The sequence below is a fragment of the Dama dama genome, chromosome 9 (genome assembly GCF_033118175.1).
Source record: "Dama dama isolate Ldn47 chromosome 9, ASM3311817v1, whole genome shotgun sequence".
In the NCBI taxonomy this organism is placed as follows: domain Eukaryota; kingdom Metazoa; phylum Chordata; class Mammalia; order Artiodactyla; family Cervidae; genus Dama; species Dama dama.
The window spans coordinates 22411314-22533209 of record NC_083689.1 but is presented as its reverse complement, the minus strand read 5'-3'; the positions used below and the strand labels follow the sequence as shown (position 1 = coordinate 22533209).

Here is a 121896-nt window from a genome sequence, read left to right as displayed (position 1 = left end):
AAAGTTAGATATCATCACTGATTTATAATTTTATTACAGGTGGCTAGGGAGTAAAGTCTGAATGTTGAGCTTCTCTCTCTGGTCTAATTCGTGGTCCTTTTTTGGTGATGTATTTAGACAGAATGTACATTTTTCATTTGTGGGTACAGAGCCCTGCACGGATCTATTTGCTAAAGTTTGCTACTGCATTATGCAGCTCAAGATCCTTCTTGTCAGCTTGGTCTTTCCATTCCTGAGTTGGGTTTAGCATCTAGCATCACTGTAGTTCTGTTCATTGCTCCTCATGGGTGTTTTAGCTTTAAATGTTTCAAAGTGATGTTATTAGGGACAGAGTGTGTGTTCAGGGTATTTACACTTTCTAGAGCACTAGAATGGGTTTCCCTGGTGGCTCAGTTGGTAAAAAAAAAAAAAAAAATCCGCCTGCAATGCAGGAGACCCAGGTTCAATCCCTGGGTTGGGAAGACTCCCTGGAGAAGAAAATGGCACCCACTCCAGTATTCTTGCTGGGAGAATCCCATGGACAGAGGAGCCTGGCGGGCCAAAGAGTTGGACATGACTGAGCGACTACACCACCACCACCACAGAGCACTCAAATGCTTTGGTCCCTGAGAGGCCCTTGGTGGAAAGTGGGACTCTGCTGTAGGGCTCTGTCCCTCCCAGCTTGGGGCTGACGCTGTGGTCAGGAGGAGCTCATAGAAGCCTTGAACTTTCGCACTATCACAATGGGAACTGGCTAGGTCTGGGCCCATGTCCAGGTTACACTACTCACGACCTGTGAAATCTTGGGTGAGAAACCTGACCTATTTGAGCCTCTGTTTTCTCTGTCCACTGGTGCATTGTCAGAAGGATTAAATGGACTGCGTGAGCCAAGTATACAGTCAGTGCTCAATAAATGGGGGTGGATGTTATGGAATCCTGTAGCAGGGCCAAGACAACTGGAGATGCTTAGAGTCTTGGTGCTTCTGTCTGTGAGTTGAGGCAATTCTTTATGGCCCTCTTCCCGCAAGTCTTTCAGATAAATCTGTGTGCCACCACCTACCCTCCAACTCAGCCATGAGCATCTCAAGGGTGGAATCACAGAGCTGAGGGTCACACGCTCACTGACTTTCCCTGAAGATGTTCTGTCTGGTTTCCAAGGAGGGAAAGGTAGATCCTATTCAGACACTTTAGTCTCAATGGGCTTGGGTAAACAGAAAGGAAACAGATTTCTTAGAGGAGCTTTTAGAACTGGGCTTTGAGGATTGAGTAGAAGTTCTGTGGGCAGAGTAGCCTGTGATAAAGTCTTAGATAATTTAGGTAGGACCAGACTTGGGTTAGAGTCTGACTTCTATCCCTTGGGTTCCATGTCTATTACTAGGAAGACACCTTCCCAATACTTCTTGAATTCAGAACTCAGGAGCTACTAAATGTAGTCCTTTGCCATTTCTTCATCTTTCTATCTTCCCACCATCTCAGCCCATAGAGTGAAGGATTTCCCCCATGCCAGTTGTGCTATAGCTCCCACTATTCCTGTCTGCAGTCTCTTTCCTGTTTTTTCTCCCCTGATACTCAACTCACAATCTTAAAAAAAAGCCTCAATCTGTAGTTAATGTGCATTCCCCCATATCCCTGGATTTGGATGTTTTCTTGATTGTACTTGCCAAAGATTTGGCTATATTGGTGTTTTTAAAGAAAAGTTTTGTCAATGCAAGAACCACCTCCATAACACCCAATTAGTTACATGAATTGAAAACTTGGTTCACATATTTAAAAGGTTGACTTGTTTCCAGAATTTGTTTTCTTATCAACACGTTCAAGGCTATAAAATTTCCCTCATGCATCCCTTTGGCTGCATCCCACGGGTTTTGTTATATTTTGTACTATTTGAGGTGTTCAGTTTCAAAAATGTGTCACTTCTATGTTGATTCCTTCTTTAACTCATGCCTCATTTAAAAACGTGTTTTAAAATTTCTCATTGAAGGCCTTTTCAGGGGAGGCTAAGTATTGCAAAATCTACTGCCGTGGTCAAGATCAGGTTATCTAACATTTGTTTCTTGAAATTTATGAAGCTCTCCACTGCTGGTTTTTTTTTAAAATAAGTGCTGATTTTCATAAATGTTCCATGTGTGTTTGAGAATTTTAAGGATGGGGGATTTAGGGTTTGGTAAATCTATTTGACTAAGTGTATTCATGGTGATCACGTCATCGACTTACCTACTTATTGATACTGGATCTGGTGGCTTCTAAAAGCGGTGACCCCACTTTTTCCTAGGCTGGGCCCCTGCCCTCAGACCCTCTTCTCATCCCTGGAGCATATCTGTGAGAACAGGGGGATCTTTCACCCACTTCTGGGTCTCAAGCCAGATGGTGGAGAAGGGACCCAGGCAAGGATACAGACACAGAACCGCTCACCCTGCACAGGGTCTGACTGTGGCTTAGAGTAGGGCCCGCTCATAAGATGGCCTACAGCGTGGGCAGGAATAGTGCTCCCAACCCAATTCTTCCCTCCATGGACTCGGCACTATTGCCGACCCTTGTGACCCTTCTGGGGGCTATGGATGAGACCGACTGGGGTACGAATCCCAGCTCCACTTCAAACCACTGTGTGACTTTTTGTTGGTGCCTGCCCCTCTCTGAACCTCAGTTTCCTCATTTATAAATTGGGTTGATTCCCACCTCAGCAGGCTGGCCCATGGTAGATACTCAGAGAGATGGTCACGATTATCAACATGAGTAACTACTATTATTAATGAGGCAGCCCCGGCAGGAAGCTTGGATTCTGTGTTCAAGTTCTCCAGGCTCCTGGCTTCCCCAAGGAGACTGGACGGACAGGGGGTGGGGTGACAAAGACTCCACCAGTGGCCGGGTCAGACGATCTTCCTTTAATACAAAGTCGATATATCTACATACACAGAGGTGGGAAAACCACCCAGCTGCTTCCGTTTGAATAAACAGTGTTGAAAGCAACAGCAGCTCTGCTCTTGTACAAAGAGAAAAACTCACTTGCTCAGGGGTGGGGGTGGGGCAGAACCCCATCCTTCTGCCCCAGAACAGCCCCATGGTCCCGGGGGTGCGGGGAGGGGCCCCTGATTGGGGCAGCTCATGGCCTCTCTCTCCCCGGAGAAGTGGGAACCTCCCATTGTGTTCAGTCCTTCTCCTCGAGGTGGGAGATTGGCGAGGGGGTGCTCGGGCTGCTGGGGGCGGGGGTCGCTGCGACCTCCTCCGTGGTAGTGCCCACCCTGTGGGCTTGACAACCGGACGCTGGTGGGCCCGAGTCCCCTGGCTGCCCCACCCCCACCCTCCTTGATATGTCTTGAGAATTTAATTAAAAAAGAAAAAGCAAAAAATGTTAAAAAAAAAAAAGAAAAAAAAAATCAGGAGGCAAAGGCCCTATTCTTGAGCGAGGCACACCTTTGGAGTAGGTAAAGGGGGAAAGAAAAAGCAAGCCAAGGGGCAGCCTGAGCCCGCGCAGGCCCACGAACATGACCGGCACGCAAGAACGTCTGTTACGCTGCAAAAAAACAGACCATCTGTGAACAGAATAGGAATAAGCCAAGTTTTTCTTTTTAAATCCGTCGACTGTCAAGTCTCTTTTGTTTCCCCCCTATTTGTTTCTTCTTTAAAAAAAAATGAAAAAAAAAATACACTATTAAAAAAAAAAACAAAACGAAATGTCACCGGATACAGTTACACTGAGTTTTGAAAGAAAGCTGACTCCTGTTCCCCACCCCACTCCTGTCCCCCCAGCCCGGTGACCCCCAGGCTGCGGGGCAGGAAGGCTGCCTGGTGGGGAGGGCAAGGGGCCCAGTTCCCAGCCCCCGCCCCCCTCTGGTTCTGGGGAGCAGCCCCTGGTTTGTTCACCGCCCCCCCTCCCCCCACCCTGGAACCTCTCCTCGTGGAATCTGGTTTTAGAAGGGAATGAGGAATGTGCCAAGTATTGAAGGCGGCGGCCCGGCCCAGGGAGGGGGCTGGGGCCGCGCGGGGGGGCTTGAGGGGCTGCGTCGTCATCCCCGGAGACCCCTTGGCTGTGGAAATGCGGCTGCCGCCTCCTGCCCTGGCCACCGGAGGGGGGTCCAGGCCTCGGGGGGCCCGCCCCGGCACAGGAGGCGAGGGGGCCGGTGGAGTCGGGCCAGGCCAACCTGGCTCTAGGTTGCATAGTGGTCAAAGCTCCCGAGGTACTCCAGCGCCGCCTGGTAGCAGAACTGGTATTCATCCTGTGGGGTGGGGGGAGTGGGGGAGGGCCCCCGTCAGCGCCTCTGCAGCCGCCCAGGGCTCCCCATCACACTGCAGAGCTGTGCCCCTCGACCCTGTACCTATGCTGGGCTCTCCCCATCCTCAGCTGGCCCGCAGGGTCCTACCTGTCTCTTTGGACGCAGCCATGTGGCCATCCCTGCCTCTTGTGACACTCCCCTGTGGGCTGGGAGATTGCCACTCCAGCTCTGACTGCCTGGAGACGGGAGAGCTTATGGATGCATTTAACCTAGCTTTTGGATCTGGTGGCTTCTAAAAGCGGTGACCCAACTCTTTCCTAGGCTGGCCCCTGCCCTCAGACCCTCTTCTCATCCCTGGAGCATCTCTGTGAGAACAGGGGGGATCTTTTACCCACTTCTGGGTCTCAAGCCAGATGCGGAACAGACCCAGGAATGGGTGCAGACACAGACCAGCTCCCCCTCCACCCACCGGGGGTCTGACTCTGGGGCTTAGAGTAGGGTCTGCTTATGAGGTGGCCTAGAGCATGGGCAAGTACAGTGCTCCCAACCTAATTGCTCCCTCCATGGACTCAGTTCTACTGCTGACCCTTCTGAGGGCGGTGGATGAGACTGACTGGGGTACGAATCCCAGCTCCACTTCAAACTGCTATGTGACTTGGAGACACTGTGTGGTCAGAGCAAAGGTGCCCACTGTCGGCATGACAGTGGGACTCTGGGCCTGGCTTCAGGATCCATGACCCCTGCCAGGGTCCTGGCTGAGCTGGACCCCGCCGAGGCCCTGGAGCCGGGAGAGGGGACCCATCTCCGTTCACTCCGAGGGATGCTTCTCAGCTCTGGCCTTTGGCTTACTCTTGGGTCAGCCCAAAGCAGGAGGGGCTGAGGACCTTTTACCCTCGACAACCCCGAGAGTGGGGGTGGCTGTGCCCACCAGAACAGAGCCTGGTGGCGGTGCCAGCGTGAGGCCGGGCTGCCCTCCCCTCCCCCCAGTCCCCCGCCTCACCTCCATCTGCACCATGGCTGGCCTCTGGGTCCGCAGCATCTTCACTGTCTGGAAGATGTCCACCACACCCTCGTACCGCATCCGCTCTAGCACGATGCTGAGCGTGATGAAGACGCCCGTCCTGCCCACGCCAGCACTGTCAGGGCGAGTGCACAGGTGAGTTTAGGGGGTGGGCGTGTGGGGGAGCCTGGCTCAGCTGCCCAATTCCTGTCCTGCCTGCTCTGAAGCCCCCTGCCCCAGGGATGGAAGGAGCCCCAGCGGGAGTGCCCGAGGCTGTGCTCGCAGAGACTCCGCTTCGCGCCACGGGCAGCTCACCTGCAGTGGACAGAGATGGGGCCGTCCTGGCCGAACTGCTCCTTGGTCTTGTGCACTTGGCCGATGAAGTCGATGAAGCCTTCCCCCGACTTTGGCACGCCCTGCTCCGGCCAGTCCGTGAACTGGAACTGCCGGACCGTCCGGGACTGGCCGTCCTGGAGTGGAGAGAGAGTGAGCCGGGTCCTGTTAGCAAGGTCAGTGGCAGTCACCCTCGCCAACCACAAGCTGCACCAACAGCACTCTCCATCCTCCTCACCCTCCGCCACCCAACCTCCTTATCCCACACCATCTTTCGTTGAGATGCTCCAATTTCGTCTTTACCACCCAAGGCTGCCAAGTCCATCCTCCTCACCATTTCACTTCATCATCCAGCAACACCATCTTACATGGCAATCGTTCACCCCCATCCCTCAACTGCTGCTCTCTGCACAGCTCCAAACCCATCCACCACAACCAAAGTGACACCATCATTGTTGTCTGTTATCCTCCATTCTGCACTGTCCATGGTACACCCAACATCTGCCCTTCTTGACCCATTCTCCATCTCCCTGGCAACCTCCTCTCTCATCGTCTTAGAGAGCAAAAGAGCACTGTCCCCATACTGTCACGTTCCAACAGCACCACCTTCCATCTTCCACCATGGACATCATCTTCAGCCACTCACAAGCCCTATAATTTCCTATCCTTCACCACTCAAGGGTGCCATCTTCCACCAGCCACCATTGTAAATTCATCATCTTCTACCTGTGTACCCAATACCTTTGCCTCCTAACTTTCATCATCCACTTATGGTAGCTCATAATCCTTGAACACCTGGTGATGCCGCCTCCCATTAACTTTCTCCATCTCCACCGCTCAACCATCCATCTCTATAATCCTCATTCCCACCACTCAACCATCCATCTCTCCAATCCTCATGCCCACCAATATATCACTCATCTCTCCAGTTCTCAACCAACCACTCAACCATTCATCTCTCTAATCCTTATCGCACCACTCAACCTCTTGGATCCTCATCCCCACCACTCAACTATCCATTTCTCAAATCTTCAGCCCCAACAATCACCTTCCATCTCTCCTATCCTCATTCCCACCACTAAACCAGTCATCTCTCCAATTCTCAACTCATCACTCAACCCTCCATGTTCTAATCCTCATCCCTACCATTAAACCACCCATCTCTCTAATCCTTACCACCACTACTCAACCTCTTCGATCTTAATTCCCAATACTCAACCATCCCTTTCCCTAATCCTCATCCCCAAAACTTAACTGACCATCTATCCAGTACTCATCTCCACTACTCAACCATCTATCTGTCCATTCATCACCACCACTCTACCATCCATCATTCAAATCTTCATCCCCACCACTCTCATCTATCCATCTCTCCACTCCTCATCCCCAGCAGTAAACCACTCATCTCTCCAATCCTCAACCCACCACTCAACCATCCATCTGTCTAATCCTTACTCCCACCACTCAACTATCATCTCTGTAATCCTCATCCCCTCCACTCAACCACCTATCTCGCCAATACTCACTTTCCACTACCAAGCAGTGCCATCCATCAGCATGGCTCTCTTCCACCTTTCATTTATCATGACCCAATGGTACCATTTTCCACAATTCATCCTTAGCAATCCATCATTCTTCCCCATCTAAGGACCACTAGACATTCCACTATGTCAGGACCACTGACATTCTCCACCCTCCCTCACTCATCACTTACCTTTTCCCAGTCACAGTCTCTACATCAAAATGCTGCAGTCCAGTGATGCCATGTGATTTGGATGGTCTCCATCCTCCACCACCTGACACTTTCTTTCTCCAATCCCACCTTCCTCTCTCTTGGACCATCAACAGTACTGCCTATCACTGAGTGTTCATCATTCTTTTTACTCTTCAAATCCTTTCCTCTTCATTTTATTCCATCTGCCACTGGCCAAACATTTGCCCTTCCTAATCTCACCTCTCTCCATCCATTGCTGGTAACACATCACACTTCACCAAGCCATGGTTCCATGTTCTACTATCATTCTCCATCCACTTCTATCCGGACATTCTAGTCTCCAATCCCACCTTCCTCTCATCTAAGACCATCCTGTTTACCACCCTCCTCTGTCACCCAACAGTGACATCGTTCATTCATTCTCCAATCCCCATTCAACCAATTCAATGGTGCCATCCTGAACTACCCATGCACAATGACCGACAATGCTTTGTCCATCAGGGTTCACTATCCACTGGTAACATCTGGACTGACATTCCCATGCCCCATCATTCTACCCATGGATTCTCCAATTCTGGCGCTAACTTCCATCCTCTGTCACCTAAGAGTCTTCGTCAGACCCCATCCATAATACCTGCCCTCTCCCATCACCCAGCACCACCCGCCTCCACTGGGTCCTCTCTAGTCAACACCGTCTACTCTCTCCATTCTCCTCTCTCTCCACACAATAGTTCCAATTCCTAGCACCTGGCAACCCGCCGTCTACCACTTTTCCCATCTACAGTGGCCACTACTTGACACCATCAACCCATCACCTTTCCCCCAGCCTGCCTTCAGCCCTCTAATGCTGCCCTCCATGGTTGCCGCTTCCCAGCTAATGCCCCACTCACTCCCTTTTACGTGATCGCCGTGGACTATGTCCACCAGTGAGTAGCGTGACATGTGCTCTGATGGGGACACCATGGGGTCATGGTCCTCTCTTCCACCTGCTTGGTGGTGGGGGTGACTGTCCAGCTGGCCCACTCACTCCTCTTCCACCCAACCCCTGGGCCTTTGCTTCCACCCCCCAACTAGGAAAGCCCTCTCCAGACCAGCAGGGGAATGGCGAGCTGCCTGGAGGGTCTGTCCCCGTACTTACCCGGGCGTCTGTGACCTTGAACTCCCGCAGGATGTACTGAGGCATGTTGTATTCCGCCATAGGGTCCACCACGAAGTACTGGTAGCGGGCGGAGCGCTCGGCCGGCCAGTACTGGTGACACTTCTCCTGTTGGGGGGGTGGGTGCTGTGGTCAGCCCTGCCCCCACCCCCCCGGCCCCCGGTCACTCCCTAGCCCGCCCTGCCCCGTATGGTCCCTGGCTCACCCGACCCATCTCCCTCAGCTTGGTCAGCATCACCACGATGGTCGAGTTGTTCTCCCAGAGCATGCGCCAGAAGTCCTCCGTGGTTTCCGCCAGCGGGCCCTGCGTGGCGATGTAGGCCTTCTGCTGCCTGGGAGGGGGGAGGGGGTGGTGGCAGCGGTGAGTCTAGGGCCCCAGGGAGACCCAGGCCCAAGCATCATCTCCCTCCCTATCTGGTTCAACCCCCACAAAGAATCCTGTTCTGCACCTGGAGAAACCACCAGTCTCAGAATCACTCTAGCTGTGTGAGGAAGCTGTGGGACTGTCTGCAGGCATCTCTGCTTTCATTCTCCACCCCCTCCAGGGGCATTAAGTTAATATCCATTGTCTGCTCAGGCCAGGCTCCCCTCCAGGCCTACATATAGCTGCCCATTCCTAGAACACCCTCCTTTGCTCAGGGCTTCTCAACCTTGGCACTACTGACGTTCGGGACTGGACGATTGCAATCGGCCCCTGATCTGAACCTAGTGGGGTGTCCAGCAGTATCCCTGGCCCCTGCCCACTAGAAAGTGTTAGTTGCTCAGTCGTGTCTCTTTGTGACCCCATGCACTGTAGCCCACCAGGCTCCTCTGTTCATGGGGATTCCCCAGACAGGAATACTAGAGCGGATTGCCATTTCCTCCTCCAGGGGATCTTCCCGATCCAGGAACTGAACCTGAGTCTGTTGCATTGCAGGCAGATTCGTTACCATCTGAGCCACCAGGAAGCCCTAGATGCCAGTAGTAACCCTCCTCTCTCAACTCCCATTTTAACCATCAAAAACATCCCAGATGCTATTAAGTTCCCCCTGGGGGCAGAACTGCCCAGATCGCTGCTTTTCTCTGAGAGAGATGGACAGATGGAATCAAGTTCCAGCCAGCAGCCATCAGTTAAATGCATATCTCAAGAGTCCCTCCACCTCAGCGGTGACTGCATGGGGCTGGCAGGGTCTACTGAACTCTCTCCCATGCAGGACTGGAGCCCCGGTAGCAGCTAGGGCCAGGTTTACCTGTAACCATCGATGAAGCTGGCATTAATGTAGTCAGAGCCCTCCACGCCCCGGATGGGTTGTAGGCAGACCCGGGTGCTTTCGTAGGGCATGATATTAACCAGGCGGTTCTTGAACTTGTTACAAGGCAGATTGGCACTGATGAAGCGGGATGTGTGGGCTTTGGAGTTGGCCAGCCGCTGTGGAGATGAGGGGACACCATCAGGACAGCCTCCATCTGGGGACCCAATTTCCCTGGGGCAGGAGCAGGCTGTGTGTTCTCAGCCAGAGGGCTAGCAGGGCCATGGTGGGCAGGGGAACACCAGCCCTTCTACCCTCTGGTCCCCTGAAAGGGGGGGGAGGTTGAAGGGAGAGAACTCTGGTCTCCTGCTTAGCCCCCTCTCCCCCACCCAATCACAGCATCCTCTACCCCTTCCTCCCCACCCACCTTGAACTCGAGTTCCATGCCAGTGACGTGCTCGCCTGGCTCCACCTGCGTCAGCTTCTGGATGTAGGCGTAGAGGCTGCGGGCAGGCACCTCCGTGTTGCCGCAGCCCACGGCCTCCAGCAGGGCCTCGTGGATGAAGCTGTACTGGTCCTCCGTCTGTACCATGTAGTTGCGCTGGGACCTCATGAGCGTCACGTGGCCGTACACGTCCACCGTCTTCTCCGGCTTGATCCGCTCCAGCATGGCATCAATGACGATAAAGCAGCCTGTGCGGCCCACACCCGCGCTGTGGAGATGGAGTGGGCCATCAGGGGGCACCCGAGGGCTAGGGGAGAATGGGGGACAGGGCACAGAAGGCAGCCGGGAGTGAAGGGGCGGGGCCCTGGTACCTGCAGTGGACCACGATGGGGCCCGCGTCCGGTGGGTTGCAGGTCTTGACTCTCCGCAGGAAAGCCAGGAACGGCGTCGGGTACTCGGGCACCCCGTGGTCTGGCCACGCCGTGAACTGGAACTGCCGGACCTCCCGTTTCTCGCTGGAGCCGTTCTGGGGGTGCCGGGGACACTGTTGGTCAATGCGGCCCACCACACACGTGCTGGGGGCCCAAGCTCATGCCTCCAGACCACCATGTCCCTGAGCGCCTGATTTGGGCGCCCAGCTGCTCCGGGGAGTGGAGGTGTCTCCACCTCAGTGTCCCCATCATCTTCGTGCACTACTCCCCATTTCTCCCTAAACCTGCTCCCCCATCTCAGCTGATGGTGGCGCCGTCCTTCCACGCACTCTGGCCAAAATGTAGCAGGAGTAGCTCTTGACTCCCTTCCCCTGCGTGTCCACATGCAGCATCAGTCAGCACTGCCCGCTCGGCTTTCAAAGTCTATCCCAAGCCCACCCACTTCTCACTCCTCACTCACCCCCTCCACAGTGATCACCTTAGTCCAGCTCACTGTCATCCATCCAGACCAGAGCAGTCACCTGTTCCCCCTGGGTGTTCCCACAATCTATTCCCTCCACAGCAGCCAGAGAGTGCTGGTGAGCACCTGAGTCAGGTCCCGCTGCTCCTCTGCCCACAGCCTTCCCTGGGCTAAAAGCCAGAGTCGCCCCTGCCCCTGCCCCTCCTCCAGCCACACAGGACTCCTCACGGTTCCCAAAACACCCAGGGCCTGTGCATGTGCTGTGCCCTCTGCCTGGAATGCTGCCCCCAGACCTCTGCAAAACCTTCCTCACCAACTCCAGGTCCTCCACTACATGCTCCATTCTTCCCTGTTTTACTTTTATGTGTAAGATTTCCAGTTGTGTTATGTATTTGTTGTCCACGTGTTGTCCAATAGACTGTAAGCCCCACAAGGGCGGTACCTGACACACAGTGTCTGCTTAATGTGTCAATCAACTGAAAACCCTCACTCTTGTCTTTCTGCTCAGGTTTCGGGCACCTGTGCCAGGTCCCTGCTCTTATGTTAGGGCACGTGGCTGGCTGCCAGGGAAACACAGGCGCTGGAGCACCTCTCTCTCCCTACATGACAATAAAAAGTGTCCCCAGTCTTCCAAGGCACTAGAAATAAAAATAAATGGCACCCTAATGAAACTTACAAGCCTCTGCATAGCAAAGGAAACCATAAACACAACGAAAAGACAGCCTACAGAATGGGAGAAAATATTTGCCAACCATGCAACTGAGGGGCTTAATCTCCAAAATAGATGAAGAACTCATACAGCTCAACAAAAAACAAACAACCTAATTGAATAATGGTCAGAAGATGTAGACATTTCTCCAAATTCCAAGGGATGGAGAGGATGCAGAGAAAAGGGAACCCTCCGACACTGTCAGTAGGAATATTAATTGGTGCAGCCACGGTGGAGAACAGTATGGAGGTTCTTCAAAAAACTAAAAATAGAACTACATATGACCCAACAATCCCACTCCTCGCCATATATCTGGAAACAAAACTCCAGTAAGATACAGGCACCCCCATTCCCTAGCAGCATTATTTACAACAGCCAGGACATGGAAACAATCTAAATGTCTGCTGACAGATGAAGGGATAAAGACGTGATACATATATACAATGTACTACTCAGCCACAAAAAAGAATGATACAATACCATTTGAAGCAATATGCATAGGCCTAGAGATTATCATACTAAATGAAAAAAGTCAAAGTATCATATGATAAAAAATACCATGATATCACATGATAAAAAGTATATGATAAGTTATGATATATGATATCACATATGCTATCACATATATGAGAACACTTATCATATGATAACACATGCAGAACCTAAACTATGACACAAATGAACTTATCTACAGAACAGAAACAGACTCATGGATATAGAAACCAGACTTGTTGCCAAGGGGGTTGAGGCAGGGCTGGAGTGGGAGGTAGGGGTTAGCAGATGTAAGCTATTATATATACAGACTGGATAAACAACAAGGTCCTACTGAGCACAGAGAACTACATTCAATATCCTGTGATAAACTATAATGGAAAAGAGTATTAAAACAAATCATGTATACATATACCTAAGTCACTTTACTGTACAGCAGAAGTTAACATTCAACTATACTTCAATAAAAACATTCAAAGTGCCCCCAGACATTGCCAAATGTGCCCTGAACGGCAAAATGCTGCAACCGAGAATGAGTGAGTAGAACACAGGGAATCATGTGATAGACAGCAGCCATCAGTTAAATATAAAGATTCCCTCTGCCTCAGCCCCGACTGCCTGCTCTGTCCTCCATCCAAGACTGGAGGCCCCTTGACTGCATGGCCAAGACCCTGCCATAAACCCAGGCTGGGTGAGGGAAGGGGTCAAGACTGACCTTGGTGTGGGGGGTGGGCAGGGTGATTGCTGGTGAGGGGAGCAGAGGTTCATTGCTAAGTTGGATTCTGCCGGTTTGTCCTGCTGTGGCTGGAGACAAGAGCTGTTCCCCATCCATAAAGTGTCCCCATCCATAAAGAGTCCACTTGAGAATGTGCCCAGCCTGGGTCAATGTGGTTTTTCTTCCGTCCAAGGGGGAGTTCCCAGGGCAGAAGCTCATTTTCCTTCTCCGCCCACCATCGCCCCCTCCCACAGCCCCCCAGTCTCAGTCCGGGCCCTACCTTGTGTAGGGAGAACGTCCTCACGCAGAACGTGGCCAGCTCGATGGTGTCCAGGAGCGTGACCTGGATGAAGCCATAGGTCTCCGTGCCCCTGTTGGGCCAGTACTGGTCGCATTTGATCTGCACCAGGAGAGGGGACACAGGTCAGTGTGGGCGGGGGCCAGCTCAGGGCTCGGGGGCCACAGGGTTCAGGCCTCACCCGTGATTTCTCCTCTAGCCGCGTCATCATGACAATGGTGGCCGAGCGCTGCTCCCACACCATACGCCAGAAGTCGCCGAAGGTCTCTGGCAGCGGCCCCTGCGTGGCGATGTATGCGTTCTGCCGCCGGTAGCCGTCCACGTAGTTGGCGTTGATATAATCACTGCCCACGATGCCTAGGCCGGGGGTAGGGGAGAAGCCAGAGTTAAGTGGGGGTGCTCTATCCTTCTAGGCTGGCTCCACCTGGTCCATTGCTTAAAGAAAGCCCTCCGAGACTGCCCCAGTCTATCCCCAAGGAAATCATGGTGCATATACTCCATGGTTTCTCTGCTCAACATTACTGCCGTTTGGAGATAGACTGTTCTGTGTTGGGAGCTGTCCTTTGCACTGCAAGGTACTGAGCAGCATCCCTGGCCTCTACCCTCAAGACGCCACCACCACCCCCGCCCCCCACCAAGCTGTGACAACAAAAATGTCCCCAGACACTGCCAAATGTCCTTTGTGGTGAAGCTGCCCTGATAAAAGCTACAGATGTAAAGGGTGGATAGAAATCTGTAGTGGACAGTATCCATCAGTTAAATGGAGATCCAAAACTTCTCAATGGCTTCTGGGTAGGGTTGTGCCAGGCCTCAGTTTCCCTGCCTATCTCCTAGCTAGTCCACTCTGGCCTGGCCCCCCTGGCCAAGAGGAGACATGGGGTCTACGTGTTCTCCATGGAATGAGGACAGGCCAAGGTTGCTGGGGAGAAGCCTGGGACCCTGCATGCTACCTTCGATGGGTTGTAGGATTACGCGAGAGTGGTCGTAGGCGATGACATTGGCATAGCGGTTCTTGGGCTTATTCACTTCCAGGTTGGAGTGCTCCCACGTAAACTGCTGGCCCGGGTCGATGGACTGTGGGAAACGGGAGGCAGGAGATGTCAGGGTGGGCGTCTGTGGGCCCCAGGAGGGTGGGAGGTGAGGGGGGGGCTGGCTCACCTCATACTCCTGGGAGAGCTTGAGGCTGTCATTGGCCTTGAGTCGTTCCGTGTGCTCCGCCATGTCCCCAATGGGGATGGGCGGGTGGCTGAGCATGCCTGCAGGGAGAGCAGACCCGCCCATGTGGCCAGTCACTCGGGGGGCCAGGCCGGGGAGGGGAGGGGGCAGGGGGTGCTCTACGGAGTGAGTCTGCGATGGACGAGCTGCGGGTTAGAGGGGGTGGCGGGGAAGAGGAAGGTTTGGGGTGGGCCCCATGGGGGCAAGGAACCCAGGCCTGGAGGAGGAGCACTAGGTGGAGTCTCCCCCACCCTCCCCAGACCCCCCCTCCCCGACAACCAGCTGGGGAGGCAGGTGCTGGGGGAGGGTTGCCCCGCAGGACTTCAAGCTCCTAGTGCCTTGTGGCAAGAAGCAGGCAAGTGACACAGAGATGAAGAAGCAGATGTGGCTGGCTGAACCTTCTGGAATATCGTCCCCCTGGTGAAGGCGGGGGGGGGGGGCCCATACCCCTGTCTGCCCCCTTGGGGATGGGAGGGACCAAAAAGTCCTCTGCCAGGTGGAGCTGAAGGGCTGGGGAGGGGACACACGGGGTATGTGTGTGTAGGATGATGGGGTGGGCGTGGGTGTTTGTTCCCCATCTTTAGGCCTGCCAGATGCTTCTCTCCTGGGGGCCCAGCGGCCATGCATGCGCACACACACTCACTCAGCAGCTACCGGGAGGGCGACTGACAGCTGCGTGCCAGCACCCAAGCACCGGTGTTAAACCTACAGGGCTTTGCCAAGTCGACTGCTGAAGAGCTGTTGTCCACAGCCCCTGTGTGCTGCCCGCCATCCCCAGGTGCTGCCCCAGGGCCCGCGTCTAAGAGGTCTGAGGCTGGTGTCTATTTGACTGGTGGGTCCCCCTGCCTCTCGCGTGTATTCTGACACAGACCTGTGCCCTACATCCCTGCTCCCAGCCCCGTTCTCTCTCCTCCTGCCTCTCTCTCTCTCACACACACGCACGCAGTCACAACCTGCCACCTTAGGGCCCAGGGGACCAGACCCCTGCCCACTTCGAGAAGCCAGCGCAGGACAGGTGGGAGGAGAGAGAGGAAGCCGGATGGAGAAACCAAGGATGAAAACAAACAGGAGCGAAAGGAAGCCAAGAACAGAGAGACACCGGAACTAACTTTCAAAGTGAAACCCCGGCTCCCTGAGAGGGCTGCTGAGGCCTGAATCTGCAGAAACAGCAAACAATAAATAAATGAAAACACGCGGGGGAGGGGGCCCACCTCCTCCCACCCCTCGCTGGGTGCGCGCACAGTGGTCGACGGACAGATAGATGCAAAGGGCAGAGCAACTTCAACAAGTGAGGGACACATGGCCGTCAGGGCCCCAACCAGAGAGCCCGCGACAGCGGCTGGGCATCACTTCAGCTGGATACTGGTGAGTCCTGATTTTCAGCTATGACTTTGGAAAGATCTCAAAGCTTTTGGGTTCTTCTGTCAACCTGTCGTCCCCGCACCCCGCCACCCCCGACCAACCTGGCCTTGGGTCCCTTGTTGGGGGTCAGAAGAGGGGATTTTAGAGGAGAAGCAGGATGGTGAGGGAGAAACTTGGGGGCAGGAGAACATATGGGCCCATGCCATGAGCTGTAAGACGGACAGAGGCCATCAGTTAAACATACACATTTAAAATTCTCATCTGGATGGAAACAGAATTGACATAAGCTAGTCCAGAGACAGAAGAGAGAAGAAGAGAATACAAGGGATGCCATGAGACTTTTCATGATCGCCTGTGGAGGGCTGCAGCCATCAGGTAAATATAAATGATCAAAACCTGCATTTGGAGAAACATGGAACTAACATGACACAGTCCAGAAATAGAAAAGAGAAATAAATATATTGGCAGCAGCATGCAAGACTATACATGAGCCCATTAAAGACCCCATGGTCTCTTATTATGGAGGACTGCAGCCATCAGTTAAATGTTTAAAAATCTCCATTTGGTTGGAAACAGAAGTTAACAGGAAGCAGTTCAGAGACAGAAAGTGAAGATCAGGGTGTAGGTAGAGAACAGCAGATGTCACCATGCTATGAGCTCCCAAGGAGAGAACAGCAGCCCTCAGTTAAACTGAAAATCCCTTAATTTGGTTAGAAGCAGCTGGCATGAGCCCATTGAGGAGGAGGAGGAGGGGGGGACTGAGGGGGGCATTGCACATGAAAATGATCAAGGGCAGGGTCCTGATTCAGTTCTCCCACCACACGTGGCAGGGGACTCAGCAGAATCCTCTCAATCTACAGGGAACTATAATGAAACTGGGAGAGCATGAGCATATGTGGCCACAGAGGGGGGAGAGAGAGAGTGTGGTGGAAGTGGAATTTTTGCTCCTTGTTAGAGGCGCTTCCCCGGGAAGGGTGGAAAAAACCCGAACACCCACCACTGAGTGGCCTTAAGACTAGAGGTGTGAACAGAGGCACAGCTTTTTCTGCCAGAAGGAATGAGGACTTAGAAAATGTTTGCTTCTGTCTTTGAAGATGTCCTTTAAGCTCCTGGAGAAGACAGCAGCCACCAGTTGAATGCAGCTTCTCAAAAATCTCCCTAGATTGTAAGCACAGTCAACCCCAGGACACTTCCAAGCCCAGAGCCACATGGGAATCTGGGACTGAAGAACTGCACCAGGTACTTACAAGGATCCATCGAGGTGGCCGCTTCATCTCCCACTATGCTACCTCCCTCCCATGGGTGTTGCCCCTGGCGCCCGGGATAAGCACATACCTGGCGTCTGGAAGTTAATGCGTCTCATTTCCACGGGGTCCTTGGGGTGGTGGGGGGCGAGGTCGGCGTTGTTCAGTAGGCATTTGGTGCGGGGTTCAGAGTCCTTTCGTTTGCTTTGTGTGAGCAGACAGAGATGTGTGACCCAGTTGTATGTGACTCGGCTTCCCACAACCACGCACAGACACATGTGCAAAGGTTGGAACAACTAGGTTCCTGCTCATCCCGTGGATGAGGTGCCACCCCAGCCCCTGTCCTCAGCCTCCAAAGGGCAGGACCAGTTCTTACCTATCAGGCTTACTGCTCCCGGAAGCAGACAGGTGAGAAGGAGGGAAAGAAGGCAGGTGAGGGCAGGTTGGCCATCAAGAGCCTGTTCTATGACTGTGGATGGCTTTCTTCCCGCCCCCTCTGAACCTTGGTCTCCAGAAAATGGGGCTAATCCCTTCCAACTTGGGTCTCAGCCTTCTAAGCTGGGACATGTCCCACGTGACTTCATTTAATAGGACAGAGGGAGCGTTCCCCCCCACCTCCCCCAATCTTGCACGGGACTTAACAGGAGTCAGATCACTGGACAGGTTGGAATGCCAGCCCTGCCATTTCTCAGGCTGTGTGACTTTGATCAAGTGGCTTAACCTCTCTGAGCCCTGTTTTACCTGTCTGGACCACAGATGGCTTCTGTGATCATTCTCTGAGACATCCTTTCCCTGGATCTTTCCAGACCTCCCACCCTTAGGAAGGCCTCCCTCCTGTCAAGTGGGGACACGCAAGGGGCTCACTTCTTGTAGAGCAAGATGGCAATCACTATGCAGATAATGAAGACCACAGCCAGCACGGGCCCAATCACCCAGATGAGCCCCTCCTCGCCGTCCACGATGGGCTGGGGATCTGGGTTGTCCAGCTGGAAGGGGTCTGAGAAGGGGCTGGCCGCAAATGTCTGCAGAAATGGGGTGGGGGGGACTTCCATCAGTGCCCACTGCCCTCAGGGTGGCCAAATGGGTCTTCCTCAAACACAAATCTGTGTCCATCCCCTACTCTAAACCCTCCTACGGCTTCCAAGAACACTGCCCATAGTGGTCTGGCCCCGGCCAATCTTCACTCTTCCCCTCCTCTCCTCTTTCAGACACTCTTAGGTCATTTTTGTTCCTCTTGCACCCCAGACCTTTGCACATGCAAATTCCAGGATGCCTTTTCTTTACTGAACTCCTATACATCCATCAAAGCCCTAGTTCCGAAGTCCTTTCCTCTAAAAATCCTTCTGCTTGGGAGGATCTGCGTCTGGCTCCGAGGTCAGGGCCCTGGGGACTGAGGCCACTCTGGGCATTCTGGGTGTGTGCAGACACCCCTCGGGACTTACGGGCTCACTCTTCTGCAGCACAGCAAGCACAAAGAGGACGTATCGGTGGCCAGGCTCCAGGCCCTTGTTGTCAAAGCCTCCATACTGTTTCTGGTCCCCAGGATGGAAGGTGTGTGGCAGCACTGAGAAGCGAGCTGCAATGTAGGGTCGGGGGACCTCCAGCTGACGCGAGTGCCGCAGGCTGCGCCTCTGCAGCCGTGCGATGTCCTGGATCAGCTGTGGGAACAGAGGTGTGGGCTGCTCAGGACCCAGCTGGGAGCCACCGGGCTCCTGAAAGCCGGCACATGTCTAGGCCCCAGTCCCTTACCTCCTCCAGGTCCATATCCTCTGGGCTGCCCAGCGGGGTCAGGAACTGACCACCACGAGATTTGCGCAGTGGCACCATCACGATGAAGTAGCTCCTGGCAGGAGACAAGAGTCACAGGGGGCTGTCTACAATCATGAGCAAGGGATGCTACTGGGCTGAGTGAGGGCACCACCCCTCTCTGAATCTTCCCTTCCATTCATACCATGGGTATATGGCCCAGGTCACGTAGGACTATAATTTCTGATTCAAGCCTCCAGGGTTTTGATCATGTTGTACCTTTTGCCTAGAAAACCTACCCCGTGCAATTACAGGTGACCCGTCAACAACATGGAGATTAGGGGGTGCCAACACCGCCACTGCACAGTGGGAAATCCACATGTAAGTACAGTTGGCCTTCTGTATCCATGGTTTTCCATCTATGAATTCAACCAACTGCAAATTGTGTAGTACTATAGTGTGTACTTGTTGAATTAAAAAAATATGCATATGGGTGGGCCCCTGCAATTCAAACCTGTGCTGTTCGAGGGTTAACTGTATACTTCTCAAATTCCCATACATCCTTCAAAACCCCAGCTTCCACACCCACGCAGTCTTCTAACTCTCAATCTCCTCCTGCTTCTCAGAGTACTCCTGTCCTTACTTGGGACTCTCAGCCATTGTGCGTCTCACTCCCACACCATGGGACCAAGACTGTCTGTGTCCAGCTCTGTCTCTCCATCAGTCTGAGAGCCTAGAACTAGCAGCAGGTCAGGCCTGTAGGGGCGTGAGAGAATGCTGGAGGCCACACTTAGTGGTGACATCTACGAGAGGCACTGGACCTTCAGGGCAACCACATGAAAAGAGGCCTATGTAATCTCTGTTTTACAGACCGGCAAGGAACTGGAGGACTGAGAGATTAAGCGGCAGTCCTCAGTCACACAGCTGACTGGGGGAGGGATGTAAAATCCTGGAGCGGGTGGGTTGAGCTTACTGGACAGGCACGGGGCTCTGGCCATCTGGCAGATACACCACGATGAAGCCATCGGAGTCGGGCTTGGGGGTCACGCTGGGCTTTGAGCTGAGCAGGTTGAAGGCGGTCCAGGCTGTGACTGTCTGCTGGAGGCCACCCAGGCTGCTGCCGCGGTTGGTCAGCACGAAGTTGTAGAAGGTGTTGGGCTTGAGGTGAGTGATGAGCTTCTTGGTGGTGCGGCCATCCACGTCCAACGTGAGCCCATTGTATTGGATCTGTGGGGCGGGCCGGCTCAGCAGAGCTCTGGGCTGAGCTCTGGTCCTCATTGAGCCTGGATCCCAGACTTAGCCCAGATCCTATGATCTGTGACCCCAGACTGAACCTCAATCACAGCTGTAGCCCTAATTCCAAGCCTTGACCCCAAGACTCAATCTCGACCCCAGATTGAGCTCCAAACCCAGCTGCTTCTCAATTCCAGCCGAGTCTCAACTCAAAGTTCCAATCCTTAAAAAGTCCTGATTCCACACTTAGGCTTGACTAGAGACTGAGAGACTGAGCCTCAAATCCCAGCTGATCCCAGGCTAAGCCCCAGTTCTGATCGAACCCTAATTCCCCCACTGAACCATGACCCCTGCTGAATCCCAACTGTGCATCCCAATCCTGACTGAGCCCCGAACCCAGGCTGAGCCTCAATATCCCACCCAATTGCCAGTTCAACTGACCCTCTACCCTGACTCCAGACAGCACCCTCACCCTGGTCAAGCCCCACCCCAAATACACTCTAACCCCAGCTGAGCCCTGCCCCACACACACCCTAACCGCCCCGATCCTAGATGCAACAGGAGACTGCGCACCTTGTATGGGGTGGGTGAGTTGTAGTTGTCTGGGAATTCCCAGCTGAGCAGGACCGATGTCTTCATGATCATCTTCACCTTGAAGTTCTTGGGTGAGACTGTGCCACACAGCAGCAGGTGGGAGAGAGCAGAGGAGAGATTCCCATGAGTGCCAGGCGACTGGGCCGGGGTACGGGGTGGGGGGTGGGGCGGCCCAGGCGCTCCCTGTCGTCCGCTGTGCCCGTGGTCTTACTGCCTGGCCCTGGCCCGGCCCTGCCTGGCCCTGTCCCATGTCCCTGCTGCGGGAAACGGCGCAGCTGCAGAGAGAAGGCGGAGGAGGGAAGGGGGGACGGGGTGGGTGGGTAGGAGGGGGGGGCGGCGGTGGGGGCGGCGATGCCACCTCGGCATGTCCCACCTTTGCCAAACGCCGGAGCCTCGGGGTCCGGACTCGCCTTGAGCGTCCACGTGGAAGCAGAAAAGTGACTTACTTACCTGGGCAGGGGAGAGGGAGGGGGCTGGGGTGGGGGTGGGCACGAGGCCCGGTCCGGCTCTGGTGCGGGGATCACCGCGCGCCTACCTTGGTCCCGCAGGAACGTCCGGTAGCGGACGGGGGGGCTGTAGGGGCCGGGGCCCCGGCGCGTGTGGGCCCGCACTTGGAGGTCATAGGCTGTGTCGGGCTTGAGGCCCTGCAGCGTGAGCACGTTCTCGGCGCCCGGCTCGGCCGCCGCTGGCAGCTCAGTCTCTCGGGCAGGGCCCAGGGCACCGGCCTCCCGCACGGCTACTGTGTACTTGACAATGGCCCCGTTGCGCTCGGCGGGCACGGGCGGCAGCCAGCGGAGCAGGACGGTACCCGCCGTGGCGTTGCCGGCTGCCTCCAGGATCTGTGGGTGGCCACGGGGTGTGTCCTCGGGGATGCTCAAGACCTCAGCCGCCTCCTCGCCCAGGCCGCCTCGGCTCCGGGCCACCAGACGGAACACATACGTGGCCCCCTTGTGCACGCCCGATGCGGTGTAGTGGTCCTCGGTGGGCGGGAACTCCAGCGTGGCCAGGGGGGATGAGTCCTCGCGGCCGAACTGCAGGCGATAGCCCAGCACCTCGTCCTCGGCGGCGCCGGCCGGGGGCTCCCAGCGTGCCAGCAGGCTGCCCTCGGGGGTCTGCTGCACCGACAGGGTGGGGCGGCCCAGCACTGTGGGGGGATACAGGCAGGCATCAAGGCCATGTGATCAACCCCCAGCTCCGGAGCACAGTGCGGGGTTGCAATTTTTCGGCCACTTGTGGGATCTCAGTTCCCCAACCAGGTATTGAACTTGGGCCCTCGGTAGCGAAAGCACAGAGTCCTAACCACCAAAACACCAAAGAAGTCCCAAGGAACTGCAGTTTTTAAAAGCCATCTTGGGAAGGCCGTGCTCAAAAGAAAAGACTTGAAGGAGGTGAAAGAGGGAGCGACAAGGAGGTCTGGGGGGAACAGTGCTTCAGGCAGAGGGAACAGCCACTGAGGAACAGTAAGGAAGCAGGGGACTCAGAGGACCCGAGAAAGGAAAACATCCACCGAAGTCACGGCAGGCCCTCATCTATGTACCTCAAGTTAGTAAGTCACTCATCTCTTGCCTCCTGCCAGCACCTCATTAGCATCAATGGAATGGAAAAGGGGTGTCTAAAACCCTGTCTCTGCCCCGTGGTTCTCACAGTTTGGGTAGTAACCAATGCATCAAAGTCCTGAGAAGTCCTGCAGTGCCGAAGTACTACACGTGAAACCAGGCTTCTCTGCTGTTGGGACTTATCAGGGCCTTTAATGGAAGGTGGTATGAACAGTCACAGTATATGCAGCACGTTCTGCTTAGCAAGCAGGACTCTAATATAACATCCCTGAGAGAGGCAGGAAAGAGATGGGAAGCTTTCTGGAGGTGGTTAACACGGGAACTGGATGCTGGATGACAAAGATACTAGGCAGGTGAAGAGCACAGTAGGGGACATGGGCCAGCAACAGTGTGAAGGCATGCTGTGTTCATCTGGGAGGCCTTCAATATCAGGGTCTGTGGTGAGAAGAAAGATGGAGGCCATGGGGGCCCCTCTCTGTTCCTGGAACATAGCGAGCTTGTTCCCCTCTCTGAGCCTTTGCCCGGGTTATGCTCTCTGCCTGCAATGCCCTCCCCTTACGTTTTCACGGCTGCCTCTCTCCTCACTCAGCTAATCCTGGCTGGTGAAAAACCAGCCTCTCAGGACAGACAGGAGGAGCCAGAGGGGAAACTAAGGCAGGGCTGCCAGGAGAGGAGGCTTCGTGGTACCACAGGGGAGATGGAGACACCACCCTGAAATGGCAACCTGCTTGGGGGATCAGAGCTGGGATGGGGGAGGCACGGGGTGCAGATAGCAGAGCTAGCCACGATTGTCGGCTGGAAGGGGGGTAGGGTGGGCGGCTGGAGAAGGCTTCCCGAGGAGGGAGTCTAATCAAAGACCTAAAGGATGTGGAGGAGATAGCCAGCTGGGAGAAGGCTATCAGCACAGGGGGAACAGGAGGCAGAGGGTAAGAAGTTAGGAATTGCCTGTTGAGGGATGCCCCTGGTGATCCAGTGCCTAAGATTCTGCACACCCAATGCAGTGGGCCCAGGTTCGATCCATGGCAGGGGAACTACATCCCACATGCAGCATGTAAGAGTTCATGAGCTGCAACTAAGAGTTCACATGCCGCAAAGACGACCCAGCGCAGCCAAATAAATACATTTAAAAAAACAAAAAGACTAGGGTGTTGAAGGTTTCCATATGGCTGGAGCTGAATGGGGCTGGACCACGCTGAGTCTGAGTGTCCTCTTGAACAACCTCCATACTTCACTCTGTTCCTCCCTCCTGGTGCACCCTTCCGCCCTCCCCAGCACCATAGGCTCAAGAACTCTGCAAGGATGCTCTGAGGGCAAAGGGGTCTGTGAGTCTTGTACCTGCTCCTTTGGTCACTACCACCTTGGGTTTGCTGCGAGCGCCATCGCCTTTCATGGTGTAGGCGGCTACCGTGATGGAATAGGCAGTCTCAGGCTGCAGGTTTGTGATGACCATCTCCTGCGGGCAGGGGTGGCGATCAGTGATGCAACCTGGGCTGCCCACCCTCCTCCCCATGCTAGGGACAAGCCAGGCGGACGCAAGGCCCGGTGTGCGGGCAGAGACGTGCACCTGAGCTCATGCCACAGACCTCAACACGTAGCATGTCCATGCTGAGATGGGCACACGTGGCCTCATGACACCTGTCATGGCCCACCCGGACCAGTGCAATGCCAACCCCGCTGCTCTGGTGTCACCACTCTTTGCCACCCAGTCTGTCCTCCCTGCAGCGGCCTCCAGAGGGCATGTGTGAGCACCGGAGTCAGGTCCTACTCTCTTCTGACCAGGACTCCCAGTTCCCTAGGGGCAAAAGGCCAAGTCCCTCCCACCGCCTGCTGCCCACAAGGCCCTGACTGACCTGCCCTGTCCCCTCCCTCGCTCACTCTGCTCTAGCCACATGGGCCTCCTGGCTACTCCTCCTACACACCAGACATGGTCCTGCCCCGAGGCCTTTGCACTGGCTGTCCCACCTGCCTCCACTTTGTCCCTTGGAGTGCTAGAGATTCCTTACCACAGCTCTCAAAAGTCAACAGTCAGACTTGCAGAAAATCTGCAAGCCAGTTCTTAAAACACGGTGATGGTGGAAAATGAATTATAGAGGCTTCCCTGTTGGCTCAGTGGTAAAGAATCTGCCTGCCAATGCAGGACACACGGGTTCAATCCCCGGTCAGGGAAGATCCTACATGCTGTGGAGCAACGAAGCCCATGCACAATTACTAAGCCTGTACTCTAGAGCCCAGGAACTACAACCCTGGGTCCACGTGCCACAGCTGGCTAAGCCTGAGTGCCCTAGAGCCTGTGCTATGCAGAAGAGAAGCCACCATAAGGAGAAGCCCATGCTCACTGCAACAGGAGAAAAGGGCACAGCAACGAAGTCCCGGCACAGCCAAAGCCAATACATTTTTTAACAAAATGAAGCTATATAAACATACAAGCAAATAAATAGTAAAAGCAAAGGGAGTAAATACTCAAAACCCATTCCTTCCTAATTATTTTACTGTGTTAACTAATACTTATGTCTTCAAGGTTATTCTTTTTTAAAAATTCTATCTGAAATTGTAACAAGATTTTCAGCAGTATACACATTTTTATACATTTTTATATTCTTTTCTACTATGGTCCAGGAGCCACTCAGGTAAGAGGGCTAGTGGATACCTCCAGGGTCCTCAGCAGGTGCCCATTTATCTGACGCAAAACGGAGGCTGCAAGCTTTAAGAGGTAACAATATCACAGGATACTGAATGGATGCCTGTGCTACACAATTACGACACTGTTGTTCACCCACGCTCCATCTCTCATATTTGTGTAACAGAAATACTCTACAATGATGAGCTACCACAAACCTGGTCGGTAGCTTGCAATTGACGAAGTGGGAATGTTTACATCATGGAGAAGGGCAAATGCCACACTAGTCAGGACTATGCCCACCCGCCCGCCCGCCTGGACAGCTGACCGTTCAAGCCTTTACACCACTGTCTACACCCCATCCCCACCAGAGCTGTAACTAGACATGCATTTGTGTGTGTTCCAAGTAATATCCCTCTCCCCTGGACCGTGACCCCCCAGGAAGGTGGGCTCAAGGCTGTCCTGGTCACCGCTGTGTCCATGGCACCTAGCACAGGTCTACATTAGAGTAGGTGCTCACTTAATCACTGCTCCTTCAGTGGCTGACAGAGCACCCTGACCGCCCCCACAGTCACACGTGTGCCCATGTTTCCATGCATGCACACCCACCAACACGTCAGGCATGCCTGGGAGCTGTGGGGTGGCCCCAGCAGCACAAGGAGCGGGGTCAGATGCATGAACAGGGGGTCTCCTGCCCCTGAGCCTCAGACATTCAGTCCTTCCCAGGGTCTTCGTGGGTTGGAGGGGCAGGTTAACCTGGAGCCACGTGGGAACGTCCCCGCAAAACTGGGACGGGGGTGGGGAGTACAAGGCAGAGCCACAGGAATGGGTGAAGCTGTGACAATCTAACACCGGGCTCTGGTCTCTCAGAAGAGCCTGTGGCCCCCATCTTAAGGGCAGAAAGACAGCCCAGAAAGAGGTAGCGGTTTGCCTAGAGCCAAACAGTCATCCCAACTCTGGTTCAGGGCCTCCAGAGAAAGTTGGAGGGGTAGAAACAGTTGTTCTACAGGCCTCTTGTCCCACCTGGGGCCCAACGACCACTCCCCCAAAGCCAAAACGAAGGAGAGGGGAACTTCGGCCTGAGAGAAATTTCAAGGTCAGGGAAGGCTAAGCCAAATGACAATAGTCAGGCTGGGTGGGAAAGTGACTGCTCTAACTTCACAGGCCTGGGTCCATTAAGGGAGGCTGTAAGGTGGAGGAGGGTGGGTAAGGCTGTGGGAACAGTTGGAGGGAAGATGTGTGGGAGACCACAGCGGGGAGCCAGCCTGGGGGACAGGGGTGGGGAGGCAAAAGGCCAGAGGAGTCCAAGGGTTCCTCAGGTAAGAAGGCTAATGGATACCTCCGGGGTCCCCAGGAGGTGTCCATTTATCTGACGCAAAACCGAGGCTGTAGCTCCAAGAGGTAAACTGGGTGTGCATCGGGGGCCCAGGGGAGGAGACCCTTTTACAAGGGGCGTGCAGGGAGGTGTGGACTCACAGCACTGACATTGGCTGGGGGCGGGGGGGGGGCGGGCACTACTTACATATTCAGCCGTGTCGTCCATCTCCCACTGAGCGGGGAGGAGGCGGCAGGAGAGAGAGGAGGAGGTGAGCGAGGTAGCCAGAGAGAAAAAGAGAGAAGCGGCGAGAAGGCAGGAGCGCAGGGACCCCGCCCAGCCCCGCCCCCAGGCCCCGCCCGGAGCCCCGCCCACCTGGGCATCGGCCAGCATGATGTCCTTGATGCGCGGCGGCCCTCGGGCCTCTGCGCCCTCCATGCGCACGTAGTGGACCTGGTAGCCGCGGATCTGGCCGTGCTGGCGGCCGGGCGCGGGCGAGCGCCACAGCACGCGAATGGCCGTGGCGTTGAGCGCCTCCGCCTCCACCTTCCGTGGCGGCGCGCTGGGCACTGGCGGGAGGAGGGGAGGGGGGCGGGCGGGGCCGTTACTGAGGTGCCCAGCCCCGTCCCGGGCAGCGCCACTGCCCGATGCCAGGGTGACGAGTGACTGCCGGTTAACCGGGCGCTCTGAGCGCTCCCCACTGGCGAGGAGGGAATACCTCCCGCACACCTCCCACAGCCCGGGGGAGCGAGCCCTGATGGTGCACCCCCTTTACAGATTGGCAACTGCGGCTCCCAGAGCCTAGACCACGTGCCCAGGGCCACCAGACATGACCGGGCCCTGCATGTCCCATCCTAAGAGCTTTACACACACTGACTCCACCCTTAGATCACTCCTGCCAGATAGGGGCTCTTATGCTCACTTTACAGATAGGGAAACTGAGGCACAGAGAGCTGACTCCAGGATCACAGGGTTATTAGGAGAAACAATGACGGTATGGGAACCAGGCAGCTCAGCTGCAGGCTCCATTACACTCCAGGGTGCAGCCAGCCCCCAAGCTCAGAGCCCTTGCCATTCACCTCGCCCCTGACCCCAAGATCTGGCATGAAGAATGGCTTCATCTCTTCCCCATGTTTAGGACAAAATGTGGGGCTGCCAACTGAACCTTCCAGGCCAATGGCCCAGAAAGCAACTTGTCCCGGTTTCCTGCCGTTTTACTGGGGGAGCTGCCTTCTTCATTTCCCCCCAGGAATCTCAGCCTCTACTATGTGACTAGCGCCTTACAACTTTCTAGCGTGGCAGCAGTGGGGATATTTACACCACAGAAATTGGCCAGCACTGCAAATCAGTCTCCCACCCTGGGGAGGTGGTGGTTAACCGTCCTCAGCATGCCATCTCCTTACTTTCTAGGTAGGATGGCTCAGACCCAAGGAGCTCCAAATCCCGGGTTATCTCAAGACTTTAAAAACAGGGTTTCCGGGGTCCCGCAGACCTCGTAATTTTCCCGCCAGTATTGCTTGCCGTTTCCACTGCCACAATTTCCACCACCAGACCAAAATACAGGACACTGCCCGCTTAATGTTCCAGGCCCAAGGCTCAGAGAAAATGCAGCCCAGAAGGCCCAGTGAGGAGAATTCCAAGAGCAAGGAGCCTGGGATGACTTGTCACGCAGCCCTCTCCTGCCTGTCTCGTACCGTCTGACCACCAGCCAGCCCAGTTCTCCAGGGACCGAAGGCTCTGCAGCTGGGGGCCGGGCTGGGGCCTGGGGGTCGTGGGCCGGGGCCGGTGCTTACCGTCCTCGTCGGTGCGGACGACCACGGGCGAGCTCTCAGGCCCTGGTCCCACCTCTGTGTGAGCGACGGCCGTGATGCGGTACTCCGTCCACTTGTCCAACGCCTCCAGCAGGATCTGGGTGGTGGTCGGGGGGATGCCGTTCACCTCCTTGGGTTGCGGGTCCTCCGAGCCCAGCGGTCGGTAGCGGACGCTATAGCTCACCAGGGCCCCGTTGTGCGTGTCCGGCGGCGGCGGGCGCCAACTTACCAAAATGGCCGTGGAGCGCGTGCTGACGCACTTAACATCTTGAGGGGGGGCTGACGGTTCTATTGGGGGGGGGGAGAACGTGGGGGGCGGGGAAGGGAGGCGGGATGGGCGGGGAGGGGGGTGGGGAAACAAAAGATGGGAAAGAGAAAATAAAAAAGAAGATGATAACAAACAAAACAGAAGCAAACCAAAGAAAAAAGTCGAACCCAAAAGAAGTGGGTGTCAACCAAAGGTGAGATGGGCGGGTGGGCGGGGCCGGGGGCCGGGAGGGCTGGCCAAGAAGGCTGCGTTCAGCTTAAGGGGCTGTGCTTGGCACACAGTAGGTCTTAGGGAGAGGGGGCCCAGTCCCCACAGAGCACGCACTAGGCCAAGGGGAACAGCAGTGAAAGTCCTATTTACTGGGCACCTACTATGTGCCAGGCACGGTGACAACTGACATAGCAATAAAAGCCCCATTTACTGGGCACCAACTCTCTGCCGGTCACAAAATAACAGCGACTCTGTACTTATTTACTCAACACCTACTGTGTGCCAGGGAGAGCACCAGGGATGGAATGACAGTAAAGGTACTTATCTATTGAAGGCCTACTGTGTGCTGAGGACTGTGCCAGTGGAAAAACAAAAGCTTCATTTATTGGGCACTTCCTATGTGCCAGGCTCAGTGCCAAGGGCTCTGCAGAGTAACAGTAAGAACATCTATTTACTGAGCCCCTGCTACATGCTAGGCACAATGTCAAGGGCTTTGCAGAGTTAAAAGTAAGTGTACTTATTTACTGAACACCTACTGTATGCCAGGCATTGCACAGGGATAGAGTAACAGTAAATGTACTTATCTGCTGAACACCCACTGTGTGCTGAGCACTGTGACAAAGGAATAGCAATAAAAGCTTCATTTACCGGGCACTCCCTATGTGCCAGCTGCCTTGCCAGGTGCCAAAGCAATAAAAGCCCTGTTAATTCAGTCACTACTATGGCAGGGCTTCCCAGGTGGTGCTAGTGGTAGAGAACCTGCCTGTCAATACAGGAGACATAAGAGACGCAGGTTCTCTCCCTGGGTCGGGAAGATCCTCTGGGGGATGGCATGGCAAGCCACTCCAGTATTCTTGCCGGGAAAATCCCATGGACAGAGGAGCCTGGTGGACTACAGTCCAGGGGGTCGCAAAGAGTCGAACCCGACTGAGACCTAGCACGCTCACACTACATTCTAGGCACAGTGCCAAGGGTTTCACCAACAACAGTTAAAACATGTACTTACTGAAGTCCTACTGTGTGCCAAGCAGCATACCAAGGGCTTTATAGAATAAAAGTAAAATGTTTATTGCACACCTGCTGTGTGCCAGGTACCGTGCCCGAGGAATAGCAAAAGCTCCACTTACTTATATGCTGGGCACAGCACCAATGATGGAATTGCAGTTACCAATAGTTTACTGGACACCTACTACGTGCCCAGGGAACAGCAGGAAAAGCCCCACTTATTGGGCACCTACTATGTGCTAGGAGTGTCTCTAAAAGCTTCATAGGTTAATAATAGGAGGATCCATTTACTGAAAACCTGTACTGCCAGAGACCCTGGAGGGCACCCCAATGGTTACTCCTTGGCCTCACTTGCAAAGAAAACAATGCCTGAGTCTTGAGTACCTACTGTGTGCCAGTTAGCATGCCAGGGGATATGCAGAGTAATAACAAAAGCCCCTGTGTATTAGATGCCTACTGTGATGGCCCAGGGCCAGAGCTTTACAGGTAACACAGCTCGTATTTAGCGTTTACTGTGTGCCATATTTAGCACCTACTGTGTGCCAGATTTTTAATAATGCATGGTTCTTCTGTTCTGAGCCCCTATTGTGCACCTGATGCTACCCTAAGCCCATTGCTGATCAACAATATGTCTCATTTACTGAGCACCTACTACAGGTTGGTCTTTAACAGCCCTCTGATGATAAATGTAGCCGTTGCCATTCAGGCAGTGCTTACTGCATGCCAGGCCCTGTGCTAAGGCCTTTATGGAGAAAGAAAAACAGTTCCCACATATTAGTACCTACTATGTGCTAGGTACTGTATGAAGGGCCTTGTAAAACATTCATAGTTCTCATCTCTTAGGCACCTACTATGTGTCAGGCCCTGTTACTACTGGATAACAGTAATAATCTCCACAGTTTAAGCACCTACTATGTGTCAAGCGCTGTGTTGATGGCCCTATATAAAAATGGTATAGTTCTTATTTATTGAAGACCTACTGTTTACACACACAGAGCCAAGAACCTGCAGACAACAGCTCTTCATGTATGGGGCAAAAACTGCCTGACCCCATGCTAGGCCTTTCCAGACTGACAGTAGTTTCCATCTGAGCACCTACTACGTGCCCAGGACCAGGCCATTTATCGAGCACTTAATGCCAGCCATTGGGCCAAGGGTTTTGCAGGGTGATCATTGTAGCCCCCATGTCTCGAGGACCTACTGTGCACCTGGGACCAGGTTGGGCCTGTAACAAACTATTAATAGTCTCTGTTCATGGAGTGCCAACTCTGGGCCCAGCACCTTGTCAATCATATTTAGATTGAAAATAACTGCTGCATTTATGGAGCACCTACTGTGTGCCAGGCAGCTTGTTAAGGGCTTTGATAAATAACTACATATATATATAACTAAATAATAAATAAGTAATGTGTGATATTCTCACACATTAAGCACCAGCTGTGTGCATCAGGGCTTTATGGAATATCAGTAATAGTTTCCATGTGCTGAGCGCCCACTAGGGGCCAGGCCCTGTGTTAAGACCATTACTAATAATAAACCTCACATTCTAAGTATTTTCTGCTCACCTAGCAGCCTAGACCTTTTACAGACTCAAAATGTGGCCCACTGATTGTGCCTCATTTAATTCTCACAACCCCTTAGGTGACCAGAAGTAGCCCCCCTCCACTCCCACCCCACGTTCCCAGGAAATGGGTTTCAAAGCCCACCGGGTTGCCTGGCATTATCGTTGACTGTGTACCCACTGGGTGCCAGGCCCTATTTTACAGGTGAGGAAACTGAGGCCCAGAAAAGGCAAGTGGCCTGCCCTTAGGGCATGTGGTAAGAGCCAGGACTTGAAAACAGGCTCAACGGCTGTCCACAGGCTGTTTTGGTTGCAGCTGGGAATTCAGAACTCAGCCAGTGTGTTTATCAGCTCAGGCCAGTTAAGGATGCCTGCAGTCACACTCCCTCAAATGCCCATGACTCTAGAGTCTGCCTCCCCTCGTGGGCAGCTCAGAGAGGTCACTGGCCTTGCTTGAGGTCAAGGTACATAGAACCTTCACCAGCCCCAGCTATTCATCATGTGTGTTTATAGACCACTTACTCTGTGCACACCCCCTGCCAAGATCTGGGACACAGAGATGAATCAGAGGCCTCTGTCCTCAAAGCCATCAATCAGGCCACCTGAGACCCCAGAGGCCACTCAAATGACATATTGCAGCCAGAATGACTCTCTGGACTCACTTAAAGAGAAACACTGGAGTTCCTTCCTCCAGAGCTAGACCCTTGGGGTCCCTTCCCCCATTTCTTGACCAGCCACCCCAACCGAAAGTGCCCAGGGGAGGGGGGAGTCAGGCAGGAGTAGAAAAAACAACCGAGGAATGTGCTGGAAGGAATGGATTCGCTGAGAAAGGGGGAGGAAAAACAAAACCAAAACCGTAACAAAAGAAGAAACAACCATGATGGTGATGATGATGAGAAAAACCATAATAAAAGAAAGAAAGACGCCTTCCAGAAAACTCCCAGTCTGGTTACCTACCTTCCACTCTTCAACTGCTAACTTAAAAGACTTTCTTACGAGGGAGGGAATGGCGGAGTGCTGACCTACAAGGCCAGACCGAGCTCTGGGTGGGTCTCCGGCCGCAAGTGGGGCGTGCAGCCCTGCTCTGGCCCCAGTGTGGGCACGCTGCAGTTCCAGGCTGGTGCCGACGAGGCAGGAAGGTGGGACGGTGTCTGGGGAGACCCACGGCTGAGTGGTCTGGCCTCCACCTACCCTTGAGTTCAGCCTAAGAAGCCCGCACTCCCCGGGGAGGGGGGGGCATACGCCTGGCCCTGCGTCTTGGCTGCCGGTTCTCTTGCGCCCCAACCGTCTTGGGGTGCAAAGTGGGGAGCCCCTTCTCCCCCACTCCCTGCCCTGGGCCGCCCCGGAGGTTTGCGTGGATGGGCCAAACCGCTTTCTTGACGACCTTGGTGGCCGCCTCCTTCACAATCCGGCCCAACCTGCGTGACTTCTCGGGAGGGGGCGGGGTGGCGTGGATGCGCACGTGGATGCGCGTGGGGGAGGGGCATGGTTCCGGGTCCCCAGGTCCTTGATAGGCGTGCCTCTCAGCAGCGGCAGCAGGCTGAAGAGTTTAGGGGGCTGAATCTGGGCTCTGGACTGTCTGCACAGCCCAGCACACTGGGCACAGGCTAGTGGGTGCACGCAGGGTGGGCCGTTTTTGTGAACTCGCTGGAGACCAGCGTGTACTCACCTTCACGGCACCTGTGCCGGTCTCTCACGTGGCTGCCCAAGCCACAGGACACCCTCACTGATCGCCTCACGCACAAACACGCCTGTGAGTTGCGGAGCACTTGGCTGGGCCCCAGCGGGGCGGGGAGGAGGGTAGGGGGCCGGGGGTGACAGAGGAGGGGCAGGGTGCTGTCTCCGAGGCCCCTGATTCCAGCGGCTCAGACACTCTGGCCGGAGTTGCCGTCTCTTGACTGACCCGTGACCCGCTGTGCACACGCCTAGGGGGTGCCTGAAGGTTTGAACACCAAGGCGGCTGCCGGAACATAGGCTTGGGGTAGCTACCCCTGTGACTGACTGAACAGGGGGAGGAGAAGGAGGGGGCCACCTGGGCCAGACTTGGCAGAGAGGAGGGAGCAAAGGGAGGAGGGGGAGGCAGGGAGGCAGGGAGGCAGCGTAGGAGGGGCCGGCCTCGGCCCTGAGCTCAGGAGGTGGGGAGGGAGTGAGGAGTGTGGCAGGGGCCACGGTGTGGCCCAGAGCCAGCTGCAGTGTTCTGTCCAAAAGGTGACTTTCTGTAACAGGGAGGCCGGGCGGGCACAGCGAAGAACTCCAGGAATTCCAGAGCCCTATGTTTTGGATAGCCTTGCACTCCCCCCAGGACCAGGCATCAGTTCTGACTCCCCCCACCCTGGCCCCCGCCAATGAGGACCCCTGTTTGGGGGCCAAGAAGGGCCATTTGGGGAGGTGGGGTCTTCTCTGTATCCTCTGCTCTCTGGGAAGGATGGGGTGCACGCTGTGACTGTCTCATGGACCCCTCCAAATGCCTGTGAAATGGGCGCAATGTGGCCATTATTCCACAAGCCCCAAACCCAGGAGAGACAGCGGAGAGAGAAGGTGCCATCAGTCAAACCGGCCATGGCTGTCCCCAGGGGAGACAGAGAAACTGGGGCCTGCAGGGTCCACAGACGAGCCCCTCACTGCAGTGGCGGGGGAACTGGGGCTCAGCAAGGATTCTTGTGCGCCGGAGGCGGAGGAGCAGGTGGGATGGGCCAAGGCGCCCCCCACCCTTGCGCAGGCCCCGCCCGGGTCAGTGCACAGGCGCCGGCCAGGTCCCCCCCGCAGGTCAGGGCGGGGTCCGAGAGACACCTACTGGACTGCAGCGTGCGCTGCCGCACCACCGAGGTGAAGGCGCCCAGGCCCTGCGGGGAGCGCGCCGCCAGGCGAAAGGCGTACTCCGTGTTGGGTTTCAAGTCATCCACCACGAAGGCAGTGGCCGGGTCGAAGGTCCTCGCGACCTGGGGGAGGGGCGAGGAGAGAGACCCGGATGGAGAGAGAGCGAGAGATAGAGACAGACAGACAAACACAGACCCACAGAGTGATGGAGATGGAGAAAAGAAAGGGGGAAAAGTTAGCAAGGGACAGGGGCAAAGAGAAGGAGGAAGATAGATATTCAGGTACCGAGTCGGCAAGGCAGGAGAGCCGCGCAGAGCGGGTGCTTGGGGAGGGGAGAGGGGGCAAGTGCCATCCCCTCCCCCACGCCACTCTCGTACCTCTCTGCCGTGGTCACCTTCCCGGTAGAGGAGCTCGTATTTGATGATGCTCTCCTGCCGCGGGGGGCTCCAGGAGAGCCCGATGCTCGTCTCTGACTTAGCCTCGGCCCGGAAGTTCATGGGCTGGCCGGGCACTGCGGGTGAGAGGGGAGAGGGCTGGTATCATCAAGGAGAGGCTGGGGAGGGGGTCTACCAGCATAGGGTACCCAACCTTTGAGGTTCCCATTCTCCCCCAAAAGAGCTCCCTAAAGCTTAGCACTGCCCTAAAAAGAAGGGTTATGAGGTTCTGGATGCTCCCACAATGTTCTCCACTGTCCTCATTTCTCTTCTTTTTCCAGGGACACCCCCCTGTGGCCTATTGTTGTCAGCTGCCCGCCCCAATTCCCCCATCCTCTCTGCTGCCAATGGGAAAACATTTTTAAAACATCCCCTTTACAATGCACCCCAGCATCCACCCTCTCCCCTCAATGGTGGGGCCCATAACTGGAAATATAGATCCACCCTGTGTCTGCTCTACGGCAGCAGAATTCCAAACCTGCTTTCCCTTTGCTAGAGCAGTGGCTTGACTCTTCCTGGACTCGAGGTTCCCAAGCCCAGAAACCCATAGAGAGCTGGGGCCCATGCACCTACATGTTCCACACCCAGTCCTTCGCCTGCACTGTGAGAGACCTGCCTTCGGGACTTTGGGTTAACATACTTTCTGTTATTTCAGTGATCCAGTGGGCATGGATCCCTCTAGTGAGAGCAGTAAACCCATGTTCCCAAACTCAGAGATGGATGGGGGAGGGGCATAACGAAGGAGAGGGAGGCCAGCGGAGGCCACACCCCTTTTCTCAGATACATCGCTACCAACTGTAGCCCTGTGTGTGGGCTTGCCAGATCGACTTTCCCGAGGGTAGCCAGAAATCTGGGTTTTCTAGGACACCCTCCTGCATTGCGACGCTAGCATGAACATACTTGAAAAAGGCCAAATAAACCACGTGGTGGCTTTCAGGTAAGATGGCCCCCTCTGTGCGCTCCGAGGCACATCACCGCATGGCCGCCTCCTACTGCCTGGTGGGGTTTGGGTCCCAAATCTTTCTGTCCTCCCATTCCCCAGAAGCCATGCATCACGTGGGCAACGCACCTCCCTGCTGAGTCTTGACCTGGATAGGGTCCGAGAGGGGCCCGTCGCCCACGGAGGTGAAGGCCAGCACGCGCACTGTGTACGTTTCGTCCTCCAGAAGGCTGCCCACGGTGGTCAGCAGGCTGTCGTCCACGTTGTGCTTCTGCCAGTTGCCCACGGGGTGCTCGGGTTCCATGGTGTAATAGATCCGGTAGCCCCGGATCAGGCCATTGGGTTCCACCGGCTCCTCCCACTGGATGATCATGGTGGTGGCACTGAGCATGCGGGCCTGCACGTTCCTCGGCGCGCTGGCTGGGGCCTGCTCGCCGGTGCGGGTGACCACCGACTCGCTGGGCGGCCCCTGGCCGATGGAGTTGACGGCCGACACCCAGATCTCGTACTCAGAGTTGGGGCTCAAACCACCGATGCTGTAACGCGTGGTGGTGATGTCCTCTTTGATCTGGTACGGCCCGTCCTGGCTCTTGGATTTATATTCGATGACGTAGTAGGACACAGGGTCTGGGTTGCCTGAGTCCCACGTGATGGTGATGCTAGTGGCTGTGTTCTCTGTCACCACGGGAGTCCCGGGGGCTTTGGGGAGAGCTGTGGGTGGGAGGCAAGGTCACATGTCAGGCATACTGGCTGTGAACCCTCAAGGCTGTGTGGCTTTTAGTCACATGACTGCCCTCTCAGAGCCATCATTTCTTTGGTGGTAACCCCTGTCTTAATGACCCCTAGCCCACCATCTATAGCAAGTATTGGCAAGGTATACGGCTTATGTATTGCTGGTGGCTGCTTCTGTGCTAAGAATTACTCAGCTCTGTCACAGCAGCCCAAAGCTGCCACAAGCCAGTTGTGAGCAAATGGGCAGGTGTCAATAGAACTTTATTTATAAAAACAAGTGGAGGGCCAGATTCAGTCCATGGGCTGTAATCTGCTGGCCCCTGTTCCAAAGCTAGAAAAAATATCTGGGGGCATCCTCCTCTGAGTTTCACCACAAACTTGAGACATCAAGAGAGTAGGTAATCCCTCCCTAGTCCCCAGTGCGCCATCTCTCTGAGTTTTGCACAGGCTGTTTCCTTTTCTTAGATACGTTCTCCATCTGTTTTGGCTCATTCCTGTTCAACTTTTAGTCTTCCCCTTATTTAGCTTTCCTGGGAATCGGCACCTTTATTCTGGGGGTCTGAGTGGTGCTCCATGGCCCCATCACTGCCCTAATCAGCTTGCATTATAACTGCCAGGCTACATGGTATCACCCACTTTGGACTGGGAGCTCCGTAGAACAAGACTGGGTCTCATTCCATGGGGCCAGGCCTACAATAATTTGTCATCAGTAAATATCTGTTGACTGTCCTGTTCCCAGCCAGGAGTGACTGAAGCCAGAAGAGTAACTCAGAAGTTCTTCCACCATCATGCCCCACCTACACCTGAGGTACAGGGATGACCTGCCTCCCCCACGGCCCCTGCTTACATTTCACTGTGATCTGGGCCACGGCCTCGATGACGCCCAGGCTGGACATGGCCACGCATGTGTAGTTGGCAGAGTCCTTCACGTCTGTGAGTTCCAGCACGTTCCGGCCCACAGGCATGTCATCCTCGGGCGTCAGGTCCTCGGCCCCCTGCATCCACTTGACGTATGGCATGGGTGAGCCCACGGCCACACAGGTGATGTTCACGTTGCCACCTGGCATGATCTCGTGGCTCATGGGCAAGATGGAGAACCGTGGTGCCACGCGGCGGACTGGGGGAGTGGGGTGGGTGGGAGATGCAGGGTGGGGTGGTGGTGGGAGGGAGATGCACGGGGTTGGGGGGGGGATGGGGAGACGGAATGCAGAGGAGAAAAGAAAGAAAAGCAGGAGGAAAGAAAGAAAGGAAGAAGGAAAGAAAGAAAAAAGGAAAAAAAAAGTGGAAAACAATTTAAATATAAACAGGGCTGTTTCCTTCCCCCCAGTCAAAATTTTTTTTCTTCCAAATGAAAGAAAATAACAACAACAAAAAAAGAAACAAATTAAAAAACCAAATTCCAACACAAAGAAACCAAAACTTCAAAGGAAGGTAATTTCACAAACAATATATATATAGAGAGATTGATATATAATAAAAGAGACATGAAGCATTATTCCATAGCAACAGGGTTTCAGAGACCAAAGTGGCTGGTCCACAGCACAGTTAGAACACAAAAATTTATCAGTGGTTTCTCATCTTTGCTGACAGACGTGGCTTCAGGGAGCAGCCCCTCTGCCGGCTCAGAGGAACTTCAGAAGATTGGGGCTGTGGGGGCCAGGGGAGGGGGGATGCTCTGGGAAGGTCAGATGGGAGGGGCGAGGGCACAGGAGGTCATGGGAAGAGTTGGGAGCAGCAGGCAGAGGGGACCAGGATGTTGGGCCCTCCCATCCCCACTCGCTCTGGTGACCTGGGGTCCCCGCCCACTTCCCCAGGGGGGCCCTCCAGGAAAAGATGAGAAACTCTAATGAAATTTTTGTGGTTTTGGGGTATAGAAACCCTTCTAAAAGCTTCTGTCGGATCTGACAAGTTTCCATTGATAGATGCAGCTCTCAGAATCACAAACAGCATGCAAAATAGGTTGGTTGGTTGAGAGAGGTTGAAAGAGAAAGAGACAGAGAGAGAGAGAGAGAGAGGAAGGAAAAGGCAGAAAGTGGAAGAGAGAGAAGGTTAATGCGAAGAGGCCTGGATCTCAGGGGCCTTTAGTGCACAGTCATGGGGGGAATCAGAGAGAAGAGAGAAAGAGAGAAAACAGAACAGACAGGGAGGGAGAGAGAGAGAGAAAGGAGGGGGAAGGGACCCACTTCAATGCTGCATATTAATTCTAGCGGATGTGACCCAATGTGACACGTCACATTGTCACATCACAGCCCTGGCAGAATAATAAGTAGGATATTAATAATAATCATAATCATAAACGAGGGAATGAACTTGAACGCTGAGTAACAGGGACATGTCCTGTGCATTTCTTAGCGGGAAAGCGAATGCAGCCTTCTGTCCCAATCTTGCAGACCATGAAGGCGGCAGGATGCATTTCGGGGGGCTCCATTTTCGGAAGCTGGATGGGTTTCTGGGTTGGGTGTGTGGGAAAAGAAGGGATAGGCACTAATGGGCATCTAAAGTGCCAAGGGGCACAGCTACCCCATGGGAAATGTTGCTCTGTGGAGGAAAGGACTTGGGCCAACTGGTAAACCCTTCTAGCCAGATCAAGGTTGTCCCTGGCTTCAGGAAACCACATGGACATGCCCCCAGCTTCGGGCAGGTCAAGGAATCTTGTCTCAAACTGTAGGGATGACCGCCTGGAGGTTCACTCAGCAAGGCTAAACAGGACCACAAAGTAACTTTCACATGAAACTGGGGGTGCTCATGGTGGAGGGGTCTGGCCTGTCCTACAGAGGAGGGGGCTCCAGGGGCAAAGGGAGGCAGCCCCGTTTCCTCTCTCTTGGCATGGGTTCCAAGCTGAAAAATCGCAAGCCTTGTTCCCTGAATTCCAGGAGGAAGTGAAGAAGAAGGGGAGCTCCGTGGGGGTGGGAGGGAGGACCAAGAAAGCTGGCAGCCCTTCAGAAAAAGAAGCCCCACGAAAAGTCCAGAGTCACACTGGAGACAGGATGGAGGAGCTAGAAGGTGTCAGCAGAGGAGAGGAATGGGGGGAGGGGCAGGGACGGGAGACAGAGGGGCCATGCAGACAGACTGGGGAATGAGGGGTGGCGGGGTAGGCCGCTGAGATGGGGGGGCAGCTTTCTGGCAGGGCTGGAAGGAGGGCGGGGGGAGTTGGGAGGAGAATGGGGGGTCCGGCCAGCCAGCGGACGCGGTCCAGGCCAGCCGCCGGCATCCACAGCGAGGCACGAGTGGGATGCCCCAACGCTGCGTTGTCATGGAAACAGAACACGATGGGGGATGAGCGTGGGGGAGCTAATTAATCAAGGACAGAAAACGGCACTGACGTCCAAAACAAAACCAGGAGAAACAAATGCAAAACCAAAGTGGGGTGGGGGGGATAATTCACAACACCAAACAAAAACCCTCTAAAACAAAATACCCAAAAAGCAAGAAGGAAAAACAAAAAAAAACCATGGAATGGGTGTGGGGCTGAAAATCGGGGTCTGAAAGGAGGAGGGCTGTGGCTTCCCCAGGGAGGTACCCCCCCAACCCTGGCAGAACACAGCATCTGGCCTCCCCACTCAGCACCCAAGGGCCCTGGCGGAGGCTCAAGGCGGCCTCAGAGGTGAGAGTCTCACAGGCAAAAGAACCTTCGGAACCAAACCACCCAGCCACAGGGAGCCCCACTTCTCAGTGATACTCTCTCTGATGCTTGTTTAGAGCGGAACAAATGGAGACCACATCAGTCTCATCACACAGTTTAAGGTGCTCCCCTCAAGACCTCAGGAAAACCTGCCCGGGCTGGGGTGGGGGGCTGATGAGATTGCATAGCCCTGTGGCCTTGGGAAGGGCCCCTCATCCTCTGGGAGCCTCAGTTTCCTCCTCTGTGCAATGGAGGCCATCAGTGATATGCTGAGGTCATTAAGCTGACTGGGGCAGTGCCCAGCACATAGTAGGTGCTCAGCCTGGGCATGAGGCTGGTGAAGTTCCCTCTGGTCTTCCAGGGTGCTGGAAAGATCAATGAGATGCTTAATATTAAGGAGGTTTCAGCATGAATCAGAGTTGTTTTTTTGTTTTTTAAAGAAAGCAATAGGAAGAATATCTATTGAATCCCTCCCAACTGAGAGGCCAATGACCTTGTACCCATTTTGTGGATGAGGCAGTGGAGTCCCAGAGAGGAACCAGGGCTAGCTGGAAGACACAAAGAAAGGAAGTGATAGGGCCAGAGCTCAAAGCCCGGTATGCCTGATCCCTACCTCCTAGATAAAGTGAGCCTTCTCTTACCATGGTAATTAGCAAGAATTACATAGCCACATGTCCCTTCTTGGTTCTTTCACACTTATATCCTTAACCCTCTAGGGATACCAAAAAGGGCAAAAGTACCTCACCTATATACATCTGTCAACTAAATAATCACCAGTTGAATAATATCCAGCAGCCATCAAAATAAATGTCCAGGAGCCATTAGTAAAAGGTTTATACCAAAAGGGATTACTGAAACATTAAAGGGAGTAAGAGCTAGCTTTAGGATTTAAAGATTAAATAGGAGCCAGATTTATCCCTGTGTAAAACTCAACATCACACCCCAAAGACCCTGCTCATGTCTGATCTTATCTTAAAATACCTTCCTTTAGGAGTGTCATAATTTGGAAGGTACCTCTAACACTTTTCTGAAGTAGACACAAGGCAAACATCTTGAACATGTAAAAGACTTGCCACACAGGGTTGTTAATTATAAGTCAGTTAAGTGTGGGAGGGCATTTATCAACAAATGTAATTTTGGTGCTCACAAATCCCCAGCATGGCCGGCAGCCATCAATTAAATGGATCTGCCAATATGCTGTAAAGGCTGACACCTAAGACACTTTGCCCACTTGCTTTCTCGCCTACCCATTGGTTTCTAAGGGTGTGCTGCAAGAAGAGGGCTGGTTTGCCATGATTTAGGGGAGGACTGTGCCCATGAGCATTAGGTGGCTTAACCCCCGCCCCCCCGCGGGGGGGTCCTTATAAGGCCTCTGGGTATCCTCCCAGTTGGCAAGGGCGGGTGGCTGACGCTGTGTTCTGCCCAGTTTGGTGCTGACTCCCACCCACATCATTTTTCCACCCCTGGCTGCAAGCTTGAGGTGCAGGTTAGAGAGTAAGGTGGGCGCGGAACCCACGGGACGGAGTGGCCCCGCGGGACCCCCGCCCCCAATTACCGACCTGAGTGGAGGGTCCAGGCAGGTTATAAGGGGACCACACCAGCCTTGGTCCTCAGCACGCTCCAGCTGGTTCTTGTTTCCAGCTCTTCTCGTCACCGAGTAGCCGGGGGGTCCCAGTGGGGGGGACCCGTGTGGGTGCGGGGATCAGGAAGGTGGGCGGTGGTGGGGGGTGGCGGGTTGAGGGGATGGGTCGCTTCAAACCCCGATTCACATGGAAAAACAACTCAAAAACCATCAAAGCAACCGGGAGACGACCCCTCCCCCAGGCAGGAAGAGGCAGAAACTCAAAAACCAAAAAAAGTGGGGGGGGGGCGGGAGGCGGGGTTCAGGGGAGAAGGGGATGGGAAGGGTGAGGGGGGGGGAACTCAAAAGTGAGGTGATCTGATTGAAGCACTGGGTAGGGAACTCAACAGTGTCAGACATCTCAACGAGTCAGCAAGCCGCAGCTCCGAGGGGGTGGGGTGGGGGCGGGGGGCTCTGCTGGGCATTTTGGGGTGGGAGAAGCTGCTGGGTGCTCCCCCGGACTCCAAAATGAGGACGGGGAAGGGCGGGGAAGGTGCCAAGAAGTTCTGCAGCCTCCATGGGGTTTACTCAGGCTTAGATTACACCTGTCAGGGGAGGGGGAGGGGCGTCCGAGGCCTAACTCCAAAGCCCCTCCATTGAACCCCAGCCCGTGGCCCAGGGAGGGTGGGTACCACTCCATGGCCTGCCCTGGGATCTTTCTTCCCCTCCCACACCATCCTGCCTCCCCTCTCCCACTGCCAGCTCCCTCTGCTGCTCAGATAGTGCAAGGCCTGGAGGGACCTGGCTGGACCCCTGGCCCACAGGCTGACCAGCGGCCTTTTGAGCTGGACATTTTACTGCCCTACAGATACTTTTTTATTGGTTTTTTTTTTTTTTTTGGTACTCTCTGTCTCCCAATATTCTTTTTTTTTTTCCAGTTCTAGCAAAAAGGGGCACAGTGTCTTGCCAATTGACTGACTCCCCTTGCCCCCTCGCTGCGGCCGCCGGAGACACAGGGCTCTCTGAATGACGAGGTGTAATCTAATGTACCCCTCACCCCCAAAAAACAGAGGAAACAGCAATGCAAAGGGTGTGAGGCAGGCAGCAGGCGAGAGGTGTCTATAGAGCTCAGTGTTCCTGCGGAACGGCCCCCCCGCCGCCCCCATCCACCATGCCCGAACAGAGAAGAAGCCTGCCTCCCCACCCCCGGAGCCCCTCTCCCCTTGGGGTGACGGTGGGATGAGGAGAAGGGCTGGGTTCTGATCTGCCACTGCCTACCACCAAGGTCATGTCAGGGACTTTGGGGGGTGGAGGATGAGGTGGGGGGCATGGCCAGGTGTGACCAGCAGGAACTGGGGGAGCTTGCCAACATTCCCCAGTGGTAGTCTTCGTGGAGATACAGGAGGTCATGGGGAGGGGTGGTGATTCCAGGCCCAATATCTATCTACTCCTGTCTGGGGGCTGCCACAGGGGAAAGGGGAACACCTGGAGATCATATCTACCAATTATATGGCTTGGATGCCAGAGATTTAATTTTAAAAACAATCTGCCCCACAAAATGCCATGCTGTGAATTGATCTGAAGAGGTCTGGGGATGGTTTGCAGATAAAGGGTTCTGAAGAACACCGGAAACTGGGGCAATCTAGAGCTCCCTCTGGCATCAGATACTGAGTCCTGATCTCTTAGTTCAGCATTTGAGAACTAGCATTAAGTTATCCCCATCAGGCTCCTTCTAAAATCCTGACAACATCCTAAGTCCCTTGGAGGTGGAAGGTTCTCTCCCACGTCTCTGGCTCTAGTATCTTCCTGTGCTATCAGGTGGGTGGCACACCATTTCACTGGGTCCTCTGCACCAGGGTTCAATGATGCTATGTTGCTAGACCAAATGGTAAAGACACCATCTTCAGCCACTCATTCTTGAACCTTAAAGGCTGATGCTTTTTAAGAAAATTAACAGCCAGGGAGAATGTAATTCTGAGCTACATCTTCCTTAGGGAAGTTCTGGGGTTAGAGCTGCCAGCTGCACTTTAAAAAATGGACCTGGCTTTGACTTTGGGTCCTTTAAATCTCAGCAACTGACTTCAGGAGAAGGGTAAATCTGAATACTTCACCCCCTGGATCACCCAGGGTCAACAGAAGCTGGAGATTGTGAACTGAAGGAAGAGTTAGGTTGAAGGTGGGGATTCCTTGCAACTAATTCCCAGGAATGGTTGCTCCGGCAACAGTGTAACCGCTTATAGCTTTCAGGGCAGAACGTGCCAGGTGGCCCTTCTCTTCTGCTGAGCTGGCATGTATCTGCAAGGGGAGCCTAACACCCAAACTGGGTCACTGGCACGCCCTCCTTTTATTTTTTTTGCCCCCTTTTGACACTCTGGCCACAGAACTTCCTGTGGGAGTGACAGGGAGTAAGAGGAAAGATGTCAATCTGGGGAGACCACTGATCTCATGGGACTGAGGTTGGAGCCAGGAAAAAATGAGACCATGGGCTGAGCTCTGAAAAGCATTAGCAAAACTTGAGCTCTGAGCAAATGAATTAATTTTTGCCCTTCAATTCTTCCCAAAGCAGTTTCCTGTAAGCCATCTTATTCAAAGCCGTATCTGTGAAATAAATGATGGGGAAACTGAGGCCCCCAAAGGAAAATGACTTGCCCAAACCATTTATTCGAACTCTATTTCCCTATTTTTACAACAATCTCCCTTGTGATTTCTTATGTGCCACACATGACACAAGGCACCAGACAGATGAATATGAATTTCCTCCATGGACTCCTCCCAACTATCCTGTGAGCTTGGCGTACTGATGCTTCTTCCTATTGTTCAGATGAGAAAATAGGGACTCCAAGCAACCAGGTGACCAGCCCAAGGTCATACAGCCAAGGAGGGGCAGAGGCAGGACTTGAATCTGGGTCTCAAGTCCAAAGTCTGTACTCTTATCACTAGTCTGTACTGCCCCCAAAGTCCAAGTGGTCTTCAGAGACCCTCAGCCACCTCTCAGTTTCCATTGACTGGAACCCAGCTTTCATTAAGGAGCTGAGAGACCTCTTTCCTACATCTTTTGGAGAGTTCTGCCTGGCAGCTCTTACTCTGGATTCAAAAGTAGACAGGAAAAATAAATCTCCTATTATTGCACCTAAAATCTTCTTGCCAACTCGGCCCTGAACTTAATCATTGGGAGTTTAGAGAAGGCAGGTGAGGGACAAGGGAGAGGTTACCCCAAACAGGCTGGTCTCAGCTCTCAACTGTCATCTATGTTGGGTAGTCAGCTGGGAGCTAGTGGCTATAAATCTAAATAGATCTTTTATAGGGGGCTTGTTTTCTTTTTGGGGTTAGAATGGGGCTCTCAAAGGTTTGCCTTTCCTCAGGGAGGGAAGAGGAGATGGGAGCGAGCGTCTCCAAAGGTTTCAAAAGTGAGAGAAACAGACAGAAGGAGAGCTGAGAGGCTGAGAGAGAGAGAGAGAGAGAGAGAGAGAGAGAGAGAGAGAGAGAGAGAGAGGCAGAGGGAGAGCTAGGGAGGCAGAGAGAGGGAGGGAGGGGCTGTGCCCAAAGTTCCCCAGGGTTTTCTCCAGAATTCCACAGTTCTGATGCTTAGGTACTCAGAAAGTGACCATGCTGCATTGCTGGACAAAAGATGCCTGTGACTAGGCTGAGAATCTGGGAGGTGGTGAGGGAAGCAGCCAACATCATCTATGAGGCGGAGGCATAGCACTAGGGCAGAGTGACTGGCCACGTAGTTGGCTAAAGTCTATCATGCTACATTTTCCAATTGGGTGGATCCATATTGGTACCCAGTCAGGATGCAAAAAGTCATCACAACAGCTATCATTCTGAGCACTGACTATGTGCCAAGCATGCATCATTTTGGGAGGATGGTCCATTTATAGGTGGCCACTTCTCATATTTAGACATGTTGGTCTACTGAACAAGAACTCAACATGCCAGCTGTCCATTCAGCTGTGCTTCCAATGCCTGTTTCTGGGTTGTCTGGGAAGGTGGGAGGTGGTCTCATGCTGAGGCAGAAGGAAGGGAATGTGCCTGCTTAAGCTCCCTTCCAACATGGCCGCCCTGAAGCGCTGAGGCATCAGCTCTGGGTAAGAGACGCAGCTGTCCAGTCAGGTCAGACAAACTGGGCTTCTCTCCTCACACACCTCACCCAAGCTCTGACCTTCCACCATCTGTCTAAGCCACCTCCTTTGTGCTCTTGAGCCCGGGTGGTCACTTTCTGCCCCAGCATCCCAGCTGTGGGACCCCTTCCGCCCTCCTGGATGGTAGTTGGGACAGGAACACTGGCTTTTAAATCACAATGCGTTTGGAGAACAACCACACAACAGCTCAGCCCAAGAAATCGAAACCAAAGAGCACGGAAACACAAGACAGACCCAAAGACCAAACGCTTTGATGGGGGGAGGGAGCGGGGTAAAGGGGCTGGGAGGGGGAAAAAAAAACGAACTGATCGGTTTTTTCCCCCAAAATGAAACAAAAATTTAATAACTAAATAAAAAGAAGAAAGAAAGAAAGAAAAAAAACAAACGAAGGAAACCAAAGGAGAAAAACGGAACGGAAGACGAGAAACACTCCAACAGAAGGCGTTGGGAATTCACCAAACCGAATCGACAAGAGTGGCATGCAGAGAAATTTTTACATTCTCCCAGCATGCATCAGGCCCAAGTTACCATGACGACGAGGAGTGCAAAAAACTTAGCAACAACATTACCAAAGGATGCATATAGGCGACCACAATGCAAGCATCGCATGTGTGCGGCCGGCCCTAGGCCGGGCTGGGCGCGGCTGAGATTTTCGTGTCTTTCTGGGTTTTTTTTTTGGCTCTCGCTTGGCGGTTTTTTGTTTTGTTGGCTTTCAACTCATTATTCGCATTCTGTCATTTTTCTATCATTTTCTGTGTGCATGTCTGCGTGTGTCCGTGTTCCTGTCTGTGTGTGTTTTCATGTGTGTATGTGTGTGTGTGTGTGTGTGTGTGTGTGTGTGTGTGACTTTCAGAATGTAAAAATGTGGGTAAAGAAAGTAAAAAAGAAAAAAACACACCAACCTTCTCGAAGCTCTGAGGGATGTAAAGGGGGTTTGATGCAGAACACAATGACATGGGGAGAAGAGAAAAAATAGGGGAGATACAGAGAGTAAAAAGAGGACTTCCCAAGGCTAAAAGCTGCAATAGTTTGTTGATTTTTTTCTTTAAACCAAAAAAAAAATTAAAATTAAAAAACAAAAAGAACAGCAACGACCTTTTCGTCTTTCCTTAACATACACAATCTACATTTGCCTTCCACAATTTTTTTTTTTAATTCAATTTTGGAGCGTCTGAGGCCCAGGCAAAGAACGGGAGGCCGGACCCCCTAAAGAAAGGACCACCCCTCCAGGGGGAGGGGCACTGAGGACACACAAGGCTGGCCCCCCTCCCTGGTTGCACCCTGCTTAGAGGTCCCGCCCCCACCCTGCCCCATACTGTCCTCCTTGAGCCCTGCCAGACTTACAAACCCCCTTCCCAGGTGTTTGCAGAGAAATAAAGCAGGTTAGACGAAGACCAGTCAGTTGGAGTTGTGGACATGCTATAACTCACCAGAGATGCCATGGTAGCAGACCGGAGGTGTGGCCCCTGCCCACCCGCGCCCCCGGGTCCCCAGCCCCGCCCCCCACGCCACCTCCTCCTCTGAGGCGAGATGCAGAACCCAAGGGTGGCCAAGGTGCTGCTTCAAGGCTGGTGGGGGCTGTCTGGTAGGGGCAGAACTGAGGGCCTGAGGGTCTCCCAGTGAGGGAGGAGCTGCATGACCTCCCAGGTGGAGAACCGTGGGGGGCCTGGTGTGTCAAATCGGGGAAGGGAGGTTCAGAGAAGGGTGGCTTGGGATCAAGGATATGGGGCCACCTGGGGGCAGCCCCGGGGGATGAACTGGACCCCATTTGCTGGCAGGTGGAAGCCGTTTCCACCACAGATCTGACCAGAAACAGCCACGGGGACATAAGAGATGGAGGAGGTGGCAAATGAATATTTCCAAGAGGATAGAAGAGAACTAACCCAGAGACGAGATGGGGGTCCACAGAGGCATGTAGGAGCAGGGGTAGTACCCCCACGTGGCACCTTCGAGGAGATACCCAGGGGCTACTCAGGCCCTCCTTGGGGTGGGGGTGGGGGTGGTGCCGGGGCAAGGACCCCCCGCGCTTCCAGGCGTGACCGAGTGGGAAACTGACAAGCCTCAACCCAAACCCTGGGACACCTGCCTACAGGAATCCTCCTCTGAGGGTGACCAGGAGAGCGCCAGGCTCTGGGGACAACTGAGGCTGTGGGGCCGGCAGGGGCAGCCTTGAAGACCCCTCCCCAACTCTCAGATTGAGGGCGCTGGAGGGCGGGGCGGTGAAGCGGGTACGAGGCCACGAGTCTGGAGAAGCGAAGCGAGCACACAGCAAGGGAAGCACCGCACGACACACCACAGAAGCCGACTCGGATGGGCGGGCGGGTGGGCGGGGGGGGGTGTGGGGCAGAGGCCTGCAGGCTCCCCCGGCCCTGTAGGCCCACGAGAGACCCCCTCCTTCCGGCCCTGCCCCATTCCCTCCTGCTGCCCCCACCCCAACATCCTGCAGCTCACGGGACGGCCGTCACCAGGCACGGGGGTGGGGGAATTGAAGCTGCCCCTATTTTACAGGCAAGGAAACTGAGGTCCAGAGAGGGACACCGCCTCGCCCAAGGTCCCGCAGCCTCCACCCGGGGTGGGCCTGCCTGCTGGGGTCTGCAGGGGACAGGGGAGCCCGGAGGCTGTGAGCCCGAGGAGGAAGGGGGACCGGTGGGGGCGGGGGGCCCTACCTCGCACGTAGAGGTTGGCGGGTGAGGAGTAACGCACGCCGGCGCTGTTGGTGGCCACGCACTCATACTTGCCCTGGTCCGTCTCCTCACTGCTCTCGATCTGCAGGGCTCCTGTGGGAAAAGGGGACAAGGCCTGGCCCATCAGGGGGGACCCTGGCTTGGGGGAATGGCGGGAGGGCTGTCCCAGAGTCCCGTCCGGCCTGTCTCTTGGTTGGGCTGGGCCAGAGAGGCAGACAGAAAAGTTGAGTCACCCTAGAAGCCCCCATTGGGTCAGGGCCTCCCTGGATGCCTGCCTTTCCCCGCCCCAATTCTGGCCCATCCTGAACACACCGCCTGCCTGGCCAATCCTCCACCCTCAGCTAGGACCTTGTAAATGACTGCCACGTTGAAGGACAAATCTGGGGGATAGGGGGAATATGTGCCAACTGAGGTGCATTTAGGAAAGTGCCAAATGATGCTCGCCAGGGGGAGGTAGAGGGCAGGTTGGCGGTCCCAACCCACAGCAGCTGCTCCAAAGCCCCTGACACTGAAGGGGTCACCTCCAATGATGTACCAAGCCTGGGAGGAAGTTTGGGGGAGAACAGATACATGTATATGTATATGGGTGAGGCCCTTTGCTGTCCACCCAGAACCATCACAACACTGTTAATCTGCTATACTCCAATACAGAATAAAATTAAATAAAAACAAACAAGCTGCCAATTCAGGGAGCTGGTGGTCGCTTGTTCGTTTCAACCAGTGTGTAAGTGAACGGGGTCTGGGTTCTTCAAGTATGTTTGGAATCACAGGCCTCAAAGCCCATGGTGCTTGTAAATGGAGACAGGGCTGTATTTCTTCAAGGGTGTTTAGATTTCAGAACTGGGTTACCATCTCCACAAGAGCGAAAGCAAAGGATGCTGAGAGTGATATATTGAGCTGGCCAAAAAGTTCAATTGGACTTTTTCCATACAATGGAACAGAAAAACCAGAGCAAACTTTTTGGCCAATGCTATACATTAAGTAAGTTTGAAATCAAAGGGCTGGATCCAAGCTTTCTGTACCTGAAACAAACTGAAGAATGAATTTCCCCAGAGACTTACAGTCATCTATGTCAATTAGTCTGAATTCATGGACCTGTTTCAAAACCACAGCCCTAGATTCAGGATCCATAAGTAAATGAATTGTCTAAGTGTGTCTGCAATCATAGACGGAGACCCAAGTCCATGGTGCTCAGAGGTTAATGGGGAGAATTTTCAAACGTTTGAAATCGAAGGTCTAAAGGAAAATCTCTAATCTGCACAAATAAAGTTGAGGCTGAAATGCCTCTAATGTGTTTGAAATCCTAAAACTGGATTAAAGAATTTGTTGGTCATGAGTCAATAAAGAATTTGAAGAAATGGTCAATTTTCTTAAGCAGATTTTTTAAAGTTTGTATTTTTTAAAAAATGTGGACCATTTTTAAAGTCTTTATTGAATTTGTTACAATATTGTTTCTGTTTTAGTTTTTTGGCCAGGAGGCATGTGGAACTGTAGCTCCCCAACCAGGGATCAGACCCACACCCCCTGCATTGGAAGGTGAAGTCTTAACCACTGGACCAACAGAGAAATTCCATCTTAAGCATATTTAAAATCACAGGCCCAAATAAAGGGCCTTGGTGCCCACAAGTAAATGAAACTAGGGCAGACTACCTCCTTCAATATGTCTGAAATCACAGGTCCAGATGAAAGACTTCACTTCCCATGAATGTGTGAAAATGAATGAATCTTCTTAACAGTGTTTGAATGCACAAGGCCATGGACACTACAGTGTTCACGAGCAAATGAAAATGTGGCCAAGACTTCCCCAAAGTTATCTGAAATCACAGGTCTGGGAGAAATCTTCATTTTCACAAGTAAATGAAGTCCAGCGAACACCTCTAAGTATGTTTGAAATCATGGGCCTCGATCAAATACTTGAGCACCCACGAACAAATAAAAATGAGGCAGAGATTTCCACGGTATGTTTGAAACCAAAGGCCTGGACCAAAGTTTTCATTTTCATAAGTTAATGAAACTGTGTGGCTATCTGTAAGTTTGTTAGAATCACAGGCCTAGACCCTGTAACTTGTTGCTTATGAGTAACATGAAGATGAGGGAATACCTCCAATATCAATCACAGGTGGTTGTTTTTGTTTTTTAAACTTTTTCTTTTTCTGATCACAGGTTTTGATTAGAGTCCCTGGCACCAGGAATCCAAAACTCCAGTCCATGGTCCCAAATAAAGCCCCCTTCTCAGCTTCGTTTGTGGTTGTCCCACACAAGGGGTGTGGGGGGAACCCACAGATGGGGAAGTTTTCTCTAGGGGCTGTGGATTAGGGTTCTGTCCCTACATAACACTTCCTACCAACCTCAAGGTTCCAGGGAAGCAGGCAGGCAGATACCACTATGGGGGCCCAGAGAGGGCATGGAACCTGCTCCAGGTCACACAACAACTCATGGCAAAGTCAGGACCAGACTCGGACTCTTCCCTAGGGCTCCCACCCAGGCCTGTTCTAGTCTCTCCTTTGGGGCAGCTCCATGGGGCTGCCTTTGAGACTCTCTGCTCCTTCAGAGAGCTGGACCCCCACACCCCTACCACATCACCCAGGTCAAAGCTTCACAGCTGGAAGGTCCCCCTCTGCACACCCATTATACAGATGTGAAAACCAAGTCTAGAGACAGATGAGGGCTGCATACAGAGCAGTCATCAGCGCTCTGGGTGGGCATGGGAGGCACTGCACCTTCCGGAGGACATAACCCCCTGTAGCCGGGTGACCTGAGGGGCCAATACGGCCACCCTCAGCCCCCAGCCACAGACGGTGACACAGACACAGACTGTATGGACACCGGCAGGGTGAGGAGGAGACATGTGGAGGGGGGCCTGGGGCAGCCCCCTGTGGAGCCTGGGGGGCTGGGCGGGCAGTGAGAGAGACCGTGAGTGGGTGGGTGGGTGAGGAAAGAGCCTCTTACCTCGGATCGGAGTGCTTTCTGTAAGGGAAGCAGAGAGAGTCAGGTGAATGTCAGAAGGCAGTCCTGGGGGGCCGTGGGGCCCCAGGGAGGCGGGGCCAGGCCGCCAGCCAGGCCTGTCCACTCTGCCCCAGGGGTGGGAGGGGGCTGAGGTAGGCAGCCCTGGGTCTATGGACCCTGCAGGCGCTGTCCAGGAAGATGAGGCAAGGCTCCCAGGAGGAGATGGGCACTCGGGGCTTGCCAATCAGGAGGGCTTCCCGTAGAAGGCGGGAATCTCTTGGGGAAGGAGGGGCTGAGTCTAGAAGCCCCTGTGGACTGGCCAGAGGGGCGTAGCTCTGCCTCAGGGAGGTACATGGCCTGGCCTGGCCTGGCACTGTCGGCTGCCTTCCTTCTGGGCCGAGGGAGGGAGGTCCGTGATCTCCCCTCCTAGATTCCTTCTCGGGAGGGACAGGGAACAATGGGGGGTCTTGGGAATCTTGTTAGAGATAGGGCGGGAGAGGGGTTAGTGCCCCAGGGTTGGGCATTAATAAAGCAAACTAGAAGATGGTACAGACAGGCCAAGTGGGAGAGGCAGGGGAGGGTGGTGAAAGGGGATGGAGGGGAGAAGGAGGGCCTTGCAGCCTCTCTAATTTCCAAAAGGAAAAGAGGAAAAGGACTGTGTGTCTCTATGGATTCTGGGGGCTGGGACAGCTCAGGAAACCAGACATAGTGGCCCCTGGTTAGAATTCTGCATCCTCAGGAGTGATATGGACCGCCCCCCGCCCCCCCCCATCTCTCTGTGCTGGTGACAGCTGATAACTCCCAATGCCACAGCAGAGAAAACACACCCCTCTCCATCTGGCCCCAGCCCATTTTGCAGAGTGGCAAACTGAGGCTCACAAGTTCCAAGAATTGTCGTGCCATGAGTCAGAGGCAGGGGGGGGCCTTGAACTCAGCTCTTCAGCCTCCCAGGCTGGGGCCCTTCTAGAACTTTTAGGAGGGTCCTATATTATCTCTTAGAAAATCCCCAATCTAATGGGGCCACTCCCCCTCTTCATATAGGAGGAGGAGGGGAGAGGAGGGGGAAGGGGAATTTGCCTGAGGCTGTACTGTGGAGAGTAAAAATTCAGGTCAGTGGGAATCTAGGTCAGCTCCTGCTCAGGCTGTTTTACTAAGACTGTGGTGACAGAACCCAGAGAGTGAAGGACAGAGCTTTCCAAGACGGCCATAATAGCCCATGGTCACTATATTGAGAGGAAGACCACACATGGAGAGTGGGTGTTAAAGGTTGTTTTGCCTTCCACTCCGAGGAAGATGAGAAGTTACTATTGTGGGTCAATATCAGTCATTCTCACCTTAGTAAGAATTAGCCCAGCAGTTGGATTCAGGGGCTTCAGGTTGGATGCTAGGAGAAGAGAAAAAGATGCACCCAGTACTAGCCCAGACGGAACATTCCTCCTACATCTAGCCCTTAACTTTCTGTAACTTCACATTTTCCAGCAGTGTCAAGGCCCAGAAGGGGCTGGCAAGGGGGATGGGGGCGGGTATGTTATGTGCGAAGCTCCAGTAAGTCCCTTGTGGTCTTGTCTTTTTTTCCTCTTTTCCTTTTAGGCTCTTCTCTCTGTAGCCCCCTGGAGCCCAGATGGGGAAGGCCAGGTGGCCGGGGGTGGGGGGTGGGGCGGCAGGGGCAGGGGCAGGGGGACGTTAGTAGACATGCCACGTGGAACGGGTCACAGTTACTGTCACGGTGGCCGTTAGTCTGAGGGCAGGGAGTGGGGTAGGGGACACGAGGAGGGCGTTAGTTGTTGACATGGTGAAGAAATTAAACTTACCAAAGGTTTCTGAACGTTTACAACAGAGGGACAAGAAAAGAGAACAGGAACGTTAACGGGTGGTTATACAGAAGCCTGTATCCTCTGGGGATGGGAGGGGATGTCGGAATAATAATTAGATTGATCACAATGTTTTTTTTTCTAGCTGCGCCACATGGCTTGCGGGATCTCAGTTTCCCAACCAGGGATCAAACTTGTGTCCCCTGCAGTAGAAGCTCAGAGTCTTAACCACTGGACCACCAGGCGAGTCCCTTGATTACGATTTTTAAAGCAGCCGATGTTCACTGAGTTTCTGGTAGGGCCAAGCAGCCTGTCAGGGGCCCCGGACAGTGACACCAGGGAGTAGGCTCGTTTCATGAGGACACTGAGACCCAGAGAGAAGGACATGCCCAGGTGACCGGGCACCTGGGTCCACACTCGATCGCTTCATTATTTTGGTGTGACAATGGTGGAAACCAGCAGAGAAGCAACTGGGTTCCCAAGGCTGCCACCACTCCTCCAGCTGAACCCCCCCAAGCTGCAAATATCCTCAGACAGGTCGGCACCGGGAAGGCTACGTCTCTCCAGGGAAGAAATTCTGGGCTTAACATCTGCCCCTTTTCAGGTTTTCAGTCTTTGTTGGGGGGAGCAGAAAGTAGGAAATGGGCAAGCGGGACTCCTCGGAAGATGAGGCTGGGCAGTGAGTGGCAGAGGAGGTACGGTGAGACTGATGGAGAGGCTTTCAGGCAAGACTGGCTCCAGGGTGGGGGCCCTCAGAGAAGAGGGAAAGGGAAAAAGGGGATACACCCACATGTGTCTTCAGAATGGACCAAAGCATGCAGGAGTGCCCGGGGGCACACCCTGATCACACACGTGTCTGTGTACACAAGGACCAGGCTGAGACATGCACACGGGAGGGACTGTCACACAGATACACGTGTGGCTGAGATGCACGCGGATGAGTTTTGCTCTGGGAGGGGGAGGGCGACCTGTGTGCCGATGGCATGGCCTGCGTGTTAAGTCAGGACACATGGGGAGCCTGGACACACACACACAGAGGTTCGTGAAGCAGTGTGACAACAGACACAGTGCACACAGCTCCACAGACAGATAGACTCACAGACAGGAGCAGGGGGCTGCTGCGCTGAGACACAGTTGTAGAAGTGCCCAGCCCCAAGGTGGCCCAGGTCGTGTGCTCTGGCCCAAGGCCCCCTTAGCCTGGGTGGACCAACTACCAGTGCCCCATCACATCCTCACTGTCTTGGAGATGCTCACTCCCTGCAGCCCTCTGTGGCTCCCCATTACACTCCCTGTCTATACTTTTATCTTCTCTGGAGATGCTCACTGCTTCAGCACCGGAAACACTCTCCAGCCTTTGCTTTATGCTCCCCTCTACTCCTACCTGTCTGGACCTCATTACATCCTCACAGGACAAGTCCACTGTTTCCGCTCAGAACACACCTCCCCCTGCCAGCTTCCACGGCTCCCCAGTACCTCGACTGTGCCGTTATACAGCCAGTGCTCAGATGCTGAAGACGGCCTTCCTTCAATACCCTCCACAGCTCCCCATCTCCTCTGCCTGACTGTTCCCCACTGTGTCTCCAATGCAGGGGCACCAGAGATACCTATCTTCCTCTGGCTTTCCATTACCTGCAACTCTCTGTACCCCATTAGGACCCCACTGCTTGGGTACTGGGGACACTCTGCCCCCACGGCCTCAGCAGCCACCATCACTGTGCATATCTGAGTCAGCTATGGCTCCACTCAGGCACTGAAGAAATCGCCCCCAGCACCCACCATAGCTCCCCATTACCCCTGTCAGTCTCCACCTTATCACATCCCCACTGATTCGGCTCCAAAGACACCCTTCTCTCTTCCACGGCTGCACATCAGCTCTGCCTTTCTGTCCTACTTCAGTCCCCAGGGCTTGGGCCCTGAGATGCTGCCCTCCCCCTCCCACCCTTTGCAGCTCCCACGTCCTCCTGGCCCCCTGCGCTCACCCGATCGCAGCTGCTTGATGCGCCCATTGCTGGCACTGGGGTCCACGGGCAGGAAGTCCTTGAACCAGGTGATCTCGGGGTCAGGGTTACCACTGGCAGCGCAGAGCATCGTGGCCGTCCGCGTCCGCTCCACCACCTTCAGCTGGGGGCCCATGTCGATGTTGGGGAAGCCGGAGGGCAGCTGGTCCTCTGCGGGGAGAGGGGAGCGGGTGATGGGGAAGACAGCAGAGATCCAGTTATTGCACAGCTGTCCCTCCAGGGTGGGGCTTGGGGATGGGCCCTGGGGGCAGCCCTTGCCTGGCTGGGTGATCTCCTGTAGCCTGTTTCCTCTTCTGTCTGTGGGAAACTGTGGTTACTATTGGGAGGATCAGGCTAGACCAGTGTCTCTGATCTGGACCGATCCTGCACCCAGGGGACAGGGGGCCACATCTGGGGATGTCCATGGTTGTCACTCTTGGCATCAAGTGGGTGGGAGCCAGGGATGCTGCTCCACCCCTCACAGTGCCCAGAACGGCCCTGATGTCAGCAGTGCTGAACTTACAGAGCCCTCGGGTTACTTCACAGAAGCCCGAGGGAGCTTTTCAAAACATAAACAGGGCCATATCACTCCATGTCACCCGCTCCGCTGTAGTCTCCTCCACCCTCTGGAGGAACCCAGGCTCCTTGCCTGGCGCTGGCCACCAGTGGCCTCGGCAGCCCCATCTTGCGCCAGCCCCACTCTTCTCAGTCTCTCCATCCAGCCACGCCAGCCACTTTGGTCCCCCAAAGTCATCAGGCCCCCTCCAGCATCACTCCATGGTGATGCATCCACATCACCTTGGGCAAAGCTCGCAGTCACAAGTTACAAACACCCTGGGAAATCCCCCGGTGGTCCAGAGGTTAAGGCTCTGTGCTTCAACTGCAAGAAGTATGGGTTCCATCGCTGGTTGGGGAACTAAGATCCCACGTGCTGGCGGTGTGGTCAAAAACTAATAATAAAAAGTAAAACCCTCCCATACTCTAGAACATCCAAACATCAAACTCCATAGATCACAATGCATCTGTGTCTCTGCCGTGTCCTTACCACCCCATGTAGGTCCTGGCACACAGCAGGTGCTCAATTAATGAGCAAACAACTCAGCCTCAGTTACTGCCAACCTGTGAGAGGCACGCCTCCTGGCCTCGGTCTCCCTATTCACTGGTGAGCCTCCAGATAAAAGTGGTGGGGGGAGAAAATACCTCTCCCTGGAGACTTGGTCCCCATGTTCTAGTGATGGATAAGAATGTGGTTCTCTTGACACATACACACTACTACATATAAAACAGATAATGAATAACGACCTACTGGATAGTACAGGGAACGCAATTCAATACTCTATAATGGCCTATATGGGGAAAGAATCTGAAGAAGAGTAGATATATGTATTTGTATAACAGATTCACTTTGCTGGTTTTTAGTGTGCATGCATGTTTAGTCATGTCTGACTCTTCGCAACCCCATGGACTATAGCCCACCAGGCTCTTCCATTCATGGGATTCTCCAGGCAAGAAAATACTGAAATGGGTTGCCATACCCTTCTCAAGGGGATCTTCCCGACCCAGGGATTTAACCTGTGCCTCCTGTGTTGGCAGGAGAATTCTTTACTGCTGAGCCACCTGAAACTAACACAACTGAGGTGACTAGCCGGGTGGCCTCCGTTCGTGTAATCTGCATGTCGCACCATGGGCTCCGTGGCCTGACTCAGCTGGAGCTGGCACCATGGAGGGGGGACGCAGCTTCAGGGCCTCCTGGCAGGTCCTGCCCCCTCCTGTACACTTTGCCCTCCCCCTTTCAGCGCCTGGACCCCTGGTACCTTTTCTCTGACCCCTAACACCACAGCTCCAGTCTGGCCTCGCATCCACAATGGACAAAGGGTTCCCTGGGGTGGGGCATACCTCCTCAGCTACAGTTAGAACAGCCACCATCCCCTTGTTATCGGCTGAAAGGCACCCCACCCGCATTCACAGGTTGAAACCCTATGAATAGGCTGAATGGCATCACCGACTCAATGGACGTGGGTTTGAGCAAGCTCCAGGAGTTGGTGAAGGACAGGGAAGCCTGGCATGCTGCAGTCCCTGGGGTCGCCAAGAGTCAGATACCACTTAGCGACTGAACAATAATTCATAGGTTGAAACCCTAACCCCCGGGACCTCAGAATTAGACTATATTTAGAGAGAAGGCATTTACAGAGATCATTAAGTCAAAGGCGGCACTAGTGTGACCCTAATCCAACAGGACTGGTGTCCTCCTAAGAAGAGGAGATTAAAACCCAGGCACACACAGAGCAGAGATCATATGAAGACAGAGGATAAGATGGCTATCTTTGAGCCAAGGAAAGAGGCCTCGGAAGGAACCAACCCTGCTGACACCTTGATCTCGGACCTCCAGCCCAGGACTATAAACAAAAGCATGTGACATAAGCCACCTAGATGGTGGTACTTTGTTAGAGCAGCCCTAGAAAACTAACACAGTCCCCATCCCACCCCGATGAACAAGTGATATAGTCACAAGGGACAAGAAAGTGCATCCAGGGCTGATGAGACAGAAGATGCAGGCCTTGTTTGTCTGTGGCAGGCAGGAATGTGTGTTGGTCCAGTGGAACCAGGGGTAGGGGTGACTTGGCATCATCCACCTGAGACCCCTGAGCCTGTACACCAAGGAGGAAGGTAGAGGTATTCCCAAGGTGCCAACACTAACAGCAAAAGGCTGGCAACAATCTAAATGTCTGTCAACAAAGCCTCATTAGACACAGGCCGGGCCAGCCACAGGGCAGGTCCCCCAAACAGCAGAAGGAATCATCTTACAGATTCAAAACAAAGTCCAAGATGCACCGCTAACTGGACGCAGTGAAAGATGTGAAGGATTGAAAACTATGGCCCTTGAGCCAAGTCCGGCCCCCTGCTTATTTTTGTTGATAAAGTTTTATTGGCACACAGCCACACCCAGTGGTTTCCTCATCATCCCCAGCCACTGGCCTGAACTGAGAAGTTGCAACAAAGACTCTCTGGCCTGCAGGGTCAAAAATATTTACTCTCTGGCATTTTACAGGAGAAGTTTGCCACTTCCTGGTATAGACAAAGCTGCTATTTGCGTAAAAAGGAAATAACACTCATTTATTTGATTACAGATGCCCAGGAGGGAAACAAGGCATGGTGGGGCTATTGGGGGATGGACAGGGAACTGGGGAAGAGGTAGGCAAGAAGACACCATGTGGGGAGAGGATAGAGACCCAAGTACCTGGAGGGTGCAGGAAGCCAAGACCGGGTGAGGGAGAGGTGAGCAGGGACACCATCACCCCATGTCTGCAGTTAAACAACAGCGCTGTGGTTCCTGTCCAGGCAGGAGTCACTTCATAGACGAAAACAGCGTGAGTCCCAAATCCTGAGCACTAAGTGTGTACCAGGCAATGTTAGCTAATTTCCTGTATCCGCCTCTGAGAAGGGATCCATTTCACAGAGGGGAAAGCTGAGGTTCAAACACAGGGCACACCTGCCCTGAGTCATACAGTCCGGTCTCAGCAAGGCTGGAATTCGAATCCAGGCTGTGCTAGATCTGGAGGAAGCTGGATGGGGCCAGTGACTGCAGAACCCCCAAGCCGGGCCTGGACTTTTCGGGTCAGAGCAGCTGGATCCTGGCTAAGCTGCTTCACACCCAGTTCGTTCTTCCTGGGCCCAGAGGCCTGGACCACCTCACTGCACGGTCCTGATTGGCTACTGATGACGTCACTGGAAGTTCGGGCCAAGATAACCGGGCCTCAATTCTAGGTGCTCAAAGCTGGTCTAGACATGCTGGAGGCTGGGGCTGCCAGGGTCCCTCTGTGCTGACGTTTCCTGCGTGTGCGCATACGGGTGTGCATGTGCGCTCACCCACACCCCACTTGTGTCCACACGTGAGCACTTCCTGGGTGCGTGCAGCCCCGCGGGGGAGGGGCGCGCGTGCCTGTGGGCGGCAGCCAGCCACGGTAGGGGGTAGGCTGCGGCCGCCTGACGTTACCAAGAGCTCCTAATTAAACAAAAATGTTCATCGAGTACCACATTGTGCTGGATTCCTTGGAGTTTAATTAAAACAACAGCGTGAGAGGCGTGCGCAGCGTCCACAATCAGATGGCACCGGGGAAAACAGGTGGGGGGGAGGGGTGGGCCCAGCAGCCCAGACCTTCCCGCTCAGCTTGGGGGTCCCTGGGGCTCAAAGGAGGCAGGGGGACAGGCGCTCCAGGTCAAATACTCTGGGCTGAGCGCCCAGCCCAAGCACCACGTCTGTTGAGGCGGCCTGAGGGCCGAGATTGGGGGCAGGGAGTGGAGATGTGTCTTTCCCAGACTCCCAGAGACTGGGCAGTTAATAGATTCACAGCGTGTCCTTTTAACTCTCTGAGCGCTTACAATGGAGGCTGGCACGGGGGGAGGGTGGGGGGGGCGGCCGGTTTGTGTACAGCGGGAGGCGCGCTGTTCCGTCTGTGCCCGCGGAAAGGTCAGGGCAAAAATATCTACTGGGAAGAGGCGGGGCGGGCTGGGGTAGGCGGACTCCTCCCCTCCCCTCCTCCTTCCTCCATCCCCTAGCAGGACCAGCTCCAGGCCCCATACACAATGAAACTATGGGGCCCCTTGTTTGAAAATTGCTAGGAATTTCCAGGCAGTAACAGATGAGGGCGGGCACACACCAGGGTCTGGGATCCAGTGGCCCTGTGGCCAACATGAAGGCTCCTCCAGGGGCTCCAAGCTGCTAGGGAGGACACTGTGTGACTCCCAACCTGGGAGCCACATGTGGGGACCACCTGCCCCCAATGGCTGGCTTTGACTTGTACTTTTTTTTCCTTCGGGCCACGTTGCTTACCAGGATCTTAGTTCCCTGACCAGGAATCAAACCTGTGCCCCCTACAGCTGAAGTGCAAAGTCTTAACCACCAGACTGCCAGGGAAATCCCGGGTGGCTTACACTTAGAGATCAGAGAGGGTTAGGGTGGCGCTGCAGCCAACAGGCAGAACCCACCCCACAGCTGCACAATGGCTGATGGTAGCTGTCCTGTCACAACCAGAACAACAGCAATGATGGCAATAATACCAGATGGGTAGCACCAACCAAATGTTTGTTCCCCACACGGCACCCTGCTGGTCCCTGACTTGTTTTGTCTACTTCTGTGCTTCATGTAACAATCCCTTGTGATGAACATCATCATTATTCCACTTTGGAGGTGAGGGAACTGCAGCTCAGAGAGGTTCATTAACTTGCCCAAGGTCACGAAGCTACAGAATGGCAGTGCCAGGATGTGAACCCAAGTTGCAGGCCCCTGCGTTAAATTAATCACCTTGCAAGGGAGAAGGCAGTCAGGAGCAGCTGGTGGGCAGGTGGGAGGCGGGTTTGCGGCAAGACTGTCTGAATGATGCTGTATTACAATAAGGAAGCCATTTCCTGGTGCCCCAGGTCCACCGAGGCCAGCAGGCAGTCCACAGGAAGGATCCATGGGAATGTGTGGGGAGGTGTGGCTAGCTGCTTCTGCCTAGCCAGCTGCTATTTCTCCTCTGTTTCTTTGGGGAGACCACCCCTTACTGACCCTGTCTACATGGGCTGACCCACCCTTGACTTCAGGGAAAACTCTGCCAATCAGAGTATTTCTTCCTCCAACCACAGTGACAAGCTCAGGGATGGTCATCTGACCCAAGGTGGGTCAATGAACAGTCCTGGGTCACTTAGTCATCTCTTTTGTGTACAGGCCCCAGAGTCTGGAGCTAATGGGGAGATCTCACTGAGAATACAGTTGATGGAGAGGAGAGCACCCAGAGTCAGAAGATGAACCCTGAGGACATGGTATGAGTTCCTGGATCCAGCTGAACCTGAAGCCGTATAATCCACAAACATTTTAATTACATGAACAAATGAATTCTCAGTTTGAGTTGGATGCACCTTTTGTACTAATCCCTTAACAGGCTGCTCTTCTTTTCTGCAAAGGCTCAATAAATTACTACCAGAAAGCTTTAACGCCCAGTGATATTATGGGCTAAAAAAAGGAGATCAAAGTCCCCCACAAGTGAAAATCCAAAGCAAGACTTCCATGGATCCCTTTGGTATCTGTCCCCAAAACCAGGCCCCAGGGCCTCCTCCACACACCCTGGGGAACCCAATACCTCGGAGGACAGTGAGCTTGGCGTGGACGGTGATCTCCCCGACTGAGTTCTGGGCCACACACTCATACACATTCTCATCTCGGGGTGTCCGGAGTGGCTGGATCCTCAGCACAGCCCCTGCACTCCCATCGAACTCGATCGTCTGTCGTGGGGAGGGGAGAAAGGTCAGGGTGAGGCTGGAGTCCCAGGGGTGACCAGGAGAGGACCTGGGGGCTATACACACATGTGTGTGTAGGCCCTGTATAGATACTGGAGGCAGAAAACTGGGTCTGTACGAATAAAGGGTATTGTGCGTACATGGGTTCGTGATACACGCACGTAAGTCTGGGGATAGGCATGCAAAGGCATGCTGGATGTGGAAATGTGTATGTCTGACCATGGACATGGGCACAGGGTTGCGAATTCCCTTCTGTGAGATAAAGGTCCAGAGAGGCACAGCATTGCTTGAGGCCACACAGCACAAAGGTGGCAGAATAAGTGAGCCTGGCATGGCCCTCACGGAGCACGTGTCAGGGTGCACCTGCCAGGGAGGTGGTGGAAGAAGAGAAGGGTCCCAGATGGGGAGGGAGCCAGCTCCATGTGGGAATGTTCCTGGGATGGCTTCTGTGGCTGAGCGGCCATGGCCCCACGGCGGGGGGGTGGTGGGGTGCGGGGGTGGGAGGGGGCTGGCCCTGGGCTGTCTCCCCTCCCTTCCCCGGCCACTCACCTCAAAGCGCTGTGAATTGACCTTCTTGCCCTTCTTGTTCCAGGTCACCCGTGGCTTGGGATCACCCGTGGCCTGACACACAAAGGAGGCCACGCCCCCCGACACTCCGATCTGGTCCTTGGGTTCTTTGATGAACCTGGGGGGCTCTGGGGAGAGAGAGGAAGAGGAGCTCTGGTGGGCCTCGGCATGTGATCAGGACCCCACAGTGCCAGGTAAACGTGCCCTCCAGCCCGCCTGGCCACAGAGGTACCACGTGGGCCCAACACGAGGGCTGCAGGGGAGGAAGGAGAGATGGTGCCACTGTTCACCCTCCATGGGGACCCCGGGGCCTGCCCAGCACCCCACCTCCCACACACACTCACACATAGACACAGCCTCATGTGTGCATACCCACTCAGATGTAGTGCCATAAAGGAAGGTGGGAGGGGAGACCCCTGAGACTCTAGGGTTCCCAAATTTAGCCCTCAGTAGTGACCAGCCAAACCCTGGAGGGTCCTTGGTCCTAAAAATGGCTTGGGAAGAGATAACTTGGTCTAATCCCCCAGTGGCACACATGGGGAAACTGAGGCACTGAACAGGGAAGCGGGGGGGTGGGGGGGTGACCAAGGGACCTGAGGTCAGAACCAGCGCTCGAACCCAAGACCCCAGCCTCTTCATCCATGGGAGGTGTCCAAACACCCTGGTTGGGGAACTAGTATCCCACAAGCTGTGCAGTGTAGCCCCTCTCAAAAAAAATTCTTCTGCCAGCAATGGGTGGGCAGAGCCACCATAATCCTTATTTCACACACAGGAAAAGTGAAGCAAGCCAACTGCCTGGACACACAGCCAGCCAAGGGCTGAGCAGGGATTTGAATGGGGCTGGTCCTGTGCCCACATCCTCTGTCCCTCATGATGATGTGATGTGCTAAAATCTCCCCAGGTAAGTCTCAAGTGGGAGTTAGGATGTCTTACACCTAGACAGCTTCAAGTCTGGACCTCACTCAGGCTTTGGCACCTGGTGAGAGCTCATTAACATTGTTCTCTTTTTTTATGGACTTTTCACAGTAACCTTTGAATCGCCCAAAGGTTCCTGGATTTCCAGCCACAATAAAGCTACAAGATATCCCATAAAATGAATTCAGCTGTTTCTGAGAGTTTTGCCAACAGACTTAAGGGCCTCAACGTGCTTAGGAAGTCCTAAAGGAAACAACTCATGTATCCAACAAAAGGGAATTATTAAATGAATACAGCTACACATGAAGTGGAATACTACGCAGCTGTAAAAAGGGACAAGGATACTTCTGTAATGAGCTACTAGGGAAGGAACGTAAGATACCACACAAAATGGACCAAAAATGCAGGGTAAAATGTGTAGTGAGTGTTATTTGTGTGATGAGAAAACTGAAAATGGGTAAAGTGTGTGTGTAAGTGTGTGTCTGTGTATAGAAACAACACCTGCCTCTCAGAGGAGACAGCAGGTAGCCAGACTCAGGGGAAGGGAGGCTTCACAGCCTGGTACCTTCTTTAGATTGAGAACTATTTGCAGATAAATTGCAATTATTATTTCTGTAAGGTTTGACTAGAAAGGTGAGTAGATTGAAGAAATATATTAAGTAAAAGTTTGGGATCTGAGGCACAGAGGATGAACAACTCCAGCTTAAGCAACAAGTAGGCCTCATAGGTTCATGTAGGAAGTTTTGGCTACTCAGGAGTGCCGAGAAGTTCAAGAAGACCTCAGGTTCCAAATCTGGGTGCCACAACCCCAATTTCTACCATCTGTGACTCAGGCCGGGCCTTGAACAAAATACAGAGTCCCTATTCCCGTGGCTTGACTGGCCTCACCTCCCTCGTTTCAGGCTGTGTTCCCACTGATACAACTCTGTGAGTCTACACTGGCCATCTCTCTGGAAAATCAGTAGACCCACTGTGTGCAGGCATGTGGGGCCTCCTTCAGCTCCTGTGTAGTCCACTGCGGAGGTGACTGTTCATCCCATTACAGAGAGGACTGTGCAGCTTGAGAGACGTTAATGAGCTTGTGCGAGTTCACACAGCTCAGACGTGTCAGCACCGGGGTTTGAACCTGGGTCTCCCTGACATCTTCTGTTCCTCTCACCCGCCAGGCCCAGAGCCTGACTGACATGCTTTTGCTGCTCCCTGCTAAGCAGCCCTGGGCTGGGCCTGCCCCTCCTCCTGGAACGGTGACTGGGGCCATATGCGTCCCCAGCCAAGGTCAGGGGGGGAAAGTCACTGCAGTTGGGTCAGGAATCTTGCTTCTGGGAAAAACCCTCCCTCGGGAGCTGCTGGAAGGAAGGGCAGAAGCCAGCTGCAAGGAAGGAAAAGCATCCAGCTGCCTGTTTACCACTCGGGGCCGGGGACACACCCCGAGGACCCTCCAATCCAGGGAACGAGACCCGATGAGAGCCTGCACTATCCTTCCTCCTCCTTGCATCTGGCAGCTTCAACCTCTGCTCGGCCAGCACCTCCCCCAGGGAGCCTTCTTGGATTACCGCTGGCTGGGTCAGGGCCGCCTCTGTCCCCATCCTTCCCTGGATGCCCCCCTCCATCACAGCCCCGATCACACTGGGCTGAAATAGTTGGTTCCATGCCACCTGGCAGGGTGGGTGTGAAATGAACCCCACTCCCAGGGACTCCCTCACCTCACCTCTCTGAACCCAGTGACACTTGAAAACCTGGGGCTTTGAACCCTGTGCAGGCATGTGTGCTAAGTTGCTTCAGTCATGTCTGACTCCTTGCAACCCCATGGACTGTAGCCCACCAGGCTCCTCCGTCCATGGGATTCTCCAGGCAAGAATACTAGAGTGGGTTGCCATGACCTCCTCCAGGGGACCTTCCCCACTCAGGGATCAAACCCACATCTCCTACGTCTTCTGCATTGACAGGTGGGTACTTTACCACTAACGCCACCTGGGAAGCACTTGAACCGTGATGTTTGCCAAATACTGAGTAATGAAGCTGCCCACTCGCTCCCTGGCTCCCCCTCTCTTCAGGGCAGACGCGCCTCAGCCTACGTCCAGGCAGCTCTGGGAGTCCAGCCAGCCCAGAAAAGCTTTCTCCGCCTGCTGCATCTCCCATTAGACTAATTCTTGTGGATGCTTAAAGTCTCTTATTTGGACAAGCCTCTCCTCCTCTTCTTGGCAAAGAGGCTCCAGACACAAGAAAGACGCTGGGGTATGGCTGCAGCTTCTGGCAAGCAAGCGTTCCTTTTGTGCTGGGCCTGTTCTCACACCAGCTCTATTCCGAGGCTCAGACAGGGTGACTGAATGGCCCCTGCTCACCCAGCTTGTGATGGGCAAGAGCTAAGATTCCAACCTGGTTCCATTTGGTTCCCAAAGCCTTGCACACTGTACACTTGATACCCAGGGTTGTGGGTTTTGGTGACAGACAGCACCCTGGGTGTTCCCATTTCTTAGATGAAGAGACTGAGGTTCAGAGTGGTGATGCCAACAGCACGGGGAGGTTGGGAAGGGCTTGGCTCGATTTCTGTTTTTCCATTTCAGGTTCTGCAGAGGAAAATCTGGTGCCAGAGGTAGAGGCCCACCTGCCCTCCCATCCCTCCCAATCCAGTCTGGGCCAGCCACACAGCGTCCTGGGAAGGTCCCACAGGACCAAGAGCTGTTTCTGGGGCAGAAACCGCTCCTCTTGGTGCTGGTGGTGGACATCCCAGCTGCCTGGCTGGGCTCTCTCCCGCTGACAGCCCCCACCCAAGTGGCTCCCTGAGGACCTGGGCTACTCCTTAAAGCTGGCAATGCCAATCATAGTGCCCACCCAGGTGTCAGGGCTCCTGCTAAACAGACCACCTCCTGGGGTCAAGATGCCCCAGCTTTGGAGATGGAGACCTGGGTTTGAGTCTAGGCTACTACCAATACCTATAGGGATATAGTAATAACAACTGCAGGGACTTCTCTGGGGGTCCAGTGGTTAAGACTCCACACTTTCAGTGTGGGCGGCATGGGTTCGATCCTCAGTCAGGGAACTAAGATCCCAGGAGCTGCATGGCCAAATAAATAAATATAAATAATCAGTAAGTGCAGGACTCACTGAGGGAGCACCCACTGAAGTAGCTTGGCTACATGCCTGGTGCTGATACCCTGGGTCACTCTCCCTGCATGGTTCGCCCTCTGCTCTGGTTCCCTCACCCCACCTCCGTCTGTCCTCCCTTGGCAGCCAGAGGGGACCTGTGAGTATCTGAGTCAGATCTTGCCCACTCATTCTGCCCATGGCCCTCTGGGTCTCCCATCTCCCAGGGAACAAAAACCCGTGTCTTCCAGTAGCCCACAAGACCCTGCACAACCTGCTGCACCCCCTCCTTCCTCTCCCCTTCACTCACTCTGCTCCAGACACACAGGCTTCCTTACTCCCTCCAACATGCCAGGCAGGGTCCTACCCCAGGGCCTTTTCACAGGCTATGCCCTCTGCTCAGGACACTTTCCACACTCTCCCAACATGAATGGGACACTCTCCTCAGCTCCTTTAGGACTCTGTTCAGATGCCATCTTCTTGGTGCAGCATAAAACCCTCTCAACCCATTTAAAATGCAGCCCCCCAACCCTCCACTCACAAGCTCATCTCCCTTTCTGTTTGTCTTGCTCCTAGGCGTGTCTACCATCCTGCACACTTGGGGTCTCTCCCTCATGAGATGATCAGCTCCAAAAGGGGGTGGGATATCTGGTTTGTCCCCAGGTCTAAACCAGTGCCTGGCACACAGCAGGTGCTTATTAAAAACCCACCAAATGAATGAGAGCACAGAAGCAGCCATAGTCCAACAACAGAGCTAGGATTTGAACCCGGGTCAGGAGAGTCTCCAGACTGTGATTTCCAGACTGTGGTGGAAATCACACCATAAACACTCTGTGGCCTCACTCTCCTCATCTGTAAATGGGAAGAATCTCAGCTCCATTCTGCCTGAGGCTGGTAACTGTCAGTGGCAAGATGTCAAAGTCACAGATTTATGACTTATTCCACTAGTGTATGTTAAATTAGTGGTTCTCATGTGGGGGTGCCATCAAGAAGATGGGGCTGGGGTGCTCCATATCCCACAGTGCCCAGGACACCCTCCCCCCAGAGAATGCTCTGGCCCCGATGTAAGCAGTACCAAGGGCAAAGGAGACCCTGAATTAACTAAAAATGCTCAGCACCCTCAGCCTGCCATTCCCACTATGAGGAATAAAGCCCAGAAGACACAGGCCCTAGAAGATGACTGGCCAGATCATGGCCCAGTTATGTGTGGCTGCTGACCCAGAGGCAATGTGGGGTGATGGGTACCTGGGCTCTGGCACCAGGCAGTCAGGCTGCTTCCTGGCTGTAATGTAAACTCACTGTGCCTCAGCTTCCCCATGTGTACAATGGGGATGGGGAAAACAGCATCCATCTCATTAGATGGTAGTGGTTGATCTGAATGGGTTAGGCATTTATTGTAAAACAATATGAAAACAAGAAAAAGCACAAATGTACAAAGCAGGTGTGTATGTCTCTGGTGTTCTCACCCAGGAACAATAATTATCATGCTCATGATAACCCAGGATTGTAGGCCTTCTATGTGTAGGCAGCATGCAGGGGTTATGGCATGTCCATGTCCTGGGAATGCTGGGAGGTGGATGATGCTGAGTCTCATTCAATCATGGTGGAAACAGCCACTGAGAGAGACTGACTCATTGGCCCAAGGTCATACAGCAGACTGACAGCAAAGTCAGGATTCAAATCCAGCCTAACACCAGATCCCAGTTTTTCTGCTGACTTGACAGTTAATGTCCCCATGGGCCTGAATAACACTCCTCTTCTTGCTTGGAGCATCCCAAGGACAGGGGAGCCTGGTGGGCTGCCGTCTATGGGGTCGCACAGAGTCGGACACGACTGAAGCGACTTAGCAGCAGCAGCAGCAGCAGCAGGCCCTGAGTAGTGAGACAGACCCTGAATGACACTCCTCTAGGCCTTTAGTTGTGAGACAGACCTTGCCACTGGGCCCAGGACCAACAAGTTACTTCCACAAACAGCCTAGCCCATCCCCAAACTACACCAAATTTTTTTTTTTTTAAACTCCAGGCCTTTCCATGTGATAACACCTTGACCAGTAATGCCCTTTCTATAGGCAAACTCCTACACACCCACAAAACCCCAGCTCCAATGCCCTTTCTCCCAAGAAGCCTCCCCAGGCTCCTCCTGGGAAGGTTTGATTGCTTGTGTGTCAATCAACTGGTCACTGGTGTTTCTAATTGTGGCAAGGGAAAGTGAACTCTGTGGCTTCTTCAGGAGTGACTTTAAGTAAGTCCCTGCCTCCTCCTTTAAGCCTTGGTTTCTCTGATCCAAAAATGGGGATGGTAATGAAGCTAGCTGGGTTCTAAGAGGTGGAGGGAGAGGAGGCAGATAAAGTCTGCATTTAGCACTGTTCTGGGTGCAGAGTCGATGCTTTGGAAACCCACATGGTCACCACTATTACTATGACTGCTTTTTGATACCATCCTTACAATCTGCCTCTGCATCTCACAGGACCCAGCGCAAAGCAAGCATTCTACTTGGCCTCGTTCACGGAGCACAGAGGCTCTGCTTGGCAAAAGCACGGGTCCCCAGGGAGAGGTGGGGACACGTGTTCACATGTGCACATGCAAACTCAGATGCCCACACTTACCTTCTGCAGCACAGCCTCCAATCAGCAGGACCACGAGGAGGCCCACAGGCCTGATCACAGACGCTACACCATGGCCCCAGGCAGGCGCCATGCTCAGCCGTGACCTGCAACCTTCGACCTCCACCTTGGAGGGGGGGATAGCCCCCCAGGTCCCTCACAGAGAGGCCTTGAGCCAAGCGTCAGACGGGGCAGCGTCTGCAGAGATAAACGAAGGGACTGTGAGAGGGGAGCAGCAATCCAGGGGGCCTTCGTGGGAGAGGCAGCTGGAGGATCACAGAGGGGCAGAGGAGAGTCATGGGGTTCGAGGATCATGGGGCGATGATGGGGCAGAAAGAGAGCACTGAGCCCCTATGATGAACAGAATGTTTGTGTTCCGCCCCCAACAAAATTACGATGTTGAAATCTAACCCTTCATGTGGATGGTATTAAAGATCTTTGGGAGGCGATCCGGTCATGTGGTGGAGCCCTCATGAATGGGATTAGTGCCCTTATAATGGGGCTTCCTGGGTGGTTCAGACAGTAGGAAATTTGCCTGCAATGTGGGAGACCCAGGTTCGATCCCTGGGTTCGAGAAGATCCCCTTGAGAAGGGAATGGTTACCCACTCCAGTATTCTTGCCTGGAGAATCCCATGGCTAGAGGAACCTGGTGGGCTACAGTCCATGGGGTCGCAAAGAGTCAGACACGACTGAGTGACTAACACTTTCAAAGGGACCCAGAGAGCTCCCTCACTACCCTCACCGTGAGGACACAGCTAGAAGAGGATCATCTATGAATCAGGAAGCGGGTTCTCACCAGACACTAGATCTGCCAGCATCTTGATCTTCGGCTTTCGGCCTCCAGAACCGTGAGAAATGAGAGTTGTTTATAATCCACTCAGTCTATGATATTTTTTATGTCAGCCTGATGGACAGAGACACCCCCACCCTGGCTGGGTCCTGATCCCACTTAAGCCTCAGCTCCAATGGAGCCCAGACCCCAGACCTTGGCTGAGCCTCCCGACCCCAGACTGAGCTCCCCACCCCCCAGGAGTCACTCTGAACATCCAATTCCTCCCCCTCCCAGGCTGAGCCTGTTGAAGGCCAAGGTTCCAGGTGGCACTGCCAATTGTCCCTACAACCAGGACCCTTTGGCCACCAGACGGATCCTCCCTCCCAAACATAACCTGCTGGTTCCTGCCCTGTTCTAACACCTATGGCTCCTGTGACCCCCAGAGGAAGCCATTCCTGCTGATCTCCTGCCCCCTCCCTCAGGAGGTGTGGCCACACAGCCCCAGCTCAACCCCACCTCCGAGCCTTTGAACCTACCACGTGCCCTGCTGGGAATGCTGTTCCCCCCAACCCCAACTGCTGCGTGACAGGTCTCAGTTCCACTGTCGCTGCCTCTGGAAGCCCTCCCTGCCTCTCATAGGTCAGCCCCCACCCCCATGCCACATCCCACGGCTTCAGAAGCGACTGAGCTCATCCTCCACGGCATTTATCCCAGTTTGCAAGTCAAATGTGAATGTGTATCACCAGTGTCTGTTTCTCCCACGGGAATTCAACCTCTGCTAAGGCAGAAGGGTCCTTCTCGGGACCCAAACCCTGGGACAGCCCCCTCCCCACTGCCCTCCCTAGCCAGGGCACAAGGGAGGGACAGGGAGAGGCCATGCCCTGGGTGGGCCCAGGCCATGGCCACAAGGATGGGTGCCACGTAATGATGAGGCGGCCCCCGTGATTCTGGCTCCCAAAATACCCAGTTGCGGTCACCTCGCCCAGCCCCAGGGGAAGGCTGGGCTGGTGGTGGCCGGGTCATGGTCCAGGGTGGAGAGTGGAGAAGTCAGGATGAGAAGAGTGGGGGCTGGGGGGCTCAACAGGCACACAGTTAGACCACAGTGAGACCAGACAGAGATGGGTTGCTTGCACACAGTCAGGTCACAGACAGACCTGGACACACAATCAGATCACAGACAGGGAGACCAGACACCATCACAGATGTATAGTCAGGTGACAGAGATGGGTCCACATGCATCAGTTCAGTTCAGTCGCTCAGTCGTGTCCGACTCTCCCTGTCCATCACCAACTCCCGGAGTTTGCTCAAATTCATGTCCATCAAGTCGGTGATGCCATCCAACCATCTCATCCTCTGTTGTCCCCTTCTCCTGCCCTCAATCTTTCCCAGCATCAGGGTCTTTTCTAATGAGTCAGTTCTTTGCATCAGGTGGCCAAAGTATTGGAGCTTCAACATTAGTCCTTCCAATGAACGTTCAGGATTGATTTCTTTCAGGATCAACTGGTTTGATATCCTTGTTAGTCCAAGGGACTCTCAAGAGTCTTCTCCAACACCACAGTTCAGAAGCATCAATTCTTCATAGTCAAGCCAATAACACAGGTACACGGACAGGCACAAAATCAGGCCCCAGACACAGGGTTGCAATGGGGCTGACAGCACATGTAAACAGTCAGATCAGAGGCAGACACAGGTCCACGTCAAGATCATAGATCCACAGCTAGGTGAGACACGTACACACAAGATCACAGTCACGTAGGCAATACACACACATAGCTGGGTTGTGGGCAAACATGAATATGGAGGCAGATGCAAGCTCCATGGGGCACGGCAGGTGAAAACACACAGCCCCCAGACTCGGATGTGGGCACTCAGTGGGGCGACAGAGACAGGCAGTCAGCAGACTGAGCTTGCACCCATCCAGACAATATACACCCAGAAACACACAGTCAGACCCCTCTCATCCACGTGTACACACACAGACAGGCACGCGCACAGTCAGACCACAGACACACACTGGGACCCAACTGGTCCGGGATGCGCAGATGGGGAAACGGAAGCCTGGAGCCAGCCACCTCCCCTGGCAATCCCTCTATAGGCCCTTTAAGAGCAAAAGTGGCTGCTGGGGACGGTGAAGGCCCTAGCTGGAGAAATGGCCCACAGCCAGCTGCGGCCAGGGTGACCACAGCAGCTGACGCCACCCACAGATGCACATAGGCTCAGCTCCATCTGGGGGACAGGGTGGGGCTCTGGCCCAGACCACTTGGATCGGCAGGTCAGGCCTGTACAGAGACTCAGGGAAACTGAGGCAGGAGAGCAACACAGACTACCAAGCCCAGGGTCGCCAGGTCCCCGGGCATGGGGGTAAGGTGGGGGTGACCTAGTTCCTATCTACTCACCTCCAATACAAGTTGGCATGGGCAGGGGTCACTGGCATGAAGGGGCCTGGCCACGATGCTTCCCCCGCCCCCCCATACCCCATGGGAGCCAAGGGCAGCCGCCTTCTAAACTGGGAGGCCCCTAATTACCCGCTGGGCCAACGCCTTCTCAATGACTGGGCAGGATGGGGCTGATCCAGGCACAGGCGGGGCCCGGCCATCAGCTCCTGACTCCCCCAAAGAGGCCAGTCCAGCCTGCTGGGCGTAGGGAGGACAGAGCACTGGGGGCTTTTAAGGCCTGGGGCAGGAATGGGGGTAGGAGAGGATCAGACAGAACACAGAAGGTTCCAAGTTCCAGGTCTCTCAGGCCCCCACCCTCCTTGAAGGATCTTGCTATAGCAAAGCCCCTGGCTCTCCCCCTCCTCTGGCTTCCCGCAAGACCCGGGTGTGGGGGTCTTCTACAAGGGGTCAGGGGAGAAGATAAACAAATCCTATCAGCTCTGCCTTCAAAGTCTAGTCTGAGTCGGTCTACTTCTTACCCTTTTTTCTGTCTCTATCTGGTCCAGTCCCATCACTGCTCACCTGGACCGATGCTGTCATCACCTGCCATGTCTCCTGCACTGTCTGTCCTCCCCTCAAAGCCAGAGGGCGCCAGTGAGCACCCGTCAGGTCCCATGCCCCTTCCTTTGAGGGTAAAAGTCCAAGTCCTCCCCACCACTCACAAGGCCCTGCAGGACCTCCTCCACCCACCCGCCCCACTCACTCTGCTCCAGCCACAGGGGCCCCCCAGCACAGTTCCTCCAACACATCTGCCCCAGGACCTTTGCATGTGCTATGCCCACTGCCTGGACCTTACTACCTCCAGATTTAATGTTAATATGAACCCACCTTCCAATGCAAGAGATGTAAGCCATGTGGGTTCAATCCCTGGGTCGGGAAGATCCCCCAGAGGAGGGCATGGCAACCCACTCCAGTACTCTTGCCTGGAGAATCCCATGGACAGAGAAGTCTGGTGGGCTACAATCCATGGAGTTGCAAAGACTCAGATACAACTGAAGTGACTTACCATGCACACCCATGTGATTCCTTGGCTGAGAATTAAAGGGGGAAGCAGGATGGGGGTGGGTGTTTCCACAGAAGCGAACAGCATGAGGAAGGGCAAGGGGCAGATGAGGAGAGATTAGGGCAGAGTGGTGGCAAAGAGGCCTCAGGGGCTCTGAGCAGGGGGGAGGGGACGTGACCAGACTGGCACCACGCCAAGCCTCCTCTATGGCCATCACACATAAAGCAGCCTGGGTCACCAGCCCGGGTCACCAGCCCTACCACAGCTGAGAAAGAGAAACTGAGGTAGGAGCTTTGGGGCAGCATGATGCAGCTAGATCCCTAAGGTCTTGGAGGATGGTGTGGCCATTAAGAAGGGAACAGACACCCATGAGAGTCACAGGAAATAACCTGTGTGGCCAATGAGGCTGGGTACAGCCTGTAGAGGAGGGGAGGAGGGGAGGAGGGGAGGGAGCGGCCTCTGGACAAGGAACCCAGGGCAGATCCCTGCCTGCATCTGTGCCAGGCGCCGAGCTGTCCACCATCCACGCCCAGCAGCTGGGCACCCGTGGGTACTCAACCTGCACAGATGGGGAAACTGAGGCCCACAGAGGAAAGGAGACTCTGCTGAAGCCCCTCAGCTGGGCGGAGCCTTGGTTCCACAGTCCATGTCGACACAGGACTGTGTCCTTCCCTAGTTGCTGTGTGATCTCGGGAAAATGGATGACCCTCTCTGGGCCTGGTGCTGCTGGACGGCCCCTAGGGGCTCCCAGGCCTTGCTCAGAGCGGGTGGGCAGGCACCCATTCCAGTCGGGCGCCAGGGCGCAGGTCACGCGATCCTGGAGCCAGCTTCGTGTACCCACGCACAGCAGGGAGCATAAAAGGGCGATTATGACCAGCACTGGGCAGCAAGTAGGCTTTGTGTCACCCTCACGAGGCAAGGTCTCCTGGGGGCCTGACGACTCCCTGCTGCCTCTCCCTGCTCCCCTCTGGGTCTGGGCTGTCCTGGGGACCAGGGGGCTCATCTGTGCAACCCTGACCCTCAAGGATTTCCCAAGGCCAGGCAGAGGGAAGGCTGGGTAGCTTGTCCCTATTAAGGAAAAGTCCCTCAGGGATGCACAGTCTCATGGTTGTCACACCCACCCTGCCCCCCATACCTCTCTGGCTCCGTTGCCTCCTTTCTGGGTCCGGGGACTTTCCTGCAGCCTGGAACCCCTTTCCCAGGGCCTCAGATCCACTTGAGGATGCGCGTTCCTGCCTCCCACCTCCGGCCTCCCTAGGTTGCTGTGTCCCCAAAGGGTGAAGCAGGGTCCAAGCTCTGCCTCTGCAGCCCCTGGTGGGCTCCACGTGGCTCTGGCTGAGGCCTCCTCCCTTTTTGGGGCCTCAATGTCCTCCCATGGGAAAACAGGCTCAGGGTGGGGCCAGGTGAGGCTGGCCCTGCTACCTTCCAGGAAGGGACCAGGCCCAGGGCCCAGGGTTCTGCCTTTAATTGACCATCGGTTTGCACTGAAAGCTGTCCCCAAAGGTCCCCACAGCCAGGAATGGACGGGCAGGGCATCTGGGGAGCCAGGCCCAGTCCCAGCGGGAGTAATGAGTGTCCCCTCCACATGCCCAGCCCTTTCAAGTGCTCCTTGTGCTTCCTTCTGTTTGACAGAAGAGGAAATTGAGGCTCAGAGAGTGCTAGCTGCAGTTGAGGGTCACACACCAAGGTTAAGGGCTGGGTTAAGATCTGAGGCCATCTATGGCTGATTCATATCAATGTATGACAAAACCCACTGAAATGTTGTGAAGTAATTAGCCTCCAACTAATAAAAAAATTAAAAAAAAAAAAATCAAACTGAAAAAAAAAAAAAAAAAAAAAGATCTGAGGCCAGAGACCAGCTCTCAATCAAGCTCAGAGTCCACACTCCCTGGGGGGACACATTGCCAGGATGGCTCCTGCCAGCATGACCCCCACACCAGCTTCACGCGGGAGCCTGGAACACCAAGATCTGGGTGCACCCCTGCCGGGCTCCCCAGCACCTCTAATCGGTGTCCTGGGCCTGTCCTGTTCCCTCTTTGCATGGTTCTCAGAATGCACTGCTCTGCTTCGGGCCTCTGGGCCTTTCCTAATACAGGTCTTCCTTCCAGGGGCCCACCTGTCAACTCACCCTTCAAGCCGTAGCCACAGACCTCCCCATCCCAGGCTGAGAGTGGACTTGTCTGGGGACCCATCCTCTGCCCAGTCCTGACCCTCAATACTGGGGCTGGAAGTAGCTGTGTTGGACTCTGCCCCTCCTCTGTTCTAAAACCTTCATTGGTTTCCATCAAAGTCCATTCAAATCTAGACTCCTAACCTCAGCCACCCAGAAGAGCCAACTACATCACGTTGCATTGCAAGAGCTGTTTGCCCTGTGGGTGTCCCTAGTCATCACCTTTTGGCTCACACAGGGATATTTGTGCACGATGTTCCCTCCACCCAGCACACCATTTCCTCATTCTCCATCCAACCTCAACCTTCACACTCATCCTTGGGTCTCAGTGGAGCTGTCACCTCCTCCAGGAAGCCCTCCTGGATAGCTCAGGCAGGATCATGGCCCCCTCTGGACTGTCCCAATGCCAGCCAGTGTCTCCCATCATAGCTCTACTCCTGTCACAGACCTATCAACCTCCAGGATGGGAGTCTTCTCCCCGACTCTAGGAATGTGCGTTTATTAGATGCCTACTTCATGCCTGGCCCCATTTGATCCATGCCATTCCTGTGTTTACGTCCTTTTCAGAGAGGAAAACTGAGGCCAGAAGAAGCCACCATGTCAGCACGCACGGGCACAGCCCTGATGTCTGCTCTTGAGTGTAAGGAAACCGCTCAAGCATTAAGAGATGGAGGTGAGGCTCAACGAGGGGCAGACAGGGCTTGGAGGGCTGCCCCCTCCCCCAGGAAGCCCCTCTGGGGTAGGAATCTGGGAAGCGGGACTCTCTAGGCAATAAGGGGGGTAGGTGTCCAACACAGCAGTGCAAAGCAACTATGTTTGTTGTTTTAGTCAGTCAGTCATGTCCAACTCAGCGACGCATGGACTGTAGCCCACCAGGCTTCTCTGTCCAGGAAAATTCTCGGGTAAGAATACTTGAGTGGGTAGCCATTTCCGTCTCCGGGGGATCTTCCCAACCCAGGGCTCAAACCCAAGTCTTCTGTTTGGCAGGTGGATTCTTTACCACTGAGCCACCTGGGAAGCCCCCCATAAAGCAACTATACTTCAATAATAAAACTTAAAAAATTAAAACAAAACGGGGGTGGGGGGGGTAGGATCCAGAAGCATGGGAACTTAGGGACAAGGAGACAGGAATGGAGAGAGGGTCGGTGGGAGCTGATATACTTGCCTGACCCCTCAGTTTATTAAAGCCATCAAGACGCAGAGACTGTATCTGGAGTTCATAGGCCTAAGGGGCGCAGGGACAAACAAACAGAGGAAAACTTTCTGGGAGTTTTGTGGAGTGGCTAAGAGCAGGGATCCCAGCCACTTACGCCCCTACCCCCATCCCACCCCCGGAGTTCTGTCGCCTCTGCAGAGCGGGTCCCCAGCGGGAAGGATGCCAAAGCCCCCTATCAGAAGCCAGCTATCAGAGCACCCCCTCCGCCCGGGCTGGGAGCGAAGGCTGCCGGGGCCTGGCTCCACCCCCAGGAGGTGGGAGAGGAGGTCGGGCTGGGGGCCAGACGGGGGAGGGGACCCCACGGAGCATAACGGTCTGGAGTTTTCCAAAGTAACAGACCGACCTGTCTGAATGGGGGAGGCGCGCCAGGCAGCGGTGGGCTCGAGATGTCCCTGGTGGGTACCCAGGCCAGATCGCACGCAGCGGGGGTGTGGAGGGAACCCGGTGGGTACCCCCCCGCCCCCGTCTCGGAAGCCTGAATAGGGGCGAAGAAAGAGACAAAGCCTAGCGCAGACTGAGCCTCGAGGTGGAAGGGGGTCCGGACGCACTCACCCTGAGGCTCAAAGATCGGGGCCCGGGCCCGCGCTGCCTCGGCCGGGCCGGCTGCAGCCTTTCCCTGGGTCCGCCCGGAGCGCCGCGCGCTGCGAGTACTCAGAGAGGCCGAGGCCCAGCGAGCTCGGCCTGGGGGCGGGGCGGGGCGGGACCATGGGCGGAGCCGGCAGGGGGCAGGCCCGGGGAGGGGGCTCCAGAGCAAACCTCGGGCGGGGCCCAGCCGGAAGTAGGGCGGGGGGCCAGTTGGGAGCCAGATCTGTGGACACTGGAAGCCTACGTGGATGGGGGTCCTGTGCCCAGGAGGCCCCCAAGGAGGGCACTGTGTGCCCCCTTCCCGCAGTGTGCACATACCCGAGGGGGCGCCCCAAGGGACACAGCCCAAGAACCTCCCTTTTGAAGGCCAGATGCTAGAGGGCGCCCCCTACCCTGCTCCTCTCTCCCTTCTAGGCGCTGATCGTGGCCATGGCAACGGATAAAGGGACTGGATGCTGGACAGGGCGTCAGAGGGGGCGCCCCAAACAGACCCAAATACAGGAGGTCGAAGAAGGGGCAGAAAATCCCCTCCCAGTCTGGGTTGGATGGCAGAGGCCGCGCCCCCTGCGAACACAGAAGCCCACAGGGTGGGGGAGGGGCGCAGGCACAAAGAGGCTTCCCTCCTGCTGGGAGTCCAGCAGGGGGGTAGGGGTGTTTGGGGGGGGGGGGGGCGAACGGGAACACTATGTATGGCACAGGCCCCCACCCGAGCCACAACCCTGGGGAGGGGGCGGAGAGCACAGGGCCAGATTGGAAACAGATGGGGCCACCGTGCCAAGCCCGAGACACCCGATCCGGAGGGGGAGGGGAGGACAGGGCAGCGGGGTGGGGAAGGAGGGGTGGCCCCACCCAGGCAGCCAATCCCGGCCTACGCTGCTGCCCCGGTGCGGGTTTGAAAACTCCGAGGGAGAGGCCGGGAATTCGGAGGCCCGGTAGGTCCTGGGAGCTTGGGGACGTGGTCAGGGAGGGGAAAGCAGTCTGACAGAGACCACGGGCCGCTGCAGGGGGGCGGTTCCCCTGGCTGATCCCATTCCAGGAGAATTCCACCATTGATCCCAATGGCTCAGGACGACTCCCACAGCCAGCGTGTATCGAGATCTAAGTACACTCCAGGCCTTGTGACAGCTCACATTACCCCACCGTCAATCACCCCCATTTTCCGAAGGGGTTAGGGAGAAACAAAGAGAAATGACCAAGGTCAGGAAGAGCAAGGATTCGAACCAAAGTTTGGGTCCAGCGGCTAAGCTCCCTTACCCATGATGCTACAGAAGGCCTGGGGCCAGAAAATGACAAATCACTATCAAGGTAAAGCCCAGGGGTAAACAGCAGAGCTGAAACAGACAGGTCCCAGCCTCTAGAAGCTTACCGCCCAGTGGGACAAAGAACATGGGCTGTGACGGAGGGGTGGGAAGGGGGGGCGGTGTGCACAGACAGCTGTGGGAGCCCCTGAGGGCCCCACTGTGGGCCCTTCTGCTAGGGACCTGACTACTCACTTCCCAAGGGTGCCATCCATGCCCTGCTAGGTCTACCCCCATCTCTCCCCAGCACCGAATGCACCCTCCCTGGGTGATCTGCCCATTTTCGGGCCCTGCTTTTGCAAAACAGGGCACTTTGTTCCACTTCCCCTGGCATTGGGGAGCCATGCATTGGAGAGCCATGCACTGGAGTCTTCAAAACACAGGGCACATGGTAAGTACTCTGAACATCTACAGGCAAACTCTCCACCTGCCCCTTCTACATGGAACACACAGTAGGTGCTGCCAAATGAACACACAGTAGGTGCTGCTAAATGAGAAATGCTCTGACACCTCCTCTCCCCATAACCCTGGGAGGCCCATAGCTGATGCTTCATAGAGGTGGGACAGACACCTGGAAACCCAGCACCTTGTGGGAAGCACACAGGAGGTGCTCTGGGTCAATATGGGTGTGGAATCAAGCGGCAGAACCTCCCCCCTACCCTGGTGTGGTAGGACACACAGTGGGCCCTCAGGGAATGCCCCCAGGAGCATGCTTTGCTTGCATCTACAGGCTGATGGTCCAGGCCAAGGGCTCGTGCAGACCCTGGTTTGAATCCAGGTACATCCCATGTGACTTCAAGCAAGAACCTGCACCATTTGGGGCCCTGGTTTCCCCGTCCGAAATACAAAGCAGGCACACAACAGGCACCCGATGAATCCATGTCATCAGGCTGGGTGACCTGGGGCAGAAATGCCTGTCTCTGGGCTGCCCAAGCCCCAGGGGGTGGTGGCTGGGGATGTGCCACCCCCTCCCAGGCAGGCCCTACCCTGTCTGCGCCCTTGCCCGTGTCTCCCTGGAGATGACCTCTTGCTTCCAGGTGAAGGAGGTGACCACAGTGGGGTGGGAACACAGCCATCCCCTAGGTAAAGGTAGAGCCAGACAAGCCCTCCGTCTGGCCTCCCTCAGCTGGGAGGCCCTGTCTGCTCAATGCCCTGAACAAGCCTACCCCCCAGCCCCCATCACAGCTCTGATCATCCCATATGTTAACTGTCTGGACACGGGTCTGTCTCTCCCATCAGACTGTGACCTCAGAGGACAGGGCTGGGTTTGTCTCTGTCTCGATCAGACTGTGTGCCCCGAGTCGGGTCCCCAGCACCCAGCAGGTTCTCAGCAAACATTTCTGCAACAGCCAAGCTGGGTTCTTACACAGAAGACCCCCACCCCCCCAAGTTCTACATTCTCGCCAAGATGCTACACTGTGTGGTGCCCTTGTCCCAAAGCAGGGGTCTTCATTCACCCTTTTTTTAATTTATCCATTTTCAAATTTATTTGGCTGTGCCAAATCTTAGTTGCATTATGTGGAATCTTTAGTTGCAGCATGTGGAATCCAGTTCCCTGACCATGGATGCAACCTGGGCCCCTTGCATTGGAAACGTGGTGTCTGAGCCACTGAATCACCAGGGAACTCCCTATCTGCCCTCTTTTTAAAAATGTTTCTTTTTATTTATTTAATGAATTAGTTGCAGCACATGGGATCTTAGTTCCCTGACCAGGAATTGAACCCAGGCCCCCTGTATTGGGAGCATGGAGTCTTAGCCACTGGACCACCAGGGAAGTTCCTACAATGTGCCAGGCCTGGCTGGAGGCACTGGAGATGGAGCAGTGACCAGGACTGAGTAGGATCTCTGCCCTCATGATCCTGATGCTCCAGGGCAGGCAGTGGATGAGAAAGGAAAGCAAGAAAATACACCAGGGTAGTTGTTGCTAAGTGCTATGAAGATGAGCAAAGTAGGGACTTTCCTGGTGGTCCAGGGGTTAAGTCTCCATGCTTCCAATGCAGGGGGCCTGGGTCTAGTTCCCTGTTTTGGGAACTAAGATCCTACATTTGCCTCATGGTGTGGCCAAGTGGGGAAAAAAAAAAAAAAGGTGGACAAAGTGAGGGAAGAGGGGATATGTGGTGTGGGATACAGTATTAAATAGGAGGGTCAGGGAGTGGGAAATCAACATTGAGTAGTCTAAAAGAAATCAACCCTGAATATTCACTGGAAGGACTGATGCTGAAGCTCCAATACTTCGGGCCACTTGATGAGAAGGGCCAACTCACTGGAAAAGACCCTAATGCTGTGAAAGACTGAGGGCAGGAGAAGAAGGGGGCAACAGAGGATGAGATGATTAGATAGCATCACTGACTCAAAGGACATGAATCTGAGCAAACTTGGGGAGATAGTGAAGGACAGGGAAGCCTGGTGTGCCACAGTCCATGGGGTTGCAAAGAAGTCGAACAGGACTGAGGGAGGGAACGACAAGGAAGGGAGTGGGGAGGTAACATCTGAGTAAGACCTGAAGGAGGTGTTTAAGATAATCGATGTTTAAGAGGAGTGAGCCAGGCAGTGCAAAGGCCCTGGGGCAGAACAGTCTCTGGTGTGGTGGAGGGACAGTAAAGAGACCCCTGTGGCTGGAGCAGAGTGAGTAAGGAGAAGAGAAGGAGGCAGTGAGGGGAACAGAACAGGTTGATGCAGGGCCTTAGGCTATCCTGAAGGAGGTGGGCACACTGGAGGGCTGCAGGCAGAGGAAAGGTGGGGTGTGACTCAGGTATTCCCAGATACCCTGTGGCTACTGCATGGAGGACAGACTGCGGGTGGGGGGAGCTGGAGAACCAAGGCAGAGGTGACTGCACTGGTTCAGGCAAGCAAAGAGGGAATTGATCAGGTGGAGGCAGAGATGTGGGGCGGCAGGGTGGGGCAGGGAGGGGCATGGGCACATTTTGGATAGATCATGAAGGCAGAGCCAAGGAGGTTTTCTAAAGGATTGGTTGTGGGGTGCAAGTTAATGAAGGGACTCAGGATGATTACTTTGAGCACTCTGGCCTGCACATGCTGAAGGCTAGAGCTGCTACCTCCGGGAAGCCCTCCTTGACTGCTCGGCCCACCCAGTGCCCCTGAGGGCTGACCCCAGGCGGGAGCCCACAAATCAGTTGCTACATCCTCTCTAAACACACAGGAGGCGGCTGTCCTTGGGATGCAGCCTGGGGCTAAATCACGTCAGCTCCTGCAGCTGGGATATTTGGGGGGTAATTTTTTTTCAAAATAACTTTTCTTCTAATTATAAAATAGGCTTGTGCAGCAGAAAATTAGGGGAAATCAGCATGAAGAAGAAAATAAAAATTGCCCATAATCCACCCCTCTCCTGGAGAAGAACAGTTAGCATGTGGTCATTTTCATTCATTCTTTCCAGAAACACTGAGCACCTACTGTGTGCTGGGTCACTGAGGACACAGCAGTGGTACAAAAAGCGCCCCCCACCCCTTACCCCGCCCCACCCCCGTGGCTCGCAGATAAGAGGACGAGACAGATACGCACTGAGAAACAAACATCATCACTAACATAAGGCCAGAAGTACTAAGAGGTTGCAAAAAGAAAACAAAACGAACTGTAAGGCTCTAGAAGGATGGAGGGGTCTGGGGGAACCTCTCAGAAAGACCTTGACAGACAAACTGCCATGGGAAAAGAGTTTCAGGCAAGAGCAGCAGCAAGTACAAAGGCCCTGAGGCTGATTGCCTCTTTCTGGTCTTTCTCAGATGGGTACACAGAGATCACCATTATGAAACCATCTGCCAGGGTCCAGTCCACAGAGTTTAACGGGTCTTCACTCGCTCTCCAGCATAAACAACACGAAAAGGACATCGTCGGACCAAGCTGTGACACCCCTCATTTCCAAGAAGAGGGTGATTCCCTCAGGATGGTCAAAAACCTTTGAGACCTGCCCTGATGTGCCCAACCAGGTAAAGCTGCACCCTGGGGACTTCCCTGGTGGTCCAGTGGTTAAGAATCTACATTGCAATGCAGAGGATGCAGGTTCGACCCCTGGTCTGGGATGATCCCAAAGATACTGGGAGCAACGAAGTCCCACTTACTTAGTGGGACTCACTTCAACTACTGAACCCTCGAGACACTAGAGGAGTCCTTGCACCCCAACTAAAGATCCTACATGATGCAACGAAGACCCGGTGTGCTGCAACGAAGACCCGGTGTGCTGTGCTATCACCTCAGTCGTGTCTGCCTCTTTGTGATCCCCTGGACTGTAGCCCACCAGGCTCCTCTATCCATGGGATTCTCCAGGCAAGAATACTGGATTGGGTTGCCAAACCCAATGTAGCCATATAAATACATATTTTAAAAAAACACACCAAAAAACTGCACCCTGGACATTCTCAGGCAGGACCCCCCACTCCCAATCATTTCCCTGACTTCACATTTGGGACCAAGATTTCTGAAAATTTCATTTAAGGGCAACCACCAAACTCCACGCACTTGGCTTTGGGAGCAAGAGAGAAACTGGTTGGGCAGCTTCCTGCTTTCTCAGGCTCTGGGGCTCTGGGGCCCCAGGTTGCCCAATGGGCCCCTCCCCACCCAGCCCAGCATTCATGCCCTGGGGCAGCGAGCGTGTGTCGACCAGCCCGGTGTCCGCCTCGCCCACACTGGCACCACGGCCCTGGCGCCGTGTCTGCCTGCCAGTCACACTGCAGTGAGCACGCTACCCGCCACAGGCACGCAGCACCTCCTCATCTGCCTTTTCCATCTTCTGATTCCCCCAGGCCTTAGCTACCACTCTCTCCTGGAAGAAGCCGGGGTGCTTTCAGGTGCAGCTGGATCCAGCAAACCTACTCTTCCCTGTGTCTTCCCCTGCTCAGCAGATAGGAGCTCTGTCCTTCCAGAGGCTCGGGCTAGAACCTGGGGACTGACCCTGACTCCTCTCCTTCCCTCACCCCCACCACATGCTGCTGGTCTGGAAATGCTCTCAAGTCTCTCTCCAGATGCCCTTCCCATCCTGTCTAGCCCCCATTAGTACCCACCTGGACCAGTCACCCCTGTCCTGGTTCCCCAGCTCTGCCCTTTGCTCCACACAATCTGTCCCCCTCCACAGTGGCAAGAGGGCACCAGTAAGTACCTGAATCAGTTCCCATCCTTCCTCTGCCCCCAACCCTCTAGGCTCCCACCTCCCTCCAGCTAAAGCCCAAGTCCTGCCCTGCTGCCTAGAAGGCCCTTCGGGACCTGCCCCGTCCCCACCCTGCTCTCCCCTCCTCCTCCCTCCGGCCCCCTCTCTCACTCTTCTCCAGCCTCGGGCCTCCTCACTGTTCCTCTAACTCCCCAGGCACAGTCCTGCCCCAGGGCCTTTGCACATACTGGTTTCCTCTGTATGAACTACCCTTCCCCCACATTTTCACGGCTATTTCCTTCTGTCAACTCAGGTCTCCCTCAAACATTGCATCCTCAGGGAAGAACTGATCACCATGGTCGATTACTGCAACTCAGGTACCACCTCCGTCAGCCTTTATCACATATTCATTCTCTAGCTTTTTTTTCTTGGGAGGGGGCACTTATTTTCATTTGAAATTACTTCTCATTTACTGTCTAGATTCGTGCTGTCTGATAAGGAACCACAGTCATATGTGACTAAATTAAAATTTGAAAAAAATTAAACAAAATTCAAAAACCAGTTCCTCGGTCACACCAACTATGTTTCCAGTGTGGTTCGTGGCCACAGGACTGGCACAGACATCACATATTTCTCTCAGCACAAAAAGTTCTGTGGACAGCTCTGCTGGAAGTGGTGGGAACTGGGAGGGTGAGGCCAAGTCAGTTTCAGCCACCGCTGGGTCCTAGCACCTGGCATGCAGTAGACACTCAATAAAAGGTTTCTGAATGAAAGAATAAACTAACGGCTAAGAGGCCTTGCAAAGTCTGGAGGGGCAGAGGTCAGCAGGTACCATCTGCAGCCACAAATCCACACAGCTCAATTTGAACTTGGGTCTACTTGGCTTCCACCCCAGGCACATTCTGGGGGCTGCTGCTCTGGCCCCAAGGGCAGAAATTTGTGAAAAGCTGCTCAAACCACAGCCAGACTCCACTCTGCAGCCAGGTGCCAATGTGCTGACTCAGTCAGAGGCAGGGGTGGCAAGGGTAGCGCCTCTGCCAGGCCCCCCATCGCCCACCTTGAACCAGCTGTGGCCGCTTTAATATATCTGGCCACATCCTCTCCGTAAGATGCCTCTGTACCCGCCAGGTCCCCAGTGGGGACGTGTGTGGCATTTCCCCCTCAAATCCGCCCTGTCTTGTTCCCGACTTCTGCCACATCCCAATAACCCTCATTAAATCTTTCATTCAACTGGCTCATTCCGTTCTCTTAAACTAATTTACTTTAGAAACTAAGTCTCTAATGCACAGCTCTAACTGCCTAGCCTTGAAAGTCACCAGAAAAATTATTACAATGAAACTATGAGTCGAGTTCTTCCATTTTCCCTGGATACTGTTGCTAAACCCAGCAGCACAATGGGATTTGGTTATGGAGAGATTGGCAGGTGTTGGTTTTAAAGATCACCCTGTTCCCGACTGAGACTTTCTTCTTGACCTGTTACCGACTGAACAGAGTCACTGCTGGTCCGTGTAGCTCTGTGCCGCCAGATGCTTTCTCCATGGGTCACCCCCCAAAAGCCCCATCCTGGTGGCAGGTCCCTCGGTTCTTGTCCCATCTCGGTCCCCAGAGAGCTATGTGGCCTTTAGCAAGTTCTTGCCCCTGTCTGGGTCTCTGTGTCCTCACCTGTGCAGAGGACAATTGGGTTTTTGGTGCCTGGGACTGATTTTGGTGGGGTCAAGGCCTTTGATGATCAGAGAAACTGAGGCACTGGCCAGAGAGATGCCCAAGACAGGGCTTCATGCAGCATTTGACCGACTTGCCTCATGAGGGTGGGACCCAGCCTTGGTCACTGCTGAAATCTTAGCCATCTATCCTGTACCAGACCCTATTCTGAGTTTTGGGGATGCAGCAGGAACCAGGGCAGACAACCTCCCAGGGTTTCTCTTCTAGGGAGGGAGACAGATGGAGGCAGCCATGCAAAGATGGGGGTGGGGAGGGAATTCTGGGTAGAGGACACAGCACATACAAAGGTCCTGTGGTAGGAATGAACACACTACGCTCTGGGGAAAGAGAGGGAGATGGGATTAGAGGAGTAAGGTGGGGGGATGTGATGTGAAGAATGAATATATTGAGGCATGAACAATTGTCATACTTCCATAACAATTCTTTCACACATGCATTTAAAGAGCACCTGCTGTATACCAGGCCCCAGGCTGAGCACTAGAGACACAAGATGACCCAGGCAGCCCTGGGCCAGTGTCAGGAAGTTCACAGGCTGCAGGGGAGGCAGACGGCAGGGCTCTGGCAGTTAAGAGACCAGAGGTATGATGAGGAATGCATGGGGGTGGGGAGGGCTTCTGGGAGGAGGTGATATCTAAGATGTGAAGGAAGAGGGGAACTGGGAGAAGAAATCTAAGTAGTGCTCGACTGAATGGGAAGAAGTGGAAATAGGAACCTCAGGCTAAGTCCCACCTCACAGGTGAGAAGCCTGAGGAGCCAGGGGGCTGCTGAGGGCGATGGGACAGCAGAGCTGGTGTCCGTGCTTGACCCAGCTATGAGCTCAGGTGTGGGCATGACCTCTCTGGGCAGTTCCCCAAGTTCTCAAGTCCTGGGTGACTGGGAGGCGGGGCAAGGTGACATCTTTAGACAGGGTTGGGTCCAGGTCCCAACCCCACCCTCCTCCAAGACTTCAGAATGCTCTTTAAAGCTTAGTACGGGGCAGAGCTGAAGTTCCGATAATTTGGCTACCTGATGCAAAGAGCCGAATCACTGGAAAAGACCCTCATGCTGGGCAAGATTGAGGGCAAGAGGAGAAGGGGACGACAGAGGATGAGATGGTTGGATGGTATCACTGACTCAATGGACATGAGTTTGAGCAAACTCTGGGAGATGGTGAAACACAGGGAAGCCTGGCGTGCTGCAGTCCATGGGGTCACAAAGAGTCAGACATAGCTGAGTGACTGAACAGCAAACAATGCGGGAAAGCGCTCTAAACCAAGCGAGGCGCAGAGGAGGCACTCAATGAGCACTCTGGCTCTTATTCCTGGCTCTTCCTGTGGGCCAGGCACCCACAAAGCAGCTCACTGAATCACCTCAAAGACTGGGCTTACTTTCTCCCCATTTTTCAGTTGGAGAAACTAAGGCCTGGAGGTTGGGCTCATAGTCTCACCACTAGAAAGTGGCAGAGCTAGGACTTGAACACAGACTGGTTCTCACCTCCTTCCTTTCCCCCCATCCAGGCCTTGGCCTCCCTTCTTCCTGCCTGACTGGAGGTCACCCTGTCCTGGAATTTGTAGCATCTTGAACCTAGCCCAACTGTGACTTTGTAGCTCACATATGGGCAGGGACTGATAGCCTCATGGAGGCATAAAGATGGACCTCTGGCTCCCAGATATATCAGGTATTACGATTAATAATTAATTATTCCAGGACTTCCCTGGGGGTCCAGTGGCTAAGAATCTGTACTCCCCATGCAGGGGGCCCAGATTCAATCCTTAGTTAGGGAACTAGATCCCACACGTCACAACTAAAAATCCTTAGGTGTGACAACTAAGATTCCTATGCAGCCAAAGAAATATTTTTTTTAAAGATAATTATTCCCCAGTAAGCAGTGCTCTTCTGGGAGCCATGATGGAGGGAATGCAGGTTTGGGTGAGGGCAGGGGTTTGGACTCAGCAACTGTCCTAGGAGATCTCACCTCCGGGCCTTTGCACTCTCCTTTCACCTGCTGGGAACACTCTTTCCCATAAAATCCACCTGTCTCCCTCCCTCACCACCTCCGTTCAAATCTCAATTTTTTTTTTGGCAGGCACGTGGACTCTTAGTTCCCGGGGCCAGGGATCCAACCCGCCCCCTGCATTAGAAACGCAGAGCCTTAACCACTGGACCACCAGGGAAGTCCCCCTCAAATGTCACTTCTTCAGTGAGGTCTTCTGGGACACCCTCTTGAAAATTCTGCCTCCCACCCTGGGCCCTCCCCAGTCCCTTGGAATTTTTCCCCCTTAAAGCAAACTACCACTCTCTCAGACATTTTCTGTGGGTTTTATCTGTGCTTTGTTTATTCTCCGGCTCCCCAACTGGAGTGCTAGCTCCAAGAGGGCAGGAGATTTGTTCTTTCAAATTCCTCCTGCTGAAGACAGGAAGCAGCTGGTGTGTGGCAGACGCAAAGCTTTGTGGACAGGAGAGCCCCTCTTATCTGCTCCTAGAAGCAACCTCCATTGCTGGTTTGTGTCAATCTCTGCATATCTCTCCCGAGCAGTTACAGACCAAAAGTAACATCAGAATACAGAGTGGCTTTTTTCTTCCGTGAAACTGTATCATCTTGTCTGTATCATTTCCCGGCATTCCTCCTTCTTTCAAAAGACACTGTATCTAGTGAGCACACTCATCCCTAGACACTTCCCCTGCTGTGTATAATCTTCCATTACAAGGTTAGTACAATCCCCTGTTGATGGACACCTAGGTTGGCTCCACTTTTTATTTTTTTCTCAGTCTTGACCAATGCCTGTGAATCTTTACGTCCACATCTTCCACATCTCAGGGCAGAGAGATGGGCAGTTGGAGGGTCTGCACCTTCCCTCTGGGGCTGCTAACATCTCTTCTAGGAGTTTTTCTGAAAGACATATTCCCGTGAAATGGCATGTGTAGAAAATCCTCATGGCAAAAGACTTGAAACAACCTAAGTGGCCAACAACAGGGGATTGGTTAAATAAATAATGGTGCAAGGGACCAAATAATGCCACAAAAGATTACCATCTTTTAGTATTATGAGACTAGTATCACAGCTGTGAAAAGGAAGACAGAGCCAGATGTATAATTATGAAATCACTTTTAAGATACATTTTTTTAAGACAGAGGAAAAACAACCCCAAAGTATGGAACAGCTTTTAAAAGATGCTACCATTTGGTTAAACCAGGGAACATAAATCTACCCGCCTACTGAATGTTCACTGAACATGTCTAGATAACTGTGCTGTCCAAAACTGTGGCCATGGGCCACATGTGGCTCTTTACATTTAAATGCAATAAAATGGGATAAAATGTAAAAGTTGAGTCTTCATTTGCACCAGCCACATTTCCAATGCTCAACAGCACATGTGGCCAGAGGCTATTTTATTAGAAAGCTATCACCAGAGAGTGTTTCTGAAATTGTACAAAAGTTCTGCTAGACAGTGCTAATACAGAGCAGGGGCCAATAAGCTACAGCCCAAGGACCAAATCTGGCCCCCTGGCTGTTTGTGTCAATAAAGCTTTATTGGCATCCAGCCACTGCCATTCATTCACGTATTGTCTCTGGCTGCTTTCATGCTACAACAGTGGCACTGAACAGTATTGATGAAGACTGCTGAAAAGATTTACTATCTGGTCCTTTACAGAAAAAGTCTACCAACTGCTGTCCTAGCAGGAGACTGGTGGCTGCTTCTGGTGAAGGAGAGGGGAGGAGAGCTGCAGATAGGAGGGGAGTGCTGGTAGAGAGACTCTCCCCTGTGTATTCTTCTGTACATCCTCCATTATAGCTCACATGTATGTGTTAGCTGGCCGGAAAATAAAAATAAAAGATGGTGAGAAGTAGCCATGCTGATTTATTCTCCCACTGATGACGCCCAGGGGTCCCCCTCCCATTTCCAATCTGGAAATCATCAAGCTTCATACATTTTTGCCAAGCGGATGGGCAAGAAATGGATCTTGTTGTTTTAATCTGCATCTCCTGGGCAAGAGATGAGGAATCTTTAAATATGAATACATGCTTATCTACTCATCCATCAGACCTCCAACTCTAAAAAGCCAGGGATTCTGTTGATCTCAGTCACCGCAGCATCCCAGCACCCACGCGGGGCCAGCCAAACAGCTGGAGCTCAATAAATGTGTGCCAAGTGGATGAATGAGGGCCTGAGGGAACAGGGCCCAGGGCTGGGGCTGTATTACAGGCTGGGGATCAGTGGGGACAGCAGTGGGCATCGAACACCAAGCCTAGCTCCTCCAAGGCAGGCTCACCAAAGGACCTAGGGCAGGCCTGGCTCCCAAGCAGGCCAGAGCTGGCGGCCCCATGGGCAGGAGCCTGGGGACACCCTTCCCGGGGATGGTGCGGGGGGAACCTTGGGCTCCAGGCAGGAGAGAGATTATATATTCATCAGAATCTTAAACAAAAGCCCCACGGCCGCCTGTCAGCAGGCTCTGGCTTTTATGGTAATCGGCGATGAATTACCCACAATGCCTGGCCAAGCGCAAGTGGTTCTTGGCCCAGATCCTAAACTAATTTTTATATGTTCGTGTGTATATAATTTTGCTCACTCCCTCCAGTCCCACTTCCATCATTAGTGGGAGCATCGGGGGAGGGGTGAGGAGAGGGAGCAGAGGGAACCCTGGATGTAAAAGCAGAGGGTGCTCATCAAGACCCCCCTCCCCTCCCCGGGCTTGCCTGGCACCAGGCCCTGGACTCAGCGCCTGTGGAGGTGGGAGATGAGTGCCAAGCTGGAGCCAAGGGGAGTCTGGAAACCACCAAGAACCAAAGCTGGCAGCCCCGGGGGGTGGAAAACGCCCAGAGAAGAGAGAGGAGCAAGGTGGGGAGGATCTGTGGGCCCAGGAATGCTGAGCCGAAGGCTGTGCAGCCTGAATCAAGTGCCCTAACCACTCTGGGCTTCAGCCTCCTGGTGTGTGAACCAGACCTCCTTTGTATCTTGAACTGGAGGCTTTTAGTGAATATCTACATTTCTGCCCTAAGAGCCCCAGTGGAGCTTGGAGCTGGGCAAAGCCCCAGCCCCATCTAAGCCCAAATATATAGCTGGCTGTGCTCTAAATGCTTTGTACACATTAACTCATATCACTGCTGCCTTCTCTTACCATCCCCATTATACAGATGGGGAAACTGAGGCTGAGAAAAGGATGTACCACTGGCTTGTTGGTGGCAGGGGACACCAGCCCCACATCACACCCACAGGCTGACTTTGGAGCCACCAGCTCCAGGAGGCCCCCTCCAACACCTGCAGAGAAGCACTTCTTTTGCTTCTGGAAACCTTAGTGGATGTTCTGTTAACACAGGGGTCCCCATGCCTGTCCCTCCCCGTCCTTGCAGACACTCAGGCCAGAGATCTGCGAGCTATCTTCAATTCTTCTCAACCCCACCCTGCACCCACTGCTTGGCCAATCTACCAACTCTTACCAAAAAAAACAAACAACTCTCCAGAATCCACCCACTTCTCCCCCCTTCCCTGCCTCCATCTGGTCCAGCCCCATCATTGCTCACCTGGGCAAGCACTGCCCTGTCCCCTCCCCCCTCCCTCCCTCAGCTCCAGCCACTCGGGCCTACTCACTATTCCTTCAACACACCAGGCGTGGTCCTGCCCCAGGGCCTTTGCACAGCAATTCTCTCCCACTCCTCCAGGGAACAACTTTACCCACATCTTCACATAATTCATTCTCATTTCCTGCTGGTCTTCACTGAAAGATCACCTCCTCAGAGAGGCCCTGCCTTGATTCCATAGCTAAAATAGTTCCTTCCTTATCACCCACCCCTCTCCCTGGCTCTGTATTTCTTAAAAGCAACCTGTAGCCCTTTAATAAATAATCTATTCATTTGTGTATTGGTCTTCTCCCTGCTACACTTGACAGAGGCAGGGCTTTGTCTTCTGTGTTCTTCACCAGTCTATTCCCAGCACCTTGGCAGGGCCCAGCACACAGTAGATGTTCAATAAATAGAAGAATCTCTAGACCACCCCCCACCCCACCCCACAGCAGGATTCTGAACCCAGAGGAGGCACTGATTGTTTACTCAACACTCAGAAGCTTTTCCTGGGGTCTGAAAGAAAATTTTAGATCTGAAACTATGAGGGGCTTCTGCAACTAGTCCAGTGGCAGCAGCTAAAGAATAAAAACATCCCTCCTACCAAACCATTCAGAAGCCAGTACGCACTCGCTAGTGGCTGAGGCACTCGTAGGGTGACCAGGTGAGATCCAGCAAATGCTAAGATGTGCATGCCATAGGACTTCCCTGGTGGCCCAGTGGTTAAAAATCCACCTTCCAATGCAGGGGGCTTCCCAGGTGGTAGAGTGATAAAGATCTGCCTGCCAGTGCAGGAGATGCAAGAGCCAGGGAGTTGATCCCTGGGGGTGGAAAAGTCTCTTGGTGAAGGAAATGGCAAACTACTCCAGTATCCTTGACTGGGAAATTCCATGGACATAGGAGCCTGGTGGACTACAGTCCATGGCATCGCAGAGTTGGATGCAACTGAGTGCGTGCACAGACACATTCCAATGCAGGGGACACAGGTTCGATTCCTGGTCGGGGAACTAAGATCCCACATGCCATGTGAGCAACTAAGTCTGCATTCTGCAACTACTGAGTCCATGTGCCACAATCAGAGAGCCCACGTGCCACAACTAAGGAAGACCCGACACAGCCAAATAAATAAATGCAAATAATTATTTTTTAAAATGTGAATCCCCATAGAATCTGTTACTTGTGCTTGAAACCTGTGTATGAAAAGCACTGCGGCTTATCTCATGGGAAAGTTAAAGAGAGGGATGGATGGGCATGACCATCAGGAGGGGAGCGGGCATGCCAATAGCATAGTACACAGCCCAGAAAAAAGCAGGCAACGGCTTCATACATACTGCATCTGTGTGAAAAAGAAGAGCACGGAACAGTGGGCATAGGATGTGTGAATAAGGGTGGAAGAGACCGAGAGACCTAGATTTGCTAATGTTGAAGTAACAGGACTTCCCTGGTGGTCCAGTGGTTACGAGTCCACTTGCCAATGCAGGGGACATGAGTTCTATCCCTGGTCGAAGAAGATTCCACATGCTGCAGGGCAACTAGGTCCATGTACCACAACTACTGAGCCCACATGCCCTAGAGCCCAGGCCCCACAACGAGAGAAGCCACCACAAAAGAGAAGCCTGTGCACTGCAAGGAAGAGTAGTTCTTGCTCGCCACAACTAGAGAAAACCCACGTGCAGCAGAGAGACCCAGAACAGCCATAAAAGAAGGAAAGAGTAACAGTAATAACAACACTTGTTAATATTTTAAGACACACATCTCACCTAATTCTCTCCCTTTTACCAGGGAGGAAACTGAGTCTTAGAGAGGTTAGCCCACTTATTCAAAGTCACACAGCTTGGAGGTGGCAGAGGTCACCTGGTAGCCCCAGAGCCTGGCCTAGGCTGAGGTGACAAAGCTGGCTTGCAGCTCAGCTCAACACCGAGTATACAGTAAGTGTCCCATAAATGCCACGGAGATGCCCAAGGGCAAAGGGAACACAGGCAGAGACCATGCTCAGGCAGAAACAGTGAATTTCCGAGCAGTGGATCAGGTGTTTGCTAGGGAGAAGGGAAGAGGGCTTGAGCAATCAATTCCTTTGATGCTGGGAGCTGGGCATCGGGGAGTTAGATGGCTGGCTCTGAAGAGAACAATTGGCTGCCAATCTCATTTCCTCCTGTGAAAGAGATGGGCAGGCCTGGCCAGGACTCATGGCTGGCACAAAGCCAGGGCCAGTGGGGACCTCCCCACCTGTCACCCATGATGTGTTCATCAAGAGCGAGGGGAAAGTCATAACCATCCAGAGTGGGAGGCTGGAGGGCTGGTGCGAGGGCCCCTTTTGGGTGGGGAGGGGAGAGCCTGGCCCAAAGTCAATGTGGCTCCTGGCAAACGTTTCCTCCTCTCTCTCTCGGCTGGACCAACTCACCATCCAACCCATGCTTACGGAGAAACGTACGGCAGGAGATCTAAGACCACGAGTTTGACATGAGTTTGGTCCAGGCTCTGCTCCTTGCTTACTCTGTGACCTTAAGTAAGTCATTTTCCTTCTATGAATTTCCCTGTCTGTAAAGTGGAGTCATCACCACCTGGCTTGGCACAACCACCCTAAGCCATGGGCTTCAGATTCAGAGCAACCCAAGTCTGAATCAAGGCTTAACCTCCTTGCTGGGTGGCCTTGGGCAAGCAGTCTAAGCAATCTGGGTTTGTTTTTATCTTTCCTGGACTAGGAAAATGGCAACCCATGCCAGTCTGCTTTTCAGCTTCCCTGGTGGCTCAGTCGGTAAAGATTCCACCTGCAATGCAAGAGATGCGGGTTTGATCCCTGCCTTGGGAAGATCCCCTGGAGAATGTAAAGGCAACCCAGTCCAGCATTCTTGTCTGGGAAATCTCATGAACAGAGGAGCCTGGCAAGTTACAGTCCATGGGATCATGGAGTCAGATACAACTTAGCAACTAAACTACCACCAGTCTGCTTTTCTTCATCTTTAACAAGGAGTTAAAGAGTCCTTGTCTGAGCTCCTGGATCAAGCCATGCCTGAAGCTTGTATATTCCAAATCAATTCATCTGCTTTTTTTTTTTTAAACTGAAGTCAGTTTGATTTGGGTTTCTCCTCTTTTCAAGCTGCCTGCCCATTGTGCATCTGAGGATGGAGCCTCCTTCGGAGAAGGACAGGGAGCTGAGGATAACCTTCAAGGTTATCCCTGCTCAATAGTCAACCTGCTGATGAACTTCAAAGAGACCCAAACCTCTGGGTCTCAGGTCTCTCAGAATGCAGATGCTGGAATGCAATACCCACAAGGCATCATCCAGATCCTGGACTGAGGGCAGTGCCTGTTTACTGAGCACCTACCTCGTGTCCGCTAACTGGTTGCCTATTATGGATCCACTGGTCTAACATCTACCACGATCCATTTAGTGAGCACCTACAATGTGCTGGGCCTCATGCAAGACACAGGATTTAACCGCTCCACCTTGAGGGCTCACAGTGACCACGTGAGGAGTCTTCACCCATGCTGTTCTCTCTGCCTGGATCCCCTCCTGTCTCTGCCCAGGTAACTCCTACTCAACCACCACATCTCAGATTAGCTGCCACTCCCTCCAGGAAGTCTTTCCTGACCTCCCCTCCCACTGTTCATTCTTGGAGACTTTTATCTTCTCTCCCTTGTCCTCATCCAAATTCCAGATCTGACAATTTCTGTATTGCATTGAGTTTAAGCTGCATCATTATTTTATGTGTCAGTAAGAGAAAAAATGCTGCCAATTAAACTGAACATGACTGCTTGCCTTTTTTTTTTTGGCCACACTAGGCAGCATGCGGGATCTTAGTTCCCCAACCAGGGATCGAACCTATGTCCCCTGCAGAGGAAGCACGGTCTTAACCACTGGGCCACTAGGGCAGTCCCTAGACACAACTTTCTTATCACACAGAATTATCATTTGACAGCAACCAAATGGGTTTTTTTAGACTTCTTTGGACACAGACTTTGATCTCCTTTCTCTCCTGAACATAAGTGGAAAGTGTAAGTAAAATACACATACAAGTTTTCCTAAAACACCTCTGGTTCCAAGCCCAGGTCTTCTGAATTGCGTTTCATCCCAGTGCTGCTGACTCAGGGTTTTGCACATGGCACCTGGCCCTATGTGGCCAGGCTCCAGACAACTAGAATTTCTCATGGTTGGCTGCCTCAAGACTTCCCTCCAAGCTTCTGACATCTGTACTAAGGGATCCATGGAAGGCACTGACAATCCACGGAAGGCTCCCATCCACTCTCGCATAGCCCAAGCACTGTAGTTGGTCAACTAACATTTTGGGGGCCATAGTGGTCAAGACAGGGATAACCAGTCTGCCTAAAATGGTCTGGCACACAGCAGGAGCTAAAGAAATATTATTGGGATGACAAGGAAAGAGCTGAGTCTGATTCCACCGGAAATGGGGAGTTCAGAGAGGTTGGGCAAAAGCCATAATGTCACACAGCTAAGTAACATCACACAAATTCAAATCCAGGATCCTTGGTTTTGTCCTGGTATATCTGCCGACAGTATTGACAACGTACTTTCCTAAAATGGGGTAGAGTGGGGATTCCAACCAACTTCTTGACTAAGAGAATGCAAACTCACCCAAGCCTTTACATGCATGGGGAAAAAAAAGATACAAATGAACTAATTCATAAAAGAGAAACACACTTACGATATTGAAAAGGAACTTATGGTTCAGTCAGTTCAGTCACTCAGTCCGGTTCGACTCTCTGCGACCCCATGAATCGCAGCACGCCAGGCCTCCCTGTCTATCACCAACTCCCGGAGTTTACCCAGACTCATGTCCATCAAGTTGGTGATGCCATCCAACCATCTCATCTTCTGTCATCCCCTTCTCCTCCTGCCCCCAATCCCTCCCAGCATCAGGGTCTTTTCCAATGAGTCAGCTCTTCACATGAGGTGACCAAAGTATTGGAGTTTCAGCTTCAGCATCAGTCCTTCCAATGAACACCTAGGACTGATCTCCTTTAGGAAGGACTGGTTGGATCTCCTTGCAGTCCAAGGGACTCTCAAGAGTCTTCTCCAACACCACAGTTCAAAAGCATCAATTTTTCAGCGCTCAGCTTTCTTCACAGTCCAACTCTCACATCCATACATGACTATTGGAAAAACCATAGCCTTACCAAAGAGGAATCAGGGCACAGAGGGATAAAGCAAAAGCTTAGAAAGAACGTAACAGACACTACTATACATAAGATAGACAACCAACTGTACAGTACAGGGCACTATATGTTCTTTAATACCCTATATGAGAAAAGAATCTGAAAAAGAATGAACATATGTATATGTATCAAACGAGTCAATCCTAAAGGAAATCAACCCTGAATATTCATTGGAAGGACTGACGCTGAAGCTGAAGCTCCAATACTTTTGCCCCCTGATAAGATGAGCCAATTCATTGGAAAAGACCCTGATGCTGGAAAAGACTGAAGGCAGGGGAAGAAGAGGGCGCAGAGGATGAGATTGTTGGATGGCATCTTTGACTCAAGGGACGTGAATTTGAACAAACTCTGGGAGATGGTGAAGAACAGGGAAGCCTGGCAAGCTGCAGTTCATGGGGTCGCAAAGAGTCAGACATGACTTAGTGAGTGAACAACAATATGTGTAACTGAATCACTTTACTGTACACTTGAAACTAACAGTGTACTCCAACTATACTCCAATAAAATTTATTATAATTTAAATATACATGTAAAAATATAAATTATACAGTTCAGTCGCTCAGTTGTGTCCGACTCTTTGTAACTCCATGGGCTGCAGCACGCTAGGCTTCTCTGCCCATTACCAACTCCAGGAGCTTGCTCAAACTCAGGTCCATCGAGTCGGTGATGCCATCCAACCATCTCATCCTCTGTCGTCCCCTTCTCCTCCTGCCCTCAACCTTTCCCAGCATCAGGGTCTTTTCCAATGAGTCAGTTCTTCTCATCAGGTGGCCAAAGTATTGGAGATTCAGCATCAGTCCCTCCAATGAATAGTCAGAACTGATTTCCTTTAGGATGGACTGGTTTGATCTCCTTGCAGTCCAAGGGCCTCTCAAGAGTCTTCTCCAACACCACACAGTTCAAAAGCATCAATTCTTTGGCACTCAGCTTTCTTTATGGTCCAACTCTCACATCCACACATGACTACTGGAAAAACCATAGCTTTGACTAGATAGACCTTTGTCGACAAAGTAATGTCTCTGTTTTTTAAATTATAATAAATTGGGTCAATTTATATATGGGTTTCCCTGGTGGCTCAGACAGTAAAGAATCCGCCTGCAATGTGGAAGACCTGGGTTCAATCCCTGGGTTGGGAAGATCCCCTGGAGAAGGGAACAGCAACCCACTTCAGTATTCTTGCCTGGAGAATCCCCATGGACAGAGGAGCCTAGAGGGCTATAATCCATGGAGTCACAAAGAGTCAGACACGACCGAGTGACTAAGCACAGCACACACATAAATTAGGAAGAAGTGACGGCCATGGCGTGCTTAGGGAGCAAGCTGCACCCCAGCCAGGTCCCCCAGCCACTGCGCAACATCTAGCTCTGTGACACTGGGCAGATGACCCAGCCTCCCAGGGCCTCAGCTTCTCTGCCTGCCAAATGGGTATCACAGTCGCCCATGAGAAGTCTGCCTTCAGACTCTATCCCAAATCTCCCCACTTCTCCCCTATCCTCAGTCTCCACATGGTTCACTCCATTACCCTGCCTGGACCACCAGTATGGTCTCCTCTGCCCTGCTCCCCCCACCCCACCCCCATGACGTAGCCTCCCCGCAGCACCCAGAAACCCAGAAGGCTCCCATGGCATCTAAGTCAGGCACCCAGCTCCCTCCCCTGGGTAAAAGCCCACGTCTGCCCTGCCCAAAGGTCCTGCCCACCCTGCCCCCACCCGTCCCTCCCTGCCCTCCCCTCCTCTCTCTGGCCCCCTGGCTCACTCTGCTCCAGACACATGGGCCTCCTCACCGTTCCTCCAACACCCCAGGCACATTCCTGCCCGGGGTACTTTGCACAGGCTGCGCTCACTGCCCAGAACATACTCTCCCCCACATATCCACTTGGCCCCCTCCCTTAGCTCCAGCAGGGCTTTACTCAAGTTGTCAACTCCTCCATAAAAAGCCGTCCCAAAGACTTCATTTAAAATGACAGCCCTGGGACTCCCCTAGTGGTCCATGGTTAAGACCCTTAGTGGTTAAGCGCCCCTTCCACTGCAGGGGGCACAGGTTCGATCTGTGGTTGGGATATTAAGATCCTGCTTGCTACACAGGGCAGTCAAAAATAAATAAATTTAAAAAATAAAATAATGACAGCCTTCATCCCTTCACTCACGTATCCCTTTTCCTCTTTTATTCTGTTCTCTTATCACCACCTGACATGACACATCGTTTGCTTATTATCTCTTCCTGATCACAACCCGAGCGCCACAGAAGCACGCACTTCCTCCTGGCAGGGCCCCAGCGGAGAGCCCGGCACACAGTAGGTGCCCGGATGACACGGCACAGATGTGGGGGTGGTAGCCACAGCTGAACCAGCCATCCATCGGGCCTCTGGGGCTGGCTGGGAGCGGAAGCCCCCACGCCTCCTCCAGGGCCCTTCCTGTCCCCATTTCTGAGCCATCCCTGGACTCTGCCCTCTGCCCCCTTTCCTGAGTCTCCAGCCAACACCTGCTGAGAAAACGCAGGAAGCAGGGGCGGCCTCCGAGGTGCCTGTGGCCCGGGTCAGGCATGTTCCTCCGGACAGCTTAATCCCTGCCAGGGTGGGAGGAAGGCCCCAGAGGCGGAGCCAGGGTCTTCCAGCCAAAGAAACAGACCATCTCCCTGATCCCGCTCCCAGGAAGAAGTGCCATGTTAGAAGGTGCCTGATAACTATTTAGCGAATAGATACATTATTATTATTTCGGCCACACGGCAAGTGGGATCTTAGTTCCCCAACCAGAAATCAAACCCGCACCCCCTGCACTAGAACCCCAGTTTTAACCACTGGACCACCAGTAAAGTCCTAGATGTACTAATGATGGCCACCGTGTCACCCTTACTCCGAGCCCAACAGTAAGGCTTCGCACTTACTAACTCATCAGATCCTCCCAAGGATCCTGGGAAGATGAGCATCATCATTTCCCCTATTATACAAGTAAGGACACTGAGGCCAGGAGGTGACATCACAGCAGGGGAGCAACAGAGCCGGAACTCAAACCCAGGCCCGTCTGGTTGTGAACCACTAATCGACATGGTCTCGAGGTATAAAACATGGCAGGAAAACATCGGCAACATCTACAGAGCATTTGCTGTGTCCTCAGCCCAAGGTGGAAGAGGGAAAACAGCGTGGGTGCCTCACCCATTCTATGGATGAGGAAAACTGAGTCCACAAAGGAGGAAGTGATTTCCTGAAGGTTCCCAGAAATGGCAGTGCCCAAAGCTGGTGCTAAATTCACTCCATCCTTCCCTGGGATGGGTCACGGAGACTGTTTCAGAGATGACTCACTTGCTATAATGAGGCTGGCTCATACCTCAAGAATACCCACTATGTGATCCAGGCCCCAAGTGGAAAATCCTCAGGGGTATCATTTTTAGGTGGATAAACTGAGGCTTCAAGAATTTGAGGCATGTACCTGAGGTCTTGAGATGTTCACTGACTGGTGATTCGAGGCTCAAAGATGTTCCTCTATGTGCCCAAGGCCACACAACCAGCAAGAGGCGGCACCGGGACTCAAACTCAGGGCTTCCCAACCAGACTTGGAACTGTGGGCTGGCATGAGCCTGCAGTGGAAGCTCTCAGCTCTGCAAACCAGACGCCCCGTGGCCGTGATGGAGTATCCACGGGGAAAAACACTGCGAAACCCCAAATGACAAGTGTTGGGATGGAAACAGCCTTGTGTGTGGCTGGGCTGCTTCAGGCGTAAAAATGAGCGGGGGGAGGATACCTAACACCAACTGTATTTTTAAAAATCCCACAGCAATAAGGAGGTTGGCCCGTCAGCACGGCGTCACATCCGTGGGCATGCAGAAGCCCAGAACGCAAGGACGCGGCTATTTTAAAGGGGCTATTTCTGGAGGCCGAGGTGAGAACGCGGGGGCGAGAGGAAGGATCAGGAGCAGCCGCTGAACGGCCTGAACTGGCCGACTGTGGGGCGGGCCACAAACGAGTGGAAAGGAAGGACTCGGGAGCCACCTGCTCAGTTGCTACCAATGCAGGCACTGCCTGCAGCCAGCTGAAGACCTGAGGCGTCTCAGAGCCCCATTTCGTGCCTTGTGAATGGAGACCTGTGTATGCAACACTCTCAGGGGGCCCTACTGTGCGCAGGTGCTGCTGTGGACACAGTGGAGACAGGAAGAAAGGGGGTAGATGGTAAGTAAGAGGAATATGAAGTAGAGATGGCAACAGTGCTTCTAGTAAAAGCAGAGCCAGAGCAGGAAGGATGGGGAGCCAGGTGGAGAGGCGAATTTTGCAATTAACAACCTTACAAGTTATTTCACAAATAATAACTTTGCAAACCTCAATAGAGACTGGGAGGAAGCCTCGCTTAAAAATGAGCAGAGACCTAAGGAGAGAAAAAAGAAAAGTGCTTTGTCCCGAAGCTCAACTAGTGATGTTATTAGGATCAAGCTGGGCTGTAGATGTCCAAAAACAAAACAAAACAAATCTCACTGGAGAGGCATAATTTCTCTCTTCACATAAAAGAGGCTCCCAGGTGGGCCTCTCACGGCTATTTTGCCCACCCCTAATCATCAGGGTCCAGGCTCCTTCCATCTCTGATCTCCCATTCTTAGCCATGAACCTGCCTCACAGTTCAAAATGGCTGCCTTGTTGCCTACCATCACCTCCATATTCCAGTTGGGGAGGGGAGTAGGGTAGAAGGAAGCATGTGCTACCTCCCTTTGAAGGCATTTCCAGGAAATTCTGTTCATTTATCCCACTGGTCAGAACTGAATCATGTAGCACAGACAGCTGCAAGGTATACTCAGAAACGTTTGGGTTTTTTTTCACCAGGTAGCTATGGACCCCCAAAAGTCAAAGGGTTCAACTGCTGTGGAGGAGAACGAAGGGGTTTTGAGAGACTCTCCCCCACCACAAACATGAAACCCTCCACTCCAGGATGCTTTTCACTCATCCCAGGCTCTGCTTCCCCAAAGACCCCAAGGTTGCAAACTGCGGCTGCAGCTCAAGTTCAGGCCCCGTGTTTCAGGGGCCGTCCGGAAGGCAGGGCTCCACCTGTGGTCCACCCTCGTTAAGCACCTGGGCCCAAGGCGCCAGGCATTTCCCATCCCACCTCGTGCCTGCCTGGTGAGGCTGCCCAGCCAATTTATCTCCTTCTCCTCAGTAAACAACTGTCAGGGAAAATAAATAGTTTTTAATAGGCTCATTAATTGAATTCAGGGAGAAATAACCTTCTCCCGAGGCTGTTGAGAAGGAACACTCAGACACACAGAAGAGAGTCCCAGGACCCTGGTGTGAAGGTAGAGACCCCCCAGACAGTCATAGCTGTGTGCAGCAACATGGACTTCACCAGTAAGGGGACCCTTCCCCTCCCGGGCTTTTTCCAGCATCCTCAAGGCTGGAAGTCTCCAGTGGGTGCTAACTGGGCTTTAACGCCTCAGTAGCCCTTGGCCTCTGCTCTAAGCCTGTGGCGGCAGCAGGATGATTTAATGTCATTTTCCTTCTCTCTCTTTTTTTTTTTTGCTCTCATTACATTTATTTTAAAGGTTCTGCCTTCTTATGTCAAGGACATACCAGGTTGCCCAATGACGAGAGTAAAATTTTTCTCCTCTAAGTTTTCAAAGAGGGACTTCCCCAGTGGTCCAGTGGGTGGGACTCCATGCTCCCAATGCAGGGGGTAAGCCGGGTTCGATCCCTGGTCAGGGAACTAGATTCCACATTCTTTAACAAAGATTCCACGTGCCATAACCAAGACCTGGTGAAGCTAAATAAATCAAGTTTTGTTTTTTTAAGTTTTCAGAGAGAATGGGTTTTTAAGAAAACTACCAAGTCTTTCCTGATGGGGCTTCCCAGGTGGCTCAGATGGTAAAGAATCTGTCTGCAATGCAGGCGACCCGGGTTCGATGCCTGGGTTGGGAAGATCCCCTGCAAAAGGAAATGGCAACCCACTCCAGTATTCTTGCCTGGGAAATCCCAAGGACAGAGGAGCCTGGCAGGTTACAGTCCATGGGGTCATAAAGAGCCGGACATGACTGGGCAACTAACACACACACAGTGTGTGTTAGACCAGGGAGGTGGGGGCAAAAGGCACATGTCTGGGTGGTGTCTCAAAAGAGCTCTGGATGGGGAATCTAGAGAGGTCACTGCACCTCATCGGGTGATTGTGGCACAGAACTGACCCCCCCCCCCCCAAAACCTGCCTAGGGCTCTGGCCACACAAGTGTGACTTGGTTTCCCCACCATGGCTCAGTGGTTCTGAGGTGGGCCTTCTGCCACCATGGATCACAGCACTGGCATGGCCTGTGGTTCTATCTGCCTGGGGCTGGTCCCTAGCTCCTGGCGGCACTGCAGCAGGAGACTCAGCCCTGCTGGGAAAAAGCCAGACTTGAGCCCAATTGCTCCCAGGACTCCCAAACCTTTTGCCCCCCTCCAAAGCTCCATTTGTAGGTCCCCTGATGTGCCCGGAGAAGCCATTCATCACCATACTGTGTCTCACGACGTTTAGCCTGTTACATCTTCACCGTGCCAGCACATTCCAAGCAGACTCAGTACAGACCATTCTAATCATTCAAAACAGTCTTGTTCCCCTTTTACAGACAAGGAGACTGAGGTTCAGTCAGGAGACTCCAGGGGCCCAGAGTCATGCTTTGCAGAAAGCCAAGGCTCTAAACGCAGATTCTTCAAATGCCAAATGTGATCCCCCATAGAAAGCTTGGCCCATTCCTAGGGGCATCTCGGTGACTTCTCTACCTCTCTGGCTGAATGTTGTTGTTCAGTCGCTTAGTCCTATCCGACTCTTTGCAACCCCATGAACTGCAGCACAACAGGCTTCCCTCCTTCACCCTCTCCTGGAGTTTGCTCTGGCTAAATGTACACGGTGTCAGTGAACAGCAGAGTTAGCGGAGTCTTAAAATCTCCTGGCCCAGCTACTATGCCCTCTGGGGATCCCCTGTGTTCCTCTGGGTTGCTCATCTTCTCAAGAGATAGGAAACCTCCTGGACTGTTTCAGGGTTCCCTGACTCCATGGCACTTGTTCTCAGAGGCCCTGGCTCTCAATAGCCGTTCATCATAGCCTCTGCAACAGACAGCTCAGGCATGAGGCGATTCAGAGAGGGCGAGCGAGTGGCTGAAATCACACAGCACCTCCACTGGGGTCGTGGGTCTCCTAGCAGCCCTGCCCAGGGCAGAGGGAGCTGAGCCAGGGCATTTGAGCTGCTGATGTGGGGTTTTCCCAGCCATGACCCATCTAATCTGGACAATTAGACATGCTGGTTCTAGTGCAGGAGGGCAGCTTTCAAAAGCCTGGCAGGATGGTCTTGGGGGAGGGAGCCTGGTGGAGCTCCCATCCTGAAAAGGGGATCAGACAGGCTGTAAAACAGCAGCTAAGAAAGTGAGATATTGACCAAAAAGTTTGTTCGGGTTTTTTTCATAAGGTATTACAGAAAAACCTGAATGAACCTTTTTTGGCCAGACCAATAAAAAGACTACTGGAGAACACTGGCCGGATAGGGTTGGCCCAGCCAGAAATGGAATACCCAGCAGAGGAAACAGCAAGGACAAAGGCCTGGAGGTGGAAAGAGAAGAAAGGTCAGCGTGGCCGATGCAGAATGAGCGAGGAGGGAGAGGGTAGAGAAGCTGGCAGGGGAGTGGATGGCAAGAAGGGTTTGGGCGCACCATCCAGAGAGGCAAAGCAACTTGCCTGAAGCCACACAGCTCCTAAGAGGCAAAGACGGACCTTGAACCCAGACCGGCTGACAATGACGCCCCTTCATCTGCGACCGACCTTCTGGCTACATGATTGCTACCTGTGAAATGAAACCACAGAGCCTTCTTTCGCGAAAATTATTAACCATTTCAAGAAAGCAACAGCAGATCATTCAACCAAGTTCAGACCCTCTGTGAGCACAAAAATGCACACAGGCAACCCTGGAAAAGGCTCCAGCAAGCCAGTTCCTCGTTCTTACTCTGTGCCTCAGTTGCCCCCATCTGCCACCTCTCAGAGCTGTTCTAAGGATGAAAGGACAAATTTCAGCGAAGCTTGAGCCCTGGGTCAGACACGCAGTGTAGACTCCACAACCAGGGACCTCATGTAATACTGGTTTATTTCCCCTCTGTTGTAACTGTTTGGGAAATTGTGGATGTGGGGTTCCATCCACGTCTCCCCCAGTGGTATGTGAAGACAGGTGGGGGTGAGGGGGTAGGGAGGGGAGGTGAAGCCACAGTCATTTAGTCCCTGCTTGTGTTCCCAGGTGGCGCTAGTGGTAAAGAAGAATCCGCTTGCCTATGCAGGACACGCAAGAGACTTGGGTTTGATCTCTGGTTGGGAAGAAGCCCTGGAGGAGGAAATAGCAGCCCATTCCAGTATTCTTGCCTGGAAAAATCCCACGGACAGAGGAGCCTGGTGGGCCACAGTCCATGGAGTTGGAAAGAGTTGGACATAACAGAAGCACACACACACGTGTACCCTGGGTGCCGGACCCCATATCCACATGACGGTGTTTAATTCCTGATACAGCAGGCAGGACATGTCCCCATTTCCTGGATAAGAAAAGTGAGGCTGGGGGAAGGAAGAAGGGGTGACTTCACACGGCCGGGGAGGGCCTGTATCAGGATTCGAACTTAGCACTCTGGCCTCCAAAGACTAGGTAGGGAAAAGAGGAAAGACCTGGCCATGGCAGCCCCTTGGCACCCCAGATCCACCACTATCTCCGGAAAACCCCAGGAACCCATGCGTCAGGGGCAGTTTCCCGCTTGCGATGATCAACTGGGCCATTGGGGCCAGGACAGGTGGGCCGTGGGAACGTTTGGGATCTCAGCGTTCGAGTCCAGGAAGGCAGTCCAGGGCGCGGGAGGCGGACATTCACAGATAAGCCCATAATACCCCAGCTGCCTGATTTCTCTCACCGCCTGGGCTGTGGAGCACGTAGCAGGTTTTCGACAGCTCAACACGACTGACATCTAGAACCCATTCATTCTCTGTTGTAGGGGGTGGGGGTGGGGGGCATCCCAGGCGCTATGGGGTGTGGAGCAGCATCCCTGCCCTGCCCACTGGATGCCAGAAGTATCCCCTAGTTGTGATGACCACAGATGTCACCAGACTTCACTCTGTGTCCCCTCGGGGTGGGGGGAGCAAAATCACTCCAGGCTGAGAGCCACTGCGGCAAACTCCACAGATAACATAGGCGACCCAGTGCCCCAGCTCCGAGAACAAATAGGTACGTTCCAGAAAAGACAAGAGGAGAGGAGCGGGTCCTGCGGCCAGCAGGTAATTCGTGGCACTGCCCTGCAGGACCAGCCAGCACAGCATTTAATTTCAGTCAAGTTTATCATTATGACCAATATTAACATAATCAATGTTTATTGAGCATGGCCCGCTGGCCCAGGCCCTGTGTTCAGCTCTCCCCAGGAGGAACAGCACCCCTACCTTCAAATAACCCCTCCAGGTGGCTGTGAGTCTTCAGCCCATTTCACAGCCCAGGAGACTGAGGCCTGGGGATGGCAAGCGAGGGGTTGAGCCCATGCAAGCGGCAAATGGAGGTGTTGTAAGGAAAAGAACGACCCGAGAATGGAAAAATAGGGCAATTTCATGTAAAAAAAAAAAAATCTAGATTTCTGGTTTTCCAGAAGACCAGGGTTGGAAGACCAGGGTTGCGGGGGGGGGGGGGGGGGGGGGGGGGGCTCTGTCCAGTGCCCCCTTGGCATGACCTCTCCAGCCCTGATGGGCCCTAGGGTTTAAGAACGACATTTTTGGACTTCCCTGGTAGTCTAGGGGTTAAGACTCCAAGCTTTCACGGCAGGGGGCACAGGTTCGATCCCTGGTTGGCGAAGATCCCACATGCCATACAGTGCAGCAAAAAAAAAAAAAAAGACAATGAAGTTTCTGCCAAGTCTTCTTCTCTAGACCAATGTGAAGAGACCCAGCCCAACTTCTAGTGGGAGGCTCAGCCCAGCAGGCACACAAGCAAGGTTGGTGTGGCTGTGTGGCTTTGGGCAAGTCCCCCTGCCTCTCTGGGCCTCAGCCTGAGAGCTGTTCCTGGAGGTGCTTCCAGAGTTCCCAGGTTTCCTTCCACTAGCAACGATCTTTGCACCCAAGTTCTGGGGGGCTTTCAGCAAACTCTAGCTGCATGTGTGGAAAATGCCATGCGAACTCCTCAGGGTCAGGACCCCACGAGGTCCCCTACCTCTCTTTTCCGTTTCCCTCATCTCCCGCCACAGAGCGTCACATGCCTGCCTTCTCAGCTTTGCACTTGGTGTTCCTAATACCTGTTCAACTCAGAAGGCCCCCCTCCACTCCCAGACAAAATAGTGGCCCCGTGACCTGCTGGGGGCCGCTGGATTTCCAATCTCCACAGAACCCTGCTGCAGCCAGTCTTTTTCCTGCTTATTTATGTACTTACTTGCTGTCTCTCCCGAGAAACTACAGGGTCCAAGGGATGGAGGGCCGAGCCCGTCTTGTTTACTGCTATATCTCCTGAATTCTATTTTCATTTGCTTTTATTTACAAAAAGAAAGCAAGTGAAAGAACGTATCAAGCCCTTTCAGTCTACTGGCACAATATTCACTTGTAAGTGAAGCAAAGGTCCCATTTTACAGATGAGGACACTGAGGCACATGGTGTCTTCACACCCAGTTCAAGGCTCCCCAACAGGTCTACGTCAATAGTCTGAGGTCCCACAGCTGGTGAGCAGCAGAGCTGGGATTTGAACCTAGGGTCTGGCTCTCAAGTTCTCTGGCCACCACTATTCAGCAAATACTGACTGAATGAATGAACGATTGAATGAATCGGCAAATGAACGAACGAAGGCTGGCACACCAAGCTGATAAACTTGAGCACCTCCCAGCAGAGCTGAAGCCAAAGCTGAGCCTGCACAGCCCCGAATCCTCAGGGACCTCCCCCTAGGCACTCACCTAGATTCACCACAGACTCTGGAAGTCAGGGGGCTACTGCCTGGGGTCTCAGGAGCACCCAGATTCCTGACGCAACCACCTGCCCTCCCTGCCTGCCTCGTCTGGCCGCCCATGGCTCAGATCCTGCCAGGCGCCTGGCCCAGTCCTGCTGCAGATATGGGGCGGCCTTGATTAGGCAGCCAGTGACGGGGAACGCCCCAGTTTGCAGTGGCTGAGTCATCCTGACATTGTTCCCATGCTGGACCCCATGAGGGGCTGAGGGTTCCAGGGGTGGGGGGGATGCTGCTGGGGAGCCCTCACCAGGCAGGTCTGGCTACATATTGACACATCACTTAACACAATCGTTTTATTCTCCCAACAACCCTACAGGGTGGAGAGTATCACCACTCCACTTTACAGATGTGAAACAGAAAGCAGAGAGAGCCTGAGCAGGCTGCCCCAGGTCACACAGCCAGTGAGTGGCAGAGGCGTAATTTGAACTCAAGCCACTTCAGAACAGAGTCCACACTCTGAGGAAGGCAGCTGGGGGCCCTGGGGTCTCCACAGTGACTCTCCAGTGTACCCCACAGGGGAATGGTTATCAAAGCTACTTCTCTGACAATGGGGCAGCTAGAGCCCCCCCTACTCCTTCCCAGGAGTTAAGACTTCAGGTTCTGGCAGCTGCTGGTCCTGGGTAAGATTTCTGGTTCTCTCATATGTGGGCTGTGTGACCCGAGGCCAGTGAAGACCTCTCTGTGTGCCTCAATTTTCCTGTCTGCGAAATGGGGTTCCCAGCACACGCCTCAGGTGCTTACTCAGCACGGGACCTGGAATGTACACCAGCCCCAAATAAGTCAGATCAGCTATTATTATTCCCCGACATCCCCTCATTTGCTGATCATGGGGTTAATTATAAGTGGCGTTAAATTATACACACACAGACGCATCGACCTCCCTTTCCCAGAACCCCTGAATTTTCACCAACACTCAATTACCCATGCGACAGCACGGCAATAGAGCATCTTCCTGGCTTCTCTCCACCTGGCCCGCCTCCATCTGAGGGGCCCAGCCCTCTGTGACAGAGGCCAAGACACCCCTTGGGGGCTGGGGCCGTCATAGGATAAATGCAGCCGGTGATGGCCACGTCCAAGAGCCGAGGCAAGCTGTTTACCGACAGCGGAGTCGGGGCTCGCCATAAGGCAGGCTGCGATTGCTCTCTGATCTCAGGGACGGAGGAGCACAGAGAAGTCAACCAACGAGCCCAAATATGCACAGCAGGGTGGGTGCTGGAAGTCAGGATCCCCTGAAAGTGTCAGTCACTCAGTCGTGTCCAACTCTGCGACTCCATGGACTGTAGCCCGCCAGGCTCCTCTCTCCATGAAATTCTCCAGGCAAGAATGCTGGAGTGGGTTGCCATTCCCTGCTCCAGGGGATCTTCCCAACTCAGGGATCGAAGCTGGGTCTCCTGTATTGCAGGCAGATCCTTTGCCATGTAAGCCACCAGGGAAGCCCCAGGACCCCCTGAGCCAGAGGCATGTCCTCCTTTTGCAAGAGATGAGGCTCATACACGGAGAGGCTAAGGAACAGAGCCGAGGCCGCACAGAGGGTGAGGGAGAAAAGGGACGACTGGGAAACCAAAAATTGGGATTTTTCAGTTTTCCTAGGAGGGTTAGGGCCTGGCTTTCCAACAAGGGACTAATGTAACAGTAAAGATTTAAAAAAAAAAAAAAAAAGAAATTGAAAACGAAAAAAACCTCAAAAGCCACAGGCACCATCCAGGGAGTTGTGGACAAAATCTGTTCCTTCTAAAACAGGATATTTATGGGAGCGGGGTCCTGTGACCCAGAAACCTGAGTTCCAAGCCCCTGGATCAGGGGAGAATCCATGGGAACATGAGAGTGCAGGGATCCTAAAAAAAAAAAAAAGAAGAAAACCTGGGTGTGTTTTCAGGTATGGAATCCTTTTGGCCTCCGCAGGACCGGGGGAACCGGAGTGGGATTCCATAGCCAGCCCAGAATAGCACCAATCCCTAGGTCCACCCCATGGAGAAGGAAATGGCAACCCACTCCAGTACTCTTGCCTAGAAAATTCCATGGATGGAGGAGCCTGGTGGGCTACAGTCCACGGGGTCGCAAAGAGTCAGACACGACTGAACGACTTCACTTTCTTTCTTTCTAGGTCCACCCCAGCCAGACCCGGGGGAGTGGTGGGGGGAGAGGTAGGGCAGTTCCCCAGAGCAGGGAAGAGAGACAAAAATAAAGCAACACAGAAAGTCGGGGCCTGTCCGTGAGTCACTCCCACCCGCTCGTTAATTTTCGCCTTTGCAGAAGTGTAAGCCAATTGGATTTTTCATGTTCCCCACGCACAACCCCCCACCCAACACTTCTGAAATATCAGCCAGAGACAAGACAGAATTGGTACGGCGGGGTTCTTTGTTTTTTCTTCCTTTGTGTGTGTGTGTGCCTTTTCTTTCCTTAAAGAAAAAAGAGAGAAGGGAACAGGGGGGAATCCGAATACTACACTCAAAACCCGTAAGAGTCCAGAAGCCCAGAGGGGATGGCAAATTGGACCGCAGGGTTCAAAGACCCAGATGTCACCACTTTCTGTACATCTCAAGCTATGATCTGCCTGGGTCCAGGCTATTTGTCCTGGTGATGGGGTGACAGGCACTTGAAATCATCCCTTGCCCCATCCAGCACTTCATCTTCTCCAGCCGCAAGCCAGGAGGCTTTCTGGTTCCAGGTAGAAGTCAGACCAAATTTTTAAAACCATCTGAAAAGCACTTGTTCTCCCCAGCGCAGTGGTGTGACTTTTCTTCTGTCCACAGCCACACATGGGGTTTTGTTGGCTTGGCACCTGGATCTTGTCGCCTGTCCCCACTGTGAGGCCCCTGCCTGGTGGGCAGCTGGGGTCTCTCCACATCCCCCCACCGCCGCCCGCTGGGCATCTTTTGCAGCGGGGAAGGACAGAGCAAGGGCAAGACAGGGGTGCCTCCTCCTTGTAAATTCTGGGAAACGGGACGCCCGCCCACGGAGGGTGTGCCAGAAGGCTGTTCTGGGTGCAGAGGAAAATGGGGTAGTGTCTCCCAGCCCCTGGCCAGGCCCCCTGCCTCTCTCCAGAAGCACAAGCCCTTCCCTCTTCCCCCAGAGAGGACACCATGGCCCACAAGCAGCCTGCCGGGCCGCTGCACTTCCCAAGAACCTCCTCTGGCTCCGGATGCCTCTACAAATGGAACATAATGCAGTCGGGGCTGTGAAGCGGGGTGGGGGGTGGGAATTGCTTTCAGCTGAAAACGTTAAGCTTTGTCAATTATCCCCCAAACCCGCCAGGTTTATAAATATCCGTCTTTATTTTTAGGGTTTTCCTCTCCATCCTGAACTCTATCGGCGCCCCCCCCCCCCCCCCCCCGCCGCCCGCCCCCTCCAAGCAGCGGCTGCTCTAAAGTCACAGGAAGCAAGTGAAACTTGGGGGGCTGAGTCTTGGAGCCACGTAGGCCCTACCCATCCTTCCCTGCCTGGCCACCTCTCTGATCATCCTTCAGGCTGGAGTAATCAGCACAGCCACAGGTCTCCCGGCGCATGGCTCCTGGGAGCGACAGTTAGATGTTGCTCCAACACCTGTGACAGGCTGTTTCGTGCCCACCCAGATGGCAGAAGGGGAAACTGAGTCATCCATGGAAAGCCGTCTGCTGAGGAGAGGTGGAGCTGTCCCCTAGACTGATCCTGATCTAGGGGAGGCCAGGCAGACCCCCACACTCTCAGTGGCCCAAAGAAAATGGACACACAGTCATGGTTCCAGAATTGTCGCCCCCAGATGCCACCGCTAAACTCCTGACATCCAGGAGCTTCTCCCCTTCCACCTGCTCTGACAACTCGGCCCAGAGCCACCACTCTGGTGCTCAGACAAAAATGCCTCAGGTCTCTGAATGGGGCCCCCAGACAGGCAAAGATGCCCGGGATCCCCCAGGGAAGGAGGGGGAAAAGAAAGGCGCTAGGAATGATTCAAGGAGTTAGAGGCACTGTCAGTGGGTGACGATTCCTGTGCGGGTGGCAAGCGGGCACCTGGCTGGCAGCGCCCTCCCTCTGTGCCCACCTCAAGGCACGGGACCATGGGGGAGGAGGGTTCACCCCAAGGAGGCCGGCCTGCACCCCAGCAGCACCCTCCAATGCCATACCCCGGCCACATCAGAATGACCCATGCCTCTGCTCCCCTCCCCCCGACTCCCCGCAGAGAATGGGGAGTGGGCCAGGCCTGGCCTCTCCTGGCAGGACCAGTAGTGACATGACAGCACCAGCCCTCTTCACCCCCTGGGGGGCCGATGTCATCGACTGGGTGGCAGGAATAGAAAAGCACATGAGCTCACCAAGCAGGCTAGGTCTCCCTCGACGTTTTGTTTGCCTGAGCCCAATTATACCAACTCTCAGGACAATCGCGGGTGGCTGCCCCCAGGGGGCTGGGGGGATCAGGGCCCCACGCAGAAGTGCACCGTCACGTTGAAGGTGTCCCCCGGGCCCAGGGAACGGGGCAAGATGAAGCTTTCTGGAGTGGGGGGAGGAAGGGAGACAGGACAGCAGGCATCCGGACATGCCCCCTCGGAGGGCATTGCGGGGGAGTGGGAGTGGGGATCCAGCCGGAGACCCAGGCCCAAATTGATGGGCTCTGGGATTGACCGGGGGCGGAAAGCAGCCACCCCCAGCCCCAGCTGCCTTCCTTCCGTAGCCAAAGTATCAGCTGGCAGAGGAAGAAGAGAGCTGAGGGACAGAAGGCAGGCGAGATTGGCAGGGGGAGGGGGCACAAAGGAAGGGGACCCTGGGTGGGGGAGGGGCGTTATGCAAATAGCAGAATCGACCCAGTCCCTCGGCCATTAATAAAAGCACCAGCAGCAGCAGCAGCTGCTATCGGCAGGGGTAGAGGCACGGGCTGGCTGGCTCTCCTCACGGGTGGAAGAGGGGGAAGCAGGGCACCCCAAACAAAAGGGACCCTCGCCCCTGCACCCCGAAACAGCAACAGTGGGGAACACTGATGGAAGGCCAGAACCCCAACCGCCAAGTCCAGCGGGGGAGACCACCGGGGGCCCAGAGCGGGTGGGACCCCGACCTCAACACCCTCGAGGACCCTTCGGCTTTGTCCCTGCTTCTCAGAGTCCTAATGCCCAGCCTGGATGCCTCAGACACCTCCCTCCCCAATTCACGAACTGTTGGCCAGGCTGGTTTTTCAGGGGTCTGGCGGGAGACGGAAGGGCCCCACGCTCGGAATGAGGACTCCCGCAGATGGAGATGGGGGGAACAGGGGAATCCCAGCTGAGCCTGAGAAGGGGAAGGGAGGCACCACCCCCCAGATGGAAGCGCTGGGGAGGTTCGTACGTTTGGGGGATGAGGACCCAAGGGGGTGGCTAAATTTGAGGAAGGACTGCAGAGGAAAGGACATTCCGAAAAGCTGCATATTTACGGAGCTACTAGAGGAAGGTCTGAAATCGGGGGAAGGATCACATAAGAGGAGATTCCAGATTGGGGGGGGGGGGTGGCTGACAAAAAAAATATATTACACTTGGGGTTGGGGGGATTCTCTGATTTGAGAATTTCAGAGAGAAAGCAGTTGAAGGGGGGGGGGGTTTCTCTGATTTACGGGGAGTTTCGTGGGGGTAAGTATCCAGGATTTGTAGACAGGTGGAATCCTAAATGTGGCAGTGTTTCCATAAGGAGCGGTGAACTTGGCCGTAACTCGGTCGAAACCCTCGCGCCCAGAGTACCGGCGCTCTAACTCGGGGGGGAGGGCTTCCCTCTGGGTAAGGGGCCCCCGGCGCCCCCTTCAACCAGGTTCCGACGGCTCCGCCCCCCAGGGATGACGTCACCACCCTTCCTCCCAGCCCCCAAGGGGGCTCCCAGGGCGTGCAGAACCCGCGAGGCTGGCAGCTGAAGGGGCGGCTTCCCCTCTCCCGGGATCCCCACGGGGCCCCCAGCTCCTAGGGGAGGTCGGGCGCCCCGCACGCGCGCCCGCCCGCCCGGGTCCCTGAGGCTGGGGGCTGAGTCTTGCCCCACTTGGGGGATCTGAGAGGGGGCGCTGGGTCCGCAAAAGGGTGGGGCAAGACAAGGTAGCGGAGGGCCACCCCCCACCAAAGAATAGATGAGACCGAGAGGGCGCTAGGGGGAGACAGCATTGAGTAGGGGGGTCTCTAGGGGCGGGGGATTAAAGAGCGAAGGCGGCGGGCACAGCAGCCGCCCTGGGCGCACCGTCCAGTCTGTGCCCCCCTCGCTCTCACCTGGAGGCACCTGTCCCGGGCTTGTCTCCACTCCGGGGCGCCCGCGCGCCCCCAATCCCCAGCACAGCGCCCCCTGCCTCCGGGACCCGGCCGGGGAGCCTGGCTGGGCGCCGCCGGAGCCAGCACCCCCTCCGCACACACGCGCGTCCTCCCTCCGCGCCTTTGCCCCGCCCGCAGCCCGGGGTGGTGCAGCCGGCGGCGCTGGGCAGCTTCCAACGCCGCGCTCCGGGCGAGTCCAGCCCAGCCCCCTCCCCGCCGCGAAGCCCCCAGCCCCGCCCGCCGAGCTCCCTCCCCCGCAGCCCCTTCCCGCCCCGGCCCAGCCCCTTAGGGGCATTGTTCGGACGCAGCCTGCCCCGCGCAGCGGCTGGGCGTGCAGCCGGCTGCAGCGGAGCATCCTCCGAGCACAATGGCCGTACAGGCTTCCCCGGCACAAAGCCGGCGCGCTGCCCACTCCGCCGTCTCCAAATCCCCCACTGGAGCGCCAGCATTTCTTTGAATCGAATTCATGTTTATTTTTCCCCCTTTACCTGGAGGCTGGCTGAGCTGGGCTCCCCCGGCTCTGCCCCGCTTCACATCCTGGCTGTTGCATGGGATTCGAGCGGAGCCCGAGCGCCAGCGGCTCGCGGCGTGCGCGCGCCGGCCGGGCTGCCGGGCGGGCGGCGCGAGGACACTCACTGCGGCTCGCGCTCCCCTCGCGCCGGCTCGCGCGCCCCCCCAGCCGGTGACGTCATCCCTTCCGCCACCGCCGCCGCCGCCGGCCGGGGGCGGGGCCCGCTATGGCGCGTCACTGCGCAGCCGCGCAGCCGCCACGCCCCTCGGCCAATGAGGCGGCTTGGTGGGGGCACGTGGCCCGGGGCGTTTAAAGGGCTGTAGGAACACGTGGGGGTGTGGGGCTTCGAGGGACACGTGGGTGGCGGCGTCAGCACCAGGGACCCCTCTGACCGCTGGTCCCCCCGTTAGCCCCAGGGCATTTGGCACAAAGGTCATGGTGCTTGCCATCCCCTGCTCTGGACTCTGCCCTGGCTTTCCAGTGCCCTCTGTATAAAATCCAACTCTTCTGTGAGACTCACTTCTCTGCACTGGCACCCACCACCCTATTCCAGGTGTCTATGCTTAAGCCAAACCAGCATCTTACAGTTCTTCCAGTCTACTCCTAACAAGATCTTGCTCCTGCTGTTCCTTCACCTGGCATAGTCTTCCCCGCGGCACACCCCGCCCCTACCCCACCCCCCGCCCCGGGATCTTTCTGGGGCTTCCAAGGTGGCGCTAGTGGTAAAAAAAAAAAAAAAGAAAAAAAAGCCGCCTGCCAATTCAGGAGATGTAAACAGATGCGGGTTAGATCCCTGGGTTGCGAAGATTCCCTGGAGGAGGACATGGCGATCCACTCCAGTATTCTTGCCTGGAGAATCCCTTGGATAAAGGAATCTGGTGGGCTACACTCCATAAGGTGGCAAAACGTTGGACAGGACTGAAGCGACTTAGCACAACATCTTCCCCATTTCTTCTCTCCCGTCTCTGTTCAACCAGCAGCACCTGGATGAAGCCCTCCTTGACCATGGCCATCAGCCACACTAAGCTCCATTATCTATGCCATCATCCTGATTTTACTCTGATCATGCTAGGGTGTGCCTCCGTGGGGCCTGGAGATCCTAGCTTATTGATTTCATGAATGAGGGAACATTTCCTGCAGAGTAAGCACTTCCCAAACCTCTCACCTAATTAACATCACCTGCTGCCCTTGAGGCAGGGCAAACCACAGTAGGAACCCCAGCTCAAACACTGGCTTGCTGTGTGGGGCCCTGTCTCAGCTTTTCCACCTGCAAAATGTGTTTGCCCCGCCTTCCTGGTCTCAGTTTCCCATCTGTGAAATGGAGCAAGGTGGCCGTTGCTCACAAGAGAGTGTAAGGATGAAGTGTGATAGGGTGCCCGCCTGGCCCATAGTTGGCACTTGAAAATGGAACAGTGAGGGAAAAAAGACAAAAAGAAAAAAGGGAAAGATTACCATGGAGGGCTGGAGGGCTCAAAGACACCAAACAAGATTGCACATCAAATGACTGTGTTTTGAACCCATTGGAAGCATTTTATTTCATCAAGGTATGTGTTTGAAAAGGGCCTCATGCCCATAAAAGGACTCAAGTTTAGAATTTGGGGGGTTTTTCCTCCCAAATCATTGATTCATTCATTCCTAGCCAAAGATGCAGATATAAACAAAAGGCATTAACCCAGGGAACAAAACAAGAAGGCGGAAGTCATAAATAGGAGACAAGAGAGGAGAGGATGAATAATTAAACAAGGAACCTAAATTAAGCCTGGAGTTTCCCAGCGGCCAGCGCAGGTTTGCAGAACTTATTTGTCCTCCTTCCTGGCAGTGTGACCTTGACCTAGCCATTGACAATCTGACCTTGGTTTTCTCATCCAAGCAATGGAGACACAACTGCATCTTGAAGAATCAAATGGGATGCTCTGTGCACAAATGCTTAGCTGATCTGAAATACACAATAGGTGCCCAAGCCCTGTATACTCGATGGAGGTAGACTTCTGACTCTGGAGGGGCTGGACATGGCATGAGCCACACTTAGCCCTACCACCTATTAGGTGAAGGACTTTGAAAAAGCCCCTCTGAGCCTCACTGCTACCATCTTCGGAAAGGGTACAACCTCTCATCTACTTCTGAGAGTTCTTGTGAGCAGGCAAGGAAAACAATTGCAAAACATGGTACAGTGTGTGCTCAGGACACCAAACCATTCAAGCCATCAATCTGTGTGCCAGGCTGTTTCTAGGGCTGGGGCACAGAAAGAAACAAAACAGGCTAAAAAATTCCTGTCCTCTAGGAGTTGATTCCAGGGGAGGAAATAGACAATGTCTCACTTGGGGTGAAAACACAAGCCTTCCTTGCAGCCCACAAGGCACTCCACTGCCCACCCACCATCACCTCCCTGCTCTCACTCCTCCATCTGCTCCCCCCACCCTTGCTCACTCCAGTCCACCTGTGCCAGCCGCCTCACTGTTTCTTGCAGAGGTCAGGCACAGTCCAGCCTCAGGACCTTTGCACTGGCTGTTCCCTTTTCCTAGAATGCTGTTCCCATTCCCTAGAATGCTGGCTCCTCATCCTTCAAAACTCTGAGAGACCCTCCCTGACCATCCTGCCAAAGCTTATCTTCATCTTGCTACCAGATCATTTATTATGATTTGGAGCGATTACTATTTGGGGGCAGTTTGTTTGTTTTCTGTCTCCCCACTTTATCTGTGCCTCAGTTTGCCCATCTGCCAATGCAGGATAGTAAGTCTCTTATCTCCTCGGGTTTTGGGAGGGTGAAATGAGTTACTGCATCTAGATTCTAGAAGGCATTGCTTGATAAATGTGACTACTGTAAATGGGAAAGCCAGGATGACTAGCCAGGTGATCATAAAAATCCATACAAGGGGAACAGAACATTCTAGTCTGATATTATTGCCAGCCCTGGAATATAGACGAGTGTCAGAGGGCATTAAAGATCCAGTAACCAAGACTTCTGCAAGCCAAAGCTTGAAGAGAAAATAGGAGAGACTATTCTCCCTTGGGGCATGGTTTAAGCCTCAAAGCTCCACAAGGTGGAAAATACTAGAATCGGGAGGTGGGGCATGGTAGGTTCTGAGTCTCTTGTGTCTGCCAACCACAGGGACTGGCAAGCTGTGGAGGTGACTCATGGTTTGTGGGGTGAATTGTTCAGTCATTGAGCATCGCCACCTTGTGCAGGGGAGTGGTGGGCTTTCTCCATTTCCCCCTCCCCCTCCCTCTCTGCCAACAAAATCTCCAACCCAGCATCTCCCAGAACATTTAGCTTTGTTTTGTTTTTATTGAGACAACTCCAGAGGAACCATCAACTGCCCATCACTGCATGTACAGGACTCCTCCTGCCAAGTTCACAGAACCCAGCCTTGAATTCTTGAAAGCCACTTTCAAAACATCTCCCCCACAACTCTGCCCTATGCCAGAGTCCACTGTCTTTGTACATTCCTTCAAGTTAAACATTTCCCTCTCTGTCTCTACCCAAGTTCACTTCAAATGCCAAAGAGAAAAGGGGCAGATGGAAACACCTCATTGGCTGACAGCTTGCTCTTTTCTGCATTCAATGTGGGGCTTCCTTGGGGGTCCCCCTGAGTTAGCTTATCAGGTAATCATTAAGACTCTGGAGTCAGAGAGACATGGCTTCAAATCCTGGCTGTGACATTTAAAATTCAACATCCCTTCATGATAAAATACTCAGCAAACTAGGCGTAGAGGGTACTTCCTTGACCTGATAAAGGACATCAACCAGCAACATCATACTTAATAATGAAAGACTGAATGATGTCCCTCTAATCCCTCTAAGATCAAGAATGAGACAGTGATGTCCCTGCTCACAAGTCCTATTCAGCATTGTACCAGAGGCTATAGCCAGATAGTTAGGCAAGAGGATAGGCATCCAGATGGGTGTCCAGAAGAATTTAACCCAGGAGAATTAAAACAATCTCTATTTGCACATCATCTTGTAGATTGAAAATCCTAAGGAATCCACTTAAAAACAAAAACTATTAAAATTAGTAAACAAGTTCAGCAAGGCTATAGCATACATGATCAATACACTAAATCCATTGTATTTCCTAAGCAGTGGTAATAAACAAGAAAAATGAAATCAAGAAACCAATTCCATTTGCAACATATCAAAAAGAATAAAATACTTAGAGATACATTTACTGAGAAATGCAAAACTTATACTATGAAAGCAACAAGGCGGTGCTGGAAGAAATTAAAGAAGACCTAAATAAATGAAAAGACATCCCATGTTCATGGATTGGAAGACTTAATACTGCTAAATGGCAATATTCCCCCAAATTGACCTATAGGTTCAACCCAATCCTTATCAAAATCCCATTTGACTTCTTTGCAGAAATTGACAATCTGATTCTAAAATTCATATGGGAGTTAGAGGGACCCAGAATAGCCAAAACACTCTTGAAAAAGAACAAAGTTGAGGGGTTCATACTTCCCAGTTTTAAAACTTATTGCAAAGTTATAGGCATCAAGACAGTGTGGTCTTGGGGTTAAGAATCTGCACTTCCAATGCAGGGGGCATGTGTTTGATCCTGGATCTGGGAACTAGTTCCCACGTGCCACAACTAAGAGTTCACATGCTGCAACTGAAGATCCCACATGCCACAGCTAAAGCGCCCATGTGCTGCAACAAAGACTGAAGATCCCATTGCCACAATTGAGACTCACCATAGCCAAAATAAATGAAAATTTTAAAATATTAAAAAATAAAATAAAAATATTAAAACATTAGGGACAAAAAAAAAAAAAACATTAGGGACTTCCCTGGTGGTCCAGTGGTTAAGACTCTGCACTTCAACTGCAGGGGCGCAGGTTTGATTCTGGGTCGGGGAACTAAGATCCCACATGCCACAAGGTACAACCAAAATAAATAAATAAAATAAAATTTAAAAGACATTAAACAAACTCTTGGCTATGCCACCCCTGACTTACATGAGTCTAAGCAAACCATGTGTCTCTTTGTAATTCTCAGTTTCTTTGTCCTGAAATCAGGTATAATTAGACCAACCCCTCTCAGGCCTTCTGTGAGGGTCAAATAAGCCATGTCACAGATAATTATTTTGGGAAGTATAAAGAAATGAATCCAAGTATCCAAGAGAAGGGAACAAGCATGAATTAACCAGGTATGACCCAACTGGGGAGTAGTATACAGCAATGAAAAAGGAAAGGTAGCTTGGACCCATGAGGAAGGATCTGTAAGATAATTTGTTCTTGATAAATGCCTGTGGAGAGCTTTGATTATCATGTTCCACCTTCTGTGTTTTCAGCTTGTAAGGAAATAAGCTGAAAAGAGCTCATTTAAAATGAGCAAATGCATATACTTGCACATCTATAAATCCAGGCTACCACCACCATCCAAAAGAAACAAGTGGTGGGATGGGTGGGCTATTCACATAATTCTCTTAAAATGGCATTTTTCTCTTTGTGGTGACAAATTCTGAATCTTGATGGTGGTTGTGGTCACACAAATCTGAACATGTGATAAAATGGTAAAGACTACGCACACACCACACACACACACAAACCTGAAAAGTATGGAAGAGATCAGCGGACTACAGAATGTCAGTTTCCTGATTTTGAAAACGTTCTGTAATTGTGGAAGATGTGATCACTTGGGGAAGCTGGGGAAAGGGTACATGGACCTGTTCGTCCTATCTTTGCAACGCCCCGGGAATCCATTTCAAAATAAAATGCTATTCAAGGAGCATATTGGGAGGCTGAAGGGGGGCATGTGTGCCCTGTCTATTCCCCCTGGCTGGACGTGGATGTTGCTTTTTATTTTGGGTGCCCACAGACAATGCTATGCTAAACAGTTTGACTGTCACTTATCCACACAAGCTGCTTTCCCTAACTCTCCAAACCCAGCCATTCTCTATTTAAGCTCTTATAGACAGTTAGTGCGGAGAAGGAAATGGCAACACACTCCAGTGTTCTTGCCTGGAGAATCCCAGGAATGGCGGAGCCTGGTGGGCTGCTGTCTATGGGGTCGCACAGAGTTGGACACGACTGAAGCGACTTAGCAGCAGCAGCAGCAGCAGACAGTTAGTGGGGCTTCTCAGGTGGCTTGATGGTAAAGAAGCTACCTGCCAAGCGGGAGACTTGGGTTTGATCCTTGGGTCAGGAAGATCCCGTGGAGGAGGGCGTGGCAACCCACTCCAGTATTCTTTCCTGGGAAACGCCATGGACAGAGGAGTCTGGTAGGGCTACACTTGGCACACACGCATGCACACACCTGGGGACTCAATGACAATCTTCAAATCTGGCATCTGTTACCTCCTACCTGATACAGATGGGGCCTCTTGAGACTTACTGATTTTAAGGGACAGAGGATGTTCCACCAGATGGGGGCTCTGCTGAGTCAAGGACCTTGGGACACACCTAGATTCGCCATCCAGACCCCCTGCTTCAGCTCCCCAAGCCAGGGGCTTCCTACAGGTGTGGCATCCAGATGTCTGGGAGGCCCCAGGGGGGATTTTAAGTTCTACACTCACAGCATGAAACACCACGGAATCTGGCCGGCCAAAGCTATTCACATCTCGGTTTTCTTTTCCAGGAGAAAGTCTTGGGTGGTGCTAGTTGAGTCATAAACGCCTGCCTGCTCACATCCTCTCAACACTTTTTCCAAGAAGGAAAGAGGTGGCCCAACTGGGGGTCTGAGAATGGTGGGCACAGTTCAGATTGGATCATTGCTCTGGATTTTGTTAACTTCATGGCTGGGTCGTCATCTTTTTTCTTTGTGTATTCTGGCCTTACATATTCACTGGACTTACTACTTTGATTTGCCTTTGTGTATTCACTTCACTTGCATCCAGGTCTAATGTTTGAGAGGTGTAGTCTAATGCTTCTTTTTTAAAAAGAAATTTGATTTTGTTGTTTTAGTCGCTAAGTCCTGCTCAACTCTTTGAGACCCACAGACTGTGGCCCACCAGCCTCCACGGTCCATGGATGTCCCAGGCAAGAATGCTGGAGTGGGTTGCCATTTCCTTCTCCACGGGATCTTCCTGACCCAGGGATTGAACACACGTCTCCTGCTTGTCGGGGGGGTTCTTTACCACTGAGCCTCTAGAGAAGCCCTGAAGTTTAGTTACCTAGAAGCAAACAAGTGGCCGTAAAGAAAACATGAAGTGGAATTCCTTGGCTTCCACTGCATGGGGGACGGGGCATGGTTTTGGTCCTCAGTCAGGGAACTAAGATCCCACATGCACAGGGCAAAACAAAAGAAAGGAAGGAAGGAAGAAAGAAAACACGAAGTAATAAAAGGTCAAGCACTACTCACTATCAGTGTTTGAAGAGGATTGAAGTCCAGGGCTTCCCAAGTGGCTCAGTGGTAAAGAAACTCCCTGTCAATGCAGGAGATGCAGGTTTGATCCCTGGATTGGGAAGATCCCCTAGAGAAGGAAGTGGCAACCTGCTCCAATATTCTTGCCTGGAAAATCCCATGGACAGAGGAGCCTGACAAGCTACAGTCCATGGGGTTGCAAAAGGGACAGACACGACTTAGTAATGAAAACAAACAATAGTAAAGTCCACTGCAGATTGAATTATCTCCATGAAACTCAGTGATACCCAAGCAGCATGTGCCGCCCTGACACCTATTTTACAGATGAGGAAACTGAGGCTCCAGGAGGTGATATCACTGGCTTAGGGACAAGTATGGAACCAAGATCAGTCTGACTGCAAAGGCTATATTCTTTCCTTTTCCCAATGATCCTCCCTCCGGATGTTTCCCAGGCTGCTCCCACCTCCTGGCATGCCTTCCTGGCACCCCGCAGTTTTGCCAACTCCTGCCCTCCACCTGCAGGAGGCCCTCCTGATTCTTACAGCCCCAAATCACTCTGAAAGCTGAGTGCTCATTAAGCCCTGTCATGAAGCCACACACACTCTGGGGCTTGCTGAATACCTGTGGACTGTGTGGGACCATCCCTGTGTGTGAAAAGGGTTAACTTACTTCATTTGCATACCATGCCCAGATGCATTTCAGGAACAGACTAGAGCATTGCTGCCTGGGCTGGAGGGGGGAGGGTGGGGAGGGTGTGAGGGTAGTCCTAGAGCACTGGAAGAGGTGACTGAAGGGCTTCTTCTGGGCAGAGCTAGCAGGGTCTGAGCAGGGGAGGGGGCGGGGGGAGGGTGTATAGGCAGGAGTGAGGCACAGATCACCCTAACTGCTGGGGTGGAGTAGTCAGAGGGACATTCCTTCTTCTTTAGCACCTGATGTAATGAACTGTAGCACCTGTAGTAAGGAACTAACCAGAGAGGTGCAGGCAACGGGAGGTGGGACTCTGCTTCCCCGCCCACCCCTGCAACCACAGGAACTGTCCTCAGTTTACCGAACTGCAGGTTGGGCATATGGTACCTTCTTCCAAAAATTGAAGTGGTGCAGAAATTCAACCCAGCCTGGGTTAACCCTGTGTAACTTTAATCCTGTGCATAGTAGGCACTTGACAGATGTCATAGTGTTGACTGTTCACACCTCTCAAGGAAACCAGGCCTTGGAGAGGGTGTGTGACTGAGCCAGGACACACAGTGGGCAGGACACACAGGGGACATAGATGTCCCAGCAGGGGACTGGAGCCTAGCCCTCTCCCCACCACCCTCTCTGGCTCCCACCCGACCACGAGTGGGATCGTCCTGGCAGCAGAGATGTGGCGCAGGATAAAATGGGAAGTGCTAAATAAATCCGCTTGCCTGGCGTCCCACTTACCCGTGGAGCGCCTCTCCTGGTGCCTGGCACTCTGGGACTCTGGGGGGTGGGGGGGGCGGCGTTTTTCCTGTGCCCGTGAAACTCAGGGAGGCTGTAGCATTTCAGACACTGCTCACAGGTCCCCAGGCTATGGTCACCGCTCTTGCCCCCCAATATTGTTGTGACTTTCCTGAACTGAAAGAAACTGAAAGACTGGGACATTTCTGAGCTGGGAGCAGGCTGCCTGCTGAGGGATAGGGGAGAGTCGCTGACACAGGATAACAGAATCCATCTGATGAGCACCTACTATGTGCTAGGCTGTGGCTGAGAGTTTCCTGTGTCACCAAGTACCAGGAATCATTATCATCCTGGAATAAGATGAATGACTTCTGCCCATTCCACAGGGGAGCATATTGAGGCTCAGAGAGGGAAAGGATGTCCTCACATTCACATAACTTGAGACAGGAAGGGCTGGGTT

The 121896-nt window shown here is 53.6% G+C and overlaps 1 protein-coding gene across 5 annotated transcripts; it reads right to left on the bottom strand.

Annotated features, from left to right (window-relative positions):
- Positions 1-2840: 2840 nt before the first annotated feature.
- Positions 2841-112815, bottom strand: PTPRS (protein tyrosine phosphatase receptor type S). Of its 5 annotated transcripts, none has more exons than XM_061150615.1 (33): positions 112692-112815; positions 68043-68237; positions 61421-61566; positions 60715-60856; positions 54578-54766; positions 47824-47934; positions 36680-36949; positions 35230-35811; positions 34104-34237; positions 33704-33848; positions 27848-28153; positions 26430-26623; positions 23458-23575; positions 21102-21710; positions 20546-20643; positions 19713-19966; positions 18743-18836; positions 18436-18651; positions 17858-18015; positions 17085-17197; positions 15497-15544; positions 14331-14428; positions 14123-14246; positions 13354-13529; positions 13155-13274; positions 10439-10593; positions 10050-10335; positions 9623-9801; positions 8599-8725; positions 8376-8501; positions 5506-5660; positions 5191-5326; positions 2841-4193 (listed from the first exon to the last, which is right to left on the bottom strand). In XM_061150615.1, the coding sequence occupies exons 2-33, from the start codon at positions 68131-68133 to the stop codon at positions 4125-4127; spliced, it is 5769 nt and encodes a 1922-aa protein (XP_061006598.1). In that variant the 5' UTR covers positions 68134-68237; positions 112692-112815; the 3' UTR covers positions 2841-4124. The 5 variants fall into 5 exon arrangements, with proteins under 5 accessions (XP_061006598.1, XP_061006597.1, XP_061006599.1 ...); XM_061150614.1 differs by lacking the exon at positions 112692-112815 and adding an exon at positions 76189-76299; XM_061150616.1 differs by lacking the exons at positions 15497-15544; positions 112692-112815 and adding an exon at positions 76189-76299.
- Positions 112816-121896: the final 9081 nt, after the last annotated feature.

Excerpts from the sequence above, each read along its gene's own strand:
- PTPRS (XM_061150615.1), bottom strand. The coding sequence starts at position 68,133 with ATGGCGCCTGCCTGGGGCCATGGTGTAGCGTCTGTGATCAGGCCTGTG. Across the intron at positions 33,849-34,103 it reads AAGGTGACCACGGCAGAGAG|GTCGCGAGGACCTTCGACCC; the intron begins GTACGAGAGTGG and ends CCCCTCCCCCAG. Across the intron at positions 18,016-18,435 it reads TGCTGCAGAAGAGTGAGCCC|ACATTTGCGGCCAGCCCCTT; the intron begins GTAAGTCCCGAG and ends CCATTTCTGCAG.